Source organism: Theropithecus gelada, chromosome 20, assembly GCF_003255815.1.
Source record: "Theropithecus gelada isolate Dixy chromosome 20, Tgel_1.0, whole genome shotgun sequence".
Taxonomy (NCBI): Eukaryota; Metazoa; Chordata; class Mammalia; order Primates; family Cercopithecidae; genus Theropithecus; species Theropithecus gelada.
In genome coordinates, this window is record NC_037688.1 from 56,150,580 (window position 1) to 56,280,281 (window position 129,702).

Genomic DNA, 129,702 nt, shown 5'->3' on the forward strand with positions numbered 1-129,702 from the left:
CTGTAATCCCAGAACTTTGGGAGGCCGAAGTGGGCAGATCACTTGAGCTCAGGAGTTGGAGACCAGCCTGGGCAACATAGTGAGACATTGTCTTTGCTGAAAAACAAAAACAAAAAAATCAGCTGAGCATAGTGGCGCACACCTGTAGTCCCAGCTAATTGGGAGGTTAAGGTGGGAGGCTTGCTTGAGCTTGGGAGGTCGAGGCTGCAGTGAGCTGTGATTGTGCCACTGCACTCTAGCATGGAGAACAGACTGAGACCCTGTCTCAAAAAAACAAAACGAAACAAAACAAACAAACACACAACCACACACAGAAAAAAAAGAAAATCCTAGAGGAATGGATCTAGGTCTCCCATCACACCCAGCCAGAGCTACTGAATCTCTGGAAGTCCAGTTATGCGAGTTATGTAACCCAAAGGCATACCCTTAAGTGAGTCAGTTGCATTTCTGTTATCTCATTCAATTTTACAGTAAGGAAACCAAAACTTGAGAGTCAATTACTCAAGATACCCTAGCTAGTGAAGTTAACAGCTGGATTCCACTCCACATGAGTCTCATCCCAAAGCTTTCGCTCATCCTACTAGACTGAGCCAAGAAAGTGACTTGGCCTCGGTTCTGATTCATCTGCTTACCTGCCGAGATGGCTTCTCTTGTATACGCTGTTTCTACTGCCTGGAATATTCTATGCCCCCTCTCTTTGCCTAGCAAATTCCTACTTCTTTAGACCAAAGCTTAAAGAAATGTTACTTCCTGACTTCCTCCCCATCCTAATCCGCCAGATTATTTTAGATTCCTTGACCTTATTAGCGTGTAAACTATATTAAAGTTATATCATGTTAGTTTACATTTTTCCTTCATTGCTCTTATCATAATAACCGATCCATTATTGTATACTTTACAAATAATTTGTCTTTAAATTCCATAAGGGCACACATATATTTTGTTTTGCTCAGCATTGAATCCTTGAAGTAGTGACTGTCACTTAGTGGACAACAATAAAGATTTGATAAAATAAACGTGTTTGAGGCTGGGCATGGTGGCTCATGCTTGTAATCCCAGCACTTTTGGAGGTCGAGGTGGGCGCATCACTTGAGGTCAGGAGCTTGAGACCAGCCTGGCAAACACGGCAAAACACCGTCACTACGAAAAATACAAAAATAAATATAGCTGGGTGTGGTGGCAGGTGCCTGTAATCCCAGCTACTCGGGAGGCTGAGGCAGGAGAATCACTTGAACCCGGGTGGCGGAGGTTGCAGTGAGCCGAGATCGCGCCATTGTACTCCAGCTCGGGCAACAAGAGCAAAACTCCCTCTCCAAAAAAAGGTGCTTGATGGCCGGGCGCAGTGGCTCATGCCTGTAATCCCAGCACTTTGGGAGGATGAGGCAGGTGGATCACCTGAGGTCGGGAGTTCACTACCAGCCTGACCAACATGGTGAAACCCTGTCTCTACTGAAAATGCAAAAAATTAGCCAGGCGTGGTGGTGGGCGCTTGTAATCCCAGCTACTTGGGAGGCTAAGGCAGAAGAATTGCTTGAACCCAGGAGGTGGAGGTTGCGGTGAGCCGAGATCGTGCCATTGCACTCCAGCCTGGATAACAAGAGCGAAACTCCGTCTCATTTAAAAAAAAAAAAAAAAAAAAAAAAAAGGCCGAGAGGTTGAGGCTGCAGTGAACAACGATCGCCACTTTCTCAAACAGAAATCAAAAACAAAAAACAAACAAACAAACAAAAACCCCTGAAAGCTACTGCTTTCAGTGGTAAAGCGTTTTATCAGTGGTTCTCCAAATGTGGTAGGTATCCAGACCTGCAGCATCAGCTTCATTTGGTAGCTTGTTAGAAATGCAAATTATTCAGCCCCATTTCAAACCTATGAGTGGGGCGTGTAATCTTTGTTTTAACAGTCCTTCTGGGTGAATTGATTCAGATCACACTGAGGTTTGAGAGGAAAGAAAAATAGCTCAGGGCAGTCTGAGTTATGTGAAGTATGCAAAATTTGTCAGGTCCACTGAGACTTGTGTATGGGAGTTCGGGCACACTCCTACCTCCACATGCCCGGGGACAATTGTTTAAAGACATTTTGTTCCAGACTAGCTGCCTCCCCCATTTCCTTCAGGTTCCTGAAATTTGTGATAGAAAGAACAATGTATAGGCAATAGCTTATGTTATTTTTCCCCCTTTCTCACCATTCCTATTCAACCTTATGTTATGCCTCTTTTTTCCGTAGAAACCCACTTGAGGCTGGGCAGGATGGCTCACGCCTGTAATCCCAGCACTTTGGGAGGCCGAGGCTGGTGGATCACCTGAGATCAGGAGTTCAAGACCAGCCTGGCCAACATGGTGAAACCCATTTCTACTAAAAATACAAAAAATAGCCGGGCATGATGGCGGGTGCCTGTAAGTCCCAGCTACTCGAGAGGAGGAGGAGGCAGGATAATCGTTTGAACCCGGGAGGCGGAGGTTGCAGTGAGCCGAGATTGCGGCATTGCACTCCAGCCTGGGCGAAAGAGCAAGGCTCTGTCTCAAAAAAACACAACAACAAACTACACTCTAGCCTGGGCGACACAGCAGGACCCTGTCTTAAAAACAAACAAACCCCATTTGTAACTGCCGCTAATTGGACTATACTTCTGGTGGGCCATCGTCAAGCTTTGGGCTTGAATAAACCCTATACTTAATACTATTTTCTCAATCTCGTTATTTAAGGTTGACAAGAGCCATTGGGTTATATAGATTTGCTGCAATCTATGTAGTAGGCACACCCGCGGGCTCAACCTCAGCTGTTTGGGATAGTTTCCTGATTCTGTTTCTTAAAATTAGCAGTTTCAGCCTGGCTGGATGACTCACACCTGTAATCCCTGGAAAGCTGCTTGAGCTCAGGAGTTCCAGACCAGCCCGAGCATCAAATCCTTTTTCAGAGACCTCATCTCTGAAAAAAATAAAAAAATTTAGCTAGGCATGGTGGCGCGCCAGGAGGTTGCGGCTGCAGTGAGGCATGATTGTGCTACCGCACTCCAGCCTGGGCAACAGAGCAAGATCCTCTCCCTAAAATAAAACAAAATAAAGATGCGCACTTTCATGAGTAATGTGGGTTGGAGGATAGGAACAGGAATCCAACACATTCTCTGCCCCCGTCAGCACCTTGACTATTGAAGTTATGTTTATCTCCCCGGTCCTAGCACCCACAGCAGCACCTGGAATATAGTCGGGCAAGAGTGTGTGGACTGCATGAATGTAAGCTCCACGAGGCCGCGTGTCGCCACGCTGCCAGCTCGATGCTCCGCATGTAAAAGACACTCACTAAAGCTTTGCGGAATGAATGGGCGAAGAAAGCGAAACAGAAACCACGCCTTTACTAAAATGGCAGCCCGGGTTCCCTTTACCAAGATGGCTGCCGGCCCGCGTGGACGGACGGGCGGTGGGCTCAGCGGGCGGGGCAAGAGAGGGCGTGGCAAGAAGGCGGGGCCTGTGGGAGCCGTCAGGTGCGGCCCCGCCCTCCGCCCTCCGCCCGCTCCTCCCGCTCGCCCCGCTCGATTCCGGATTGGTCCGGTTCCAGCGCCGCAGCCCGGCGGCCGCGCTGTGGGGCCGCCCGGCCCTCGCCACTTCCGGCGCGTTGGGGCTGTTGGTCGGGGGCGGCCGCGCGGTACTAGCGGGCGGCTCCAGGGCGGGTGCTCGCAGGGATGCTCTGGGGGGCGGCGGCAGCGGCCGTGTGGGCTGAGGCTGCTAGGACAGCGCGGGTCCCCGGGCCTCTCCCCTGAGCCGGCCGCCTGGGCCGCGCAGTCGAGGCCCGTCAGCCTCCGCCCCTTCAGCCTCGGGGCCGGGCCCGCCGCCACCTCTGCCCGCGGAGGCCGGGGAGCCCCTGCCTGGGCCCGCAGCTTCCCCCGCGGGGGTCGGGCCCAGGCGGGGGTCCCGAGCCGCCGCCCTCCTCGCCGGCATCCGAGTCTCATTTCCTGCTTTTTCAGTTTCCTTGGGGAGGGGCGGGTGGGTCTGGATGAATTGTCTCAGGGGCCCCCGATGAGGCGACCCGGGCGGCCCTGCCCTTTTTAGAGGGTCCCCTCGGGGCCCGGTGGGGAAGGGGTTGTCTTTGCATGGGTGGGGGACTTCCCGAGTCTGCTGGGACCATGACCTGAACTGTGCGAGCGGGACGTGTCCGAAGCCCAAGAACCAGCTCATCTGAGCAGCCCCCTCCCCGGCCAGCATGGTAAGTGGGATTGGAGCCCCTTTCCCTCCTGGGGTGCCCCACCGGAGGGGTGGGAATGGGCCCCGGGGCTGCTGAACCATCGCTACTCTCCCCATGGCGGGGAGAGGCGCGTGCGGAGCCTGGCCGGTGACACATGCGTGCAGAGTGTGGAGCCCCGGCCCTGTGCTCCCATCCCCCCAGGGATGATGGCTCAGGCCTGGGAGGGCCCTGGGAGCGCTGTAGGCACAACCCTTGCATCTGGTGTTTGCCTCCTGCAGCTCCTCCGGACAATAACTATCGTTTGTTGAGGGCTTACTACTTGGCAAGGCCCTGCGCGAAGTGATTGACGTGCAGTAGTATTTAATGATCACACCAATCCTCTGTTCGGAAGTGGGGAGACTGAGGCACGGAGCAATTAATTCCCCAGCTCAAGGTCAAGCGACTTTTTAACAGTGTTAAGATTTGAACCTAGGCATCTGACTTTGAACCTAGGCATCTCTAATACACTTAGAGAGCTGGGTGATTGTAGGAGAAACATCTCATCCAGGTGTAGGTTTATATATGGAGAAACAGAGAGGGATTTACAGAGGTCACTTGCGCAGGTGATGGCAAGGTCAGGAATGGTCGGCATCTTTTGACACTGAGGCTGCTATTCTACATGCTCTGATCTCTGCTGAAGATACCTTTCAGGTTTTCTAGACCGATAGATACTTTCAATACTCCCCTAAATGTGTGTACCTACATCTCTTTGTTAAGCATTTGTCTTTTTGCTCTTGTAATTATTTCTGAGCCTTATCTATCTATTGCGGTAGACACTGCTCCCTCAAAGACCAAATTGTCTGAACCCCTTATCTGCCCCAGCTCTTGGCACATAGTAAGCCCTTAGTGAGTACTGGATCACCCAGCCTGTGGTTGAACACCTCGAGGGGTGGAGCTGTTCTCCTCAGTTTCACCCATTTTACCCCTGCCAAGTTAGTGGTATAATAGAGAAAGGGACATAGCTATATCTTTCGTGATACAGACCTTAAGGCCTGTGGAATTTTCGAAACATTCAAAAGGCCTGTGGGTAGTGTGTAGGTCCTGAGATATGGAGCTTACAGCCAGCTGGATAAAGTACGCCATTAATCCTGAGCAGCACCGTACAGTATGTGCTGTACGTATAGTGTATGTGTTTTATTATTACTATTTTTTTTTGAGACAGTCTTGCTTTGTTTCCTAGGCTGGAGTGCAGTGGCACATTCATGGCTCACTGCAGCCTCGACCTCCTGGGCTCAAGCAACCCGCCCACCTTAGCCTCCCAAATAGCTGGGACTACAGCTGTGCGCCACCATGCCTGGCTAATTTTTTGTGCAGATGAGGTCTCACCATGTTTCCCAGGCTGGTCTTGAACTCCTGAGCTCAAGTGATCCGCCCTCCTCAGCCTCCCAAGGTGCTGGGATTACAGGCGTGAGCCACCATGCACAGCGAGTCTATATATTTTAACATATGTATTACAAAGTATGAATTGTGGCAAATCAGTTAAGCTCTCAGTTCCAATTTCCTCAACTATGAAATTTGGGGATAGGAATTATCTAAATAATAATCTAGAGGTATGAGGTATAACATTTAGTGCCTGATGAAAGTAGCACTCTTTCCTTCCTTCATTTCTTCTTTCACTATACTTTTTCTTTTTTTTTTTTTTTTTGAGATGGAGTTTAGCTCTTGTTGCCCAGGCTGGAGTGTAGTGGTGCAGTTCAGCTCACTGCAACTTCTGCTTCCCGGGTTCAAGTGATTCTCCTGCCTCAGCCTCCCGAGTAGCTGGGATTATAGGCATGCGCCACCATGCCCAGCTATATTTTGTATTTTTAGTAGAGATGGGGTTTCACCATGTTGGTCAGGCTGGTCTCGAACTCCTGACCTCAGGTGATCCACCCGCCTCAGCCTCCCAAAGTGCTGGAATGACAGGCATGAGCCACCATGCCCGGCCTCAATATACTTTTTAAGTTGTGTTTTTTTAATTGTAGTAAAATATACGTAATTAAAATTTGGCATTTTAGCCATTTTTAAGTGTGCTGTTCAGTGACATTAAGAGCATTACATTGTTGTGCAGCCATCACCACCATCTATCTCCAAAGGTTTTTTTCCCAAAACAACCTATACCCCTCTTTTTTCAGTTTCTCCCCCACCCAACTTTAGTTTCTCTTTCTATGAATTTGACTGCTTTAGGTAGCTCATATAAGTGGAGTCATGCAGTATTTGGCCTGTTGTGACTGGCGTATTTCACATGGCACAGTGTTCTCGAGTTTCATCCATGTCATGGCGTGTGTCAGAGCTTCCTTCCTTTCGAAGGCTGAATTCCATTGTGTGTATGTGCTACATTTTGTATATCCTTTCATCCTTCAGTGGATACCTGGGTTGCTTCCAGCCTTTGGCTATTGTGAATAATACTGCTGTGAATATGAGTGTACAGATCTTACAAGTGAATTTTCAGCAGCCACCATATACCAGGGCCTAGGGCATGTACAGATGAACAAGACACACGTTCCTCCCCTTGGGAAACTTACAGCATTGCTTTAGGACCCTTGGACAGAATTTTGTTATTGACTGAGCTAGCCCAGCACCCTTGTATTCAGGTTTCATTTTAGTTGACAGTCAGTAGAGCATCATGGGAATGACCACCTTTGAGTAATGAACTGTAAAGTAGTTGGCTTCATGAACCCCATGTGCATTTTTTCTGGGGTATATTGGAAGTCAAAGTTTTTGTCACCTAGACCTCAGTTATTTAAGTACACAGGGGGTGGCCATAGTTGATGTGAATGGGATTGTTCTTTTTGTGTCACTTGACACAGTGGTTCATCTGTAGGTATCCCAGGGTAGGCCCTGTCCCCCAAAGGTAAGGAAACTATTGCCTGGCTGGTGTCTTACAGGCGGAGGGTCTTTACCCTGGGATCCCAGCTCTTTATTCCAGGAAATTATTTCCTCTCCATTTCTTGCTGACTTAACATTTTTACTTTTAAGGGTATTAGTTGGCATAAGTTTGAGCCTTTTTAATATCTTCTTTTTAAATCTTCAACTCTAATAAGACTTGAAAGTGGTGTAATGTGATAAAAACTACCACTTATTAAGCATCTTTGATGTGCTAGCTATTCTTCACTCATTACTTTTTTTTTTTCTGTCTTTTTTTTTTGAGATGGAGTCTCACTCTGTCATCCAGGCTGGAGTGCAGTGGCGCAGTCTTGGATCACTATAACCTCTGCCTCCTGGATTCAAATGATTCTCCAGCCTTAGCCTCCCGAGTAGCTGGGATTACAGGCATCTGCCATCACGCTCGGCTAGTGTTTTTTTTTTTTTTTTTTGTATTTTTAGTAGAGATGGGGTTTCACCAGGTTGGCCAGGCTGGTCTCGAACTCCTGACCTCAGGTGATCCAGTCGCCTCGGCCTCCCAAAGTTCTGGTATTATAGGCGTGAGCCTCTGCGCCTGACCTACTTTTTCTCTTAGTCATTCAGTATCAGTAAACTCCACCAACTCTGCTAGGTTCCACTATGGCTGTTCCTGCCAGAGGGGGAGATGGACAGACCTGCTCTAGGATTCCTAGTTGACAAGTGGTGGAGTTGGCATTTAGACCCAAAGTGCTCTACTCCGGAGCCAGTGCTCTTTGAGTGCTGCCTCATGGGAAGGAAGATCAGGAGAGTCCTCCACCTGTATTTTGTTTGCTTAGAGAGATAGTGGTGGGGCATAGGGAGCATGGGGAATTTCGCTTACACTATCCCTCTTGACCTTCACATTCAGAACCAGTTTAAAAAGATTTATAGTTGCAATATAGAATTACAGGAAGAGCTAGCATACTTTAACTGAATTGGATTAAATCATTTTTGGTTGCATTCCCATGGATTCTTTTTTTTTTTTTTTTTTTTTGAGACAGAGTCTGGCTCTGTCGCCCAGGCTAGAGTGCAGTGGCGCGATCTCGGCTCACTGCAAGCTCTGCCTCCCGGGTTCACGCCATTCTCCTGCCTCAGCCTCCTGAGTAGCTGGGACTACAGGCGCCCGCCACCGCGCCCGGCTAATTTTTTGTATTTTTAGTAGAGATGGGGTTTCACCGTGGTCTCGATCTCCTGACCTTGTGATCCGCCCGCCTCGGCCTCCCAAAGTGCTGGGATTACAGGCGTGAGCCACTGCGCCCGGCCCCATGGATTCTTAAGTGGTGTGACATGTTAGAGGTTCCCACTACTTCTCTGAGAAATTGTTACTTAGTGTTGGGTGAGCTGTTGCTTACTATGAAAATTGTGTGCAAAATTGAGTTCTTTTTTAGTTGCTTAGAAATTGAATTGCCTGCTAAGGTTTCTTTTCTTTTTTCTGTTTTTTTTTGAGATGGCATCTTGCTCTTTCACCTAGGCTGGAGTGCAGTGGCGCGATCTCGGCTCACTGCAACCCCTGCCTCCCAGGTTCAAGTGATTCTCCTGCCTCAGCCTCCTGAGTAGCTGGGATTACAGGCATCCACCACCATACCTGGCTAATTTTTGTATTTTTTAGTAGAGATAGAGTTTCACCACATTGATCAGGCTGGTCTCGAACTCCAGACCTCAGGTGATCCGCCTGCCTCGGCCTCCCAAAGTGCTGGGATTACAGGTGGGAGCCACCGCACCTGGCCTTATTTTTCTAATATCAATTACCATGAGTGGCCCCTATAATGGAGGCAGAATCAGAACTGAAATTTAGCCACTTGCATGGCGTGTCATCCACTTGTTCACCCACAGCATTGCGTTGTATCCCATGCTCTGAGAGATAGGAAGAAGACTTGGTGCAGGGAGATGGCAGGGAAAGGTTCAGTGGTACCCAGAGGTTTTTGTATGTCAGTCACAGCATTAGAGATAGTCTGGAGAAAAAGTTACCTTTCAAGAAATGACTTGAATAGCTTCTGAAAAAATTAGTGTATGATGTGGTTCAAATCACCTGATAAAACCAAAATGTGGTCAGCAAAATTAATGTAGTATAAAGAAATAGGTAGATTAAGCCAGAGTTTTTGTTATTGGTTTTTATTTTTATTGTATGTTTATTTATTTTTGAGACAAGGTCTTGCTCTGTTGTCCAGGCTGGGGTGCAGCGCCTCAGTCACAGTTCACAGCAGCCTCAATCTCCTGGTCTCAAGCAATCCTGCCAACTCAGCCTCCTCAGTAGCTGGGACTACAGGCCCATGCCACCATGCCCAGCTAACTGTTTTATTTTATTTTTTGTAGAGAGTGGGGGTTGCTTTGTTTCCCAGCCTAGTCTTGAACTTCTGACCTCAAGCAGTCCTCTTGCCTCAGCCTCCCAAAGTGCTAGGATTACAGGAGTGAGCCACTACTCTAGGCCAAATAATCATGAAATAATGTATTGACTTCTTGCTATGAAGTTTACATCCCAAGGTGCTGTGGTTACAATATAACAATATAATAGTTAATATGTATGTGTGTATGTGTGGGTGTGCGTGTACGTGTGTGTGTGTGTGTATGTGTATATATTGCTTTCTGTATGCCAGGCATCTTACGTCTATTAACCCATTTCCCATCCCAAACATCTCCAGGAGGTAGAGGCAGTTTTTTTTTTTTTTTTTTTTTTTGAGACAGAGTCTTGCTCTATCACCTAAGCTGGAGAGCGATGGTGTGATCTCGGCTCACTGCGGTCTCCACCTCCTGGGTTCAAGCGATTCTTCTGCCTCAGGCTCCTGAGTAGCTGGGACTACAGGTGCGCACCACCACGCCTGAATAATTTTTGTATTTTTAGTAGAGATGGGGTTTCGCCATGTTGGCCAGGCTGGTCTTGAACTCCTGACCTCAGATGATCCACCCATCTGGGCCTCCCAAAGTGCTGGGATTACAGGCGTGAACCACTGTGTCTGGCTTAAAGGCAGTTTTAATTTCACGTTTTAAAGCTGACATTCAGTGCACTGAGACGTTAGGCAACTTCCCAAGGTCACATAGCGAGTCAGTGCTCATACCCGTTACACTTCCAGGGTAATATTTAATACTGCCCCTGCCCTCTGGGAGTCAGTTTAGTGGGGAAGATAAGACAACATACTCTGAAAATACAAGAGACTGTGATACAGGTGATAGTAGAAGAATGTGTTGATGCAAAGGGGCATTGGTACAAAGATTGCATAGGTACCGACCTGAGAGAGATTGGCTGAGAAGAGTCAGGGAAGTCTTCCCAGGAGGGGATATTTGAGTCTTGAAGGATGAGGAAGAGTTTGACACTGGGACAAAGAAAGGGCCTTGCAAGTGAAAGTTTCTTGCAGACAGTTACAAAGGTCAGATATATAGCAACAAAGATAATAGGAAATGATAAGTGTGAAGTGAGAGTGAAGGAAATAAACGTTTGTTGGGTGCGTAGGACTTTCTAGGGCTTTATATGCATACCTATGCACATATATACATATGGTACACAAACATGATTTTTTTTTTTTTAATCTGAAACCTTAACTCCTACTTTCCTGGCCAGTTATTTCTCTATTTCTCTGTTCCCCTTTGCAACAAAACCCCAGGAAAGAGTGGCCTGTACTTGGTCTCTAATTCCTCACTTTCCCTTTCACTCATTAATTTTAGACATAGGCTCTCGCTCTGTTGCCCAGGCTAGAGTGCAGTGGAGTGACCATAGTTCACAGCAGCCTCGAACTCCTGGACCTAGGCCTCCCAAAATGCTGGGATTATAGGTGTGAACCCCCACACCTGGCATTATTCTCTCTTAATCTCACTTATCAAGGTCCCTCCTACCAGTGTTGCTAAATCCAGTGGTTAGCTCTCATTCCCCATCTTATTGGACCTGTCAGTAGCATCAGACAAGTTGAGTACCCCTTCTGCAGTTCAGCCTTTCGTCACTTGGCGGCTGGGACACTAAGGTGTGTTCTTCATTTTCCTCCTGTAGTGCAGGTTGTTTCTTTCTCATCTCATAGCCGGAACACTCTAGGCCTCGAACTTAGTGTCTTAATCCAGGACACCTGTAACCCAACATCTCTCTCCTCAGCTCCAGTTCTTTAGTCTCCAGCTGCCTGCTTGACATCCAAGCTGGTTTGTGAGACGACGGGTCACGTCTCCCCTCTAGCTCGGCTTCTTTCGCTCTCTGGCTTTGCTGCAGCTCCCTTGGCCTTCTTACTGCTCTTCAGACCTTTTGGGCATGTTCCTGCTCCAGGCCTTTGGCCTGGCTCCCTGCCTCTGCTTGGACCGTGCTCTCCCTGAGAATCTGCTTGACTAAACCTTTTAAGCCTCAAGAGTCACTTTTCCAGTGGGGCCTGTCCTCACCACCCTGTTTAAAATGTTGATGCCACTTCAGCACTTCCAGTCCCTCACATCCTGCTTTACTTCTTTTTGTACAATTTTTTAACATTTTATATACTCAATGTTATTAACGAGGTCATTCTTTTGTTGTCTCCTGCTAAAATGTTAGCTCTGTAAAGCTAGGGAATCTCTCATTTGTTCATGTATCCCAAGAGTCTAGAGCAATTCTTGGCATAGTGGGCAATTAAATTGTGGTAGGGATGTTGTTGAGGTCTTGTGTGTTCGAAGGGAGCTTTAGGGAGAGAGTAAACTAGGCTCTCTCGCATGGATGGAAGTTTTGGAAGAGACGGATTTGAAGAAGCAGTTGGAGAGAAGGCTATCAAGGTAGTTTGTGGCTAGATGATAGAGGGTCTCCACTACTACCCTAGGGAGTTTGGCCTTCTTTTGTTGGATGATTTTTCCTTGAAGGAAACTCAATCTGCTGTGTGTAGGTTAGATGCAGGAAACCAGATGTTACACCATGCCTGTGTGGATGTGACAAGGGCCTGCGTGTTCTTGCATGTGTAATTAGTGGTTGAGAGGGAGTTGTCACTTAAAACTGATTCCAGAGTTAAGAGATGAGGAAGAAGGAAAAGCACAAGCGGATTTTGGAAGCCTGTAGCCTGGCGATTGGGAGTAGTAGAAAGTTTTAATCAGTTGGTGATTTGGATTTGGTAGGAATGGAAGCGATAACAGGTAAATTGATAGGAAGCGATGACAGGAGATGGGCCATGTGCTGATGAAATATGGAAAGTGGCTATCTCTGTAGGTAGGTGAACAGTTGTGGCACTGTTGAGATGAAGGTAGTTGGCCCTGGGCAGGAGAATGATGTTGAAGATCTTAAGTAGTTGCGTTGTCAAACATATCTGTCTAAGCCAAGGAAGATGTGATGGCATAGGCTGTGTTGAAAGGACAGGAATTCCTGAAAGTGTGGTTGCCACTCTCTGCCTCTACTTTTTTTTTTTTGAGACGGAGTCTCTGTTCCCCAGGCTGGAGTGCAGTGGCATGATCTTGGCCCACTGCAAGCTCTGCCTCCCAGATTCATGCCATTCTCCTGCCTCAGCCTCCCGAGTAGCTGGGACTACAGGCACCCGCCACCACACCCGGCTAATTCTTTGTATTTTTTAGTAGAGACGGGGTTTCACTGTGTTAGCCAGGATAATCTCGATCTTCTGACCTCATGATCCGCCTGCCTCAACCTCCCAAAGTGCTGGGATTACAGGTGTGAGCTGCTGCGCCCAGCCCTCTCTGCCTCTACTTTTTCAACCTTCTACCTCTCCTTTCCCCCTGTCATTCATTCTACAACCCATTGCAGACTGACTTTTTTTTTTTTTTGAGGTGGGGTCTTACTCTGTCACACAGGGTGGTGTGCAGTGGAGTAATCATGTCTCACTGCAACCTCTATCTCCTGGGGCTCACGCAATCCTCCCATCTCAGCCTCCTGAGTAGCTGGAACTACACGCATGCATCACCACGCCTGGGTAATTTTGTATTTTTTGTAGAGACGAGATTTCACCATGTTGCCCAGGCTGGCCTTGAGCCGCTGGGCTCAAGTGATCCTCCGGCCTCAGCCTCCGAAAGTGATAGGATTACAGGCGTGAGCCACTGTGCCCAGCCAGCAGACTGACTTTTTTTCTTCACTACTTTTCAAGATTATGTGTAACCTGTGTGTGCTGAGTTCTGTTTAATGCATATTTTCAATCCTTAGGTCATTTGACCTCTCTGTGTGGCCTTTGGCAGCCACTGATCTCCTTTTCTTCCCTTGAAACACTTTTCTTCTTGGCTCCTGTGGCATCCATGATATTAGTCTCTTGGTTTAGCCTCCCGTGGCTTCAGCTATGACCTGTGTACCAATGAAAACTAAACCCTTACCAGCTGTAGATATCCAGTGTTCTGACAACATCAAATTAAATGTGTCTTAAACCGAATCCATCATCTTCCTCTCAGTTTAGTGCCTCCTCTGCTGTGCCCTGGTTCTGTTAATGACCTCATTTTCTAACTAGTCAAACAATTAACCTGAGTCATCTTTAACTTCCTCTTCTACAAGCCCCCCTGCTTCCAGACCTGTTGATGCTGCTGCTAACATATCTGTGTCCTGACCCTGACCTTTCCCTCCATTCCCTCTGCTTTGATAAGGCTGTCATTGTCTCTTGCTTTGGTAGTTGCTATCATGACCAGTCCTCTCTTCCAGGTTCTGCGTCCCTCTGTCCATCTTCCATACTGCTGAGCTGCCTTATTGTGATCATGCCACGTGAACCCCAGTCATTCAGAGCAGAGGGTTCCCACTGTTGTTAGAGACCAAGTTTTCAACGTGGGCCCTGAATTTTAAGTTTCTTTCTTACTTTGAGGTCTCTTAGTAGGGATGAAGATGGTTCATTAAATACTTAAAGTGATTTATTTGGAGTGTCTTTGAAATACTTCCCAAATTACACCTTGTTTTCCAGCCACAGCAAACTATTTGTCATTCCCAGAACACTCAGTGCACTTTCATACTTGTCTGCCTTTACTCATACTGTTCCCTGTGCTCTAGTGCCCTTTTCTTTCTTGCAAATGAAACTTACGTGACATCTCAAGGTTGCCATAAACACTGCCTCTCTGAGGCTTTCCAGCTGCTAGTTTAACATAGGTCACCTTCGATTATAGTTTGGTATTTTTTGGCTTTTATTATTTTGAGTTATTTGTTTTTGTTAATATAAGAATGACAAGACTACATTATTATTATTATTATTATTATTGAGACAGAGTCTCGCTCTGTCGCCAAGGTTGGAGTGCATTGGCGCGATCTTGGCTCACTACAAGCTCTGCCTCCCAGGTTCAAGCAATCCTCCTGCCTCAGCCTCCCAAGTAGCTGGGACTGCAGGTGCATGCTGCCATGCCTGGCTAATTTTTTGTATTTTTAGTAAAGACGGGGTTTCACCATATTAACCAGAATGGTCTTGATCTCCTGACATTGCGATCCTCCCGCCTCGGCCTTCCAAAGTGCTGGGATTGCAGGCATGAGCCACTGTGCCCAGCCAAGACTACATTCTTACAGTAAGTGTCAGACAGTTCAGAAGTTTCAAGAGCAAAATGTGGAACTCTTGCCTCCTTCCCTGTTCCCTCCTTCTCCTTCCCACTGCAAGCCTGGGGGTGAGGAGGATTAGTTCTTTCTCTTTAAGAGCCCATAGCAGAGTGCGTCTGACTCTGCTTTGCCTCTCTAGTGCCTAGTGAGCATTCAGCAGATACATGAGTAATTAAGAGTCAGGTGTAAAAATAAACCCAAGCAGGTCAGGGTGGGCCCTTGAGGTTAGTAACTGATAGTAGTAGTATTTGGAGAGGGTGGTAAGATTGAAATAGAGTATGAAAGCAGTAAACACCTTGTATTTCCAAAATCCATGCAACCAGCAAGCTCAGATAACTGTATTTTTCACCCTGGTGGATGGAGATGGGTAGCAGGTGAGCAAGGGAAGTTGTTAGAACAAGTGCTGGGGGTGGGGGTGTGCTTACTGGGGATCCCCAAAGCTAATTGCTACTAGAAGAACCACGGAGGAACAATGAAAAGAGGAGGAGTGGGGTGAGGTGAGGTCCTTGTAGATCTTAACCAAAGAAAGACACAGGGCAGAGAAGTGAGGGGGTGAAAGAGGCTAATGAGAAGGGAAAGAAATGGATGTAGAGGGAGAAAAGGTCTGTGTTTCATAATTGCACTCTGTGCAAGTCATCGTTAAGGGGCTCTCATGCATACTGCGTAGGGTCCTTGATTTAATCTCTCACAGCCACCCTGCCAGGTAGGTATTATGTTCCCATTTTATAGTTGAGGAGGATAAGGATGCTGAGGCCCAGGATGGGTAATGCTAAGTAACTTGTTCAAAGTTACCTACTGTTCTCTTCAGCTGGGCTAAGAAAAAAAAACAAAAAAACGGAAATCAGAATTACCTAGTGAGTTGACAGAGCCAGGATTCAGCTAAGGTTCCAACTCCAAGGCCCGTGTTTTTTCTAGATCACTAGGTTTCTTTTTTATGATACGGAGTCTTTATCTGTTGCCCAGGCTACAGTGCGATGGCACGATCTTGGCTCACTGCACTCCAGCCTGGGTGACAGACAAGACTCCGTCTCAAAAAAAAAAGAGGGCACAGTGGTAGCAGGTCCATATTACGGGACATCAACAAAAAGGAAGATTGCTTGATTTCTTTGAGTTTTAATTCAGGTAAGCCCATTAGGCTTAGCATATACAATAGGTTCATTTCCATTAGAGCAGCCTACTGCTGTTTATATGAAGGTTATAATGAAAAAGATCTCTGGTCTAGGGCTCCCTGAAAAGTTAAAGGTATTTTATGAGACAAATGGAGCTGGAAGAAAAATCATTAGTTTCTAAACTGACTAATAATCAGACCTGAGAAGTTCTGTCCTTTCCTTTCCCTTTCTTTTTTTGAGCTAGAATCTCCCTCTATTTTGCCCAGGCTGGGGTGTAGTGGTGTGATCTTGGCTCACTACAACCTCTGCCTCTGGATTCAAGCGATTCTCCTGCCTCAGCCTCCCAGGTTGCTGGGATTACAGGTGCCCACCACCATGCCTGGCTAATTTTTGTATTTTTAGTAGAGACAGGGTTTCACCATTTTGGTCAGGCTGGTCTTGAACTCCTGACCTCAGGTGATCCACCCGCCTTGGCCTCCCAAAGTGCTGGGATTATAGGAGTGAGCCACCGTGCCTGGCCCAGGGAAGGCCTTTTAAAAAATTCATGAGGAGGCCAGGTGCGGTGGCTCATGCCTGTAATCCCAGCACTTTGGGAGGCCAAGGTGGGCGGATCACAAGGTCAGGCGTTGGAGACCAGCCTGGCCAACATAAGTGAAACCCTATCTCTACTAAAAATACAAAAATTAGCCAGATGTGGTGGCGGGTGCCTGTAATCTCAGCTACTTGGGAGGCTGAGGCAGGAAAATCACTTGAACCCAGGAGGTGGAGGTTGTAGTGAACTGAGATTGCACTATTACACTTTAGCCTGGGTGACAGAACAAGGCTCTGTCAAAAAAAAAAAAAAAAAAAAAGGCTGGGCACGGTGGCTGTAATCCCAGCACTTTGGGAGGCTGAGGTGCACGGATCACCTGAGGTCAGGAGTTTGAGACCAGCCTGACCAACATGGCGAAACCCGTCTCTACTAAAAAAATACAAAAATTAGCTAGACGTGGTGGCGTGCACCTGTAATCCCAGCTACTCAGAAAGCTGAGGTAGGAGAATTGCTTGAATCTGGGAAGCGGAGGTTGTAGTGAGCCAAGTGCTTTGTTACTGTCCAGGAAATTATTCATCTGCGTTTTGTTTTTAGAGAAAGATAAATTGAGTGATCTATCAAGGATTTTTTTATTTTAGGGGCACATGTCATCAGGACCTCCTGAGGCTGTGTCACAGGCTCATGTCCTTTTAAATAAAACATTTTTTATAAAAAGGGTTTATTTAATTTCATTTTTTTGAGACGGAGTTTCACTCTTGTTGCCCAGGCTGGAGTGCAGTGGCATGATCTCAGCTCACTGCAACCTCTGCCTTCTGGGTTCAAGCGGTTCTCCTGCCTCAGCCTCTCAAGTAGCTGGGATTACATGCGGCACCACGCCCGGCTAATTTTTATATTTTTAGTAGAGACAGGGTTTCACCATGTTGGCCAGGCTGGTCTCGAACTCTCAACCTCGGGTGATCGGCCCACCTCGGCCTCCCAAAGTGCTGGGATTACACGTGTGAGCCACTGCGCCTGGCCGGATTTATTTATTTTAAGTATGTAATTTTGAGATAATGTAAGACTTATAGAAGAGTTGCAGAAATAGTGTAGGGAGTTTTTGTATGCTCTTCTCCCATAGGTACTTACAAACAAAAAACAAAACTGCAGCAGCCAAGCCCTCCAACATTTGTGACCAGCAATTTATTTTTTTAAAAGTGTCTTTTTTTCTTTTTTTCATTTTAAAATTATTATTTTTTCTTATATCAGCATATGATCTCGCTATATTGCCCAGGCTGTTTTTAAAATCCTGGACTCAAGCAATCCTCCTGCCTTGGCCCCCCAAAGTGCTGGGATTACAGGTGTGAGCCGGTGTTCCTGGCCTTGTGACCAATAATTTAGCTCAGTTTCTGTCCCTTCTTCATTCTAGTACTGCTAGACAATCAGTAGGTACTAATGCTACTGTAGAAACACAAAATCTTCTCTGCCACTTCTTGATTTTGCTTAGTAGTTGTTATCCTGATTATAAAAAGTATTTTGAAGTCTGTAGAATATTTGATAACTTAAAAAAACAAAGAAATTACTACCATTGGATTCAATCTCTAATAACATTTTGATTTGCTTCCTTCTTGTCTTTTTTCCTGTTTACTTTTTAAATATGGTTGAGATTACACTGTAAATGCACTTTTTTCTTCTGCCTTTTCCACTTTATAGCGTAAGTGGCTTTTCAGATCATTAAATATTTTATAAATATTTGCAGTGGCTTTATAATACTGCATTGCATGGATTCTTAAGCAGTTCTTTGTTCTGTTTTTTTTGCCATGGTAAATAATAATGTGATTAATGTCTTTGCGAAAAGCTTTGTATGTATTTTAGAAAATTGCCTTAGGATAGATTTCCAGAAAGGCCCAAGGGTCTGAGGGCTGTGTATTTTTTAGATGTAGTCTGAACAGTTTTCTTTTTTTTTTTTTTTAAGACAGAGTCTGTCTGTGTTGCTCAGGCTGGAGTGCAGTGGCACAATCTTGGCTCACTGCAGCCTCCACCTCCCGGGTTCAAGCAGTTCTCCTGCCTCAGCCTCCCAAGTAGCTGGGACTACAGGCGCCCACTACCACGCCTGGCTAACATTTTTTTGTATTTTTAGTAGAGTGGGGTTTCGCTATGTTGGCCAGGTTGGTCTTTAACTCCTGACCTCGTGATCTGCCTGCCTTGGCCTCCCAAAGTGCTGGGATTACAGGCGTGAGCCACTGCGCCCAGCCTAGTCTGAACATTTTTAAGGCTCTTCATCACATTTTCCAGAAAGGTTACTTGAGTTTTTTCTTCCCATCAGCTGTAGATAAATATACTCATCAGCATTGGGTAATCTTAAGAAAATTGTTGCTAATTTAATAGGTTAAATAATGGCTTCTCATTATTGTTCCTCAGTATCTTTTTCTGTGTGTTTATGTAGGAAACTTACTAACAAGTTAGATTTTATTTTTTGTCTGTTTATAGGAGACAGATCCCTTAAGCTTTATTTAGGATCCCTTATATTTACATTAATGTATTAGAAATAGTGTCTTAACATATTTTTTCTAGTCTTAAGTTAGTTACTTTTCAAAAAGCTATAGTAAAATGCACATTTTTTTTTTTTTTTTTTGAGCCAGGCTAAAGCGCAGTGGCGTGATCTCAGCTCACTGCAACCTCTGCCTCCCGGATTCAAGCGATTCTCCTGCCTCAGCCTCCCGAGTAGCTGGGATTACAGGCATGAACCACCATGCCCGGCTAATTTTTGTATTTTTAGTAGAGACGGGGTGTCACCATGTTCGCTAGGCTGGTCTTGAATTCCTGACCTGAAGTGATCTACCTGCCTCGGCCTTAAAATACTACATGTTTTAGTCTGTTTTGTGTTGCTGAAGGAGTATTTGAAGCTGGGTAGTTTGTAAAGGGAAAAGGTATATTTGGCTCCCAATTTTGGTGGCTGAAAGGTTCAAGATAGGGCATGTGGTAAGGGACTCAGGCTACTTCCACTCCTGGTGGCCGGTGAAGGGGAATCTGTGCGCAGAGATCACAGGGCGAGAGAGGAAGGATGAGAGTGAGAGGAGAGGCACCGGGCCCTTTCAAACAGCCAGCTCTCAGGAACTAGGAGAGTGAGAATTTACTTACCCTCACCCCCCAACTCCTTACCAGGGAGGGCATTAATTTATTCATCAGGATCTACCCCCATGACCCAAACACCTCTCATTAGGCCCTGCTTCCTACATTGGGGATCAAATTTTGACATGAGATTAGGTGGAGACAAACCACATCCAGACTATAGCAACACATAACATAAAACGTCACCATTTTAAAGTATGCAGTTCAGTGACATTAAGTGCATTCACCATGTTGTGCAAGAGTCACCACTCTAGTTTCACACTTTTTCATCACTCCAGAGGAAACCTGTACCCATTAAGCAGTCATTCCCCTTTCTCCCTCGCCCCAGCCCCTGGTGACCACAAATCTGCTTCCTATCTCATGAATATGCTTATTCTGGATATTTTATGTAAATTATCATACACTATATGGTCCTTCCTTATCTCCTGATACATAAAAAGATGATGTAGATTAAGTAAAAGTTGAATTTAATCTATATTTTGAAAATTGAAATCCATCTATGGCAACAGTCTTGAATTCAGCATATTTAATTGCCCAGGATGTCCCATGCCCCAGCCACTAGGAAGAAATAGTTTATACCAATAGTTACTGCCAGTGGACAGAGGGTTATAGACCTTGGGGTAGGATGGAACCTAAAATAGAGACAAAGATGGGAAAAGTATGGGGCTTGGAGAGTGAAAGGCAGTGAATGGCAGGCAGCACATTCCATGGTGGAATAAACAGGAAACTTCTAGGTATTTACCTTGATTTGGAGTGCAAATTGGAGAACTTGCAGGTAAGTGCAAGTTCTTCTGTGTTATCAAAAAAATAACCATCCTAAAGAATGAATATGTTTGTGACAGTGTCTAGTACATAAGACCGTAGGAAATGTGCGGAGTTTTGCTTAAGAGCAAGAGTGGTATTTGGGATGACAAGGACAAGCAGAGAAGATCCCCAGGCATCTCTTTCTCAGTGTTTGACATTTTCTTTTTTTTGAGACTGAGTCTCTGTTAGTCTGGAGTGCAGTGGCGTGATCTCTGCTCACTGCAACCTCCGCCTCCTGGGTTCAAGCGATTCTCCTGCTTCAGCCTCCCGAGTAGCTGGGACTGCGGGCTTGTGCCACCACACCTGGCTAATTTTTGTAATTTTAGTAAAGACGAGGTTTCACCATGTTGGCCAGGCTGGTCTCTAACTCCTGACCTCAAGTGGTCCGCCTGCCTTGGCCTCTCAAAGTGCTGGGATTACAGGCGTTAGCCACCACGCCTGGCCATGTTTAACTGGGATCCTTGGGTATGGGGAAATGTGTTTTTAGGTGAGTGGTTTTCATGGTTCTATATATGTATATGTATAGAGCTTACTCACTGTTTTTCATAGTTAGGAGGTGTTCCACCGTGTGGATGTACTTTATTTTTTTATTTATTTATTATTATTATTTTTTGAGACAGAGTCTCGCTTAGTCGCCCAGGCTGGAGTGCAGTGGCGCGATCTCGGCTCACTGCAAGCTCCGCCTCCCGGGTTCACGCCATTCTCCTGCCTCAGCCTCCCCAGTAGCTGGGACTACAGGTGCCCGCCGCCTCGCCCGGCTAATTTTTTGCATTTTTAGTAGAGATGGGGTTTCACCGTGTTAGCCAGGATGGTCTCGATCTCCTGACCTCGTGATCCGCCAGCCTCGGCCTCCCAAAGTGCTGGGATTACAGGCGTGAGCCACCGTGCCCGGCCGGATGTACTTTATTTAACCAATCCTGCCTTGATGGAAACTTAAGTTGTCTCCAATCTTTTGTTTTACAAACGGCATTGACATGAAGATCCTTTACACCTAAACTTTGGAGGAAAAATCTCCAAAAGTGTATTGCTGGGTGAAGTTGTCTTTGTGTTTGAAATGTGATAAATATTGCTAACTTGTCTTCCCTTAAGGTGGCACCAGTTGTCTTGCCATCTCTGTATGAGAGTAAAAGATGTAATCTCAGTTAATTGTGATTGGTATCATGTTGAAGCCCAGGAGTGAGGAGCTCTGAGGGTGGGGATAGGGGGACTGCATTAGGCTTCACAGAGGTGGGGACCTTTTCAAGGTGTCAGGAGCATATTAGAGGAAATAGCATGTGTGAAGACATGGAACTGTTATGTGGAGGGGAAAGGGTGAATTTGGGTTTGGCTGAGGCAGAGGATAGGTGGGTGGCTCTGGATGGTGAGGTGGGGACAGTAAGTCAGCTAGGTTAGGGCCAGGTGATGAAATGGTTTAATCACCCCTGGTGGTCAGGTAGCAAAGACCCTGGGCGGCAGTGGTGATGGGGCTCGCGGTTGAAAGATACTTGAGAGAGAATGTACAAACCAGTCTTTTTAGCAACCATTTTTTACCCCCCAAAAACTTTCTAGACTTGTTAGAACCAGAATCACAAAGCTGGGAACGGCTTTAGCGCTGGGCTTTTCTGGTGCTCTGTAGGCCCGTAGGGATTCTTGGAGGTGTCACAGGTACTAGGTTTGGGAGTACAGACAGGCGTTTGAGACCCCCTCCTCTACCCTTATTAATTAAGCAGTTTCTCATTTAGTCTGCTTTACATGGTGGGGTTCTATGCAATATTTCTTTCTTTAAAAAGAAAAAAAGTGTTTGCTGCTAGAATCATGAGTTTAGTCCCAAACTCTTACTGTCCTGAACACACAGATGGAGGCCTGTGGGACATGTTTTCATTCTTACATTCTTCATTTGCAGCAGTGAGAGGTGATTTGTATATAAAAATGAAAGTGAAAAGGCATTTGGCATTCTTGGGATGTTTTTGAGCATTTAGCTAATTTTTTATGTAGGATTTTTATTTTGTTCTTTTTTTTTTTTTTTTTTTTTTTTTTTTGCTCTGCCTCCCGGGCTGGAGTGCACTGGCGGGCTCTCAGCTCACTGCAAGCTCCGCCTCCCGGGTTCACGCCATTCTCCTGCCTCAGCCTCCCGAGTAGCTGGGACTACAGGTGCCCGCCACTTCGCCCGGCTAGTTTTTTGTATTTTTTAGTAGAGACGGGGTTTCACCGTGTTAGCCAGGATGGTCTTGATCTCCTGACCTCGTGATCCGCCCGTCTCGGCCTCCCAAAGTGCTGGGATTACAGGCTTGAGCCACTGCGCCCGGCCTTTTTTAAAAAAAAAAAAAAAAAAAAACTCATTGACTCACCAGTGAAATATGTAGTGAAATAGTTTTGCTCATTTATGGATAAGGGTGCTAAGGGATTTACATCCATTGATGTCATTCCCACAACTACTTGGTGAGGGAGAGTACGGTTGAAATTTCATTTTGCAGGTGAAGAAACTTGAGCTCCGAGAGGTTAGGTAATTTGCTCAGGGGCATGCAGATAAGTAATCAGGAAGTCATCATCAGGTGCGACCTGCCCTGACTCCACAGCCCACACCCTTCAGTTCATATTATGGCATTCCCAGGACATGTGTACCCAGCCACCTGTTGGGGGTGGAAGGGCCCGGGAAGAAGAAGGGTGTGGGATTTCTGGTCAGTCTTGGCTTTGTGCTGGTGCCTATAGAAGGGGCAGAGCTTCGAGACGGACTGAGTCACTTCTAGCAAAATTGGTTGAGAATCGTGGGACGGGTGATGCGTGCTTGCTGTGCGAGGATTGAAGTCTCATTAAAAATCCCATGTAGAGTCATCTTCACCATCCAGGGATGTGAGCAAGGCCAGGGTCCCTGGCTGAGTACCTGTTTCGTTTCACTTGTGCACCGACTCCCTCCAGAAAGGCACCGTCTCCTTTCCTGCTGCTCACTGTCACCACAGCCACCACTACCACTGTTTTGCCTTTCTAATCCAGTGTCTTGCCAGTGGGGTGAAGGGACGGAACTGTGTATAGTTCCAATATTACAATATCTTTTTTTTGTATTGTATAAGTTATAGTTTATTAGTAGAACCCGGGCACATGAGAGTGCCTGTTTAGAGAGTTGCTTTGCAGCGTCTTCTCCCTTTGTGGCTAGTAATGATCTGCAGGGATGGGAGGAGCATTGAGAACCTATTGGCCAGGAAGAGTCACTTCCTCCCGACACAGATCTCTCCTTGTGCAGTGCCCTCACACTTCCTGTGTAATGCGGTGCCTTCAGAGATCCCCCAGCAGCTGCCACCCTGGTCAACGTTATCTATATTTGCAGGGATACTTAAGGACCCTTTGGCAATTGGCAGTGATATCTTGAGAGCCTTCGAGGAATGTGACTGAACATGAATTTAAAAAACGTATAAAGGTGGCACTAGGTGTATTCAGAGGGACAAGCTGGTGGCAACTTAGGGGGACTTTGCCTTTATAAAAGCAGACCCACACATGGAGTTTACATAAGAAGAACTTACAGTGAGAGAGAGATGACTGTATCAGCCAATATGTGCACAGTGTACACACCTGATTACTTTCAATATGAAGAATGCTCTAGGAGCTTGCGGGGTTTGCTCATAGTTCCAGAGACTAGACTCAGTAGAGCCAGGACTGGCTCTAACCTGGCACTTTTTGCCTGCTGTGCTTGGCCATGTACCCCTCAGTGACAGCGCTGTTTCCCATTAGAGAAAACAAACCTGTAAGTTTTCTCATTTCTTGTGTAGAGGGTAACCTTCCTGTCCCCTCATTCTTGCTTTAGCCTACATTCAGGGGATTGTTGACTGCACACCAGGTGGGAGCAGTATTGGGGCATATTCTTCTGGGCCCGTCTCCACCCTCTCATTTCTTCCTTTCCATAGGGGTGATTTATCTGATTGGTGCACTGGGGAGAGCCTCACTCCGTTGGTCCACATCTACCAGGCGTGAGGTCACTGTATCAGAACACACAAAGCCTGGCTTTGTGCTTGAACTGTCTCCCCAGCTTACCCTTAAGAGAAGCCTGTCCTCAGCTGTGCCCTACCTTCCTTTCACCATTCTTTGTCCCTAGGTCTGGAGGCGGGTGGCAAGGCCAACTAGAAATGGGAAGGGTGAGGTGCTGCAGCTTTGCCATTGACAAAGAGGATGGTAGACTTTGGTTTGCTTTCAGCTTCTTGAGACTTTATGGCAATTGGGTGGAACCTGGAGGGGGTGATTATGCTACCCTAGTTCCCAGTAGTAATGCAGTCTAGAGATTTTTACCGAAGTCAAATAATATTATGTTAACTTTTTTTTTTTTTTTTTTTTAAATGAGATGGAGTCTTGTTCTGTCGCCCAGGCTGGAGTGCAGTGGCATGATCTCAGCTCACTGCAGCCTCTGCCACCTGGGTTCAAGCGATTCTCCTGCCTCAGCCTCTTGAGTAGCTGGGATTACAGGTGCCCGCCACCACCACTCCTGGCTAATTTTTGTTTTTTTTTTAGTAGAGACAGGGTTTTACCATGTTGGCCAGACTGGTCTCGAACTCCTGACTCAGATGATCTGCCCGCCTCAGCCTCCCAAAGTGCTGGGATTACAGATCTGAGCCACCCCGTCCAGCCATTATGTTAACTTATTTAAAATGCCAAGTCTATCTGGGAATAATTCAGGATGAAAGTGGTTTTACAAAAGAGGTTTTACAAAAGAGACTGGCTCTTAAATAGCACAGGTGGTAATAGCAGCTGAAATGAAATTACTCACCTGAGCAGTAGTGTTAATCATCATGTTAGATTTGCAGCATGCTTTTAGAGTGGTTTGTCAGTTTCGTACTCATTCATTAGCTGATGTCATCCAATGCCAGGTAAAGCCAGCTCATTCATCATCCTTAAAACCCTTGGAGCAGAACTCCTCTGTGCTTCCTCAAGGGGTGCAGGGAGCTGTCACTGGGCAAGAGCTCTGGTGGCCTGCCTGTGTCTTCACTTGACCCACAGCTGGCTGACTTTGGGAGGATGCTCTCTCGGCTTCATTTTCCTCGTTGTAGAACAAGATTGGACTTGCTGTGCTCTGGGGTTTGTTTGCTTCTGTCTTAAGATTCTGTGATCCTGTTTTAGGATTTCTTGGTAGCATGCCTTGTGTTAATGTGCCCAGTAAGTATCTTTTGAGTTTAATACTGGGCATGCAGATATAAACATCCATCCTCCTGGGATATGTACCTGGGAAAGGGAAGCAGATGAGACTGTGAAGAGAGAGCCTATTCTTGGCTGTATTACTCATTTATTTTAGACAGTTTCTTGCAGAATAACTATTTTTATCATTTACTTTTTTGGCTGTTTAATTAAAGCCTTCTGACTGGAATATAAATAAGTATATAAAATATATGTGTTTTAGCTCCTAGTGGATATGGTTATTGCCCAACCAGTAGATGCAAACATTTTAATGTCTAGGCTGTGTAACCGTGGTGAAAATAAACCTGGCATCTGAGAGAATAATTCCTTCCTATTGTATCCTTTTCTCCGTTTCTCTTTGCCATATGCCAAGCTAGCTGGGAGCAGCCAGGAACAGCCAGGAGCAAGGTAGAGGGTACCAGCCAGCGGATGGTATTTTAAAAACTGTTTATTTCAAAATGATTTCAAATAGAAAGATTTCAAGGAATAAGTGTTACAAAGATCTCTCATACCCTTTACCCAAACTCAACTACCATTAATATTTTGTCCTGTTAACTTTATTATTTGCACATTCCCTCTCTATATGTATATATAGGCATATATGCACGTACATGCACGTACATTCACACACACATGTATTTTTTTCTGAACAATTTTAGAGTAAGTTGCCTTTGTCATGGTCCATTGCCCTGTATTGTGTATTTCTTAATAGGGGCATTCTTCTACATGACTATAGTACAGTTACCATCTTCAGTTAATAGAACATTGATTCAGTACTTTGATCTAAGCTACTACCACCTTTATTCCAGTTTTGTCAGTTGACTCAGTCATGCCTTACATAGCATTTTTTCCCTCCAGTCCAGGATCAGCCTGTGGTCAGGTGTAGTATTTACTTGTCATACTCTTTAGTCTTTAGATTTGTTGTCTAAAGTTATGGAAATCTGGCTGGGCATGCTGGCTCAGGCCTGTAATCCCAGCACTTTGGGAGGCCAAGGTGGGCGAGATCGCTTGAGGTCAAGAGTTCAAGACCAGCCTGGCCAACATGGTGAAACCTTGTCTCTAATAAAAATACAAACAAAAAATAGCCAAGTGTGGTGGTGGGCACCTGTAATCTCAGCTCCTTGGGAGGCTTAGGCACAATAATTGCTTGAACGGAGGTTGCAGTGAGCTGAGATCATGTCACTGCGCTCCAGCTGGGCAATAGAGCTAAACTCAGTGTCAAAAAAAAAAAAAAAAAATTGTAACTGGTGCACTTCTCCATTGGTAGCTAATTGGTGAGTCTTGGTTTTATGAATTCTCCTATAGTACGTGGATGAGTTTTCCCAGTGTAAAACATACCATCCTCTGTATACTAAGATGTTTCCTCTAATTGGTTTCCATGGGGAGAAAATATGCTGCTTCCACTTATCACTTACCACAGTGGGACCAGTTGAACTTCCTGGCTCAGACACCTGGCGGTCATCTTGCTTCTAACTCTTGGTTCTCAGCAGTAATCAGTGGAAGAGACAGACAATCTGGGCACTTTATGCAAACCGAAGAAATAATGGAGGAATGTTCTGCCATTGATAAACTTTTTTTTTTTTTTTTTTTTTTGAGACGGAGTCTCGCGCTGTGTCACCCAGGCTGGAGTGCAGTGGCGCGATCTCGGCTCACTGCAAGCTCCGCCTCCCAGGTTCACGCCATTCTCCTGCCTCAGCCTCCCGAGTAGCTGGGACTACAGGTGCCCGCCACCACGCCCGGCTAGTTTTTTGTATTTTTAGTAGAGACGGGGTTTCACCATGTTAGCCAGGATGGTCTCGATCTCCTGACCTCATGATCCACCCGCCTCGGCCTCCCAAAGTGCTGGGATTACAGGCTTGAGCCACCGCGCCCGGCCGCCATTGATAAACTTTATGGTAGTTTTGGATTAAAGGAGAAAAGTGCTTTTTTTTTTTTTTTTTTTTTTCCTTGAGACAGAGTCTTGCTCTGTGGCCCAGGCTAGAGTGCAGTAGCACGATCTCGACTCCCTGCAATCTCCACCTCTCTGGTTCACACCATTCTCCTACCTCAGCCTCCTGAGTAGCTGGGACTACGGGCGCCTGCCACCATGCCCGGCTAATTTTTTGTATTTTTCGTAGAGATGGAGTTTCACCGTGTTAGCCAGGATGGTCTCGATCTCCTGACCTCATGATCCCCCCGCCTCGGCCTCCCAAAGTGTTGTGATTACAGGTGTGAGCCACTGCACTCGACTGAAAAGTGCTTCTTAATGACTAAAATTATGTTTAGATGCAGCCAGAGTGTGTGTTTTAATCAAATATTAAATGTCTGTGTGGAGATACTGTGCAAAGTTATGTCTAGATCTAAGCTGCAGACAAGACAACAAGAAGCGTTTCTCATGCAAGGGGATGACTTTGTTCCAAATGCATGTTAATAGAGGGGTGGGTGCGCCTGCCCAGCCTTAGCAGTCCTGTTACATGCTGTGGTTGTCTGTTTCTTTGCTTCAGTAGAAGACATTTTTTTTTCCCCCTGCAACTCTTGTACACAATGTTTAGAATTAATTACATCAATGTATATTTGTACCCCAGTCTTCCCTCTGCTTGGCCTTACTCCATCCTATCACAGTCAGGCTAAGGAAAGGAACTCACATGGGTGTGGCTGGAGCTGAGATTCCGGCTGGCTGCTCACTGGCTGTGTGTCTTTGAGCTAGTCATCCAATGTCTCTGGGCTTCCCTGATTGCCCTGCTGACTGCTAGACTGGTGGAGGGTCAGTGGACTTCACCACATTTTCTTTTTTTTAAATAGAGAAATAAAGTGAGATTTCTACTTCAATATGGTGTGCGGTTTTTTTTTTTTTTTTAAAAGGAATTGTCAGTTGGGCACTGTGGCTCGTGCCTTTAATCCCAGCACTTTGGGAGGCTGAGGCAGGCGGATCGCTTGAGCCCTGGAGTTTAAGACCAGTCTGGGCAACACGGTGAAGCCCCAGCTCTACAAAAAATACAAAAATCAGCTGGGTGTGGTTGTGTGTGGCTGTGGTCCCAGCTACTTGCGAGGCTGAGGTAGAAGGATAGCTTGAGCCCGGGAGATAGACTTTGTGCCACTGTACTGAAGCCTGGGCTACAGAGCAAGACCTGTGTCTCCAGAAAATAAAAGGAAAAGGAAAATATCTACGGGCTGGGATGCAAAAGAGCAGTAGTGATGGGAGGGAGAGATGGGAGGAAGCCTTGTTCTGAATGTCGGTCTCCTGACTGGGGCTTCCTTGATGCACTTTTCTATCTTTCTAGCTTTTTGAGCTGAATGACTTCAGGAGGGGGGATAGGTAGATGTCACTCGCCTTGGTTCCCGTGCATGTTATTTTAAGCTTGGTATTTCATCTCATACTTGTGTGCAGGCCTACAGGTCAAAGATTTTTTTCCCTCCTCTGTTTTTTTTTTTTTGCAGTGGTGAAGGGTGTAGGGAAGTGAGAGTGATGATCTGAGAGTTTAGACATCTATGGTAATCCTGTTAGCTTTCAGATAAAAGTTTACATGGCGTGTGTTGTAACACACCGGATATGTTTTGCATACTTTTTAACCTTGGTTGGCAGCAGGGATAGAATCACTTTTCTTGGAAACCTTTATATACAAGCAAATAGGGTAATGACACTGTTCTAGATGTGCCACAGGGATAGTTGAATGGGACTCTGGGATACTAGTCCTCATTTTGTTGAGGTTTGCTATCAAGGAGCCATGAACCTGAATATAGGAGGCCCATATGATTCACCTCCTAGTAGATTATACAAAATGTGGCTCTGGGAAAGGGTGACAAAAAGCTTAATAGAAGTGGCTTTAAAAAATAGTCATTTTTGACTGGTCGTGGTGGCCCATGCCTGTAATCCCAGAACTTTTGAGAGGCATAGGTAGGAGGATTGCTTGAGCCTGGGGGTTTTAAGACTAGTTTGGGCAACATAGCAATACCCCATCTTTATTAAAAAAAAAATTAAAAAAATAGTCATTATTGCCCAATATTAATTTTGTAAAAAAGTTATGCTTGGAGGGGGTTATTTTAGAGGCCATTAGGTAACATGTTACAGATTTAATCAGGGTTTGAGGAAACCACCTTCTAGCTGTCACATCTTAGGGAAAAGCACCTTGTTATCCACCTTCAATCTCAGTCTCAGTGTTAGCAGTCTCCTCTTTTTCAACACAGATTGAATCTGCGTGTGAGCAGAAGTCTGCTTATGGTCAGAGCCCTTGAAGGGGAAAATGTAAAGAGTCACATGTATCTTCAATTTGGAGGAATTACCAGTATTCTTGAGAAACTGAAAGTGATATTAACAGTTTTCTTGTTCCTTTTACTCTCTTGAATTTGGTCTTTAAAATAGTTGAGCACCAGTCCATGGTGGATATTGTAGAAAATACAAACATACTAGATAGAGCATCTTTCCAGACAGTTGATGTTCTGGTTAGAGAGAGAAGCCTAATATGATGTATGAACAGTGACTTTCAGCCCACACTTCATGCCTGACATTGTGTTTACTATGTATTTTACATTTTATTTAATTCTCAGAATGACCCAGTATGTTAGGTACTTTTACTATCCCCATTTGTGCACAGGAGGAAACAGTGACACATTAAATAACTAGGCCAAGGTGAAGCTGCGCGTTTGGATTCAAACTTGGGGAACCTGACCCTAGAGCCTGCATTTATTTTGCTGTTCTGAAATGACCAGAGTAACAGCACCATGGGCAAAATTCTGTAGTACTGGTTACAAGTCAAAGACAAAAGATGAAAATGACCTGATCTGTACTGTAACCTGTATAAGAAAATTCATGAAGGTTAAACTATAAAGTATAGTCTCAGGAGCAAATGCAGGATGGGGCTAGGTACTTGCTTATGATACCATGAGTGTTCAGACTGGAGTGGCTTCCTGTGGTGAGTAATGTTGAATCAGGCATGCTTTCCTTCTCATCCTCCTAGTAAACTTCTTTGCTCTTCAAAACCAGATCACCCCTGTGAAGCTTTCTTTCCTTCAGACAGAGTTAGTTTTCTCTTCGGTCTTCTGAGGCTGTTTATATCTACGCCAGGACTACAGGATGTAACTGCTAGGCCGCCTTCAGTTCTTTGAAGTTGGGGACCGTTTTACTCATCATCGTATCCCAGGGGCTTAATTTAAGCAGTATCAGTTACTTAGTGCGTATTGGATTCTCATTTGTCCAACAAATAGCTGAGTTGCTTAGTCACTCCAGCATTAAAGCTAGGTTTAGAATAATTGGAGCAGAAAATTAGTTGGGTGTGATGGCATGTGCCTGTAGTGTCAGCTTCTTAAGAGGCTGAGGTGGGGAGGATCGCCTGAGCTCAAGGGTTTGAAGCTGCAGTGAACTGTGATTGTTCCACTGCCCTCCAGCCTGGGGTGATACAGCAACACTCTGTCTCTAAAAAAAAAAAAAAAAAAATTAGGCTGAATGCAGAGGCTCCCGCCTGTAATCCCAGCATTTTGGGAGGCCAAGGTAGAAGGATCACTTGAAGTCAGGCGTTCAACACCAACCTCGGCAACAGAACAAGACCCAGTCTCTACAAAAATGAAAATAAAAATCAGCCAGATGTGGTGGCGTGTGCCTATAATCTCAGCTACTCGAAGCTGAGGCAGGAGGATTGCTTGAGCCCAGGAGTTTGAGGCCTTAGTGAACTATGATCATGCCACTGCACTCTCACCTGGCAACAGAGCGAGACCATGTCTTTAGTCAAAAAAAAAAAAAAAAAAAAAAAAAAGAATAATTGTGTCAGAAAAATGTATATTTAGGAGAATTTATCTGGCGGTAAAGTACTGGTTGGATTGGAATTGGAAAACCTGATAACCAGGTAAAAGCAATTATAGTAATGTGGGCAGGAGATGATTAGGGCTCCGTAGAAATAGTGGTGAGGGAGAAGATAACAGTCCGCAGACCTGATGGTGTTGGCTGTGGATGGAGAATATGGGGAAGAAGCAAAGGTGATCTCAAATTACGTCACCCTTCCCCTTCTTCCAAGTTTTCATTTTTAGGTGGTTATGAGTCTTGGTGCACTTAGTAGTCCCTTAATAAATGAGGCAATGGCATAGATCTCTGAACTGCTGACCCATGAGCAGCAGAGTGAAAGGAGCAGATAAAGTCAAGGCAGGCACAGTCGCAAGCTTATCACCTTTGCAGATTTTAACTGTTTCTGGAACAGAAAACTTGGGTTTGTTTTAGATCTATGCAGAGCTCTCCAAGAGTATATTCTGAGCCAAGTTTAATTCGTCATCTTGCCCAGGGATTTTAATTTTAAGTGTATGTGCCATTTGCTATTGAGGTGAGCCAAGTAACTCTTGGGGGGGGAAGCATAGGCTTATGGGATTGTAATACTTTGTGCTGCCACCCTGGCAGCTCTGAAGAGATGGTTCCTAGAAATCAGGAGCCTCATGCTCACGCTGTTACCTGCAGGCTTATTGCCAGTCCCCAGAGCCACAGTTGTGCTGATAGAGCTAAAATACAGTTTCCAAGGAGTCTGAAAACACCAACCTGGACTTTAGAAAATGAGGATTTTAAAACATTAAGTGTTTAAAATTGCAGTATATATATTTACATACAAGCAGATAAATCGTAAAGTTGATCATCTTTGTGTAACTAACACTGGGATAGAATAGACTATTACTAGAATCCGTTCTCCTCTAAGGTAACCACTAGTCTGATTATAATACCATAAATAAGTTTTACTTATTTAAATTATTATTATTTTTTAAGAGACAAGGTCTTGCTGTGTTGCCCAGGCTAGAGTGCATCGGTGCAATCATACCTCACTGCAGCCTTGAACTCCTGGGCTCGAGTGATCCTCTTGCCCTAGCCTCCCAAGTAGCTGGAATTATAGGTGCGCACCACTGTGTCGGGCTTTTTTTTTTTTTTTTTTAAGATTAATATAAAGTGAATAATGAATAATGTGTTTTGGTTTCTTTCACTCTACATTGTGTTTGTGAGATTCATCTGTGTTGTTGCATGTGTCTATATTCATTCCTGTTGTCTTATAATATTCTCCTCTATCAAGAAATCACTATTCATCCATTCCAGTGATGATGGATATTTGGGTTCTTTTGACTTTTGGGTATTGTGTATAATAGTGCTATGAACATTTGTGTATATTTTCATTTGGTATACATGTAAAAATTTCTGTTGGGTATATGTCAAGGAGTAGAATTGCAGGGTCATAAGATATGCATATGTTTAGCTGTCAGTTTTCTAGAGTGGTTGTATCAGTGTATACTCCCACCAGCAGTATATGCATGTTCTGGTTGCTCAGCATCCTCATCAACACTTGTTATTGTCAGTCTTTTAAATTTTAGCCACTGTGGTAGATGAGTAGCACTACCTTATTTTAAATTTGTATTTTCCTGATAACTAATGAGACTGAACACTTATTTACAGGCTTTTTGAATATCCTCTTTTATAAGTAATTATTTGCCTGTCCAAAAAAATGGAAGTCCTTTGTCTTTTTTTTTTTTTCACTGATTTGTAGAAGTTATTTTATGCTCTGATATGAGTTCCCTGTTTTCCATTTTGCAGATAGCTCCTATTTTGTGGCTTTCTATTACACTCTCTCTATTGTGCCATCTGATGAACATTTCAACTTATCAGTCTTTTCATTTATGGTTAGTGGTTTATGTGTTCTGTTTAAGAAAATTTTCCCTACCCCTAGATTGTGAAGATACTCTGTATCTACAGTCCTCCTGGAATTTATGTGTCTCACTTATTTTTAAACTAATCTTGCCTTTCCTTAGTTTGTCAAGGTCTGAGGCTTAAATCCCAAGCACAAGGTAGGAGGCGATCAGATAAATTTTCTTGTTCTTCATAAATTAATGCAGCGTAGGAGATAAAGTTTTTGCGTAGCCTTTGGGAATGGAAGCCTTGTCTCCCTACCATACAATGGCACTTGGATTTTGTTTTATGTTCTTTGTCCCTTTCATTACTTGAAAGTGTAATCTGCTTGGAGTATTACCTCTTCCTCACTTGCAGTTAATTCCTTAACTCACCCCAGTCTACATTCTGGCTTCACCACTTGCTTGAAACAGCTGGCCAAGGTTCCAGTGGCCTTGTTGCCAAATGGGAGCCAGGGAATTCTCCAGTATCCTTGAACCAGTATCCTTGAATGTGCCTTCTGTGTCTTTTCTACCTCTGTTCTGATGGTGTGATGTTGGCAAATTCTCAGCCTCCTGATTTTTACCCCGTATACATTTACGTAGCTTCATTTTGAAATCTAGTCTGAAAAGCCCCACTAGATGTGATTGGGACAAAGCCCTTAAACTGAGGGCATGAGTCTCTAGTTTCAGAGTAGGCTGATCACTTGCGTTGTTTTGCTTTGGTCTATTTTCATTTGGTATCTGAGACCAAATAAAAATGAGAGCAGCCATAACTACAGATTAGATGATTCCTTACGGTTTATGTAGCAGTTTTACATGGATCGTCTCATTGGATCCCATATCACCATGTGAGGCAGGTATTGTTGTTACAGATATAGAAATGATTAAAAATGCAAGCAGCACTTATTTGTTCTTGTTGGGAAACACCTGGTGATGCCCTGGATTAGGTTTTGGAGCTTCCTTTTTCATGTAGCCATCATTTAATGGGAGAATGCATCTTTTTTTTTTTTTAAATACTAGTGAAGTGCAATAGTGAGAACGGGGGAAAGAGTAGAACAAGGAGTTGCATCTGTAACTGACTGCAAACAGTCCATTGAGGTAACTCAGTACCTTTGGACCAGCCCATCTGGGATTCTTAGGAGTACTTTTGTCCTTCCACTTTCCGCGGGAACTGTAACTTCTTCAGTTGGGGCAGAGTAAAGGGTAGGTGGGACCGGGAATGGAGACAGAGTTGGATTCTTTTTGAGATTATCAGGAACTTGCCAGTAATCATTTATTTCTCAACTCTCTTCCTCAAGAATCTAGTACTAAATAAATTTTGGTGGTTGATTGCCTGGATGTGATAAGCTCACATTTGCTCCAGGATCTACTTTAAAATGATTCAACACAAGAAGAAGTTGTGGAGAGATATGATTTGCAGATGTTCCCTTAGTTTCCAGGAACACATTTTGGCTCCAGAAGAACTATTTATTTATTTTAACATGCGCTATTTTTCTTATTCTTCTGCATCTTCCCACAGCCTTTTTATTTTAAATAGCAAATCCTTTTTTCAAATGAAATGGCATACCAGACTCGATTTATGAAACAGTCTATGGCGTTCTTTTATTTATGCACACTCATTTTAGAGGTTTGCATTTATAGTATTTATTTATAAAGTAGGTGAGAACAGTGAGGCTGTTTTGATCAACACAAACATTTGAAACAGATTTTAGAAGATTGCAGTCTTATTTTAGCTTCACTTTTCAGATTATTTCTGGGTTTGAAAAAATAGATAGTTTTTAATAACACAGCTTGGCTTGCAAGCCAAGGATATTTTTTAGTTAAACCGATATGGACATTTGAAAGAGGAGTAGGGGGCTAGGCTAATCTTCATCCTAAATATAAAGTTCAGGGAAGAAAGTCCCTCTCACTCACAAGCGCTCAAACTACTATACAATAATTCATCATTCAGTGTGTCACAGTTCAGGTGTCATTGCAGAGCCGTCATTCTGTGACCTCAGTGTGGGAGGAACGGATGTGCCTTGCACTGTATGAACGTGGCCCTGCATTCTGTGTGGTGCATTTGAGTGTGTTGGTTGGTGTGCACACGCTTGTGAATCAAGTCTGATTCAGCCTCTGTAATTGGTACTGAAAAGTGCTGGTTTTTCCACAGAGATGAAAAGTTCCTCAGTCTTCACAAAGTCAATCACCCGACGGAGGCCTCTGGTGTACTGTAGTTTGACATGTGACACATTTGAGTGTGGGCTTGTTGTTTTAAAATGCAGTTTTTATAGTCAGGTCTCAGTCCATGGGTGATGGAGAGGATATGGGGAAGGGAGATAGGTGGGAAGAAAGAAGTTAAGAGATGATTAAAGAATCAGAACTGCTGCTGGCTCTTGATTATCTCTGGGGTAGAATTATACCAGTGATGACTCAAAAATGGTTTGGGAATGGTTACCTTTTTGAAGGCAGGTTGTGTGAAGAGTGTTAACTCAAGGTTATTTTTGCGACTCCTCTTACTTGAATAAGAATAAAGGAAGTGGGATTTGGGGCTCAATATAAACCCCAAAGGGAGAGGATGAGCACTGGGGGCCTTGGGCTCCCTCTCCTCTCATTTCCAATCTGAGCAGTTCTGCTGAGAGTCTGGCTTTCACTGTGGGCCTGTGGTTTAGAGGAACTAATTTTGAATCCCTATTTAGCTTGGTTCTCAGCTGCACTTTAATCTCTGTTGGCTGCTCATGTGAGATTGAGAGTTGACGGTATGACTCCTGGAATACCTTCAAAAACCGCCAAGAATCCATGGCCAGGTGCAGTGAGTGACTCACACTTGTAGTCCCATTGCTTTGGGAGGCTGGGACGGGAATTCAACACTGCAGTGAGCTATGATTTTACCACTGTGCTTCATTCTGGGCAAACAGAGACCCTGTCTCTTAAAAAAAGACAACTCTCCCCGGTTCCCCTCAAAAACCCCTGAGAATCCATGAAGCAGTTTGATATAAGTGCTGTGAATCAAAATATGGCAAATTATTCAGATGCAGGAGAAATGTATCAGGGATGGATAGTCTATGAGGAGCTCTGGCCTTCTTGAATCTCCCCACTCTGCCCATTCAGGAAGGGCCAGGGGCTAATTTGCTTTCAACCATGATTCCAGAGTTGAATTTTGAATTTCCTCTTTCCTTAGCATACATAATTGAAAATCAGCTGCACTGTAGCATGCATTTATAGAGGCTGCAGCAACAACATTGGGTTTCGAGTCAGCTGGGAAATTCCCTTCAGTTTTTCTGGCGTATACCATGCATTTGAAGAATGTTGAACCAAGATTTTGAGGAAGTAAATTGCTCTTGCTGTTGAATGTGACCTAGAAGGAACTGAGGAACGGTGGAACTGAAGATACAGCTTATTGATTTTTTTTCAAATTCCTTTGTTAGGCATCTGAAGAAGCCTCTCTCAGGGCACTGGAAAGTCTGATGACAGAATTTTTTCACGATTGTACGACCAATGAAAGAAAACGTGAGATAGGTAAGTGGAGCGTTGACTTGTAAAGAGGAATTTATAATGAGGAGGCCCCGGTAGGGAGGAAGGAGTTGTTCATAGCCGTGACTGCATGCTTTCCCCTTGAATTCTTGCTTTTTTCGCTCTGATTCTGCTGGCGCGTGGCTGGGGAAACCCCTCCACTTGACCAAAGGAAAGAAAATCCATCACTATGGATCTTAATTTCAGCAATGTTGTTGAACTTTTATATAAGAAGCCTGCGACTTCTTGGTGGAGGGTCTAGGATGAGTGGGACAGGGTCTCGCTGTGTTGCCCAGGCTGGTTTTGAACTCCTGGCCTCAAGTGATCCTCCGTCTCAGCCTCCTGAATAGCTGGGATTGTAAGCGTGAGCCACCGCACCTGGATGGTTATTTAAAGAAAAACAGTAACAACTGTGGAAAGTGTCAAAATCAACATGTTTTGCTGTGCAGAAGTCTGATCTGAACCTAATAGTGCCCAGAAATCCCAAAGCTGGTATTACATTTGAGGACTTCCTGCTGCCTGGGCAACATAAGATTCTGTCTCAAAAAAAAAAAAAATTTTTTTTTTGAGTCGGAGTCTTGCTCTGTTGCCCAGGGTGGAGTGTGGTGGCACGATCTTGACTCACTGCACACTCCGTCTTCTGGGTTCGTGCCATTCTCCGACCTCAGCCTCCCGTGTAGCTGGGACTGCAGGCGCCCGCCACCATGCCCAGCTCATTTTTTTGTGTTTTTAGTAGAGTACAGGGTTTCATCATGTTAACCAGGATGGTCTCAATCTCCTGACCTCATGATCCGCCCGCCTCGGCCTCCGAAAGTGTTGGGATTACAGGCGTGAGCCCCCGCCCCCCCTCCTTTTTTTTTTGAGAGGGAGTCTCACTCTGTTGCCCAGGCTGGAGTTCAGTGGGGTGATCTCGGCTCACTGCAACCTCCGCCCCCTGGGTTCAAGCGATTCTCCTGCCTCAGCCTCCCATGTTCCTGGGATTCCAGGTGCCCACCACCACCCCCGGCTAATTTTTTGTGTTTATAGTAGAGACGGGGTTTCACCCATATTAGCCAGACTGGTCTTGAACTCCTGACCTCAAGAGATCTGCCCACCTGGGCCTCCCAAAGTGCTGGGATTACAGGTGTGAGCCACCGTGCCTGGCCATTAGTCTTCGATATTCTGACACTCTCTTCTTTGAAGTCTTTTTTTAGATTATAATTGAAATGCTTTTGATTCTTTAATTTTTGGTTTGCAAATCAAATATTGCTCACCTTGTTTTTTTTTTTTTTTTTTGAGACAGAGTCTCGCTCTGTGACCCAGGCTGAAGTGCAATGATGCCACCTTGGCTCACTGCAAGCTCTGCCTCCCAGGTTCACGCCATTCTCCTGCCTCAGCCTCCCGAGTAGCTGGGACTACAGGTGTCTGCCACCACGCCCAGCTAATTTTTTGTATTTTTAGTAGAGATGGAGTTTCACCGTGTTACCAGGATGGTCTCAATCTCCTGACCTCGTGATCCACCCACCTCGGCCTCCCAAAGTGCTGGGATTACAGGCATGAGCCACCTCGCCCGGCAAACTTTTTTTTTTTTTTTTTTTTGAGATGGGAATCTCCCTCTGTTGCCCAGGCTGGAGTTCAGTAGCACGATCTTGTCTCACTGCAGCCTCTGCCTTGCTCACCTTCTATTTCATGAATTAAACATAGAACCTGCTGAACATGTTCATATTCTCTTCTCATCTTAAAAGAGATTTAAGTAGCCAAATGCTCCAGATGCCAAATTTGAATGCAGGCTGAGGAGAATCCGGGGGTTTGTTTCTATACAGTAGGCTTGTCTTAGTTCAGTTCTGTTTGTACCTAGTCATTGTAGCTTTATTTGAGTGTGTGGGCTTGGACCACTTATTACTTCTTTTCTATGGTCTTGGGATAAACTCTAGGCTTCTCCTAGTTTGGTCAGAGAAAGGAAGGAAGCCTTTTCTTCAAAGGGCTCCACCCACCCTCCAGCAAAGGTAAATTACTAGTGCTCTAGAAATTGATAGAGCTGTTAGCAGGGACCTTGAGACCATGTGGTCATTGTAGAGTGGAGGAAACAGAAGCATCAAGGAGGAGCAGTGACTCACTTGGGGTCAGACTCAGAGTCTAGAACAGAGCCCAGAGTTCCTCAGTTCCAGTCCGGTTTGACTTCACCTTGGGGATTCACAGAAACCTTTGCTTAATTATTAAGGCAGGCTGTTAGCTTCCTTTTATGGATTTGTAATTAACTTTTATTTTTATTAAAATAATTTTTTTTGGGTCGGGCACGGTGGCTCAAGCCTGTAATCCCAGCACTTTGGGAGGCCGAGATGGGTGGATCACGAGGTCAGAAGATCGAGACCATCCTGGCGAACACGGTGAAACCCCGTCTCTACTAAAAAATACAAAAAACTAGCCGGGCGAGATGGCGGGCGCCTGTAGTCCCAGTTACTTGGGAGGCTGAGGCAGGAGAATGGCGTAAACCCGGGAGGCGGAGCTTGCAGTGAGCTGAGATCCGGCCACTGCACTCCAGCCCGGGCGATAGAGCGAGACTCCGTCTCAAAAAAAAAAAAAAAAAAATTTTTTTTGACTGGGCATGGTGGCTCATGCCTGCAATCTCAGCCCTTTGGGAGGTCAAGGCAAGTGGAATACTTGAGCCCAGGGGTTTGAGACCATTATGGGGAACATAGTAAGACTCTGTCTCTACAAAAATATGTTTCCCCCCTTATATCTCTTCAGGAAAACAGCACCATTGAGTGCTATGGCATCCTATAGAGAACTTCAGTCTTTGGTCATAGCGTTAAGAGCTCATGGTTTCACAGTCCTGTGAGCCCTCTTTGAAATGATCTAAAATTGAAAGGCTGGGATTTTTTTTTTTTTGAGACGGAGCCTCACTCTGTTGCCAGGCATGCAGTGGCACAGTCTCGGCTCACTGCAACCTCCACTTCCCGGGTTCAAGCGATTCTCCTGCCTCAGCCTCCCGAGTAGCTGGGACTAGAGGCGCGCACCACCACGCCCAGCTAATTTTTGTATTTTTAGTAGAGACGGAGTTTCACCATGTTGGCCAGGATAGTCTATCTCTTGACCTTGTGATACGCCCGCCTCGGCTTCCCAAAGTGCTGGGATTAACAGGCGTGAACCAATGGGCCCAGCCTTTTTCTTTTCTTTTTTTTTTTTTTTAAAGAGATAGTATTTTGCTCTATCACTCAGGCTGGGTGTAGTGGCATGATCATAGCTCATTGCAACCTTGGCCTCCTGGGCTAAAGCTTCAGGCACACCAAAGCTGTTCATTTTGACACTCTCCTAAGTTGTTGAGTTTTTTTTCTTTAAATAGCCTTCTGGGCGTGGTGGCTCATGCTTATAATCCTAGCTCTTCAGGTGGCTGAGACAGGAGGATCACTAGAGGCCAGGAGTTAAAGACCAGCCTGGACAACATAGTAAGGTCTCCTCCTGCCTCAGCCTTCTGAGTAACTAGGACTACAGGCATGTGCCACCATATCTAGTTAAGTTTTTCTTTGTTTTGTACAGATAGGGTCTCAGTGTTGCCCAGGCTGGTCTTTGAACTCCTGGCTTCAAGCAGTCCTCCTGCCTCAGCCTCTCAAAGTGCTGGAATTACAGATGTGAGCCACTGTGCCTGGCCTTTCCATGGATTTTTTTTAATGAGACTGCCTCATTGGATTTAGCTTAAGTTGTAGGGAACTAGCAGAGCAATGACTTGAGGATTAGAAGAAACTGCTGTGTATTCTGCTTTTCCAAAGGCTTTCTAGAATCTCTCAAAGTTGTGGGCCTTTGCACTTTTACCCTTTTTGGATTATATTTCATGACCAGTGCAGCAGCTCAAGGTGACTAAGGGACAGCATGTCCAGAAACATAATGGTAGCCCCGTAATGCTTGCTGCCTTGTGGGTTCTGGCTGATGCCATCAGCAGCCTAAGGAGGAGAAACACCTTTCTAACCAACATGATGTGTGGACAGGGCTGCTCGCCACAACACTCGTCATCGTTGCTCTTGCCTCAGGTCATTTCACTTTTTTGGTGGCAGTGTTTTAAAATAAAACCAACCCAAATGAAGAGTTAGCCATTTTGAATTCCTTGCATTTTTTTTCCTTTCCTATCTTTGTAGGGTTAGTCTTAATCTTTACTTTTTCTGCCTTTCTAGCCATCATTTTGTGTGTGTGAACAATGTAGACTCCACTGAAGGTTTGTAGAGGAATGGTGAGGTGCTAGAATGTAGCTCACATTCAGAGGAAGTTAGCTAGCAGTTTTAAGAAGATGGAAGGGTACTCTTAGAACATTCCAGCCACACATTAGCTTAAATAAGAACTTTAGCAGTGAAAGTTTCTCCGCCTAGAGAAATATCCATAGCAAGGTGGCTTTTAGATGGCTGAAAACATTGTCAGTGTCCATGATCACCTCAGATGCAGAAAAATATTGTATGATTTATTCTTTCTATCTTGAAGAATCTGCTGGTTTTGACATCATTTACGTTATATGCAGAGAGGAATGTTTAAATAGTAATTAAGATAGCCCAGCCTTGTCTAATTTCATGTATTTTCATAGCTTTCTTTTTGTTACCATTTAACTTTTCCAGAGGAGCTTCTTAATAACTTTGCCCAGCAAATAGGAGCCTGGAGATTCTGCCTGTACTTTCTCTCCAGCACTAGGAATGACTATGTAATGATGTACAGTTTAACAGTTTTTGAGGTAAGTTGTCAGTAATTTTATACTCTTCTGAAAAGGATTTTGTAGTCGTAGTGCCATATCATTGGCACTAGACTAGAGCTGTAATGTGCTGGGAGAGGGTAGCTCAGCTCTGGGACGTCGTCCCACATACTGTCTTTGTGTAGCTGTGTGTTGTTTGGGGCATCTTCCATCTTCCACACTAGAAAGGTAAGATGGATGGTTGACTTTAGGGTTAAGTAGGTAGGTCATTTGCGGTAACATATAACTGTTCTTTGCCTATTATCATTGATAAGGGAAAGATAATTAAAGAAAAACATTTTAGGAGGAGAAATGATAACCATAATAGCATCATCCCCAGCAGCAAAAAGTTTTATTTATATCACCTCTCTTCCAATCCTTGTTTTCTGTGCGCACCTTTAAAAAATCTAATTGTAGGCTGGGCGCAGTGGCTCATGCCTGTAATCCCAGCACTTTGAGGGGCTGAGGTGGGCGGATCAATGAGATCAGGAGATGGAGACCATCCTGGCTAACACAGTGAAACCCCGTCTCTACTAAAAATACAAAAAAAAAAAAAAAAAAAAATTAACCAGGCGGGGTGGCGGGCACCTGTAGTCCCAGCTACTCGGGAGGCTGTGGTAGGAGAATGGCATGAGCCCGGAAGGCGGAGCTTACAGTGAGCCCAGATTGTGCCACTGTGTTCCAGCCTGGGCGACAGACCGAGACTCTGTCGCCCAAAAAAAAAAAAAATCTAGTTGTAATCATATTGCCCATGATATTTTGTATTCTGCTTTTCCCCACTTTATTTTATATCCCCACATGTAGTTCTGACATTATTCACCAAGACATTCTTCTGTTTTTGAACATTGAAGTTGTTTCTGTTAGTATATTTTGGTGGCTATTAGAGACAGTGGGGTAAAAAAGTTTTTACACATACAGCTTTTTGTTTCTGTTATGGGACTGCTGTGTCATAAGATTTGAATACTTTTATTATTCTTATTGCCATATTGCTCCAAACCTTTATTTAAAGAGGGTTTCTTGTTGATAAGTGATATAGCTATCTGTGGGATGAAAAGCAGTTATTTTTGTGTATAGGTTGTTAACTTAAAAGATGTATATTTGTTTTTCAGAATCTGATCAATAAAATGTGGCTTGGGGTCCCATCTCAGGATAAGATGGAAATCCGTAGCTGCCTGCCCAAACTCCTTTTGGCTCACCATAAAACCTTACCTTACTTTATCCGGAACAAGCTCTGCAAAGTTATTGTTGATATTGGACGTCAGGATTGGCCCATGTTCTACCACGACTTTTTTACTAACATTTTACAGGTAAGGATATGCCTAAGGAAACTTTATCTTGTAAATAGTTTGTTTGTTGAAGTGATTATTTCCTTGTCCTGAAGAGGACTTTTAAGATTAGCATTTTGGAACTGCAGTAGTGAGGTTATTGTAGGACAGATTATCACATTCACTTAACTTTATATTTATAAGACATACTGTATCTTTGTGCAGTGGAGAAAGTAGGGGAGAAAAACCTAATCTCTTTGTTAACCTGTTGTGCAATTTGTTCAGCCAGTATTTGAAAGTCTGTTAGGTGCTGTACTAGGTGTTAACGGTACAAGGGTGAGGCCTTCAGTAGTTTCAGCATTTAGTGGGGGAAATAGCTGTGCAAACAGTAATTACTCAATAATATGGTAATTATTGTGGGAGTATATGCAGAGTGCTGTGGTGGCATAGCATGTAGACTTAGTGGTGTTGGGCTGAGATGTGAGATGGTGAAGTGGTAGAGTAAGGGGCTAGATTGATGGACAGAGGCCAGGCCAGGAAGGGTTGGGGGGTTCCATTGTGCAATTCGTAGTTTTTCCTAGGGAGCTAATGAAAATTTTGAGGAGGGAGAAAACATGGCTACATGTTTATGGTGGAATGATGGCTAGCTGGGGTTTGTATTGCAGAGGGGCGAGGTGAGAGGGAAAGAGGCAGGATGAAGAGGATCTGAACCAAAAGGAGATGACCTGGTGGGTGGAGGTGAGGCACCCAGGGGATAGGGGCAGGAAGCCAGTGACACTAGGTGAGAGGGGAGAGAAGGGAGGAATCTAGAATGACTTCCAATTTTTTCTGGTTCAAATAGATTTTTCAGGCCAGGGTTGAAAGAAGGGGAATGAGTTTGGGCAGAAGTTGGTGAATTCAGTTTGATAGAAAATGCATTTAAAATTTGTGTTCCTTCTCTGTAATAACTAATGAGACATTAGGAAGTGTGGATCTGGGGTCAGGATTTAGAAGTCAGAAGGGAGTAGTTGGGACCTAAAAGCTATGAGGGAGATGCTGTTGCTCATTTGAATCCTGTGGTCAAGTTGGAAACATTTTCATGTTATTGAGCTAGTCTTGAGTATGCAGGAAATGGGTATTATATACAGTTTATAGAAATAAAGTTCTTTGAAAATTGGTTATAGTCTCAGTGACTGTAGGATTTTCCAGAACAATATCATTTTCTAATGTTCTGCTTGCTCTTCATTCAAACCATTTTAATGATGCAGCAATTAAAAAAGAATTCAGCATCCAAAGTGCTTCTCTCAGATTGTCTCTCAGAAGAGCACAAAAATTCTTCATTTAGTTTTGTTTTGTATAGTGCTTCATTCATCTAGAGATTTATTGGGTTGTTACTGCAAAGGAGATTCATGCCTTTATTCAAGTAGTCAACTATTTGTTGAACACTAAGCACGTGAGGGGATATAGTAATGAACAAACACCAAGTCCCTGCCTTCTTGGAGTTTATGATCTCAGGGTGGGGATGGGGGCATCAGCAAACAATAAGCAGATACACACTTGGCGGTATTTATAAGTATGATGAAAACTCAATCCAGGGAAGGGGAAAGAAACTAGCGGGGGTTGTGTTTAGATGGGATGCTCGTAGAAGGCTTTTCTGGGGACAGACATTTGAGCAGAAACCTGAGTGGGGGTTATGGGGTGAACCACGTGGGTATCTAGGGGAACAGTATTTGGGGCAGAGAGAATAGCAAGTGCACAGGATCTGAGGAATGGCAAGCAGGCGAGTAGGCCTGGACTCGGGGGACATGAGACAGGAGACACTTCCCTGGCGTTCTGTCCAATACACTTGCCTTCACTCCAAGTTGAGGATGGTTATGGTAACCCTCTCCAAGGCTTTCTTAAGTGGGCGCCAGGGAAGCCCACTGGAGACGGGAAAGACTAAGAGGGTTTGGAGTCTTCTAAGTGAACCTATTCCTGGGTTGGTTAGTGGTGCGTCCTGTGACAAGAGAAGGACCTTGAGACGGAGAGTCACAGGCCTGATGATAGCCGGTAAGGAGGAGCCACAGTTGCACCGCTGGGATTGGTCTCTGTGATGAAGAACAGAATGTTTCCTGGCTACATTTGAAGTATAATTATTTGTAACAAAAGATGGATTTGGAAGAGAGCACTTTTAGGTGAAGGGCTTCTGGAGGTTTACAAAGGCTAGTTGTCCACTGTTCTCCACCACCTCCCCCTTTCAGCCCCTTCAATAATGACTCCTTTAACCTCATGTAGCTTTGGTGACTTTGAAACACCATATGGTAGAAAGAGCCAGACTCTGAGGCAGCAGGTTTGGGTTCTGCACCCAACTTTGTAAAGTCATCTTTTTCTTTTCTTTAATTTTAATAAAGATAGAGTCTCACTATGTTGCCTAGGCTGGTCTTGACCTCTTGGCCTCAAGTGATCTTCCTGCGATGGCCTCTCAAAGTGCTAGGATTATAGGCGTGAGCCACTGCCCCAGCCTAAAGTCCTCTTTGATTTTAGCACCTCCTGCTACTTACATAAGCTTCCCTTTCTTTCTTTGTAAAATGAGAGGCTTGGACTAAGTGATCTTTGAAATCCTTTCCAGTTGTGTTATGTCCTGCTTCTTATTTATTCTTGTGAACTAGACAATGGCATATAAGCCTTGTCAAGAATGATCAGTGCTCAACTGCTGACATTTCTGATAATATAGTTATCCCTTTGTATCTGTGGGGGATTGGTTCCAGGACCCCCTTGGATACCAGAATTCATGGATGCCAAATTCCCTGATATAAAAAGGCATAGTTTGCATGTAATCTATGCACATCCTTTTGTGTAGGTTAGACCATCTCTAGATTACTTCTAATACCTAATAGAACATACATGTTCTGTAAATAGTTGCTATACTGAGGCTGAGGCGGGTGGATCACAAGGTCGGGATATTGAGACCATCTGGCTAACACGGTGAAACCTCGTCTCTACTAAAAATACAAAAATAATTAGCCGGGCGTGGTGGCGGGTGCCTGTAGTCCTAGGTACTCGGGAGGCTGAGGCAGGAGAATGGCGTGAACCCGGGAGGTGAAGCTTGCAGTGAGCCGAGATCGCACCACTGCTCTCCGTCAAAAAAAAAAAAAAAAAATGTTGTTATACTGTATTGTTTAGTAAATAATGACAAGTAAAAACTATACATGTTTAATACAGATGCAGCCGTTTTTTCTTCTTTTTCCTGATTATGTTCTATCTGTGGTTGTTTGAACCCTTGAATACAGAACTCATGGGTATGGAGGGCTAACTGTAAATGTTTTCTTCAGATATTGGTAAATAATGCCAAACTGGTTCTGGAATCAATTTCACCATCACATGATCCTTTGAGTAAATCATCTAAAGCGTTTTTTTGGGCTCATATGGTGTTTGCAGTCTGGGGTGCATGGTTTTGTTTTTTTTGAACTCTGACAGTTTGTTGGGTGGTATCTATGCAGTTTTTGTTATAATTGTGGTGACCACCATAAGCAGATAGAGAGGGGTTGATTTGGTAACCCAGCCTTACGTGCTGTGGGTTGGTTATACCCTTTCTAGGCTGCTGGAGAAGTAATCGAAATTGAAACTGACCCCTTTCCTTCTGACCTGCCCACATACACGCCAGCACACACATGACACCAACGGTTCTAGAACCTGTTCTTCAAATTCCTAAAGTCTGTTGAGCAGAACCTGTGGTCACATTGTGCCTGGGACCAGATACTTAAGGGGCAAGCAGCACAGGAAGAGAATTGCTGTTTCTTCTGTTGGGTTGTGTAATAAAAATGATGGAACCTTTTCAGAAGTTCACGCTAGAAACCTGAACTTGTTCTTCAACCTGCAGGAGCTCATTGTCTGTTAAACTGCAGAGATTACCTGTGTTACAAGCTTAAATTAAAGATGTGAAGATGGTAAAGGGAAACACTGTTTTAATAAAAAGCTTTCTGGGTACAAAGCTAATGAGAAGAAAAATGACACATTTTATCAAGCTCTTTTTCAAGTAAAGAATAGTTTTCTCTTTTCATCTGGCTTCTTGCCTGACCTTCTTCTCCCTTTCCCCTAAATGGTGAGAGGAAGGATAACTTGCAGATAGATTTTCCATATCGTGGGGGAGTTTTATTTCTGGGAAGTACAGCATTTCATATTTATAGGAGGGTGTATATTGCCAAATGGGATATTTGGCATTGCGAGTCATTTCCAGCTGAGAGAGTAAGGATGCAGCCTGAAGGGGAAAATAGAGACAAGAGGTAGAGGAGAAAGAAAGGAAAAGGAGGAAGTAATGGGAATCTTTTAGAATATAGGCCAATAAGCCAAAGGTCTCCAAATGGAAAGAGATGCTTACCAAGGATCAGTTCTACTTCATTGTGTGAAGAGAAATTTCCTGTCCTCCCTATACTGCATGATCTGAATTTAAGTCAGTGTTAGAAATAGGCCGAATTTGTAGAAAACGAAGATAAAAATTGTGGAGAATATACAGAGTTTTAGTGTTCAAGAGACCTGAATTTATAGAGAGCATTTTAAACACATCATTCATTGCTGCTGGTTACCTAGTGCTGCTTCTGAAGACACTTGAATTTACCTTAAGTTCCCATTTTTGAGTACTTGTCCTGTTCTTTAGGGATGAGCTTTTCCTTGCTTTGTGAAAGGGGAGTTATTTGTAAGGGAAAGGAATGTACCCTGTATTTCTTTTCTTTTCTTTTTTGTTTTCTTTTTTTTTTTGAGATGGAGTCTTTTTCTCTTGCCCATGCTGGAGTACAGTGGGGTGATCTCGGCTCACTGCAACCTTTGCCTCCTGGGTTCAAGTGATCCTCCTGCCTTAACCTCCTGAGTAGCTGGGACTACAGGTGCCTGCCACCACACCCGGCTAAGTTTTGTATTTTTAGTAGAGACGGAGTTTCACCATGTCGGCCAGCCTGGTCTCGAACTGCTGACCTCAAGTGCTCTGCCCCCCTTGGCCTCCCAAAGTGGTGGGATTACAGGCATGAGCCACCACGCCCAGCCTGTACCATGTATTTCTTGAAGCGAAGAATATAAAATCTATGGGTACAGTTCCTGAGTGTTCTCCTCTTCCCTAAAGTTTATATGTATTTTTAGCTTAAGTTTAAAAAAAAAAAAAAAAGTGTCAGAGAATTAACTACATTTAAACTTAATGAAGATTAAAGAAAAACTTGAAGTGCTTTTCAAATTGTCTGCTTTTTTATAGATTGTAGCAATTAACTCAACAGATAATTTTAGTGGCAACTTGTTTACTTTTATCATTTCTGGAAATTACAAAACAAATATAATAGTAATGCTTTGAATTTTGTAAAAATGATTAGGAAGATGTAGGTAGTGCTATGCTGTTGAAGGCGTACTTTTTTTTGTCTCGTTTAATTAAACTTTCTTATGGTAGAGAGACTATTACAGGTGATAGAAAAAGTAACTTAGTTTGCTACATAGGTATTTGCAAAATCCTAACTAGTCATAGTTTAATGACATGTATGTGTGGTGTTGCTCTGCCATATTTAATCATTACCTTTTCTGAAGCATGCAGAGTTTAGAAGTATGAAGTTGATTTAATAGCATGCATATTGAAAAGACATCACAAATTGATTTACACATCTTAATCACTAATATAGATGTAATTTATATACATGCACACACAAAACTTGGTTACTAGAAAAAGTAACAAAGGCTGTGGTAGGAATCTGGACATGTATAAAAATGGTCATGTTAGGTATAAAAGACGATTGTTTTCTAGCTGTTTTTAAGTTCATGGTATTAGAATTTTGTCTGTAAAATATGATGAGAATGTATTTTGAATGATTAAAAAGAGCTCCCTAAATATCCTCTAAGTGATGTTTCTTTTTTTTATTTGAGACGGAGTTTCACTCTTTTTGCCCAGGCTAGAGTGCAATGATGCAGTCTCGGCTCACTGCAACCTCTGCCTCCTGGGTTCAAGTGATTCTCCTGCCTCAGCTTCCCGAGTAGCTGGGATTATAGGCATGCGCCACGACACCCGGCTAATTTTGTATTTTTAGGAGAGACGGAGTTTCTCCATGTTGGTCAGGCTGGTCTCGAACTCCCTACATCAGGTGATCCTCCCGTCTCGGCCTCCCAAAGTGCTGGGATTACAGGTGTGAGCCATTGCACCCGGCCTCTAAGTGATGTTTCTGAAGTGTTGTTTTATGTTCATATAAGATTAAACACACACAGATGCTTCACAGCTTTAATACTGCTGAGTCCTCTTTGTACTTTATCAGTTCAACACTCTGCTCAGAACATGCTTTTTCCTGGCAGTTGATCCAGTCCCCTGTGACAACCCCTCTTGGGCTGATCATGTTGAAGACAACTTCAGAAGAGCTGGCTTGTCCCCGTGAGGACCTCAGTGTGGCTCGGAAGGAGGAGTTGCGGAAGCTGCTACTGGACCAGGTGCAGACAGTGCTTGGGCTACTGACAGGTGAGCAGTATGGTAGTACACAGAGATAGAGGCCTGCCCGCAGGCGTCCAGAGTTCAGGCCTTGGCGCTCAGCAGCTTTGAGCAGTTGTTTGCACTGTTTCTGAGATAGCGTGAAAATGGGAAGCTGCATTCCCAACACCTATAGCCCAGTGTCTAGCACACAGTAGGACTGCAAAATAGATTTGAGCCTTATTTTCCTCATAGTCTTTCACTAATTGGTCCTCACTGTAACTGTGATCAGTGAGGGAGAGTCCAGGTCATAGGAGTATGCCTACAGTGCCAATCACTGCATGGTAAGTTAGGTGGGTGGCAAGCACTCTATTTAAAATAATTTGAATTGAAGATCAGGAGAAGTTGGAGTAGGAGGATATGAAAATTCCCGTTCTGGGTAAGGAAGTGAGACGTGGTGTGGAGCCATCTCCTTGTGCACTAGGTTGTAGTTGTATGTAGCATTTTGTCTCTTCTGTTTGATGAGTGCCTCATGACAAGGTGTAAAGGGTAAGATGAAACAGAAAGCAAACCACAACATGAGACAGGAAGGTAGGAGGAGAGGGGAGTACCCTGGGTGCCCGGGGTGGCTTCTCTGTGCTGCTGTGAGACCTGTTTGCTAGGGAGGCACGTATGCAATGCCTGGCCATGAGGCCCTGGGAGTGCCAGCAGCCTGGGCTTGCTACTTGAGGGAATCTTGTAGTGAAAAGCAGTGTTTTTATCTCTAACTCCTTTATCCAGGCTTCTTCTTGGATGTCTAGGAACTTTCTTTGTATCTCCAGTTTAGTGCTTGGCATGTAGTGGGCACTTAAAATTGGCTGAAAGAACCATTGATTTAAAAAATAAACTTGGGTTAGTGCAATGGCTCAGGCCTGTAATCCTAGCGCTTTGGGAGGCTGAGGTGGGAGGATCACTTGAGCCCAGGAGTTTGAGACCAGACTGGGCAGCATATTGAGACCCCCATTTCTGGAAAACACAAAACAGAACAAAACAAAAAAGTTAGCTGGGTGTGATGATGCATGCCTGTATTCCCAGCTACTCAGGAGGCTAAAGAAGGAGAATTGCTTGAGCTCAGGATTTTGAGGCTGCAGTGAGCTATGATCGTACCATTGCACTCCAGCCTGGGTGACAGAGTGAGACCCTGTCTCTTTAAAAAAAAAAAAAAGAGCTTGGCATTTGCCCCCACATCCTTCCCTAAAGCCCCAGGGGTAAAACTAAACCTTTAGAGTATTTGTTCGTTCAAAGCACTTTTTTTTTCTTTTTCCTTTTTTGAGACAGGATCTCTCTTGTTGCCCAGGCTGGAGTGTGGTGATGTGAACACAGCTTACTGCAGCCTCAAATTTTGGGACCTAAGTGATCCTTCTACCTCAACCTCCCCTGTATTGCCCAGGCTAGTCTCTTAACTCTTAGGCTCAAGTGATCCTTCTGCCTTAGCCTCCGAAAGTGCTGAAATTACAGGCATGAGCTACTGTGCCTGGTCTCAAAGCACATTTTTTGACACCCCAACTAAATGTCAAATTTCTAATGTTAGGGACCATGTTTTATACCTCTGTGTCCTACTGTGCCTAGCAGTGTATTAAATATTTAAAAAATTGAGATAAAACTCACCATTTTAAATTGCAGTATTGACTGGCTTTTAGTATATTCTTGAGGTTGTGCAACCTTCGGCGCTATTTAATTCCAGAACATTGTCATCACTCTAAAAAGAAGCCTCGTACCCATTAGCCGTACCCCCCCCCCCCCCCAACCCCATTCTCCTCTCCCCCAATCCCTGGCGTTCACTAATCTACTTAGTCTGTCTCTATGGATTTGCCTTTTTTGGACTTCTCATAAAAATGGAAGCATACAATATGTGATCTTTTATGTCTGGCTTTTTCACTTAGCATAATGCTTTCAAGATTTATTCAGGTTTTAGTATGAAAAATTTGAGAATAAGATATTTTCAAAAGCCTTTATGATCACCTTATGTTCCGGTTTCCATATGGTTACAAAGAGGAAGAAAACACAGTTCCCACCCTCAGGTAATTTACACTTCAGTGGGGAGAGACAAGTAAGCAGTTAAAGATGTTTTAAGAGCTATAACAGAGTTATGTTTTATGTGTAGCAATTCCTGAAGGAGGTGACAGCTGAATGGAATTTTGAGGGACAGGCAGGTGGCATTTAGTCTGGTAGAAAGGTCAAGTTGAAATTGGGAGGAGGAGAGCAGGTCAGAGGTTGAGAGGGACACATATAGAAGGAACAGCAGACCTCATCTGTTGGGTGGGCTGAAGCCTGGGTCAGGTGAGGCTAGATGAGGCTAGCAGAGGCCAGGATTTCCGGCCTGTTTCCTGCATGAGGAACGAAAGAGAATTAGTGGCAGGTTTGTGGGGAACGAAAAGTTGAGTTTGGGATATGCATGTAGTGTAGTCCAGGAAGCAGGTGGACATGCAGGTCTGTGATTGCCTTGCCTTGTTTCTGAAGCCCCCATCATGTGATGCAGAGCTTGGTGTATGTAGTCAAGGTGAGTTTGGGCCAAGAACAGGGGACTTGAGAGGCTTCAGAATATGTTTTCTTGAAGCCGTGGCAGTGGATGAGTCACTCTAGCAGTGAGAGTGAAATGTGAGGAGAAGCAGAGCAGCAGTAAGGGAACCTGGGGAAACATGTGTGTTTAAGTGACTCATGGGCAGAGGATGGAAGTAATAGTGAAAGGGATGGAATCGATTTCAAAGAAACCAGAGAAAAACCAGGAAAGAGTGGTGCTACTGGCTCAGATAAGGGTATAGGCAGTGGCCTGTCATGCCACAGCGTGGTCAAGGAGGATGGGGATTAAGTGACCGGTGAGTGCACGCAGCAACCAGGTGACTCTGGCAAAGAGCAGTGCTGGAGGCATCAGTGGGGAGAGGCCACACTGCAAGACCACAGTGAAGCCGTGGAGAGCCAGAAGGCAGCTGTGAAGTCGAGAGGCACAGCTGCTTGCTGGAGGAGGACATGGTCAAGAGAGGGATGTTCAGGTGCTGATGTTTGATCAAAGGTATCAAGAAACTTTCTCTAAATCTTTATATGCTGGACATTATTTCTCTTATAACTCTGTTTCTCCTTTCTTGGTAGGTATCTTGGAGACTGTCTGGGACAAACACAGTGTTACTGCTGCCACTCCACCACCATCCCCGACCTCAGGAGAAAGTGGTATGGTCTGCCTGCCAGCCAAGGCATTCTTCTTTTTAAATGTATTGGGGGCCAGGTGTGGTGATTTGCACCTGTAGTCTTCAGTACTGAGGAGGCTGAGGTGGGAGGATCACTAGAGGCCAAGAGTTTGAGACCAGCCTGGGCCACATAGTGAGACTCTATCTCTATTTTTAAAAATTACATAAAAAAAAATAGTCCTAGGTCGTTGTCCTCATTTTTTTCTTTTTCCCAAATGTCATGGCTATGTGCTTGTGCTGAGATTGGTAGGAGCCTTTGGGCTTGACACTTCTGCTTGTCCTTCTTCTACAGGGGTGGCAGGAGGTGGGCAGCAGCCCACAGGAGAGGACATAGGAACAGGAATATTGAGTGCTTTCTTCCTCACTGGACTCATGTTGCCCAAGGCAGAGTGGAGACCTCTCTGCCTGCATAGTGGCGACTATGCAGTAGTTAGCATTGAGTCAACATTGGTTAAGAGTCATTTGGTAAAGTGGGGCATATTTGCAGAGGCTATTAAATAGTTTACTGGTTGCTAGTTATTGTCCACAGTGTATTAATATCTGCTTCAAAATTCAGAGTGCAGTTCATCTAAAGATAACTGCTTTCAAGGATGGATGGAAAGAGGAAATTGCATCTGAACAGGAACTTTTAGTTTCTAAATGCTGCTGTTTACACTAAATGATCACAAATGCTTTTCCAGCAGAGTACATCCTGTGAATTGGCACATATTTCTTCCTCTACTGTAAAGGTTGATGTGGCTAATGAGAAATATTTCCACATCTTCTCCTTTACTTCAAGGAGATAGGCTGTGGAAGTCAGACATCTCTAAGCCCAAACTGTTTTATGTAGCCTGTTGTTAGTATGTGGAAGTTGAAATTCTTGTAGAGTTACTCTAGAATTGAAAATCTATCTGAAAGTTTTGAGAAGTACTCATAGTGCACTAGTTATTACAAATTCTCATTATCTTACTTGGATTAAAAATTATTAGAGAGCCATTTGTCATACTGCTTAGATTACAAATAATTATAGAGTTCTAGAGTGCATTATAAGCTCATAGGAAATGGAACTTTGTATTTGGTGGCAAACCTTTATTCTTTTTTTTTTTTTTTTTTTTTTTTTTTTTTTTTTTTTTTTGAGACGGAGTCTCGCTCTGCCGCCCAGGCTGGAGTGCAGTGGCCGGATCTCAGCTCACTGCAAGTTCCACCTCCCGGGTTCACGACATTCTCCCACCTCAGCCTCCCGAGTAGCTGGGACTACAGGCGCCCGCCATCTTGCCCGGCTAGTTTTTTGTATTTTTTAGTAGAGACGGGGTTTCACCGTGTTCGCCAGGATGGTCTTGATCTCCTGACCTCGTGATCCACCCGTCTCGGCCTCCCAAAGTGCTGGGATTACAGGCTTGAGCCACCGCGCCCGGCCGGCAAACCTTTATTCTTTAGGTAGACATTTGAGGTGGCTCAGCAGATTTATATGTTGCAGTATCTGGATGATTAAAGAAACATTTGGAAATGATTCAGAGATTTGATTTTATGAGTGAACGAACACCTTGGAGTATCCACAGTTAAGTTTGTCGTTTCATTTAAATTCTGTTTGCAAATACTAATTCTTTTTTTTGAGACAAGGTCTCTTTCTGTCACCCAGACTAGAGTGCAGTGGTGTGATCACAACTCACTGCAGCCTCGACTTCCTGGGCTCTAGCAGTCCTCCCACCTCAACCTCCCAAGTAGCTGGGACCATAGACGTGCACTAACATGCCTGGCTAATTTTTGTATTTTTTGTAGAGACAGGGTTTCGCCATATTGTCCAGGCTGATCTTGAACTCCTGAGCTTAAGCTATCCACCCGCCTCAGCCTTTCAAATTGCTAGGATTACAGGTGTGAGCCACCATACCCAGTCAAGATGAGTTCTTTTGAATTAGATTTGTTTTAGACAGTTGATTACTCGCTAGCACGGTTTACTAGCAGCAGCAGTTTACTGTAGAAGAAACGCTTGTTTGTGTTTCAGTTGGCTTCATCCAGAGAGGTTCTGAGCTAACTCAGTTTATACTTTGATAGGCTCTATTTTCCTCACGTCCATGTTAGGGAATGTCAAATAATACAAACCAGAAATGTGTGCTTACCTCTTCCATGTGTTGCCCAGGTTTTATGAGGCTAGGCGGAATAAAATATGAACTTGCCATTTGCATGTAACAAAACCTAAAATGTGGTGCCTACTTCTTGAGAATTGCCTCTTAAAATTTTTTGAAATGTTGGATTTTAGTATTTGAGAAGTAACAAAATAAATTGAGACTATAGGGGCACCTAGGGAGTGACATAAGCTTTTAAGCTGGTATACTTCCCTTTTAAAAAAAATTGCGTGTTTATTTGTTACAATGTTGTTCTTTCTTTTTATGGTAATGTAAGTGAGGTCATTAGATCTTGCCCCACTATTTGGACAGTGCTGATGATGCAACCACCATTCATTTTGATGCTTTTGCTCAACTGTCTTTGTGTACTTAAGATGCCAAGTTAAGCAGTAAAATTTCCAGAAAATTGTTTTGCTTTCTTGACCGTATCAGTTTTCTGGAGAAAATTTATTCTGAGAAACTTTAGGCCCAGTGAAGCAACCAAACAAATACCTTAGCACACCCCAGCTCAGCCCCTGCGGAACTCTCCTGCCCCGTGTGTTAGGTTTAGTAGCCCCCTGAGGCTTGTGGGGTTTTTTCCCCATATACTTTCTTTTAATATAGTTTTCTGTCTCATCACTTTTAAAGAACCAAGCCCAGGGACTAGTTCCTGCAACAACTCCTTTAATAGTCTGGATGTAGAAAAAGGTTTGAAGGAATGTGTGTGGTTTATTTCTCAGCATAGTTCCCCCAAATTGTTACCCTGACTCCTAAACTGGCTGCAGTAGTGATCACTCACCTCACAAGATCGGACTGCTCTGGGACAGATGATAGTCTGTTTCTTGCCTACAAACAAGGAAGCTTGCCAGGGGTTGCATCGCCAGTGAGCAGAGTGGGGACATGAACCCCTACCAGAACCCTAGAATTCCGAATCTAGGTGCACGGTCATCGTCCTAGCTTTGCTTTCTTGGTCGTTCTCACCACTTTCGTCCACTTCCTTCTTCCCCTGGTTTTGAGTCTTGGCCCTGCCACTTACTCTATGACCTGGAGTGGATCCTTTACCTTCTCTGACCGCTGATGTCCTTGACTATAAAAAGGGAATAGCTTTCTCTGTGGATAAATGAGGGAAGATGTGGACATTGCCCACTGCCTGCTGAGGCTGTTCCTTCCTGCTTCACTTGAGCAGCTTCATCTTCCTTCATCTCTTCTCATCTTCACTTCTCTCTGCCTGGACCAATGGGGAAAAAAGTGCACAGAATGAGATTATGTGACTACAGCAATTCTGAGTTAGCTTTGATTGTTCTGCAGTAAAATTAAGGGACCATATCTTTCTCTCATGCACATGATATATAGTTTCAAATATAGAGCTGTACATAGGTGATGATGAAAAGTTCTTCAGGGTGAGGATGTATCAGAGAGCATGAATTGAGGCCAATTCTTAACAGATTGCATATCTTCATGCACATCTTTTCATGTATTCCTTACATACTACCTATAGAAAGGTGGGACTTGGGAGGATCACTTACAACTCCTGTGATCTTATTTTCTCCTCCAGGGGCTCCTTGAATAGAGTTTCCCCCCTCTTTTACTGGACCAAGGCTGCAGTTAGATCTGTGATTTGTCCTGCAGGGAATATTTGTTAATGTCTCCTTGACTGGAGAAGTGCTATTGGCATCTAGTGAGTGGAGGCCAGGGATGCCGCTAAACACCCCACAGTATACAGGGGACCAAAGAATGATCTAGCCCCGGGTGCCAGGAGTGCTGAGGTTGAGAAACCCTAAGTTAGTAAATATACAACTGATAGAAAACACATGAAGTTTCAGTAATTAAAAAGCTTTGCATGAAAGTTTATTACAGGGCTGGGCATGGTGGCTCAGGCCTGTAAATCCCAGCACTTTGAGGGGGCCGAGATGACAGGATCACTTGAGCTTAGGTATTTGAGACCTGTGTTGGCAACATAGTGAGACCCCATCTCATACACACACACACACACACACACACACACACACACACACACACACACACGGGCATGGTGGCTCATGCCTGTAGTCCCAGCTACTTGGGAGGATTGAGGTGGGAGAATCACTTGAGTCCAGGAGGTTGAGGCTGCAGTGAACCATGATTGCACCACTGTACTCCAGCCTGGGTGACAGAGCAAGACCCTGTCTCAAAAAACAAAACAAAAAAATAAGAGAACTTGATAAAGTTCTCTTAGGTTTGTATTGAAAGTGCTGCCGCATGAAGCAGAATCTGTTTTGTGGTGATTCCTTCCACTTTGATTACAGTGTAATTTTTGAAATTTTTGAAAAACACTTCCGTCATCCACTAAAATACCTTGAAACTTTTAAATTTGAGTAAAATCATTTTTATGGAGAAATAGCCTTAACAGGTTCTTTCCCCGGCCCCAACCTTTTTAGGCAAATGAGTCGTGGTACACTCCTTAGCAAATGCTGACTTCCATGACCATGGTCCTGCTACTTTCTTTCTTTTGAGGACAAAAGCAATCGCAGATCATTCATATCCACCTAAACAGTTTTTGCCTTTGCATAATCTTGTTCAGTCTTTGTCTTCACATATTTGTCTTCCTATGCTTGTAGTCATGGTATACACATGCTATTATTTTACATATGATTTTAGGCCATACATGTTTTTCCATATTTTTTCTCTTTTTTTAATACAGAGAACAATTAAGAATATTTTTCTGTATTTAAATATTAGCTTTCTTACTGCTCATTTTTCCTGGTTGCATTATCTTCCCAGTTAACTTGCTTTTTGGAAGGGAACATTGGTTTTGAGGCCAGATCCTGGTTTGATTTCATTTCTACCTCATGCTAACAGAGGGACTTGGGGAAACACTTGGTCTGTCTGTGCCTTAGTTATTTTAATGATCTGTACATATGGGTAATAATACCTACCTTAGAGTTGTGAATATTAAATTAGAATATGCTTATGTAGTTTTCAATATAGGGCCAAGCAAATAATCACAGAGGGACGGTGGCTGTTACTGCTTTTATTATTATATTATTTATTATTATTTATTATTATATATATTATATTGTATGTATTATATATTTTATTATTATATTATTTATTATTTATTTTTAAATTTATTATTATTTATTATTATTTATTATTATAGATGTTTTGTTTTTTTTTTCCTTTTAGCATCCATTCTGGAAAAAGTCTTCTGAGCCACATACTAGGGACAGCTCTTTTTTTTGGCTTCTCATAAATCAACTTGATAAGTCCACTTTTAAGAATAGAACGTAAACCCTTCATTAATAAATTCACAAAATCCTCATTATAATGGCGGAGGAGGTTGAGGCCAAGAAAGGCTAACCAACTTCTTCATGTTCATCCAGCATTAATGTAAGGCCTCAGCTCTCAATAAGTTTGGGGACCCCTGGAAGTCCCCTAAACCCTTTTGGGAAGTCCCAAAGGCCAGGTATTTGTTCATAAAAATACTAAGACATTGTTTGTCATTTTTATTCCCATTCTCTCATGAGTCTATGAATAAAAAAGTTAATTCCAGATTTCATATTGCAGTTAACCCTCAGAAATGACCGTTCATCAGACTTTAATATGATAGAATAGACACAGTCACTTGAAAAGGCCACTAAAGCCCTTTGTTCATTTGTAGTTGCGTATCTGTGTGGAGCTGCATTTTCTTCACGTACTTCAGTGAAAACAATCTATTGCAAAACAGTGAAGGCAGAAGCAGTTGGGAGAGTCTAGTTATCTTTTAAACCAGCCACTAAAGAGATTTCAAAAATATAAAAACTGTATTACCCTTCTCACTAGTTTTGGGTGAAATACAGTTTTTTTCATTTAAAAATGTTATGCTAACGTGATGGCTTTGTAATTAAATGAATTAAATATTTAAACACTTCTCAGCTTTAATTTCTAATATGGCAAATATCAATAGAAGTAACCCTCCTAAGAGCTTTCTCTTTGGGATGCTTAGTAATTTTTAAGAGTGAGGACTTCTGAAACCCAAACATTTGAGACCTAGTGCTATAAAGTACAAAATAAAATGTAAACATTTACCCAGTATCTCATATAGAAAGAACATCAAATAATATTTGATCACCCCAGACGTCTCTACACAGAGATAAGACAGATAAAAAGACAAAAATAGTATCAGATTATATATTTTTTGTTTTTAATAACAATTAAATTTTAGTTTTACTTGATTTTTTTTTTTTTTTTTTTTTTTTTGAGATGGAGTCTCACTCTGTTATCCAGGCTAGAGTGCAGTGGGCATGATCTTGGCTCACTGCAGCCTCTGCCTCCTGGGAGCAAGCGATTCTCCTGCCTCAGCCTCCCGAGTAGTTGAAATTACAGGTGGCCTCTACTACGCCCGGCTGATTTTTGTATTTGTAGTAGAGATGGGGTTTCACCATGTTGGCCAGGCAGGTCTGGAACTTCTGACTTCAAGTGATCTATCTGCTTCAGCCTCCCAAAGTGCTGGGATTACAGGTGTGAGCCACCGTACCCAGCATTTTCTTGATTTTTTTTTTAAAGATAGAGGCTCACTCTGTTGCCCAGGCTGGAGTGCAGTAGTGCGATCTCTGCTTACTGCAACCTCTGCCTCTTGGATTCAAGCAATTCTCCTGCCCCAGCCTCCCGAGTAGCTGGGATTACAGGCATGCACCACCATGCCCAGCTAATTTTTGTATTTTAGTGGAGACAGGGTTTCACCATGTTGGCCAGGCTTGTCTCGAATTCCTGACCTCAAGTGATCTGCCTGCCTTGGCCTCCCAAAGTGCTGGGATTACAGGCATGAGCCACCATGCCTGGCCAGGTTTTACTTAAATGTAACAACGTATTAAATTTAAGGAATTGCTGACTTTGAGGTGCTTTTTCTACAATTCTATAAGAAATATTAATTTCTAAAAGATACCTGTATGGTTAAGAAAAAATGATAAAAATCAGTTTTGTACTACGTGTTCGAATTTTGTGTATCACCTCCCCCCCACCATGTATTTTGGGACTTCTTCCTTGTGAAAAATGGGAAAGTTACCTAGCTAACTTTTTAGCTAGCTAAAAAGGAATTACCCTCTGTAATTCCTACGTCTGTGTAGTCTTGAGTCTCTATGTAATTTGATGCTGGTGTGTCCTTTTGCTACAGCTTCTCCATTCCTTAATTCTTTATTTTGATTTGTCTCTTTATCCATGTGGTTTCTTTGTTTGGTATCCTCCTTGAGAAGAATTTGTGGAGTTACCTGAGTTTTTGCATGTTTGAGAGAATGTCCCCAGGCTGTGAATGTTACTGTGGAGAAGTCTGACTGAGGTGTTTTCTCCTTTGTATCTGTACTTTTCTGCCTACACTGCTTCCTCATTTTAAACATTCTTAATATTGATCACTCTTCATCATTTTTTTCTTGGAACAGGATAAACCTTTTCATGTTGTAGAGTCACATCAAATTTCAGGAAATTTTTCTTCCTATTGTAGTTTTTTTTTTTTTTCTTTTTTTCTTCTTTTTTTTTTAAAGACGAAGTCTTGCTCTGTCACCCAGGCTGGAGTGGAGTGGTACAATCATAGCTCACTGCAGCCTTGACCTCCCTGGGCTCAAGCGATCCTTCCACTTCAGCCTCCTGAATAGCTGCACCTATAGGCATGCGCCACCATGCCTGGCTAATGTTTGTATTTTTTGTAGAGATGGGGTCTCGCTATGTTGTCCAAGCTGGTTTTGAACTCCTGGGCTCAAGTGATCTGCCTGCCTCAGCCTCCCAAAATGCTGGGAATGCAGATGTGAGCCACCACTCCTGGCCTGTTGTTATAGTTTTAAATATTTTTCTTCTTTTGTCTTCTCTAAAATAATTTTACAGCTTTTTTCCCTGTTTCATTTTGTTTGATTTCCTTTAGTTTAGTGCTTTCAAAAATCAAGCAAGCATAAGAATCGCTTGGAGTGCTTATAAGAACACAGATTCCTGGGCCCCAACCCCTTCAGGCTCTACTCCAGTAGGCGTGGGTTGGGGCCTGATGATTTGTATTTCTGACAAGTTCTCTGATTACACTATTGGTCCAGGTTCACAGAGTAGCCCCATGTTTCTCCAGTTTTGGGTCTTGGGGTCCCTTGACTCTTAAAAAATTACTGAGGTCCTCAAAACACTTTGTAAGTTATATCTGTTGATAGAAAAACTGAGAAAAATATAGAAATAGTCATTAATTCATTTAAAAATAACTGATGAACCCATTACATATTAACAGATAATATACTTTAATAAAAAAACCTACATTTTTCAAAGCAAACAGAAAAATTCACTGAGAAGAGTGGTGGTGTTTTGCAGTTTTGCAAATCTCTAACATGTGGCTTAGTGAAGGGCAGCTTCTGCATTTCATCTGTTGCAATATCCCGTGTGATGTAGCCTCTGGAAAGCTCCATTGTACACTTGGAGATAATGAAAGTGGAAAAGGAAAAGAGCATCTTAGTATTCCTTTAAAAATAGTTTTGAATTTGTGGACCCCCTTCCCCATAATCAACAGCCATTTTAATGTAGATAACCTCTATCTTCTGTTTGGTAACATGCTCTTGTAAGAACTTACTGTTTTGTGTCCATATATTTTAATATGTAAGTGATATAGTGAAACTATCATTCTGTTTCTTTCTTTTAATTCAACTGTATCTTTTTAAGGTCTCTCCAAACTGTTGCCGGTCTATGCCTTAGTCCTCTATCTGCTCACTGTGTGATATGATATCTGCCTCTGCATTCCCTATCTTCTCCCGCCAAGGAGGAGGCCAGACTGCCTCTAGCTCTCCCCTTCATGCACCTCTGCCTGTCCCCTCATGGACCCGTGTGAGGGTTGTGTTGGGAGCATACCAGGAGAATGGTCAGGCGAGAGGATATGTGAATGTTTAGTAGGATTCCAGAGTGCCAGGTCCTCCTCAGAATGGCCCTTCCTCCTGCACCGCCTTGTGAAGGTTCCTACGTCCATTCCTTGTACTTGACGTCTGGCATTTGCCAACATTTTTTCCGACTCCTTTTAATTTGCTTTTTCTGATTACTAATGGAATTTGAAATCTCTTCATATGCTTTAGAATTTCTTCTCTGAAAATTGTCTCTCCATATCACCTGTCTGTTTTTGTACTGGGGTTGTTGTGTTTACTGCTGTGTAGCATTTTAAAAATAGATTTTAGCTTTCAGTCCTTTTCGATGTTAGAAATTGTGAATATCTTCTCACAGTCTGTTGTCCACCTAGTAACTTTCCCTTAATGTTTTTCGTTGATTAGGAACTCTGTTTTTGTTTTTATTTTTTATTTTTTGAGGTGGAGTTTCGCTCTTGTTGCCCAGGCTGGAGCGCAATGGCGTGATCTTAGCTCACTGCAACCTCCACCTTCTGGGTTCAAGCAATTCTTCTGCCTCAGCCTCCCAAGTAGCTGGAATTACAGGCATGCACCACCACGCCTGGCTTACTTTGTATTTTACTAGAGACAGCATTTCACTATGTTGGTTAGGCTGGTCTTGAACTACTGACCTCAGGTAATCCGCCCGCCTCGGCCTCCCAAAGTGCTGGGATTACAGGCATGAACCACTGCACCCAGCCTTGATTAGAAACTCTTAATTTTGATATTATATTCATCAGTATTTTTTGTTAAGGTTTTCATTTTGGTGGTTTTAAGGAGTCTTTTTCTCTCTTTTCTTATATTTCAAATACTCTTATATTTTCTTCTGTTAACTTTAAAGTTTTATCTTTGGTTTAAGTCTTTAATTCATTTGGTGCCCAACTTTGTATGTGGTGTTAGGGGTTTTTATTTGTTTATTTATTTAATGGTCATGTATCATGCTTTTCAACAGCAAGGTCATGATTTGGGGGAAGACTAGCAAGAAAAGAAAAACTTGAGTGGATTTGGGGTTTTGCAGCCAGAGAATAATCCCATCTTCTCTTCACTTATGTCTCCTGGGAAACCGCTATTGTACAAATCTCACTAAAACTAAATTTAAGTCAAAACACTAAAGATTATATCCAGATCCCCCTCACTAAGAATCATAATCAGTTATCTTATTTGTACTGTACTGTTAAAATTTCCTAATTAGTGTTTAACTTTGAGCATATAGATTTTATTTTTTTATTTCACAGCTAATAGAGAGAGATATATATATCAGTTTAATTAGCTGTGAAAAAATATATATATATATATATATATTTTTGAAGGAGAATTACTTAAAGTTATTTGTAAGAGATTTGATGCTGGATAGCTTAAAAGCCTTTCCTATTTTTCAGGTGACTTACTGAGTAACCTGTTGCAGAGTCCCAGTTCAGCCAAACTGTTGAATCAGCCAATTCCCATCCTTGATGTGGAGAGTGAGTATATCTGTTCCCTGGCCTTGGAGTGCCTGGCCCATCTCTTCAGTTGGATTCCTCTATCTGCCAGCATCACCCCATCCCTCCTTACCACCATCTTCCACTTTGCGCGATTTGGCTGTGACATCCGTGCCAGAAAGATGGCGTCAGTTAACGGCAGCAGCCAGAACTGTGTCTCGGGTCAGGAGCGCGGCCGGCTTGGGGTCCTGGCCATGTCCTGCATCAATGAACTCATGTCCAAGAACTGTGTGCCTATGGAATTTGAGGAGTATTTACTGCGTATGTTCCAGCAGACTTTCTACCTCCTGCAGAAAATCACCAAGGATAACAATGCCCACACAGTGAAGAGCAGGCTAGAAGAGCTCGATGAGAGGTAATGAAACCAGGCGTGGAGCTGGTGTGCCCCAAGAAAGGGCCCTGACTGTTTACCATGCTGTGCTGCATGGCATCTGTAATCCTCTTTGATTTCAGAATATGGGGCTCCTGGTGAGGAACAGAAAGGTAGGTGTGTGCCAGTAAGTCTGAGATTAGCTGGAAGGGCTTGGGTGGTTAAGGGAAGTGACTGAGTTTGAAAAATGCTTGTGCCTTGTGTAGGTTTGTTGTCTTTTCTCCCCATCCATCTCCTGTCCTCCCTTCTACTCCTCTTGCCCCCTTTTCCTTACTATTTGCTTGCAGGTCTGAGGTGGTGCAGGGACTGAAACTGCTGCTTCTGCGTAGCCAAGAACAGGAGAAGAGGTCCGTGGAGGTACAGGAGTTATAATTGCCCTTTCTCACTTGGTGTCAGTTTTTACTATTTGACTTTTCCCAAGTGAACATCCTGCAGTATACAGGAATTGTTATTATTGTGAGTTTTACATCAATGGCAAGTTTTCATCAGACTATAGGAGGGATGTTAATGTGTGCACAGGTTAATGTAGCACACAACTATGTTTCTTTGTTATTTTCCTCTCGATGGCGCCTACAGTGACCTCCTTTGTTTTTTTAAAAAGCACTCTAAAAGATGATTCTATCATGGTACTCTGAGGCAGGGTTTCATGATTTATGTCTCTTGCAGATGAGGTCATTTATGTATCTTACAACTTTGGTTAACATGATACTACTGCTGTATGAAAACAAGAGGGAAGTTGGAAACTTATATTATGAACAATCAGATTGACTGTTTAGAGAATTTCAAGCAATAAATTGTATCGAATTAGTAAATATTTACAGATGACATGGCAGCAAAAGTTACTAATATTCTCAGTTTTCCTTAGATTGCCCTTTGTTATTAAGCTATTTTCTTTCCCTTAGAGTAAATAGCAGAATATAAAGTCAAGTACCTAAAGTTGAAAATTTTAGTGCTTTTTAAATTGGACAGTTTTATAACATTTTTCTAAAATTAAAAAATTGGTATATAAGATTATTTTGGTTTGGGTTATTGTAAAACCGTCATGTTTGCTCTCTATAAGAACACAATCTGATATGGTAATATGTTCTTAAAAATTATTTGGTGATAGCTTTCTACATGAATTCAAAGGCATCATTATTCACTTTCATATTCTTTCTGTCTGTTGTTAAGAAAGGCTGTATTACCTTCATTTTTTTTTTTTATGATCTGTGTGTCTCATGTCAATATCTCATATGTTAATTTAAAAATCTAGCTGCTTGTATCAATTATCAAATAGCAGTTGTTTTGACTTTAATCATAATGTAGTCACAGACAACTTTGTTGTGGCTTCCATTTGTGGATGGTATAGAAATGTCATTATGGATTGTCTATGTACTGATGTTACGTGTAACTTTTGTGCTCTTGGTTTTACATTTTAATCCTGTGCTTCCTATTGCCCTGTGAAAGCTGAGAGGTGCCTGGGAGCAGAAAGGTGACATAAGTAATGCTGTGTGCTTGCTTCCTGGCTCTGGGTCCCCTACCACTAATTCTAAACAGCTCAGTCTATTCTCAGTTGTTTAGGAGCTGCTAACCAGATCCTTGGCTTCTCTTTCCCTCTACTGCCTTTCCTTTCCCCCTAACTTTCTACTGTTCATTAGCACCTGTACCAGAAGGTGGGCAAGGGAAAGAAAATGAGGTGAAATAAAATCTGTAGTTTTAGCTACTGAACAGCCTTGTTTGTATTTTTAAAAAATTGGGTTAGATACTAAAGTAAAATTGAGATTGTTCTGTATTTAGCCCATGGCTTTTTTTTTTTTTTTTTTTTTTAAATGGGTAGTAGGGAATTGAGTGCATCTTCCTAAAGAACAGTCAGCTGGCTGGTGACTTTGAATATCCATGTAAAACTGTCATAAGCGAGTGAGGAAGGAGTTCCTACTCTTGAGTATTAGTGATTGATGACACCAGAGAGAAGTGTCTTTGTATGTTCCTGTCTCTAGAAACAGTTGATTTTAGTGCCTTACTGTTTTTCGAGTACTTGGCCCCATGATCCACAGAGACAGCCGTTCTCTTTATCAAAACAAATTAATACGTATTTTTTAAAAAGCTGCAAATAAGCTCGGCCACATAGAGGTCAGGCAGGCAGGCTGGCCACCCTCAGGGAGATAGGTCCCAGGAGCAACATGGGACGTGTTATTTCTGGGCCAGTTTTGCTTTTCTGAGTAGTAGTTTTCTCTCCTTTTATTATTTCACATATCTTTGTTTTGAAAAATAGCTTTTGCAGTAATGAGTTTCAGAATTGCTTTTAGCCGTTATTTCATTTTCAGCTAAGGCCTAGGATGTCTTTACCTTTTTGTGTTGGTCTCTGAAATGTGATTTATGAAAGTATGGCCATCTCATTTTCTAATCACCTTTTGGTATTTAGGGGCTTAAAATGACAGTTTCTGAAATGTGAGAGTGATGATGTGCTGTGTATTTAATAACGAAGATCTCTTATCCTTGCAGCTGTGACCTACACTCCTCTGTGAAATGATTTTGTGAATACAAATGAGTTGGGGATTCACTGTGAAGTGAAAAGAAAGAGCACTGGATTGGGAGTGGATGATAGTCCCGTTCTGCCATGAGTTGGCTGAGTGACTTTGGGCTGGTCACTTTACCTCTCTGGGCTTCATCTGCAAAATGGAAGCATCAGACTAAAGTCCCTGAGGCTTGCCCAGCTCTAATAGCCTTCCTCCCTTATGTTTGAAATCACTTTTAGAGTATTGGGATATGCTGTGTTTAATTAGCACCAGGAACCAAAGGGGGAAAAAATGGCCATTAGGTTGCAAGCCTGAGTACATCTTACCTGGATGCCATGCCATTTGTAGCCTGGTTTTGTTTTTGTGTCTTTAGCACCATTCATTTTAGTATTTTGGCCTCCTGGAAAGAAAACCAGCCTTCTGGACTTGCCAGATTGAAATAATACAGTGATCTGCCCATCAACTTTTTGATTTCCCTTCACTTTAATTGGGTCACAACACAAATGACTTAGTAAATATGAGCGCACTAGATTATAAGAAGCTTTAGCAGACAGTGTCTGAGGATTAAAGTTGCTTTTCTGCTATGTTTCAGGTGGTTAATGGAATGAAGGGTTGCCTGTCCTGTAGGTAATTGTTGCAGGCCTTTATATTTTTAAAAGAATATATATTACAAATTTGTATAGTTCTGTACTGAAAGGACTTTGGATTGAATTTAAGTTCTAAGGAGGTGGCTGGGTTTCTTATTGTCACCTTTTGTCTTGTCTCGTTTAGCTATATCGAGAAGTTTACCGACTTTCTTCGGCTCTTTGTGAGTGTTCACCTAAGAAGAATCGAGTCTTACTCCCAGTTCCCTGTGGTGGAGTTTTTGACACTTTTGTTCAAGTACACATTTCATCAGGTAAAGCACCAAAGCCATCCTTCCCTTCCAGAGAAAAGGTTTATTACCTTGTTACTTTGAGAAGAAAAAACTTTTTCTTTCAGCTTTATTTTCTAAACATTAATATAATACTTATTATGTGAAGAGTCACAGGTTTAATCTCCCTAACATCCCTGTGAAGTAGGTTCTATTACCATTGTCATCTCTATTTTGCAGGTAAAGAGTCTGAGGCACAAAGAGTAACTTTGCTTAGAGTCATACAGTTAGTAAGTGGTGGAGCTGGGATCTGAACCCAGAGTCAGGGCTCTTGACCACTATTATGTGAGCAAAGCCAAAGACAGGAAAAGTCTGAAATTAAGGCCTTTAGTTCTATTCTGTAACTGTCACTGAAACCTCCCTCAAGAAGATTAGATTATATATAGTGAAGCTCTTGAGAGTTAAGTTTTGGTAGTGTCCAATTTTTTCTCCCCCTCAACAAATATTTTTTGAGTTCCTATTGTATTCTAGGAGCTAGACATACAACCTTCACAAGCAAAGTGTTTGCCTGCTTTGAGTTTACTTACATTCTAGTGACCCTACTCATTCTAGTATGTGTGTATGTATGTATGTATATATATACACACACACACACACAAATATATAAAATTATATATGTGGCTTTATTGAGGTATAATTGTATATACCATGAAATTCACTTATTGTAATTGTATAATTCAGTGATGTTCATTGAATTCATAGAGCTGTCCAGGCATCACCACAGTACAATTTTAGATATTTCTATCACATCCTATGCCCTGTACCTGTTGGTGTGTGTTTTTATTTTAGTTTTTAAAGTTTTTGGTAGTGACTGGGTCTTGTTACATTGACGAGGCTGATTTTGAACACCTGGCCTCAAGTGAGCCTCCTGTCTGGGCCTTCTAAAGTGCCGGGATTACAGGTATGAGCTACTGTGCCCAGCCATGTGTTTTTAAAATAAGCTTTTTAAATTAAAGTATGACACACAAACAGAAAAGTGCATAAATCTTATGTGTAGTTAGATGAATTTTCCCCAAATCGACATATGCATGTAACCATCACCTAAGTCAAGAAATAGAATGTTGCCAGCACCCAGGAAATCTCCTCATGTCCTTTCCAAGCACTTCCCCTCTTTTCTCCCCAGAAGTAACCCCAGTCCTGACCTTAATACCACAGACTAATTTTGCCTGTTTTGGAGCTTCTGTGAATGAAAGCACATAATGTATGTTTTATCTGTGTTTTTGTTGGCCATCGTGTTTGTGAGCTTCGCTTGCGTTGTGTGTGGCAGTCGTGTGTTGATTTTCATTGTGCTGTTGTTAAGTCATTGTTTGCAAATCCACTCCCCTGCTGATTTGGCTGCTTCCAGTGCTTGCTGATCTTGCAGTGAGCATTCTTATACGTGCTTTTGGACGTACACAGGTTACTCTTTTTGTTGGCATGTACCAGGGATGAAACTAACAGGTTGCTGAGGACATTTGATTTTAGAAGTAGTTTTTTTTAAAACCACTAGTGTTGTAGCTTAATGTGGCTAGAGGAGAGACAAGGGTCTAGGCTAGAAGGGTTGTGTATATGACTTGGAGCAGGGGTTTGATGTGAAAGCTGTCCTTTCTCAAGGAAGGTCTTGACATGTGAAACTAGAAGAGTATCCAGTGGTAAAGATGAGCCAGTTCTGGGAGCAGGGGTGGGAAGGCCAAAACTTGAAGAAGCTCAGAGGTGTCAGGTAGAGGGGCAAGTGCGTGCAGAGCATGAGGAGAGCCGTGCCGAGCTCACTAGTCCTTGGGAGAACTTGAGGTGGCCGCAGGAGGGTGAGGATGTAGGGGAGAAGCATCAGAGGTGGGACAGTTTTGAGACATCCAGAGGAATTTTAAAGGAGACCATGAAAAAGGAGGATTTGAGAGAATGTTGAGTGAGTGTTAAATAGCGTAACAGAAATGGGGGAGCTGAGGAGCCAGTGCTGAGGCCAGAAACAGGAGGCTTACTTGGGGGAGATGGAATGACAATGTCTTGACATTTCACTCTCTATGTAAAATGGGGTCTTCTAGTGTGTATAGTATAGAAGAAAGTGAAACATCTTTTAAAGTAGGCATGTCTTATGCCTGATTCTTTGGATTGGACCCAAAAGTTTTGTGTTTGAGGTCTGCTTATTTCTATTAGTTCTGTGTCCTTGGAGATACCTTAAATTTACTTAGATTTCAGTTTCCTCACCTAAGAAGACAGACTGCAATGGACATCTTCAGGTCTTTCCCCTTGTTTATTTTTTATAATTCTTTCAGTAGACTCCTATGTGTCATCGAATTGAAAATGGTGGTTTTATATATTTATATATTGGGAAAGTAATTGGTGAAAAAGTGTGCCCGTGAAGCAAACCACAAGCTTCTTTCCTCCTCTCTCTACCTGCAATCGTCAGACGAGCTCCTTTCTGCTCTCCTGTCTCCTGTATGAGGACCTTCCTTTCTGGGAGCAGGCTGGCCACCTGTGGGAGTAGCTGTGTCTTTGAGGTCCAGACAGAGTCAGATTCTGAGCACTAGGTAGAGGGACAGGAACCTGAAAAGTACACTGTCCCAGCTTACTGTGGGTAAACCAGGGTAGACAGCCCTTTGCTGGGGAGGTAGAATGGTGAAAAGGTGGCAAGGTGCACTCTAGGACCAAGGCCTGCTTGTAGGGGAGGTCTTTGGAATAAGACTTAAGAATAAGAAATTAAATGATCTCAAGAGACAGCTTTAAGTTCTCATCTGTTCACTAACAAGTATGATCTTACTCTATCATAGCTTTTTAATAAAGCTATGATAGCTTTATTAAACTGTAATGTGGGAAAATGTGTCTTTCTCTCGTCTAGAGGGTTATATGAATATACTTACTATTTTTGTCTGTTGTTTCTAAAATTCACAAATTTTAGTACAGTCATGCGTTGCATCCCTTAATTGACAGGGATGTGTTCTGATGAATGTGTTGTTAGGTGATGTCATCATTGTGTGGACCTCATAGAGCGCACTTATGCAAGCCTAGATGGGAGAGCCCATCACACATGTAGGCTAGGTGGTGCAGGCCACAAACCCGTACAGTGTGTTACTGTGTAGAGTACTACTCTACTGTTTGTACTGTGTAGAATACTGTAGGCAGCTGTAACACAAGGGTAGGGATTTGTATCTAAACATAGAAAAGGTAGAATAAAAATACAGGGTTATCTTATTGGGCCACTGTCATACATGCAGTCTGTTATTGATGGAAATGTTGTTATATGGTACATGACTGTACTGATAAACATAATTTTGAAGAACAGTCGTAAGACAGAAGATGGTGCTAGTATCTTCTTTAACCATTTCTCCTTTTCTGTTTCTTTTCCTGCATTTTTCTTTGCAGTGCTCAGCAGGTGTCTGCTGCCTCCTGCCTTGCCTTGCTCGCTGAGCCTCTTGGCTATGTATAATCCTATGTCTCTCTGTCTTAATGCTCCTAAGCTTAGTGCATCCTCACCACTCCTTCTTGTTCTTGTGTTTTTCATTTTGCCCGTTCTTCCTGAAACCGTGCCTGAGATGGTATACCCTGTGGGGAAGGGCTGTGGACCAAGAGCCTTAAGATACACCTTCTTCTTCTTTTTTTTTTTTTTTAAATTGAGACAGAGTTTTGCTCTTGTCGCCCAGGCTGGAGTGAGATGTAGCGATCTTGACTCACTGCAGCCTCTGCCTCCCGTGTTCAAGCAATTCTCCTGCCTCGGCCTCCTGAGTAACTGGTATTACAGGCATGCGCCACCACGCCTGGCTAATATTTTGTATTTTTAGTAGAGGTAGGGTTTCACCATGTTGACCAGGCTGGTCTCGAATTCCTGACCTCAGGTGATCCACCAGACTCAGCCTCTCAAAGTGCTGGGATTACAGGCATGAACCACCATGCCTGGCAAAGATCCACTTTCTAGTTCTGATTTTGTTCCTTAATTGTCTTGTTACCTTGGCAAGACATGACTCGACTTGACTTCTGAGCCTTGAGTTCTTTATCTGTAAAAGAGGAAGATGCAAAATATTTGTCCACTTTCCAGGACTCTTAGGGAGATCACATAGACCAATGCAAATGAAAACTAAACAGTATAAACCACTTGGAAGATAAGAGTGGTGTGATTAGTTTCTTAAAGAAACCTGCCTGGATTTTCAGAGATCAGTTAGCCCTGGAATCTGAAAAGTAAATTGGAGTCTAGGTCCATTTAAAAAATGGGTCTGTGAAGGTTTTGAAAAGTTAGGTGACTTCAGAAGTGGAGCCAGCCCATCATCTTGATGACCGGAATGAGCCATATCCACAGGAACTATCAGAGGCCAGGTCATGGGCATTCTGTGGGCAGGGCACAAGCCCTCACAGTGGGGCCTGCAGGAATGGATGTGAAAGGTGGTGCTTCAGGTTATACAGGGATGTCTGCTCACCTTTCCTCCAGCCTTGAGCATATAGCAAATCCTCAATTCACATGCATGAAGTTTACATGTATAATTATAAAGTACTTTGACGGAGCTATAATACTTGGATTTATGTGGTAGCCTTTCTCAAAGGCTCTTCCTTATGCATCTGATGAACTGTGCTCTTTTGAGGGGGCTGGTGGATAGTTTTGAACCAAGGAGGGATAACCTTGGTGATTGACTTGAGGGAAGCTCAGCAAGTTGAACCCAGGACAAGAAGTGTGTCTCTTGGATGGGTGAGTCTGGTGGCCTGTCCAAGGACTGTTCATATCATTTCTTTCTCCTTTTTTTGAGACAGGGTCTTGCTCTGTTGCCCAGGCTGGAGTGCAGTGGCATGATCTCAGCTCACTGTAACCTCCACCTCCTGGGTTCAAGCGATTTTCCTGCCCTAGCCTCCCTAGTAGCTGGGATCACAGGCATGCATTGCCATGCCTGGCTAATTTTTGTATTTTTAGTAGAGAGAGGGTTTACACTATGTTGGTCAGGGTGGTCTCGAACTCCTGATCTCAAGAGATCGACCCGCCTGGGCCTCCCAAAGTGCTGGAAGTACAGGCGTGAGCCACTCCGTCTGGCTGCCATATCATTTCCATGTGGCTTATTCATTGTTTTTCCTAGTTATTCTCCTGGTTCACTTCATGTCATGGATATTGTCAGTATTGCCAAGTATGAGGTGGAGACAGGACTTGGTCATTTTGTTTTCTGAAGTTGGTCCTGTCTAGTTCCAGAGCTACCCTTTGGGTTGTGAAGTTGGAGTTTGCCTGGCTTTTTAAGTTCCACTTTTTCTTTTCTTTTTTTTATATATTTTAATTTTTTTTTCTAAAATATACACACTGGGCCTCACTATGTTGCCCAGGCCGGTCTCGAAGTCCTGGTCTCAAGCAGTCTACCCGCCTTGGCCTCCCATAATGCTGGAATTACAGGCATGAGCCACCGCACCCAGCCAAGTTACACTTATTCTGTCTCAGACTTCAGCTTAGGTACAGAGAACTCCCACTGGATACCACCACCCAATGTTAGTTATTTCTTGGGCACCTCCATGTATGCCCTTGTAAACGTCTAGATTTCCATGTGGGTCAGCAGTGGAAAGAAACTGATCCAAGAAGGTGATGTTATTGTTTATTTTCATATTTGATCTTGTCACCAAATATGTGGTCCAGTGAGACAGCCACTAGCAAAACCAAAGGAGTCTTTCAGGTAGTGAGCATTTGAGTGGAGATATCAGGGGTTGGAGCCACAGGTTGAACCGGAATGCAGAGGGGAAGGATTGGTGTTGGAGATTGTGTTGCCTGGACTTTGCATGAAATAGAATCTCAGAGCCCCTGAGAAAATTAACTAGTGCAGTGGTCTTCATTGTACTACTAGGATCCTACAAAGACTTCTCACTTTGTTCCTCCACATCAGCACCTGGTTAGAGGTTGCTATTAGCAAGTTTGACACCCCTGCCTTTGCAAATGGGATAATGCCCTGAGGGTCAGACTTAATGAGTTCATTTTCAGTCTGTTCTATAGGAAGACTGCAAGTGTTACTTTCCTTACATTCCAGTGTGTGAACCTGTCAGCTTTGAAGCCACTGAAACTGATTTTTGCTTTCATAATGGTTTGTAGTGGAAAGAGCATTGGCTGGGGGTAAAGGGACCTGTTTTTAACTCTAGCCTTAAACAGCTTACATCTCTGAATCTCAGTTTCTTTCTCTTGAAAATAGATTTAAACTAGATGATCTGTAAGAGCCCTCTCCACCATCTCAGATTTTTTTTTTTTTTTTTTTTTTGGAGACAGAGTCTCACTCTGTTGCCCAGGCTGGAGTGCAGTGGCACTATGTCGGCTCACTACAAGCTATGCCTCCTGAGTTCATGCCATTCTCCTGTTTCAGCCTCCCGAGTAGCTGGGACTATAGGCGCCCGCCACTATGCCCGGCTAATTTTTTGTATTTGTAATAGAGACGGGGTTTCACTGTGTTAGCTAGGATGGTCTCGATCTCCTGACCTTGTGATCTGCCAGCTTCGGCCTCCCAACATGCTGGGATTACAGGCGTGACGGTCTGAGATTTTAAGATAGATTTTTGCTTGACTTATTTTATAACTCAGTTTATCCTGCACAGTATCTCCCTTATGATGTGTTCCATGGTACTCTTGTCTTGTTAGGTTCGGGAGGGCCCAGTGTTATAGACCGACTAAAATCCACCAGTTTTGATTACCAGGAAACTGGGGAATCTAGGCTTATGGTGTCATCATTCTGCTGGAATTAAACGCCGGCATGTGTGTGTTTCTAAGGAATAGTAGCATTAAATAATTTCATTGTCTGGATTTTTTTTTGTACCATAGCCTACTCATGAAGGTTACTTCTCTTGTTTGGATATCTGGACGCTCTTTTTGGACTATCTGACAAGTAAAATTAAAAGTCGTCTTGGAGACAAGGAAGCAGTTCTCAACAGGTAAACTCCTTAAACACTGATAACTAGATACGGTCATTTTGCCAGTTATTCTAGTGGCCTAAGGGACAGCCATGCATCTGGACCTTTTCAGTGAAGCTGAGTCATGTAAGCTGTTTAGGCAATAATGCCATTGAGCATTTCCTTTTTTTTCTCTTTTAAGTATTTTGTTAAGACTTTTTAAAATTTTAAAAGTAATATGTATTACTAATTTTTTATATTTTAATGCATTTGTGTTAATGTTTTTAATTTTTTAAATAGCCCTTATTTTAGAGATACAAGCTGAAGTATTTATTGGATAAAGTGATATGACATCTGGGATTTGCTTAAATAACCCAGTTGGGGGTAGAAGGGAAGTGGGTTGGTGTAGAGAAGAAACAGGCTGCCCATGTGTTGGTGATTGATGTTGGAGTTAGTTCATAGGAACTTGGGGTTCATTATGTTCTTACTCCGTTTGTATGTGTTTGAAAATTTCCTAAATAAATTAATAAATACCTGTTAAGAAAAAGGTGTTCATTTTTAAATCTAGGAGAAGATACAGAAAAATGTAAGGAAGATAAATTATTCATAATTCCACACCCCAGAGATAATTGCTTTTGCACTTTTTATTATATTTTTAAAAAACAGAGAATGGGGAATGGTTTGTTTTTTCCCCCCATATGTTTCTCAAACCCATTTTTCTTGCTTGCAGGAAGAGAGTATATTTCCTGTACAATATGTTCTTTGTGTCACAGGGTGGGGAAAAGAGGAAGGGAAGGTGGAGATTCAGCATGCCAGGAAAATAATGGCAGCATCCATATATGGGGAAAGTAAAAGCGGCAGCTTTTCTTAGCAGAAGCATACCCATCGTAGTCTCAGTAGGTGACTGCATCGCATTCACACAGTGAGCAGGCAGTGATGAAGGAGGCAAAGAAGCTATATTTTACATTGTAGGATCAGAGTAGTTTCCTAATAAACTAAACCTGATTCGTATAATTCGTATATTTACGCTATGAGATTACAAACTAGGTGATCTAGCCCTAGGTACTTTATCATACTTAAGAGAGTGCCTGCAGATTTTACTGTTTGGTTATAGCTCCTACTTCTTTGCACAGTATTTATAGGAGCAATTTCAGATTAGGTGGTCCTTGTGTTGTAAAACCAGTGCATGAGGGAGGTTCTGTCAAGTGGAAGCCATGTGGGGAATCGCACAGACCTATGTTTGGATCCTGGTTTTGTAGTTGCTACCTAGGGGTACTTGGGTAAGGTACTTAGCCTGTGGAAGCTTCTATTTCCTCATTTGTAAACTGAGGATGAAGATAATAGTTGCTGATACATTAATTGAAATAACGAACTAACATATTTAGAACGCTTGGCACACTGTAAGTGTTCGGCTGGTGGTGGTGTTAGTGAATACTCTTTCCCCATAAATGTACCAAATGGAGGAGGGTGGAGAGGAGAGACTCCACTGCAGAGAAAAGGTTGGACTGGAACTCCAAAGGCTTTTCCATTCCTGAGGTTTTGTGAGTTTTAAAAATTCTAAACAGGACCTAGATGTGATAGTATGTACCTATAGTCCCAGCTACATGGGAGGCTGAGGCAGGAGAATCACTGGAGCCCAGGAGCTCAGAACTGCTGTGTGCAGTGATCACACTGTGGCTGGCTACTGCTCTCCAGGCTGGGAACATAGTGAGACTCTGTGTCTCTTGGTACCAATCACTGGTTCCATTTGCTGAACTCTGTCTCTATTGAAAATTAAAATAAATAAATATGCAAATTTTTTTTGAGAATTTTATTTTCCAAGTTTAAACATTTGTTCTTTTGTTCCCAAAGATGGTTTTTGTAATTGTGGAATAAGTTCCAGATTGCTACGGTGTCAGGTTATAGGTAGTACGTTCATATATCAGAAATCGTATTACACACAGGAGATGCTGTTTTTGGTGAAGTTGCCAACTTTAAGTAATTGTGTTTTTGAAATGAGATTCTTGAAGGAAAAGTTACTTGTGCCAAAATATCTTTCTTGCATGCTAAATAGGCATATCTTTTTGGTTCTGGGACTATGCCTAATTTTTCTATATTTAGTGTACATATTCTACATATTCCTTCGTATCTCTCAAGCTTGTTGCGAGAATAAACTGAGAAAATGGTTAATATAAAAATGCTTTTTAAAAAACAGTACAAGGCCGGGCGTGGTGGCTCATAACTCTAATCCCAGCGCTTTAGGAGGCCAAGGTGGGTGGATCACGAGGTCAGGAGTTCAAGACCAGCCTAGCGGAGAAGGTGAAACCCTGTCTCTACTAAAAATACAAAAATTAACTGGGCATGGTGGCAGGTACCTGTAATCCCAGCTACTTGGGAGGCTGAGGCAGGAGATTCTCCTGAACCCTGGTGGCAGAGGTTGCAGAGAGCCAAGATCACGCCCCTGGACTCCAGCCTAGGCGACAGAGTGAGACTGTCTAAAAAAAAAAAAAAAAAGAGAAAATATATACTAGCAGATTATTAGTATTAAACATACTTCTGCAGATCATTATACCAATAGAAGGAGCAGTGGTGTAGAGAATTTAAATTCCTTTTTTGCTTTAGGCTAGCTGTGTTTACTTTTGGTCAGGTTATATGCTGATCACATTTCCTCTTGCAAAATGGACGTACTTAATACTTCTCTTGCAGGATGGTTGGGGTTCAAGGAAATCATGTATGTAAAATAGCTGGCACAGCATCTAGATATATTAGGCACTCAGTACGTGGTCATAGTGATGACAAATAGCAAAGAGGAATAATAGAAGATGTTACTGCCTTTCGACTGTGGTTGTGACTGTGGAGATAGGTGGCACGGCCCCTGGACAGTCTAAAGGCCTTTAGCCCATCTGCAGATGTTTACCTGCTTGCCTAGGCATCTGTTATCTAATGTCACAGTTGTCAGTTCTGGATGACCACTTGAAACAGTGGGATTTTTTTTCATTGATCATGTGATTATCATCCTAAATGTGGCTTTCTAATTTTTTTTTTTTTTTTGAGATGGAGTCTCGCCCTGCTGCCCAGGCTGGAGGTGCAGTGGCGCGATCTCGGCTCACTGCAAGCTCTGCCTCCCGGGTTCCTGCCATTCTCCTGCCTCAGCCTCCCGAGTAGCTGGGACTACAGGCGCCTGCCACCTCGCCCTGCTAGTTTTTTTTTTGTATTTTTAGTAGAGACGGGGTTTCACCTTGTTAGCCAGGATGGTCTCGATCTCCTGACCTCGTGATCCACCCATCTTGGCCTCCCAAAGTGCTGGGATTACAGGCTTGAGCCATTGCGCCTGGCTGGAGGCTTTCTAATTTTTCATGATTTATTCTTTTTTAAGTGTAACACATATAATGCCTTTATGCCTTTGAAAAATAAAACAACAGGCCAAGTGCCATGGCTCATTCCTGTAATCCCAGCACTTTGGGAGGCTGAGGCAGGAGGATCACTTGAGGGCAGGAGTTTGGGACCAGCCCGGCCTACATAATGAGACCCTGTCTCTACAAAAACTTAAAAAACAAATTAGCCAGACATGGTAGTGTGCACCTGTAATTCCAGCTCCTTGTGGGTATCTAGGTGGGAGGATCACTTGAGCCCAGGAGTTTGAGACCAGCCTGGACAACATAGCAAGACTCTGCCTGTACAAAAAATAGAAAAAATGGTGCATGCTTGTAGTCACAGCTACTCAGGAGGCTGAGGCAGGAGGACTGCTTGAGCCCAGGAGTTGGAGGCCACGGTGACCTATGATCATGCCATTGCACTCCAGCCTGGCTGACAGACAAAGATTCTGTCTCTAAAATAAAATAACAACAACAACAACAAACCCCTCCAAGCTCCTCTGGTTAATGCTATTAAATAGTAACCACCATCTGGGGAACTGCATGTCCTATCAGATACCCCCTAGTGGTCTAGGACAGTAGACTACAAAGAACATGTATTAGTCCACTGGGCTGCACAAAGAAAATATTTCAACTTCAGCTTATAATTTTTTCGGTAACCCTTACATTCACCACTCCAGGCTGTGAGAGACTCTTAATATATCAGAGAGATATTGTTTTGCAGGAGCAGCTGCTAAAGAACACTGGCTTCTGGTGATGACCGTATTTATGTTAACTAAGAGCATGCACGTGTGATCAAATGTTTGTCAGCTTATAAAATATACCAGAGAGAAGTTGGGATATTCTGGAATCATATTTCAGAAGCAACTAATCTTGCAGGAAGTAGTCAAAAATGTTTTCTTGCTGTCTTAAATGGGAAACGTAGGTGTGGTTAAGTCACAAAGGCAGCACTCGTTTCCTGTCCCTTGTGGTTTAAAGGTCTTGCATCATTCATCACAACAAAGTGGTAAGCATTGTAAGCTACTAATTTAGAAGCAAAAATGTACATAGATTTATTTTTGGTCCTAGGAGCTTGGAAATTGGAGCTCTGCATGGTCTCTTGCCTGGTCAGGAGTTTCTTGATGAGAGACGGTGGGGACTTGAGAAAGCCTGAGCCCCAGTGTTAATTGGGTAAATGTTCTGTAGCCATTCCTGCAGAGCGGAATGGCTGATGGGGTAGACGTCCTGATCTCTATTTTGAGGTGGTGGCATGGAAAGGCCCGGATTTTCTTTTCCCTTTCTTTGTTTGTGCTTTTGGATGGTTGTGACTTCCTCACAAATTGTTGAGAAAGTGGAATGAACCAATGAGTGTAAAGTGCCTTGGCTGACAGTAGGTGCTCAGTAAATAAGCATTGGTTCGCCTCCCCTTTCTCTCTCACTTCTGGCTCTTTGTGCTTGTCAATGTGAGGGGAGTCACCTGTGTAGAAATTTATTTTTACAGGAAGATGAAGAAACCTGAGTATGTGAAGCAACCTAAAGTCATTGTGTCATGTTCTGTGAGCCTCTTTGTGACTAGACTTCTGGCAAGTACCGGCCACAAACCAGCATAGGCATTCCGGTGACATTAGATTGGACTGTAAACAAATGTGAGCGAGCGTGAGAAAAACTGCTCCTTGCTTTTTGGAGTGGGTGAACCTACTTAATAAAGAGGAAGTGCCAGTGTTACACATAACATTGTGGTGCAATAAAAGGTGTGAGCAAGGTTTAGATCAGAGCTCTAGCAGCTTTCTGGTTCCTGCTCTTGACTGCCCCACAGGGCAAGTGAATAGAGTCTTAGTTGCTTTATTGAGTTGAAAAAGCTATCCAGGAATATGCTTCAGTCCTTTGTATTTACTTGACTTAGAATTTTGTCTGTTTATCGCCTGTGTGTTTTTCATTCATTTCTTTGTTCATTTGTTCTTTATTCATATATATTTTATTGAGCACCTACTATGTAGTTGCTTTAACATGTATAATTTTATTTAACTTTCAGAACTTGAGGCCTATAGGCTTATCTCTGTGGTATATATAAGCCTTTAATGCTGTAAATTTCCTTCTAAGCCCTGCTTTAGCTTTATCCCTCAAATTTTTTTTTTTTTGAGACGGAGTCTCGGTCTGTCACCAGACTGGAGTGCAGTGGTTGTCTCACTGCAACCTCTGCTTCCTGGGTTCAAGCAGTTCTCTTGCCTCAGCCTCCCGAGTAGCTGGGATTACAGGCATACACCACCATGCCCAGCTAATTTTTGTATTTTTAGTTGAGACGGGGTTTCACCATGTTGGTCAGGCTGGTCTCAATCACGTGACCTCGTGATCTGCCTGTCTTGGCCTCCGAAAGTGCTGGGATTACAGGCGTGAGCCACCATGCCTGGCTGTCCCTCAAGTTTTAATGTTACATTTTAATTTTCATTTGATTTAAACTATTTTCTAATTTCTTTGGAGATTTCCTTTGTTTAGTTTCCAAATATTTGGGGATTTTCCATATACCTTTTTGTTATTGTTTTCTAGTTTAATTTATGTGTATCTTTTTTTTTTTTTTTTGAGATTGGGTTTGAAATTGGGTCTTGCTTTGTTGCCCAGGCTGGAGGAGTGCAATGGTGTGATCTCGGCTCACTCCCCGGTTCAAGCGATTCTTCTGCCTCAGCCTCCCAAGTAGCTAGGATTATAGGTGCCCGCCACTACGCCTGGCTAATTTTTGTATTTTTAGTAGAGACAGGGTTTCGCCATGTTGACCAGGCTGGTCTGGAACTCCTGACCTCAGGTGATCTGCCTGCCTTGGCCTCCCAAAGTGCTGGGATTACAGGCGTGAGCCACCGCGCCCAGCCTATACATGTTTTCTTTATCCTACTTGTTCTATCAGTTACTGAGAGAGGGGTGAATTCTCCAAAAATAATTTTGGATTTGTCTGTCTCCTTTTAGTTTGATCAGTTTTTGCTTCATTTATTTTGAGACTCTGTTAGTTGCATACACATTTAGTTTTCTTTTCTAGTGTGTCTATTGAGTGTTGGACCACATTTCTTTATGTGGGTTTTTTTGATGGTTGTTCTGGGTATTATAGTATATATACTTAACTTTTCACAGTCACGTTTTACCACAAGGGTGGTATGGAAACCTTACCACCATATAGATTAGAGTCCTTTAGCCTCTCTTCTTTATATTGAGGTTTTACATATACATACTTGGAAAACCCCACCAATGTTCTAATTTATACGCATACCCATCATTCATATTTTATAGCTCTTAAGAAAGAAGTAGTCTATTAGATTTACCCAGACATTGCCATTTCTCTTGCTTTTCCTTCATTCTTGAAGTTCCAGGTTTCTTTCTCATATTGTTTACCTGCTCTATTAGTTAGCTGGGGCCACTATAACAAAATACCACAGGCTGGCCTTAAAGCCTTGAACAACAGAAATGTATTTTCTCATAGTTTTGAGTCTAGAAGTTCCACTTCAAGGTGCTGGCAGATTCTGTTTCTGTGAGCTCTCTTGGTGGCTTGCAGACACCGCCTTCTCTCTGAGTGCTCACGTGGCCTTTCTTGTGTGCACGTGAGGAAAGGGAGGGAGAGAACCCTTGTGTCTCTTCATCTTCTCATAAGGGCAACAGTCCTATTGGATTAAGGCTCTGCTCTTTGACCTCAGATAACTTGATTACCTTTTTATAGGCCCTGTCTTCCAAGTACAGACACATTGAGGGTTAGGCTTCAATATATGAATGAGTAGTTTTTGGGGAAGAGTCGCACAATTCAGACCTTAGAGGAACCTCATGGAGCATTGTTATTATAGCTGTTTTAGAGTCATCGATAATTCCTACACCTTTGTCATCTTGAGGTTGGCATCTGTTGATTGTCTTTTCCTTGAGAAGTCGTGTCTCTTTGTGTAGCAAGTAATTTTTTGAATCCTTTTACCTATTTATTCTACCATTATGTATGGTTTCCCTCTCCATCATCATCTTATGGTCAGAGATTGATGCTGGATATGCTACAGACATCACACCCACGATTCAGGCAGCAGAAATGAGAAGTGGGATAGGTTGGGCAAGAGAAGACTTCTTAGAAGTCCCACCCAGTAGCTGCTTTCAGTCTCTCGTTGGCCGCCTCCATGTTCAGGGGAGATGTTGTCTTTGAGTTGGCCCCAATACCCAGTGTTCTCTTGCTGAGGAAGGAGAATGGGTATTGGGCAGGCAACCAGAGTGTCTGTCACAGCCATATACTTTCTCCACCTCCCACATGACACTTGGGGAGATCAATGATCTATGTGCATATTTGCCTGGTTTTTGCTTGTACTTAATTTTCTAAGTGATACGGTTTTTTTTTTTTTTTTTTTTTGCAGCCAGAGTTGCCAATTGCCAGTTAAGATTTTAGGTCTAATTTAGGGTTACATTTGCATAGAAAGTCTCTAAATTTCCTTTTAGCACAGCAAGACAATTTATAGATGACAGAATTCATCTGTCCTCTGGTCTGAAGTAGATTTTCTTTCCTAGCAGAATTGTGAAAATATTTTGATCTGTCACAGCAATTTGTAGCGTGAAACTTCTGTAACTTTAGAATTTATGTCTTGAACAAAGGCAAAAACATAAACTCTAGGCCTAAATGTTTGATCTTACCTTTCTATGGAGTTTACTAAGTGGGATTTTGACTTTACTGGGTGAATTTTCCCACAGATGTTGTTGATTTTATTAGTGCCTTTTTCCCTACCAGCATTCTTTCCTGGGCCCTGTTCAGTTGCCAGTCTACTTTAGGGCTGGCGTGTGTTAGATTGTTAAGTCGTTTGCTTACAGTTGGGGAGTCACTGCTGGATATGGTAAGTAAGGAGTGTCTGTCTCTAGTTAAGAAATGAACTGTTGGGAGCTAAACAGTGGGTGCTCATGGACATAGGATGGCAACAGCAGACACTGGAGACTGATAGAAAGGGGAGTGGGGAGGAGGGCAGGGGCTGAAAAGCTATTGGGTACTATGCTCAGTGCCTGGGTGAGGAGATCAGTTGTACCTCATACCTCAGCATCACGCAGTATACTGCATTAACCAGTCTGAACATGTATCCCCTGAATCTAACATAAAAGTTGAAATTATGTTAAAAAATAAGTAAATAAATACAAATGTCAATTTTGGCATAGGTTAAATTCTTAATGTAAAAAAAAAAAAAAAAAAAGACACCAAAATCTGAAATGGGACAATCCAGGAGGATTTGTAAGTGGTCTGTAGACTGAGTCTCATCACATGGGCTGTACCTCATGGACTAAATGGACTGTATTTGGTCTTGGTATTGGATATCTTTTAGCTTTGATTATCATGTTGTCCCAGTACTCTAGTAGATTGGGTGGTGTATTAGTTAGAGTCCTGTCAGGAAATCAGAAACCATACTTAATTATTTGAACAGAAAATTCAGTGTAGGAAATCGATTAAATAGGTTTCAGAGGGAACACTGAGATAACACGGTTGATAAGTACAGGAAGTGGCTCCACCCCTAAGGCTAGAAGTGCAAAGGCAAGAAGCTGGGGCTATCAAAATCTGGATGATCAGAGCTTGGGCCCTGAGCAACTAGGGTTCAGATCTCTGAAGAGGCAGCCCCATCCAGCTGCTGCAGGAGTTCAGAGGAGGGACCTTTTCAAACTGGCACCATTCCTTTGAGGAGAGGGTGTTGCCTCTACCTCTGAGGGTGCAACGATACTAGTTCTGGGAATGTAGAATGAAGCTGGAAACTGGAACCAGTTGCTGCTGCCAGGTATCTGTTGCTGGGGCAGCACTGCCAGGACAGCAAGCCCACAGGAAGGATACAGTCCTTTTGTCCCTTCTGCCTTCCAGTCTGCCTCCAGTGTCCCTGCTGTAGAACCTAACTGACTGAAACAAAGTGTCCTTTGAGTCTCAGCCCCAGCATTGCAACTGTGGAGAGTAGATTGATGTGGAGAGCTTACTAACCAGCACTGGTGGTTTGCTGTATGAGTGGGAGCAATCCGTTAACTTATCTTAGAAGCATTTCAGGATAGGCGAGTATTTAGGCAACATGATTTGTTCTTGAAAATGAGCAGTTTGTTAGTCTTTGTGGTAGCAGTTGTTGCTTATAACTTGGTATCTTCTGAGTTGGGTTCTTATTACATGTGGGAAATACCAAACCTACCGCTCTGAGTATTTCTTTGAGAAATTATTCTTAGACACAAATCAGAGGGTCACGGTTTCCCCAGGCTCTTTTTAATTTCTAAGTCTTCTTAAAATGGACTAAAGATTAGGTTTTGGGAGTTGGGTGGAGCAGGCTTAAAACCCATTGGTGCCGTGCGCAGTGGCTCACGCCTGTAATCCCAACACTTTGGGAGGTCGAGGCTGGTGGATCATCTGGGGTCGGGATTTCAAGACCAACCTGACCAACATGGTGAAACCCCGTCTCTACTAAAAATACAAAAATTAGCCAGGCATAGTGGCTCATGCCTGTAATCCCAGCCACTCGGGAGGCTGAGGCATGAGACTCACTGAACCTGGGAGGCAGAGGTTGGAGTGAGCCAAGATCACGCTATTGCACTTCAGCCTGGGTGACAGAGTGAGACTCTGTCTCCAAAAACAAAACAAAACAAAACAAATCCATTGGTGATTTATGTGTAGAGAGAACATGATTTTGAGTTAGGGAGCCCTGGGTTTGAAATAGCTTTCTGGCCTTGGACAGTTTATTTAACTTCTGTTAATTGTTGTTTCTTCATCAGAAAAATATTGGTACCATTTACTTCTCACAGCTGTTAAAAGCATTAAATCATTGAATTAGGTAATATTTATATGCAGTGCCTATCATCCCCAGAGCAACTGCTAAGACCATAACTTGAAAATACTTAGTAAAAGGAAGGACAAGGGATTTAAAATGCAGCACTAGAAAATACCTGTTTGACCCAAAATAAGGGAGGAATTGAGGAACATAAGTCATAGAAAATAAATAGCAAAATGGCAGAAATGAGGCCTTCTTATCAGTAATTACATTACATTTAGTAGATTAGATTCTCCTGTTAAAAAGGCAGAGAATAGATTTTTTAATAAAGCCACGACCCAATGACGTGTTGTCTACAAGAGACTCACTTTGGATTCAGATACAAATAGATCGAAAGTAAAAAGATGGAAAAAGATATTCCGTGCAAAAAGTAACCAAAAGAAAGCTCAGGTCTCTGTACTAATAGCAGACAAAATATATTTTAAGACAGAAAATATTGCCAGAGACAAAAGAGGCTATTATATAAACAGTCTGTCAGGAAGATACATGGTGCCTGGTACATCGTTAAATAAATACCTCTGTTTCTGTTCCATGCGCGCACACACCTGCCAACCCATAAACTCAGCCTCAGGAATTTAGATGCTCCTTTTCCATGGTGGTCAACATGGACACCACTTCTTTTATAGTGCAGGGGACCTTTTCCAAATTCTAAGCTGAAAGCCTCCTTTCACCTGATTGATGTTGAATTTCTCCCTGCCATGTAGGTACGAAGATGCCCTGGTGCTCCTCCTCACAGAGGTGTTGAATCGAATCCAGTTCAGATACAACCAGGCCCAGCTGGAGGAGTTGGATGACGAGACTCTGGATGACGATGTAAGGGGCACGCCCTCATTGACTTTTTGTCGCTCTCACGTTGTCATGTGAATCAGAATGGGGACCTGTAACCCAGAGCCCTCTGCTCTGGAGACTGTTCTGAAACCAGAGTAGTCTTCTAGTTTGAGTTGTACATTTGAAATTTTTAATCTCCTGCTAGTCCCTTTTGACTTATTAACCATAAAAAATGTTTTACAGGCATTTTTATGTGGACTAGAGATGTAAGTAGAGAAACCATATGTACAATGAAAAGTAGTTTAGTGAGAACTCTGTATCCTCTCTGTCTCCCCTGCCTTGCACCCTCACCTCTGCTCCCCAACCTGGGCAGCAGTAAGAGCTCACTGGATGCTTGTGGAGACCGTTAGCGAGATACTGAACCAATAAGGCTAGAATGAAAGGATGTCTGTTTGGGGTATATTATGCAAACTTCTACTTCTTAAAATCAGTCTTGAATTTTCTGATGCTGATGTGCCCAACGTTAATAAGGAAAATGTCTGTAAGGAAACAATTCCAGTGTTTGTTTTTTTTTAAACCATTAGGTGCTTAAAATTTTTCAAATTAACTGCTGCTGTTCTGAAAGTTAGAGTGACTGTGGCATGGTCAAGAGCTTGTGGGTGGTCATATTTGGGTTACAGAGAGCCCTTTGCTTAGAGCCAGATGTCCTGGGTTTGAAGCTCTGCAACCTTGGGCATAGAGGAGATTGGAAGGCTGGGTGTGGCATTTCTCTAAGCCATAACGTCCTCATCTCCCAAAAGGGGAATGACATGTCTTGCTTCTTAAATGTCAGCATGGATAAGAATCACTAGAACAGCTTGTTAAAGCAGATTCTGATTCTGGAGGTTTAGGGTGGGGACCACAGAATTTGCATTTCTGACAGCCCCCGCCAAGGGATGCTTTTGCTGACTGGCTGTGGACCCCATTCTGAGTGGCACTGAGTCAGTCGGTTGTTTGGATGGGGACACAGTAGTGGACTGTGTCAGAAGGTGATGTGTGATCATTTCCAATAGGTGATATCACAAGTGGCTCTCCATCTCTGTATCCTATAACCCAAGGGGGGAAAATAGGTTATTCTATATGGATCATTTACTTTCTGAGGAAATAGTTTTTAATGAAATTAATTCATTGTTTTTAAAAAATTCTAGCTTGGCCTTTTTATTGTACCAGATAACCTGGTTCCATCATTTTCCATTTCTTCAAAATTTTATTTCTGAAAGTGGACTTGAGGTTCGCAAGGAAGATGAGAGGATTCTGGGAGAGCTGATTTTCCTGTGCTTCCCCCACAGCAGCAGACGGAGTGGCAGCGGTACTTACGGCAGAGTTTGGAGGTGGTGGCCAAAGTGATGGAGCTCCTGCCCACGCATGCCTTCTCCACACTGGTAATGCGCCATTCGCGGGAGTGGAAAGTGTAGCGATTTTCCTGTACACAGAGCATGGCTGGTTGACTCCCCTGTGTCTGTCTGTCTGTCTGTCTCTCTCTCTCTCTCTCTCTCTCTCTCCCCCCCCATATGTACTTTTTAAAAATAGAATAATAATTACCATTTAACTGTTGCTCAAACTGAACAAATACTAACATTTCCACAAAATATTAAACCAACTTTTGGAACCCTGTTTAGTCTTGGATATAATAGGAATTTCACTAAAGCCTTAATACCTTTATCGGTAGCTTGCAAGTGGCCAGGCCAAGTGGGAGCTGTTACTTATGGAAGTTACATTGCTGAAAAGCTGGCCGTTGTAAAGCTCACTCTTGGCAAATTGCTAGCTTTCTCTGCCTGTGTCTATATGTGCTGGAATCTTTAGTTGTAAGGATTGATTCCCTTTCCTATGTGGTGCTTGTTATTCAAAGAGATTTTCATTAAATTCATTTCTTCTTCAAGGCAAGGCAGTTATTAGGATTATTCCTTTTTTTTTTTTTTTTTGAGACAGAGTCTCACTCTGTCGCCCAGGCCAAAGTGCAGTGGTGTGATCTCGGCTCACTGAACCCTCGCGGGTTCAAGCGATTCTCCTGCCTCAGCCTCCCGAGTAGGTGGGACTTCAGGTGCCCACCACCACACCCAGCTAACTTTTTGTATTTTTAGTAGAGACGGAGTTTCACCGTGTTAGCCAGGATGGTCTCGATCTCCTGACCTCATCATCTGCCCGCCTCTGCCTCCCAAAGTGCTGGCATTTACAGGCATGAGCCACCGCCCCTGGCCATAGCATCATCTTTTGCATTGAATGACCTAGCTATACTTGTGTTCTCTCCTGAAAAGCTTCATTTTACTTTGCCATCTGCCTTTCTTAGGGGCTGGTTACGTTTTAATCTTACTGGTGAGTGTAGCAGCTTGCGAAAGAAAGATGCAGCTCTGGTTATGATGTTCTGACTGCTACTTGAGCAAGGGAACTGACTTCCAAATAATTAGGCCCATCTTTTCACTTTTCCATGTACTTTAATAAGGCATAGCTGACATTTCTCTCACGTAGATGTTCCCTTGGATTTGAAGGGAGATATGGTCCCTTCTCAGAGTTCTAGAAGGTGTAGATCATTTCAGGGTTTGATCTCCTCTGTTAAGAATGTAATAGTCATACCACAGTGTCCTTTGCTTTAAAAAAAAAAAAAAAAAAAAAAAAAAGAGGGTCGAACTAATACGTTTTCTTTCTTACTCTGTATTAATTGGTGGTTTCAATTGTAGAAACTGTAGTTGGCGGGGAGGAGTGCACTGAAGAGTGGTCATAGGTTTTTAGCTGCATTTAAAGGTTCCTAGAGAAAAGGTTTTGATCCTGTTCCTCACCCCTTAGTTGCTTGTTATGTTGTAACGTCAAAGTGCTATTAAAACTTGCATTTATGACTTAAATTTTTTTTTGTTGTTGTTTCTTTGTTTTCAGTTCCCAGTTCTTCAGGACAATTTAGAAGTTTATTTGGGATTACAGCAGTTTATAGTCACTTCAGGGTCAGGTAAACTGATTTTTATTTTCTAATTTAACCGAACATTCAAAAAACCATTGGACTGATATTTCATTATTGCTGCCGTTGCTGTCGGAACATGATTTCTTCACTGCGGCCTCCCCACTTCTAAACAGGGAACGTTTTTAAAGGCTTATGATAAAAAGAAGCTGTGGGGGAGGTAAAAGATGAGGTCATGACAGGGTATTCCAAGAAGGTATTTGGAAAAGAAACTGATTTGGAGTAAAGAGACAGGACTTACTAAAAAGCCTCTAATATTTCCTTATGTCCTTTCAACCAGCAGGTGTACTAGGGAAAACATGGCCTTGTGCTTTCTTGCTTCCTGCGCACCCTAGAATTGGAAGGCCATAGCGCAGCTGATGGTCTGTGGACCCCCTCCCCACCCCCCACCTGTTGCAGATGGCCCCAGGGGCTCCGACCAGAGCTGGTTGGAAAGGTTTTTGGCTGCTGTTTACAGGCCCTGCCTGCTTGGGGTTTAGGGTTAGCTTTCTTTGTTATTTTGTTGATAACAATAATAGTACAGCTTCCTTTTGTAGCTCTCATTACATGCCAGGCACTGTGTTATTGACTTATATTACTTAATTCTCTCCATTGTCCTGTGAGGTGTAAGTGCTATTACTAGTTTCCCCTATTTTACATAAGAGGAAATTGATGTTCAGAGATGTTAATTTACCCAGGGTCCCATGGCTTTGTTGGTACTAGTCTCATGATGGTATAATAGGGAATGACAAAACGTTGAAATAGCTTAACATCTGACATTCATTTTTGTCAACGTTGAAATAGCTAGCATCTGACATTGATTTTTGTCAGCTGAAAACACCAGTAACTGAAAACCACGTGTGTCCTCCCTGCCCCATCAGCTGCTGTGCACCACTTCTCACCGTCCTTCCTTCTTCCCAGCGTGCTTCTTACGGGACCTGTCCTGGCTCTGGCGTGCAGCCCCTGTGTTGGGTAACTGCTGTTTCAGCCCAGCACAGAGCTGCCCATTGTGCAGCCCGTCTCCTGGATGAGCTTGTGATTCATGGCAGATCCTCCACGGGAGCCTCTTTCCGAGGCTGTCCTTGGTGGTCTGTGATGGCTGGTTTCCATGACTATATAAGCTTCTAAATAATCTAGTGGGCCCCAGAAGGCTGATGGGCCTTGGCATGTCCCGAATGTAGGCCCTGACTTTGTAGATAGCGTAAGAAATTTAAAAAGACAAAACTTTAAAAAGACACTTTCAAAACAAACATGCCTGTAAAATGTGCTGTCACCACTAATGAAAATCATTTGGCTGTGTAGAAGTGCTACAGATGTTTCCAGAAGCCATTCTTGGGAATAATCATGCCCAGGTGGTCTTTCCTTCAGGACCACTATTCAAATTAGAATGTACTCAGGACCCTGAAGACACTGTTCTTGATCTATTAAAAAAACCAAGCAGGTGTTCTTTCCTCTCCCACCTTGACCCTTCAGTGTCCTGTTTACTTTTGTAAAAGCTGACGTTTTTACATTCCATTGTGTCTGTCTTTAGGTGAAAGTCTAGTGAATCTGAAACTCTATTTTTGGGACATAGCTGATAATTCTGAGCTCCTCTCCCTAGAAGGATAGTGTGATTTATTTTTTCCTATAGGAAATACCACATACCTGCTTTCACTAAAGCCTATTTACTGGCAATTTCATAGAACTCGGCTCTTCCAGATCATTTGTAAATCTCATCCTCAGCACTGATCCTTGGCTTGTATTCCAGTGGCAAAACCTCTCAGGCCAGAGAAATCCTTATTTCCTGTTTTAAAACGAGCTCTCTCATCCATGACAAAGCATTCCCCAATTTTTGGTGGCTCAGAAGCCAAGTTTCCAGTGCAAAGGCTATTAACAAACGGAAACTCTGAGTACATTTTTTCCCCTGATTCCCATAGCCATTTACCCCCTCAAATAACCTCCATGCCACACCAGCCTTATGACCCTCAACAGAAACTGTGCCCTTTCATCCCCGATAGGCTCTGGGCCCTCCTTCATTTGCATTTACTTTCTAGCCCAGCCTTTAATTCTTGGGTCTCCTCTGGAGCCTATGTAAACGGGCACCGGCTGAAATTCTTGCTTACTCCTGGTGCTGCGACCATATATGACAATGGGATGCACATTTTGGCCAGCAGTGAGACCTGCAGTGTGGTTACCCAGCCTGGAAGGCTCCCACTTTTGCTTTTGTCAGAGCAGTTGGATTCAGAAGATCCTGTGTGCTTCGCATTGTTTCCCTTCCTGCTGCTGAGCCTGCCTCCACTTCCCTGTCAAGACCAAGGCATAGCTTGTGTTGCTGGGCCACGCTGGTTGCTGTGTGCTGCTCTGGCTCCTGGCAGGTAGTCGTTTGCTCCCTCTGTCTGTCTTTTCTACCATATGTAGGTTAAGAAATCCTCATTGGTGGTGTTCCGCTTACACAGCATTGATGTCTGTATGTGGCCCCAAAGCCTCCATTCTGTATGTGACTTCTGCCACTCCTCATTGAGATCTTCCTTCATTGAGACAGTGTTTCTCCTCTAGGTAACCCTTTAACTTTTCTGGGTACCCATGCAAACTTTCCTGTCTAAGGGATTATTTTGTCTACAAAATTTTATATAAGATTTTTAGACTTAAATTGTTTGTTCCTGCTGGGTTCGTTTATGATTTATGATTATGATTTGTTTGTTCTCTCAGAGGGAAATACCTGAATGCTAGTTTTTATACCTTCCTCAACTCCTCAAAAAGAGAAGACTAAATTATGTTTAAGATTTTTTTCCAGGCCGGGCGCGGTGGCTCAAGCCTGTAATCCCAGCACTTTGGGAGGCCGAGACGGGCGGATCACGAGGTCAGGAGATCGAGACCATCCTGGCTAACACGGTGAAACCCCGTCTCTATTAAATACAAAAAAACTAGCCGGGCGAGGTGGCGGGCGCCTGTAGTCCCAGCTACTTGGGAGGCTGAGGCCGGAGAATGGCGTGAACCCGGGAGGCGGAGCTTGCAGTGAACTGAGATCCGGCCACTGCACTCCAGCCTGGGTGACAGAGCGAGACTCCGTCTCAAAAAAAAAAAAAAAAAAGATTTTTTTCCCCCCTAGGGCAGTGATTTACCAAGGAGCTGTTCTTTGGATGTGGCTTAAGTCATATCTAAACAGCTTTAGGATGACTTGGTTTGTGGAAGATAGGACTTTCATGTGGACATGGTGTTTTATGCCTCCAGACGTTTCAGCATTCTCATCTGAAGGTTCTACCTTGCAGATGTCCTATGCTTTTGGGGGGAAATCTAAGCCTTGGCCAGACATAAGAAAGTGTGGGTGGATCTGAACAGCTTTTCACAGTGGGATGCTGGCCTGTCCCCTCAAGTCTACTTGATGCCCTGCGTGACTTTTGTGGTGGTGATAATAGGTTTCTAGGCTGGAGGAAGGTGTCAAGGTAGAGAATTTGACTTGGGGTATTTATTGCCCATGTGATTGTCTGCCTTGCAGATAGAACAGGAAAGAACCAGCTATGATTTGATGAACATGAATCTTAGATGCACATATGTGCAAAGTGGAACTGTATGGAATTGCAGTTTTGTTGGGTCAGAAGTGATCAAGTGTCAACAGTTTCATATTGTTCAAACTCATAGTTTAAAACACACACCCAGCACTTCCAAGCTGTTTTCCATCCTAGGTACTGGATGCTAGGTACCCATAGTTTTCATCCTAGGTACTGCTCTTTGCTAGATGAAATAGGACAAGTTCAGAGGGAAGGGATCAGGATGGCAAGGATTCTCAGGAGGGTAATGAGGGATTACATCCTCAGGGCTATCATGCTGTCAGCAGGCTTTGGCTTGTTCTGTGTTCTACCCTCAAGGAGTGGGCCAGGGGTGATGAGCAATCACAGGGAGACATATTTTACCCGTGTTTGTGACCAAGTTGTCCAGAGGTGGAAGGGCTCCCTTGAGCTCCCTAGCATTCAGCCGAGGTCCAGGAAGAGGCTGAAGGGCCAGGTGTGCAGGGTAAGTGCTGGGCAGAGGGGAAGGCTTGGTCAGGGTGACTTTTAAGCTCTCTAGTAATTATCTATTAAGGACCATACTCAAATGGAAACTTGATTTAGGGTAGTGTTTTGGTTTGGTTGTAAAAAAAAATAACAGTGTTCCCTTTGCACACTTAAAATATTTCAGAATCTCGTTCTCAGGCATTCAGCGGGTACTGAAGGGATTGGATACCATAGAGAAGTTAGAAACTGGTGGTCAAGGTAGAGCCTGGGGGGAGGTGGAGGTGCGAAATGAAGGTTTAGCATGCACTAAACCTTCCAAGCTACTGGTTTAGACCAGTAGCCAAGGGCTACTGAAGCAGACTCAGTGACCCCTGGTGTCGCTCTGAGAAAGAAAAGCTGGCCTCCCCTCTTTTTGGGCCTGTACTATGCCATACCCAGTGTCAGGTGTATTTTTCATAAGAGGTTATTCCCACAGAGCCCTGAGGTCTGGTTGGTGTGCAGAGGAGCAGCAGGTTTTAGAAGTTGACCCTGGGAGTTGGTTGCATAGATGTAGCCTTGAAAATCCCATTGACATTCAGAGGGTATATAATTGTGGCACTTCAGTTAACTGAGAGATTGGGGCTCTCTCTGTAGCCCATGAAGTCTGTGTTCTCTTTTGCACAACCAGCGTGATGAAAAATCCCTCTCAGTGTGTTGTTTCTGTGAGCTCATCTGGCTGGGTGGGGTGGTCATTCTGTTGCACTGGCTGGAGAAGCTGGCTTACTCCTTAGCTGCACCGACAGCCTCTGGAGGGGCTGCCTCAGGCTGGGAATCTTGTTCCTGTGCCAGGGCACTGCTGTCCTTGTGGAGTGGAGGAGGCAGGAGCAGGTGATTTGGGGCAGGTCAAAACCAGCCTTTGTCACTGGCCCTCTCTGTCTAAGGTCCTTCCATGTGTTACCTCTTCTTTCGTTCTCCTGCTCCTTGAGATGTGGCCCTCTGTCCGGTCTTCCAGCCTCCTGTCTTCCTTGGGGGCTGTTGCAAGCACTGTTGGCGGCGGATCGAGGCATTTGGCCTGCTACTTCATCTGCCACATGCTTCTAGGTGTCCACCCTTCCTTTCCACAGGTGCCACCCATCCGTGTTTACTGTCAGTAATACATGCCAGTATTCCCAGGGACCGGGTGAGGAAGGAAGCTGCCTGGGTCTCCCTGTCCTGCTCTAGTTTGCTGTCTGTTCTGTTGCATCTAAATCATTCATACATTTACGGTCACTCACTCTGTACCAGCTGCTGTGCTGGCTACTGGACGTAGCTGCACACCACAAGGGATTTTGTAGTCGGTAAGGAGATGGTCTTGTAAATCATCAGTTTATCTCCTTATGGGTATGGGTGCCAAGGAGGAAGACAGGAGGGGTGAGGTCTCACAGAGAGAGGATGCCCCTGAGGAGGCTGGAGGCTATCTATGTAGGAGCTTGCAGAACTTGGGTGGGCAGAGGATGAAATGATGGGCAGTCTAGGCAGAGGCACAGAGACATGAGGCTCTGGGGAATTAACCATTGGGTCTGAATGACATAGTGGCATAGTAAAAGGTGTTGAGGCCATAAGAGACCTGAGTTGAAACTGGAGAGTCTAGGTTCTCCCCTTTTAGCAGGAGAGAGCCTCCAAAGGCTTCAGCACCTTGCTTCAGGGGAGCTGCAAGCTTAGTCTGGGCTCTGGGAAGCTGATTGTGGAGCACGGCGGGAGGAGGGTTGGTAATGACCAGTGTGAGTCTTGCCTCCTAAGAGACAGGAGAGAACTGAAGTAGGGGGAGGGAGCAGGTGTGGAAAGTACCTAGGGAGTGCTGGGATCGTAGGTGCCCTAGGAACAGTGCCCTAGTCGTGTTACCACCCCACCCTCACTCCTGCTGTGTCAGTGAGAAGGACTTGAATCAGACCTGCAGGTCTCTGTTCCAGCCTGAAAATTCTTACTGTCTTTTGTGACATTTGTGAAGAGAGGGATCCAGAAACCAAGGAAGTGACCAAATTAAGGGAGAATGTTTTGTCCTTCATCTTAGCATCCTCCTTGTTCAGTTTGAAGAAGTTGTGTTGAAAAGTAAGGAAATTTCAGACCTTAGTAATTCACTAGTTCTTTGCTGTTTATAATAATTACAAATACTGAACAGTGTTCTGTAGCTTAGAGGGTTATATATTTTAACGTGGCCCTTATAATAGTGATACTGAGGCTTAGGAGGGTTGATTGAGGCACTGAGTCCGGAAGTGGCAGGGAATCTGTGTCTTCGGAATCCAAGTCCCATGCTCTTTATTTCATACTGTGCCACCTCCCAGCCTTCAAGGGTGGAGAGCTGAGTGTACCCCTCCTCTCTTAGCCAGGGGCAGGTCCTCACTGTTGGGCCATGGAAATTTCATTCTGAGATAGGGCCCTATCCCAAAGGAAACAGATTTGGAGTCACATAGACTCAGTGTAGAATACCAGCCTTGCCCCGGAAATGTGACACGTGCTGGGCAAGTGCCTGGGCCTCACTGGGTGTGCCTCCTTGTATGTAACAGTGGTGGTGTCAGGACCTTACAGGATCAAAAGGAATCAGATCAGGGGCTCCCTCCACGTTAGCACACACCAGGCTGTCTGCCCCTCCCCTCAACTCTGTCTCTGTCCCTGGCCTCTGGAGCACAAATGTGTAGTGTCTGGTGGAGACCTGTAGTGTCAGGTGGAGACCGGGCCCAGTGCTCAGTACTGGGAAGTGGTCCATGGGTTGCTTTGTTTCGAGAATTGGTTTTGCTGGGTGTGGCTTGCTGGACGAGCAAGTATATGTAGTATCTAAAACGTGGTCTTCCTGTGGAAAACTGTCTGGGGTGTTGTGTTCCAGGACACAGGTTGAACATCACAGCGGAGAACGACTGCCGGCGTCTGCACTGCTCCCTGAGAGACCTGAGCTCCCTGCTGCAGGCCGTGGGCCGCCTGGCTGAGTACTTTATTGGGGATGTGTTTGCTGCGCGGTTCAATGATGCCCTCACAGTCGTGGAGAGGTAGGCTGGCAGCTACCTTATGGAGCTGTTCCTTCTTCAGAGTTCAGCTTTACCTTCTTGTGTGAGGGGCAGCATATTGCCAAATAGCTTCCGCTCTAGGCCCGGGTAAATCTAGGCTCTGCCACATACGAGCTAATATGGAACAAATTACTTAACCTCTCTGAACTTCAGGTCCCTCATTTACAATATGAAGTAGAAGTAGTTTCCTATAGGTTTAGTATGAGAATTAAATGAGATAAAGCACTTAGCACTGTGCCTAGCACATAACAAAACACCTGATAAGCTATTTAAGCTGTTGTTTCTTTGAAGATCTTGTGTATAAATGTAAACACAGTTGTAGACCCAGGAGAAACCAGGAAAGGTCAGTCTTCATGTCTTTCCTCATAGGATAAAGAGATATTAAGAAAGTCCTACTGATAAGGAGTCAACTCCACTGTCCAAGTAGGCAGCTAGATGCACAGGGTGGGGCTTTTTGTGTGTTTTTCCAGTCCCATTAGGGCCTCGAGAGTGAAAGCTGGGTATCCTCCACGCCTGGCCCGAAAGGTGGTTCCCAGCCTTTCACCACTGGGCTCGTTTTCTTCTCCTTCTTCTTGGGTCTCATGCCAGGTTTACAGCTGCACTTGCTGAGGAACATTTGAGTCTACCCAGTCACCAGTCCCTCCTCCCTCTCTCCCTTCAAAAAACCCAAGATGTAAGTGACAGGACATCTAGATCATTTAAAGGCAGCTGTTGAATTGGTTAGATCAAAACTGAGTAGATGTGGATCCAGCCCAAAGCCAAGACACCTGATGCTTCGACTGGCCCAGCAGCCGCATCACTGGTGACATGCAGAGGAGAAGTGAGCCTCAGGAGCCTAGGTGCATGCATGCCGGACTTCACTGCCACCTCTTAGCTGAAAAGCAGAGATAGCCAAGGGGCTTAAATCCCTTAAAAGCCAGATTCATATTAATAATAATAACAGCACACAGTAGTAGGACATTTTCTGTTTTTGCACATGGTCTTTCATTTTATTCTGTACTTTGAGATACAGGCATTGCTGTTTTATTGTTGAGTACATTGTGGCTCAGCGATGTGAGTGCCTTGCCTCGGTTCACACAGTCCTTGAGAGGGAGAGTGGATTTTAACAGTTTCCTGGGTCCACATGTTCTCTTTCCAAACCACAGTGGTTCCTCCTCTTCTTCTTGTGCTGGGCCCATTTGCACTGAGGGTTAGCAGGGATAAGACATGTTTTTCTGTCTGAAATCCAAAGATGAGTCTATTATTTGAATTTACTCTGTTAAGCAGTATAGATACATCTGTCAGTCAGCCGGGTGCAGTGACTCATGCCTGTTATCCCAACACTTTGGGAGGCTGAGGCGGGCGAATCACCTGAGATCAGGAGTTCAAGATCAGCCTAACCAATATGATGAAACCTCATCTCTACTAAAAATACAAAAATTAGCTGGGTGTGGGGACATGCACCTGTAATCCCAGCTACTCGGGAGGCTGAGACAGGAGAATTGCCTGAGATCGCGCCGGTGCACTCCAGCCTGGGCAACAAGAGTAAAACTCCGTCTCAAAAAAAAAAAAAAAAAAAAAAAAAAAAAATATATATATATATATATATATCTGTCAGTCATCTCAACTTTGTAGTGAGATGATGTCTCAAAGGTCCTGAATCATTTGATAGGTCCCTATCTTTCTGCACTGCTTAGATTTGCAAGCTCAGTGCTTAAACATACTTGCTATTAATATTTTGTCTTCATTTAGATTAATATATGAGAGAAGGCTCTTGTTATGACTATGTGACCTTAACAGCCAGTATGATTAGCAGTGTTTTCATTTATTGGTTATATAAAGCAAAGCTAATATTAAAACTGCTAAACACACATTAAAAGATGTTTGGAAATGCATTTTTAGTGTAGAACAGGATTTAGAGTTAAACACCAGGTGCATATTGGTATATTGTTTTCTGATAACTGTTCTGATCACGAGGACTTCGTGGGACTTCGGGAACCTTAGTTCTTTTGCCCTCACTTTCTTGACTGACGGAAGTGCTCCTTTTTGATTGCTTTCTCATTGCTCCCCAGCAATCAGAAATACAAATACAAGTTTGTATTTGTAACAAGTTCCTTAGTTGATTGTTATGCTGGGACAAAGACAAACACTGCCTTCCCTGGCATCCGCTTCCAGGTTTCCACCCAGAGTAGGCAGAGAGAAACTAGCCAGGTCTTGGGTTTTTTCCCCTTCACTCAGAAAGGAATGTCTTTCAACTCCAGGCGTCGTGGCTCACCTGTAATCCCAGCACTTTGGGAGGCTGTGGTGAGCAGATCTCTTGAGTCCAGGAGTTCAAGACCAACCTGGATAACATGACGAAACCCTGTCTCTACTAAAAAGACAAAAAAATTTAGCTGGGTGTGGTGGCATGCGCCTGTAGTCCCCACTATGGGAGGGGGCACTGAGGCAGGAGGATTGATGGAGCCTGGAAAGTCTAGGCTGCAGTGAGCCAAGATCACTACACTCCTCTGGCCTGGGTGACAGAGCAAGACCCTGTCTCAAAAAAAAAAAATAGAAAGGCATGTTGTTTTGTCTGTAATGAAAGAGGTATTTCCCATTTCCTACTAGATAGAGCTATTAGTTATTATGTTTAATGCTCGTTAGTATCCAGTGAGCCCTTGAGCAACCAGTGGGCTCAACAACTTGCTTCTGAAAGAATTGTACTTGAACATAAAACACCTCCACCTATTCTGGAAACATTTGCTCCTCTCATCTCCCTCCTCTAAAGTTTTATCAAACATTTTCAGATTTGAAGAAAAGTTGAAAGAATTGTATAGGGAATACCCATATACCCACCACATAGATTCTTTGGTGGACAGTTTGCTCTATTTTCTTTATTATATATCAACCCATCTGAAATATTTCATTTTAAAAATGATTTTAAATAAAAACTAAGACAGTTTTATCATTATCGATTTTATAGAAAAGCCCATGCCATCCTATTTCGATAAACTGCCAAAAGAGCAGGTCTGCTCTTTTTAAAAAACAAAACAAAAACAAAAACAAAACAAAACAAAAAAACCCACAGGATTTTGGTTTCGTTCTATTACCCAGGCTGGAGTGCAATGGCATGAACCTGGCTTAGTCCATCCTCAACCTCCTGGGCTCAAGCTGTCCTCCCTACCTAGCCTCTTCCAAGTAGCTGAGACTACAGGCATGTGCCACCACATCTGGATAAAATTTTAAGAGGCAGGGTCCTACTTTGTTGTCCAGACTGGTCTTGAACTCCTGGCCTCAAGTGATCCTTCCACCTTGACCTCCTGAAGTGCTGGGATTACAGGACTTCAGGCATGAGCAACCATACCCTGACTGCTTTTTAAAGACTATTTTTTATTCTCCTGATTTATAAAACATTATATATTAATTGTAGACAATTTGGAATTGCAGAAAAATAGAAAAAAATCATCCATAATCTACCCACTCTATCCTTCCCCTAAAACAAGTGGTACCAATAAGCATATTCTGGTGAAAATTCTTACCGTCTATCTTCTGTTAATAGATGAACATTCATGATATATTCTGTATATATATTTAGTACGACCATGTCATGTTTAAAACATCCTGAATATTTATCATTAAGTATGCCTCTAAGCGTTGTTTTTATTGTATATATTGTTTTCAAAATTTTTGGTACTTTCGATAAGGCTTTAGTTAATATGCTTGTTTATAAATCTTTATGCATATCTTGGATTATTTCCTTGGCATAAAATTGAAGGTCTGGTCTTGATTCTTTTTTGTATATGGAAAAAGTCTGCCCTTACGCTCTTTGTTGGTACCAGCCTTGTCTGTTTTGTCTTAGTTCATAAGCTGAATGTTCTTGTTTACCTGCCTCTTTGCCAACAGGTTGGTCAAAGTCACTCTGTACGGATCTCAGATAAAATTGTACAACATTGAAACTGCTGTGCCATCAGTACTGAAACCTGACCTCATTGATGTGTAAGTCTAGAGTTTGATGTTTGTGCATTTTTAGGAAAGACCTTGCCCCCAATCTCCAAATGATTTTATTGAGAACAAGGAACGGTAGTGGCTGCCATGAATTGGGAAAAAAACTCTTAAACTGCAAACCTAGAAAGAGAGAGAGATTTTTTCACTGTATGTCTGGGGCAGAGGTGGTTGGAGAAAGTGGAATTAGGTAAGTGAGAGCTGGGATGGAGATTCTATGGAGTAGGCATTTCAGGAGGAAAGAACAGTACAGCCGAGACAGTCACACAGGCAAGAGGTGGGTACTCTGTGTGGTGCAAGAAGAGATTGGATAGGTCTGTTGGGACTAATGGGAAACACCTGAAATGCCATCAGTCTTTCCTGTAGATCATTGACTGAAACTGTAGGATACTGTAGGATGCAGAAGAATGTTTGCGGAACACAGTTCTCGGAGGTTCTGATTTTAGCAGAATGGCATGAGGCCATAAGGCTCAGATATTTGCATATTAAACAAGAACCCCAGCTTATTTTGAAGCAGGACATCTGGAGACCACACTCTCTACAGAAACTCTGCAGATAACATGGGATGCTATTAGGAAAGTGACATATGGAAGGACAGGGACTGGAGATGGGCAGTATCCCAGAGATTTCACTGCGCAGAAGGCTTGCTTTAGACGAGAGCAGGGGGTTGGCAAACTATGGCCTTTACCAAATCTGGCTTACTGACTGCTTTTGTAAATAAAGTTTTATTGAAACACAGCTACATTCATTTACATATGGTCTAGGAGTGGTTTTGCACTACAGCAGCAGAGTGGAGTAGCTGCGACAGAGTGTTTGTATGTCCTACAAATCTGAAAATATATAAACTCGGGTTTTTACAGAAAAGGTCTGCTGACTCCTGCTGTAGAGCATTCTTGAGCTGCAGATTAGATAGATGATGGAAAGAGAATCTTACTTACTATGGTGGTTTTAAACTTTTAAAAAATATATTGCTTTCCCTTTTGAGAATTTAGAGAAAGTTGTAAAGCGTCTCCCAAGAAAGATGCCAGTTTCCTTATAAATACAACAACTTGTACACATTTTGGGAGTTTCAGAGCCCCTCCTTTCAGCCTTGAGGAGCTCTACAGATGTGCTAGATTGACTGAAATTCTTACTCCTAAGGCTGACTTTGATGTCCTTTCTCCTTATTTTGGTATTTAGAACTTAAAGGACAACATGATTCTAAATATAAAATAAAATTTTAAATGTAAAATACAAAATAACTGTGTGGTCACTATGAATTTCAAACTTTCAGTAACTATATTTTCTTACTCTAAAGTACTAGTCCATTTTCTTACCCAACTTCTTATTTTGAAAAAGTTCAAACCTATAGAAAATGGGAAAAACAGGGGAATAAGCACCCATGGACCCTTAGCCTAGAGTGACCAATTATAAATTGGCTTTTGTTTCTTGTGCCCTCTCTGCACACAATACATGACTATTATTATTATTATTTTGCTGAGCCATGTGAAAATAAACTGCATCGCTGAGTGTGATGACTCATGCCTATAATCCCAGTGCTGAGGCAGATGGATCACTTGAGATCAGGAGTTCGAGTCCAGCCTGGCCAACGTGGTGAAACCCTGTCTCTACCAGAAAATACAAAAATTAGCTGGGCATGGTGGCACTTGCACCTGTAGTCCCAACTACTTGGGAGGCTGAGCTGGGAGAGTCACTTGAACCTGGGAGGCTGAGATAGCACCACTGCTCTCCAGCCTAGGTGACAGAGTGAGACCCTGTCTCAAAAAAGAAAAGAAAGAAAGTAAATTGCAGACAACATGTCACTTCACCTGTAAATCCTTCAGTGTGTGTATCCTAGAAATAAATTCATTCAGCTCTATAACTATGATACCATTATCAACCCTCACATAATTTAATACATACAATAATGTCATCACTTCTATAGTCCATATTCAAATTTCTTCAGTTGTCCCAGGAATGTTTTTGTATATATTTTTTTCCCTTGAATCCAAAGTCTAATTAATCATGAGCCACACATTAAATGTATTTCCTGTAATCTAGCACAGTTCACCCACTTGTGTTTGTATGTCTGCATGTGCATTTGTGTGTGAGAGTGACTGAGGACCTTTTGCAGATCCAGATCTTAATTTTTTAAAAAGCATGTCCTTCAATCTGGATTTGTCCAATTATTTCCATTGTATTAGATTCAGTTTAAACATTTTTAGCAAGGTTACTGCATAGGCAATGATGTGCCTTTCCTCTTGCATCATGTCAGAAGGCTCTTAATATCAAATTTCCTTATAATTGTTGATGCTGAGTTTGATTTTAAAATGGTGTCTAGGCTGGGCACAGTGGCTCACGTCTGTAATCCCAGCACTTTGGGAGGCTGAGGTGGGATGATCGCTGGAGCCCAGGAGTTTGAGAGGAGCCTGGGCAACATAGTAAGCCCCTGTCCATTCCCCCCCAAAAAAAAAAAAGCCGGACATAGTGGTGCATGCCTGTGGCCCCAGCCACTTAGCAGGCTGAGCCAGGAGAATTGCTTAAGCCCAGGCAATAGAGGCTGCAGTGAGTTATGATCATGCCAGTGCACTCCTGCCTGGGCAACAGAGCAAAACCCTGTTTCAGCAACATAAATAAGTAAATAAAGTGGTATCTGCCTATATCCTAATTTTGTCCACTGAAAGGTCCTAGAAACAGTGATACTCCAGTAGCAATTCTACCCCTTTTCCCCAGGTCTTAGTTTTTCAAATCCGTTCTCCAGAGTACCTTGGAGAAAAAAGCTCAAGTCTGGGGCAGGGTGATGTTGGACAGTCTTGCCAAGTCAGCAAGTAAGGAAGTGCTCAGTGACTGTTGAGAATATGTGAAAAGGATGCAGGGCCCAGCTTGAAAGGGTTCTTCCTGGTCAAACTTGACAGTTCAGTCATCAACAAAGAATAAGTACAGTAATGAATTATACCAGTTTGAATGAAAAGAATCTACTAATTCAAAGTGATTAACAGGCTAGGCCGGTGTAGTGCCTCACACCTGCAATCCCAGCCCTTTGGGAGGCTGAGGCAGGAGGATCGCTTGAAGCCAGGAGTTTGAGACCAGCCTGGCCAACATAGACCCCGTCTCTACAAAAAATATGAAAATTAGCCTGGCATGGTGGCGTGGACCTGTAGTCCCAGCTACTTGAGAGGCTGAAGCAGGAGAATCACTTGAGCCCAGAAGGTTGAGGCTGCAGTGAGCCATGATCATGCCCCTGCACTCCAGCCTGGGCAACAGAATGTGACCCTGTCTCAAGTAAACAAACAAACAAAAACTCAAAGTGATTAACAAAGGATGAGAGGAGGGGAAGCTACTTTTTAGAGAAGAATGCCAAGTAATGAGGAGAAAAGGAAAGATAGAAAAATTACCAATTCACAACCACCACTGTAATACTGATTTAGGCAGGGATCGTTAATAAATGCCCAAACCATGAGGAACACTGTCTTTGTGTCACCTCATAGTAGTATCACCTTACAGCTTACTAATTATTGCCAGAAGGTAATTACGTTTAGGTATGTTAGAAGGCCTGGTGTTTTGAAACTCTGAGACAACTGTCTCTCCTTGTTTAAGATTGATTGTTTATTATATTTGATGAATTGCATACTTTTTTGATACATATTTTGTTGCATGTACGATGCAGTCAGTACAGCCTTTGCTGAAACCAAACATAGTCTTTGTCGCCTCAGTTATCCCCTAGCCAGGTAGAATATATGGTGCGGTGGAAGCTTAAACTCCAAAATCTGACATCAAAGCTCTGTTTATAAAGCTGTCATACCTGGTAGTTGTCTATGCTTTAGTCTGCAGCTATGAATGTTAAATTTGTACTAGTTCTGGAATCAACACATGATCACTTAAGTTCTTTGATTTTGCTTTTATAATTTACCTTTCTCTTAGGTGAGCGTGTGTCACAGAAAGATTGAATAAGATTCAGTAGACATTGACTAACTGCCTTCTGTGCTCTAGTCAGTGGTGGCAATGTTTAAATGATGAATATCTTAGTTTTTAGATTCTACGCGAACCAGTAAATGATTTCTATGCTGTTGCCCATGTTTTAGAACAGCAAATGCAGTGGATGCAATTCTTACCTCCTATGAAAATGAGTTGAACACTAATATATTTTCACCTTAACCTTTAAAATCACATCATCTTTTCTTTCTGCAGGCATGCTCAGTCCCTGGCTGCGCTGCAGGCTTACTCTCACTGGTTAGCACAGTATTGCAGTGAAGTTCACCGGCAGAACACGCAGCAGTTCGTGACACTCATCTCTACTACCATGGATGCAATCACACCGCTAATCAGCACCAAGGTCTCGAAACAGCAAAGCCTACACTTTTTATCTAACTCTGTCTCTCCTTCTGTTCCTATACCCGTTTACTAGAAAATCTAAATATGACACAGAGTTAGACCCATAAATCTTTCTGCTGTTATACACCTGTTTTATTTCATGTTCCTTTTTAGTTGTAGCCTACATGCATTCAAATACAACTTGACTTTTTTAGTTATCTGAGTTCCACATGAATGCATGCTCACTGTGAAAGAGTAAAATATTGTTCAGATTTCCAGACTGAAAAGTAGTGATACCTCTGAAACCTTTTCCTTCGCGCGGTAAGCACGGTTGGCATTGGTTGTGCAGGCACACCTCATTTTATTGCACTTCCCTTTATTGCACTTCACAGATACTGTGTTTTTTTACAAGTTGAAGGCTTATGGCAACCCTGCATGAAGCAAATCTGTCAGCGCCATTTTTTTTGACCACATTTGATGTTTCCATGTGTTACATTTTGGTAATTGTTAGAATATTTCAGACTTTTTTGTTACTATATCTTACAGTGATTTGTGATCAGTGATCTTTAATGTTACTATTGTAATTATTTTGGAGTGCCACAAACCAAAGCCTGCAAACTTGATTGATATGTGTGTGTTCTGTGTGTGTTCTGACTGCTCCACTGATTGGAGGCTTCTCCATCTTCCTGTCTTTAGGCCTCCCTATTCCCTGAGCCATTTAGTAACCCTACAATGACCTCTACGTGTTCAAATGAAAGGAAGAGTCACATGTCTCTTACTTTAAATAAAAATCTAGAAATGATTAAGCTTAGTGAGGAAGGCATGTCAAAAGCCAGGATAGGCCAAAGGCTCTTGAGCCAAACAGCAAAGTTGTGAATGCAAAGGAAAAGTTCTTGGAGGAGATTACAATTTCTGCTCCAGTGAACTCATGAGTGATGAGAAAGCAGAGCAGCCTTATTGTTATTGATATGGGGAAAGTTTCAGTGGTTTGGATAGACCAAACTAGCCACAACATTCCCTTAAGCCAAAGCCAAATCCAGATCAGGCCCTTCAATTCTGTGAAGGCTGAGAGAAGTGAGGAAGCTACAGAAGAAAAGTTGGAAGCTAACACAGGTTGGTTCATGAGGTTTAAGGAAAGAAGCTGTCTCCAGGATGAAGCAACAAGTGCTGATGGAGAAGCTACAGCAAGTTCTCCAGAAGCTCTAGATGAGATCATTGATGAAGGTGGCCACACTAAACAACAGGTTTTCTGTGTAGATGAGACAGCTTTATACTGGAAGAAGGTGTCATCTGGGACTTCCATAGCTAGAGAGGAGGAGTCAGTGCCTGGCTTCAGAGCTTCAGAGAACAGACCAACTCTCTTGTCAGGGGACAACTGCAACTGGAGACTTCAGGTTGAAGCCAGTGCTCATGTATCATTCTGAAAATCCTAGGCCCTTAGGAATTATGCTGAATCTACTTTGCCTGTCTCTACAGATGGAACAACAAAGCCTTAATGACAGCACATGTGTTTACATCATGGTTTAGTGAATATTTTAAGCTCATTATTGAGGCCTGCTCAGAAAAAAAGATTCCTTTCAAAATACTACTGCTGATTGGCAATGCACTTGGTTACCTAAGGCCTCTGATGGAGATGTTCAAAGGTATTAGTTTCCATAGTTTCCATGCCTGCTCACACAACATCCATTCTGTAGTTCTGTAGCCCATGGGTCAAGGAGTAATTTTGGCTTTCAAGTCTTATTATTTCAGAAATACATTTCATAAGACTATAGCTGCCATAGATAGTGGTTCCTCCAGTGGATCTGGGCAAATAAATTGAAAACCTTCTGGGAAGGATTCACCATTCTAGATGCCATTAAGGACATTCATGATTCACGGAAGTAGATCAAAATATCGGCATTAATAGGAGTTTGGAAGAAGTTGGTTCCCAGCCTCATGGATGACTTTGAGGGGTTCAAGTCTTCAGTAGAGGAAGTAACTGCAGATGCAGTGGAAATAACAAGAGAACTAGAGGTGGAGTCTGAAGATGGGATGGAATTGCTGCAATCTCAGGATCAAACTTGAACAGATGAGGACTTGCTTATTATAGACGAGCAAACAAAATGGGTTTTTGAGATGGAATCAACTGGTGAAGATGCTGTGAACATTGTTGGAGTAACTGAGGGTTAGAATAACACATAAACTCAGTTAATGAAGCAGCGGCAGGGTTTGAGAGGATTGACTCCAACTTTGAAAGAAGTTCTACTGTGGGCAAAATGCGATGAAACAATGCCGCATGCTCCAGAGAAATATTTCTTGAAAGGAAGTCAGTCGATGCAGCAAACTTCATTGTTGTCTTATTTTAAGTAATTGCCACAGCCACCCCAACTTTGAGCAACCACCACCCTATTCAATCAGCAGCAGTCACCTTCAAGGAACACCCTTCACCAGTGAAAAGATTCCCAATCTGAAGGCTCAGATAATTGTTAGCATTTTTAGCAATCAACTTTTTAATTAAGATATGTACATTGTTTTCTTAGACATAATGGTATTGCACACTTTATAGACTACAATATAATGTAAACAAAACTTATATGCATTGGGAAACAAAAAAAAATAGTGTGCCTTGCGTTATTGTATAGTTTGCTTTATTGTGGTGGTCTGGAGCTTGAACCTGCGGTATCTCTGAGGTACGCCTGTATATCCTTCCAGACTTGTTTCTCTTTTTATGTAATAAGTAATAAAAAGTTTGTAGATAGCTAGAGATATAGCTGCTTTTGCCTAACAGTATGCCGTGGTTTTCCTTTACATATGTAGAGCAACTTCAGATTTTCAAAATGTCCAATGCTTTTTTTTTGGGGGGGGTGGGATGTATAATAATTTTCCTATTGATAGAAATGAGTTCCTTTTATGTCCATCTTACATATGCTGGTGGGCCTGTAGGATAGATTCTTGGAAGTGGAATTACTGAGTCAAAGGTTATATCCATGTTAAAACTGGACAGATTCTATTATGTTATCCCCCAAGTCTGCTATATTACTAGAGCATATATGTGCTTATTTGAATGTTTTTGTAGTTTTAGTCATACATAGCATTTTATACATTTTAAGCAGTGTATTGTTTTAATAAGAACAATGTGTTGCTTTCCATAAATTTATGTTGTATTTATAATTATAACTTTGAAAATAGTTCTATCCCATCAGGAATATGTTTCATGATTTTCCTAGCCATTGCTGGACTTCTAGGCTGCCTTCCTTAAAAAATAAAAAATCATTACAAAGAATTCTGAAATGCATGCATTCATGAATGTAGCTTTACCCTTTTAGGTAATCTTCTTAGAGTAAGTGGAGATTTAGGGTTAAAGATTAGGAATATTTTATGGCTCTGGGAAATCATAGTAATTTTTTTTCCTTAAGTAATTCTGCCTGCCTTGACTTTTTGGTGTGCTGTTTTTACCTTAGTCTTACCAGCATTAGGTCCCATCTGTAACACATTTTCTCCTTTGCTAATTTGAAAGCAACAGTGGTAATTGAACCAAGTATTTGATAGGCATGCTGAAGGGAAAGCAGTAGGAGAGACTGGCCTGAGTGTTAGGGCACAGAAAGGTGGAGGGTTCAGGGAGATCATGGCTCTGCTGGAGCAAGAGGAGTGAGGTGAAGAATCCCAGGACCTGGATGACATGCCAGGGAGTGTGCCAGCGAGTGTGATTTAATAGCTGATAGGGAGCCACTGCAGACTCGGAGCTGAGAAGTGCCTGAGTTCAAGGCTGCTGGTGACTTTGAAGGAGGAACGGGAGATGATAATGGCTGTGGCAGGAGCTGTGGACATGACAGAGAAGGTGGCTTCTCTTGTGAATCATCACAGGAAAAATTCTTGAGCTAGATAGAGCTTAAGTGGTGTCATTGGGAAACCAAGAACCACACGTAGCTTGTGACTGCCTCAGCAAAGTTTGAATCCCAGTCTCACAGGGATGGGGTGAACTGACGTGCCCTCTTCCCTCTACAGGTCCAAGACAAGCTGCTGCTATCTGCGTGCCACTTACTGGTCTCACTGGCTACCACCGTGCGGCCCGTCTTTCTGATCAGCATCCCTGCAGTGCAGAAAGTATTCAACAGAATCACTGATGCCTCTGCCCAGCGACTTGTCGATAAGGTGAGGCCCCAGAGCTCCCCTGGGGTCCCCAGGGCTGTGTGGCTGAGACCCGAGGAAGCTGAGGAAGAAGAGTCTGGCCTTTGATTTTGTACTCAGAGCTTACAGGCTGTGCCAGCATAGACGGATTTCTTATGTTTGTGGCACTGACACAGACTCAGTGATTCTCATCATGCCCATTGTAAGGCAGGCAGTCAGTGTGCTGATTCAGGCATGGAAAAGCACCTCCCAGTGTGCAGAAAGGTTTTGCTGTTTTGCAGCCTGGTAATTTCGGCCAGTGTTGTGAGTGTTCTCTTTGCGTTCTTTCTGATTCAAAGCAGTCTGTGTGTTCTTTGGGGTTGAGAAGTGTCAGGCAAGTGCATTTTCTTAGAATCCTCAAAGGAGGCTCAGGCTAGAAGTTTAAAAACTACCTAACAGGAGGAGGGCAGGAAGGCTTGAAGAGGGTATCAGAGAGCACCAGGATGTGATTGCATTGCTTCTGACCTCATGCTAGGGGCGTGGATTGTCATGGATTCTCCTGCAAGTCCTGCTCTAAGTAGCTTCTCGGAGGACTCAGAAGCCACCAGCTGAGCAATGCCTGAGATGCTGTGTCTGCAGTGTGATTTCTCCCTCTCTAACACTTGAAGTATCAGATTAGAGAGGAAACGAGAGCCCCAGAATAATGATTGAGGTTGGCTCTGGGTTATGCTAGACCTAGACATGGTGCTATTACTTCATTTCATTTTCCTCCCTAAGTTGCTTTCCAGTTGGACCAAAGGCCCTGCCCAGGTTATAAGAAACAAGCCTGGGAGCTAAGGCTCCAGATGTGCAGCCAGCAGATGCTGAAGGCTGTGTCGGCCATGCCGCTCCATTGTCTTTGGTTCTTTGACCTCTGATGGATGCCTTTGGGGTCTCTTGTAGGCCCAGGTGTTGGTGTGCCGAGCCCTCTCTAACATCTTGCTGCTTCCGTGGCCAAACCTTCCAGAGAATGAGCAGCAGTGGCCTGTGCGCTCCATCAACCACGCCAGCCTCATCTCTGCACTCTCCCGGGACTATCGCAACCTAAAGCCGAGTGCTGTTGCCCCACAGAGAAAGATGCCACTGGATGACAGTAAGTGACCCCTAGGCTGGGACAGCTGGGGAAGGAGGTAGGCAGGCATTGTTCTTTGTGGCAGATGAGATTTGCCCCGGAGGCTCCTGAGGTAATTGTTTTCTGTCCACAGTCCCATAGAGGCTGAGCAGGAAGTCACACTCGGGAGTGGAATCCTGCTACCTGTGGAATTCAGCAGCCAGACCTATTTCCTGAATGCAAACTGTCCCTTCTCTTATTTAAAATGTAAAAAATTCTGGAGCCCTAAGAAAAAAATGGAAGACACTGGTGATGGTGCCTTCTGTCTATAAAATACATCTTAAGGTGGTTATTGATCTATTTCAGATGCTTGTGTAGGCAAGCAGGGCAGTTCATCTCTACACGCTTGGAAAATGTGCTCAAGAACTGTTTTTCCAGATTGGTTTCAACCTTTTTCCAAATACAGATATTCCAGAGGTTTTGAAAGAGCTTGGTTTCTTAAAAAATGGCACTTGAAGTTTGCTTGTTTATATTAAAGAGGGAAAAAAAGTGATTAAGGAGAAGTAAGGCATCTGATTTCTCAGAAATATCTCTTTGAAATAACAAATAGTACCGAAATATTTTAAAAATACCATCTCTTCCCAAAAAGAAAATAGAATGTTATTAGATGGTGCCACTTATGGAATGTCAGCAAAAATGCTTTGTGAAATGTCAGAAATTGTAATACAATACTCTTTAAAAAACACTACTTTTATAACCAGGAAGATTAACGTATGCGCATTGTACAAATATATTAAAATAGAATAATATAAAGAAGGAAAAAGTAACTCCTAAATCTGACCAGTTTTAATATTTTAGAAAGTAACCATTTTAACCATGCTTCCTTCTTACCTTCCCTTTTCTATTTTAAAATAGGCTTCATGGTTACATAACTGGATGAGAGTAGCTGACATTTTGAGGGTATACTGTGTACTAGGCTCTTGCGTTGGTGATTTTATATTCATCATCAAGTCTCTGGCTATGCCAGCATCAACTTTTGAAGCTGGTGTTGGTCTGCTCCTGGTTCGAAGTATTTTTCAAAAATCAGTAATTCGTTCAGTTCTCACATTAGCCTTATGATTTCAGTACTGTTATGATCTTGATTGATGATTAGCGTGAGGAAGCTGAGGTCTAGAAAATTAAGGAACTTGCCCGGGGCTTGCATCCAGCTGTTGTGGAGTCACGCTTTATCATGTGTAATGGTCTCCTTTCCGCACTTTATCTTACATGGGAGTTACGTCGGTCTGCATGGGCGAGGATATGCTCAGTGGTAACAAACAACTCCAAAAGCGTAGTGGCTTAGTACAAGAAGAAAGAGGATTTGTTGTTCATGCTACATGTCCAGCTTGGGTCACGCAGGGTGGGGAGGTCACACAGGGACCCAGGCTGAGGAAGGCTCCATTTCAGTGTGTTCACTCTGGAAGGGATTGTGGTGAATTGCGTAGTGGTTCTTAAAGGTCTTACCTGAAACTAACATATTTCTTCCACCTCTGTTTCCTTGGCCAGAGCCAGCTACGTGGCCTTGGCTTAACTCAGGGCAGGGAAGTGTGATGCCACTGTGTGCTGAAAGGGTTTGCAGTGTAGTATGTGAATGACGTCTTCACTATGCTGACTGTGTGCAGGCACTGGGTTGAGCACTTTGTATACATTATTTCATGTAACTTCCTGTGTAACCCTGTGAGGTGTGTCTTATCCTCATTCCACAGTGTCTTGAAATGAAGTTTGGAAAGTTTCATTTTTCTTATCTTGACTTTATACTTTGAAAAAAAAATTCCAAACCTACAGACTAGCTGAAGGAATAAGAAAACAACTGCATCTCTCTCACCCAGATTCACTAATTGTGAATGTTTTGCCACATTTGTGGTCTTTTCTGCAACACACTTTTTCTTAAAAGCCAGCTGTTTAAGTTGCAGATAATTGACACTTCATCCCTGAATCCATAACCTTTGTATCTATATAGAACAAGATATTAAACATTGTTACAATAATGTTATTTAACATGTAGCCACATTAACACTTTTCCCCAGTTGTTACCAAATTGTTCTTTTTTGCTTTTAAAAAATCCAGGATGTGATCTAGGACGGTTTCATTGTGTTTGGTTGTTATAACTCTGTAGTCTCCTTTGGTCCAGAAGAGCATGCCCAGTTTTTGTTTTTCATGACATTGGCATTTTTGAAGCATCCAGGCCTGTTTTCTTGTCACATGTCTCATAGTCTTGTTTTGCCTGATTGTTTTCAGTAGGTTGTGGTGTAGTGGTGCATATTCGTGTTCACATTTCCTCTTGCGTTGTTTCTGTTTGTCCCATCCTTGGTGATGCTCAGTCTGGGCGCCTGATGGGAGTAGGGCCTGCCAGTCTGTCCATTGGGAAGGTGCTTGGCAGGTGTCATTGCTCAGGACTGTAGAGAAAGTGGGCCAGGTCAAGAGTTGGACTTGGGTCTGAATGGCTCCAACTCCTGTGTTCTGCACCACTTTGCTGCATTGCCTCTTTCTTCTTGAAACCTCCCCCCGCCCGCCAAAAAAAGAAAAGAAAAGAAAAGAAAAAAGGTTCTTAATGGTTTTATAATGTCCTGTCTCATGGAAGTAAAGCAGTTACCTACCCATTCTCCTATTATTACATACTTATAGTGCTTTCAATTTTTGACTTGTACATTTTTTAAAAATACATCTTTTGTCCTCGTTTGAATTTCCTTAAATGCCAGAGGTCAGATTTTGGTTTCTTGACTGTTGGTTTTTCACCCTAAACTGCTTCCCCTGTTGCCTGTGCGTTCTTGAGGAAGTGGCTGCCCTGAGTGCGGTTTCCTGGCTTAGTAGAAGTCCACATGCTTGTAGTTGTGGATGACTCCCTCCTCAGCAGTGTGGGTGAGCCTTTCCTTTACTCTCCAGTGTCACTGTGACTGGGGGACCAGGCCTGTGACGAGAAGCGTCTTCCTTCATCCTCAGCCCTGTGAGTGGGGCAATGCTCTCTTTCCACATTTTCAGATGAGGCAGCAGCAGGGCCAGGCCTGCCTCCATCCACCTCCTGAGCATGTCTTCTTTCTGCCGTATCCCCTCCTCAAAGCTGCGGCAGTCCCACAGAGGCTGCTGAGCACTGGGGTTTGGAGGACCCAGAGAGCGCTCCAGGTGGGGGGCAGCTCTCAGCCCAGCTCTGGCTCAGCCTCTGGCGTTCGCCAGGGTTGAATCTGCTAGGCTCAGGCTGAGCCATGGGTGTCACCTTGGGGAGGTTGGTAGGAGACTCTGCATTTTAAGGGGGTGACTCCACTCGCTCTGGGAACAATGGCAGCATCCCCGTCCTGGACCTTCTTAGATGGCTGGCACACTGCTAGCATCGTTCAGGACCTTGTCTCTAATCCCCACTGCGGCGCTGCCAGGGTGGGGTTGTCGACTCTCCCAGATGGATGAGGGTCTTGCCCACGGCACGTAGCCTTCAGATGATCACCTGTGGTTCATAGTCAGGGCTTTCTGACCCCTGGCCTGTTTGTGGCCCACTACATCTGTTTTCCCTGTGTGCCAAATGGAGTCAAAAGTCATCTCAGGGTTAGCATTATATATTGTCAATAACATAATAACAATAATTATATGCCTTATCAAGCTACAAACCTAATAGGCCAAAGATGGATCAGGCAGGTTGTTCCTGCAGCCAGCACCATTACATGTGCGTGGCAGGTGTTTGTGGGATTACTGGACTGGAGTAGTGTCCCACTGAGGGACAAGGTTTGAGCTGCATGTGTCCATCCTGGCCTGTGACCTTATGACACTCATTTTCTCACCAGTCTATTCACCATCTTAGATTTGATTAAATCCAAGGCACCCAACCTGGGGGTGCATTTATTTATCTTTTTTCTTCTGTGAACTTGTTGCTGATGGCCAGAGGCAAAAACCTGAGCAGGCAGGCATCTTCTCCCCAATACACACTCCAGGCGTCTGGAGTCCTGACAGTAATAATAGTAAAAACAAAAACTAAAACATAAAGAGAGGAGAATTTATATTGTAATCAAGAGACTGTTCCTTTAATGAGACTCGTGTGATCATCTTCTTGGTACCTTTGCAAGTTTCCTCCCTCTCCCTTGTGTCTCCTCTTGCCGTGCTTTCTCCCCAGACAGCTTATAACCTGCAACTCATCTTGATTTGCAGCCAAAGTGATTATCCACCAGACACTCAGCGTCTTAGAAGATATTGTGGAGAATATCTCGGGGGAGTCCACCAAGTCTCGACAGATTTGCTACCAGTCGCTGCAGGAATCCGTTCAGGTCTCCCTGGCCCTCTTTCCAGCTTTTATCCATCAGTCAGGTAGGAGCTGGCCCAGAGCCCCACTGGTGGGTGGTGCTAACAAGGGCCAGAATGCCCACTTAGATCTGTAAAGCACACTGAGTCAGTGCAGTACAGGCCTCGACTGGCCCCGTGCAATGAAACCCGGTACTGAAGGGAAAGGGCAGTGGTGTTTATTTGCGGAGTCTGGGGCCAAGGCCCTATGGAAAAGTGAGCAGAGCCCTCCACATGGGCCTTGGCACCTACAAGAGAAGGCTAGAGAGCTTTTTTGGCTTTGTTCTCCTTATTTTGTGGCAAGGCGCATTTGCCGAGATCATTCCCCTCACCCTTGTCTGTCACTGTCAGTGATAGAGGGCCTCTCTAGCTCTGTGGATGTACTTGCCCAGCTCTCATGAGAGCATTATAGTAGTCTTGTCAGAAGAGAAATATCAAGCACTTCTCAGTCAGCAAATATTCATTGCCTCTTGCAAGCAGATTGCGTGCAGTTAGAGCTGAAACACTACACAAGATGATTGTTGAGATCTGGAAGTGAAACTGCCCTAAATGTAAGCAGTATTTTCTGCAATTAGTCCATTTAATGGACCAGGGGCATGCAATCTAAATACACCTTCATTATCCACTTTCAACCACTCAACCTCTGACCCAACTGCAGGGATTATTAGTCATAGGGGGAAATGACTTAAGCACTCAGGGGTTGACCCAGTTGAGTAGTTTCATCACTGTGGGCACAAAGTGATCCCTCTCCAGTGACACTCTGACTATCACTGGATGTCGGGCAATGAGGAAGGGTTCGAGATGACCTTCATTTCCTGTAGTGAGCCACCAGGTGGAGGTTCCCTATACCAGAACTGTTTTCTCAGCGTGTCCCTAATCATTTTCCACTTTCTGTCATTGGCCCTGATGGTATTGGGGAAGTGTTTCCAGCAGGAAGCTGTAGAGAAAGCTGATAGTGCAGATTTCAGGAGTAGGTCGATGAAGCCCAGGGTTCTGGTTCTCCCTGTGTGCAAGCCTGTGACGGTGTCTCTGCCCCTTTCCCCAGATGTGACTGATGAGATGCTAAGCTTCTTCCTCACTCTGTTTCGGGGCCTTAGAGTACAGATGGGCGTGCCTTTCACTGAGCAAATCATACAGACTTTCCTCAACATGTTTACCAGGTAACCACAGACCCCCCATCCATGGTTTTCAGATTCAAGGGAGAAGTAGTGGGTCTGGCGACAAAGTGTGGCTTTTTGCTCCTGTTCTGTACTTGCCACAGCATGGGTTTTCATGCTGACCCCCAGAGAAACATGTGGTTGCTCACTGTGTGGCTTTCTCATCTGTAGAGAGCAGTTAGCTGAGAGCATCCTCCATGAGGGAAGCACAGGCTGCCGGGTGGTGGAGAAGTTTCTGAAGATCCTGCAGGTGGTGGTCCAGGAGCCAGGCCAGGTGTTCAAGCCCTTCCTCCCCAGCATCATCGCCCTGTGCATGGAGCAGGTGTATCCCATCATCGCCGAGGTAGGGGCTCAGGCAGTCCCCTGTGCGGCCCCCCATCTCCAGATTGGGAAGGGAATGAGATTTCACAGAAAATGGATTGTGTTTTAAAGTTCATTTGTTAGTTTAATATGCTAGTAAAGTAATTTCTCCCAAGGAAGAAGGCCTTTAGCGTGGTACAGTCTTTTGATATTGATCGAGTTCATTGGAACTAGTCTAGTGTAAGCACAGCAGTTATTCCACAGGGTCAGTTGCTAAGATCAGTCTCCTGCAGCAAATAATTTATACCTTTAAGAGACTCTGGTTTTCTATAGCAAACATTCTAACATATGTACTTTCCTATTAGAAATATTCATGGTCTCAAGGATACAAGGCAAGTTCTTGAAACCATTCAAACAAACCTTTTAATGTTACAGGAAAGCCCTTAGTCCTTAGAAAATAGGCAGGCACTCAGCATGATAAGACCAGGAATAAGTATAGATGTAATTTCAGTTTTTTTGGTAATAGTCATATAAATAAGAGCTAATCTTTAACTGTCTGAACTGAGACTGGGACAGGTCTGGTCTATGGGACAGACTGGCCTATGAGGCTTCTTCTGTGGACGCTTGTGGCCCCTGGTGTCTATTTAATTTTAATCAACACTGAACTGAATATATGTGGGCCTTCTGCTTTTGAATTCTGCAGAGACATCTGGAATAAGGGATTGCAGGTGTTGGATTCAATGAGAAAACACTGCTGAGCCTGCCCCTTCTCCTCTACCTCCTCTCAGAATCCTGGCTGCTGGGAAAGAGACTGGCCCAGAGAGCCTGGCTCCCAAGTGTTCTTTAAACCCTCCTCTTCTGGGGAGCAGAATCACTTTAAGGCATTGGGTCTGTCTTTAGCCTCTGTGGTTGTGTAAGACCAACAGGTTAGTGGGACAGCATTTTTCATCCTGCGAAAAGGAACAAGCAAGATGATCTGACTGGTCGAATAGAACAGAAAATCCATACTCCTAATTGTTCATCCACTTGGTAGCTTTTTTCTAGTGTAAAAGCTGAGTGCTCATCAGAAAAAGGGGCCCCTGGCACTGACCCATGCATTCTCTCTCAAATGTGGGCCCTGTCTCTGCTGAAGAACTCACGGTGTGAACTGCCGACTCCAGGGGCTGGATGTCTTTTGCGCAGGCAGTGACAGGCATGTGGATGGAGTGTTGACACTTGGTTTGCTGTCACGAGGCATCTCCTAGGCATCTTTGCTGCCCTGGGCCCAGGCCAGAGCGGCTCCACAAGCTGCAGATCTGAGCGTCTGTGTGTCTCTGCAGCGTCCCTCCCCTGATGTGAAGGCTGAGCTGTTTGAGCTCCTTTTCCGGACACTCCATCACAACTGGAGGTACTTCTTCAAGTCCACCGTGCTGGCCAGTGTCCAGAGGGGGATCTCTGAGGAGCAGATGGAGAATGAGCCCCAGTTCAGTGCCATCATGCAGGTAATGTCGGGGCGGGGGGACTGCCGGGTGACTTCCTCTAACCTGGCACTGCAACGAGTCCTGTCTTTGAAGCCCCACCAGTCTCGGGTCTGAAGCTCAGTTCTGCCTGTTAGTATTGATGAAGTTAACTAATTTCTTGGAACCTCAGTTTCTTCATCTGTAAAGTGGAGCTAATGTTACCTGGGTCACAGGTTTGTTTTGAGGTGAAATGAGATGACATACACAAAGTGCATGACACTTGGAGATGCTTGATAAACGTCAGTTCCGCTGACCTCATAGTGCTGTTTCCCCAAGTGTAAAGAGCCTGCTTATGCCAGAGTCACCCAGGGCCTTCTTAGCAGGGAACTGCCTGAATAGGAGTCTCTGCAGGAGGGCCCTGGACCTGCACTGTGATTCTGACTCTGACCATACTAGGAGAAACACTGCCCTGGGAGGCAGGGCAGATGCAGCTGTCCATCGGAGACAGTGCGCTCTCTGGGGGCTAAGCACCCCTTTTTGTGGAAGACTGGGACGGCATCCCCTCACGTGGACAGCCAGCCTGCTCTGTGGCTGCATCAGGCACGCTCCCAGGGTCTGCATTCAGGTGTCTGACATTCTCATCTGAGTCTAGCTAGGGGAGGCTCTTTTTGTTTTTTCAGTGCATGCTTTTCCTCATGGGGAAGCAAGAGGAATTTCCACCCTCCCTCCAGCTCCCTACTAGCACACAGCATGCATATGGGCGTGCGCACACACACACACTCTCATATACTCACTGACTCTTGTGTGGCAGTTCTTTCCAAGCACGTGCCCTTGCCCTGGACTTCCCATCCCTGGCACCCAGCGAGGCCTCAGGTCTGCAGTACTCAAGTGTTTGTGCCTCCCCTGCCTTTCTCTTGAACCCTGTCCTTGCCTGGAAGACTTCTTTGGCAGGCTGGTGCCTGGTCCCCCCTGACGGCTGGTGAAAAGCACTTTGGAGCATAGTTTCACAGTTTGGCAGTTTCTTTTAAAGTTGAATATGTAGTTACTGTATGACCTAGCAATCTCACTTCTAAGTATTTTACCCAAGATAAATGAAAGCATATGTTCACACAACCTGTACACTGATGTTTATAGAAGCTGTTTCATAATTGCCAAAAGCTGGAAACAATTTGAGTATCTAGCAGCTGAATGGATGAACAAGCTCGTGCGTGCCTCTAAGGGACTGGCACTCGGCAGTAAGCAAGCATGGATTCTTGATACAATCAGCAGCATAGATGAGTTTCACATGCATTCTGCTAGGTGAAAGAAGCCAGATGCCAAAGGCTATGCATGGTGGGATCCCATGCCATTCTGTGACATTCTGGAAAAGGCAGAACTATAGGGACAGATAATGAGCAGTGGTCGCCTAGGGGTGGGGGTGTGAGGGGACGTTCTAGGCGATGGAAGTGTCCTGTCTTGGTTGTGATGGTGGTGGTACAACTCCACAGGTAGGTCAGAATTCATAGAAAGATAAACCTCAGAAGTTTTACTCTGTTATACTTCCAAGAACCTAACTTTAAACAGTAAATAAGTGGAAACTGTTGGTCATCATGGAGATCTTATCCCTGCTGCAGGGATTACAAGATCCCCCTCTAGTAGCTTAGGGGCCCAGGGATAGAATGACGAAGCAGTCGCCACTTGTTTTGTAGGGGGTTCCTGTAGACCACTGGCCTCCCCCACTGCCCCCCTGCCGCACTGCCCCCACGGTCACTTTCTATTCTTTCTGTTGGAGCAGGGCACTTTGTGTTGGTGCGCGGGGTGTTTCTTTTTGCCCCTGAACTAGTAATTTTTTTTTTTTTTTGAGAGGAGTCTCACTCTGTCACCCAGGCTGGAGTGCAGTGGTAGGATCTCAGCTCACTGCAACCTCTGCCTCCTGGATCGAAGTGATTCTCCTGCCTCAGCCTCCCGAGTAGCTGTGATTACAGGCATCTGCCACCACGCTGGGCTAATTTTCGTTTTTTGTTTGTTTGTTTGTTTTTGTTTGTTTTTGTTTTTTTTTTCGAGATGGAGTCTGGCCCTGTCACCCAGGCTGGAGGGCAGTGGTGTGATCTCCGCTCACTGCAAGCTCTGCCACCTTCCAGGTTCATGCCATTCTCCTGCCTCAGCCTCCCTAGAAGCTGGGACTACAGGCGCCCACCACCACGCCTGACTAATTTTTTTGTATTTTTAGTAGAGACGGGGTTTCACCGTGGTCACCAGGATGGTCTCAATCTCCTGATCTTGTGATCCGTCCGCCTCGGCCTCCCAAAGTGCTGGGATTACAGGTGTGAGCCACCGCGCCCCGCCAGTTTTTGTATTTTTAGTAGAGATGGGGTTTTACCATGTTGGCCAGGCTGGTCTTGAACTCCCAACCTTCAGTGATCTGCCCACCTGGCTTCCCAAAGTGCTAAGATTACAGGCCTGAGCTTCCGTGCCCGGACTGAACTAGTAACTTTTACACCCAGGAATTCCAAAGCAGTTTAAAAATACTTTGCTTAGCCCCCAGGCAGAGGCTTAACTTCCAGGTAGAGGCTCCATGAAGGAGCCTGTAGGGCTTGTGGCTTATGAGACATGGGATGCAAGGAGAAGGAGGGCAAGGAAGGGGATTGCTTGGTTTGAGCAGGGGCAGGCAAGCAGACTTTGGTGTCTGCCAAGATTGCTGAGGGATTTGGCTAGAGGTGTGAGCTTCTTGCTTCAAAACCAGGTCCTGTGATGGGTTTCCAGAGGTTGGTTACAAAAGGTATAGATGAGACCATAATAAGAAGCAAGGCCCAGTGGGGGAAGCATGAACTCTGAGACTTAGGAGGAGAGTCGCAGAGGTCTGAGCTGGTGGGTCAGAGGCATCAAGACAGTGGGTGCCCTGGCCCTGGCACTTGTTCTTCTGACATCTTCTGGGTAGATGCCCCAGAAGTGCTTGGTCTTGCAGTTTATAAAATGGTGGTCTCATTTCCTAGGCTTTCGGACAGTCCTTTCTCCAGCCTGACATCCACCTTTTTAAACAAAATCTCTTCTACTTGGAGACTCTTAACACCAAGCAGAAGCTGTACCACAAGGTAAGTGCCCCAGCTCTTGGAAAGATTCCTCCATCAGGGGCATTATGGCCTGCGTCCCACCCTCAGGTTACTCACTGGAGAGTGTGACGGAAAGTGGATGGAACCCGGGAAAGGCCCCTGGGGGCCGGCTGCTGCTCACCCGGTCTCTCTGCCTGCAGAAGATCTTCCGGACCACCATGCTGTTCCAGTTCGTGAACGTGCTGCTCCAGGTCCTGGTCCACAAGTCCCATGATCTTCTGCAGGAGGAGATCGGCATCGCCATCTACAACATGGCCTCTGTCGACTTTGATGGCTTCTTTGCCGCCTTCCTCCCAGAGTTCCTGACCAGCTGTGATGGTGTGGATGCCAACCAGAAAAGTGTGCTGGGGCGGAATTTCAAGATGGATCGGGTGAGGAGAGAAAGAGGCCGGGCTAAGAGGAGGGCAGAGTGGGCACTCAAGCCTGGCACCTGTGCAGCAAGGAGGGGGCACATTGAGGCCTCTGGGCATGGTCTGTGCCCACCCTGCAACTTGGCAACAGCTCACAAGATGCCTGCTGACCCAGTGCTGTAGTCTGATTGAGGGGCACAGCCTTTTCCCCAGTCTTGGTGTCTGTAGCACATATGTTCTTAGTCTCAGCCATGGAGGTCCCGAGTTCCTGGCTCTGCAGCCTCTCCATTTGTCTTGGCATCTTTGTTGATACCCAGGGCCCTGCCGTTCTCCCTCCTGGGTGACGAGCCCTGGTGGGGCCAGCATTGGAGTGTGCCCAGGCTTGCATTCAGGCTTAGATGGTTGGTGCTTGGAAGCTGCACTTCTGGGTCCCCAGGGTTAGAGGTGGGACCCAGGTTCCTGGGCTGTCTTGGGCGCTTTCCAGACTGGCCCCAGCTCATCTTGGGCTGAGTTGCTGCCAGGTCCTGGGAGGAGCCCTCCTAGTACCCTCTTGTCCCACTGCTGCTGCCTGTGCAGGGACTCTCAGGTGGGCTGTCCCCACCCATGCAGCACCTCGACGGGAGCTGGGTGCTGCTGGCTCTCGGTGTCCATGAGGTCATCTTTTGTTGGAGCCTGACAGTGCCTGGGGCCTCCTTCCCCATGGGGGCTCACCTGTTCTCTTCTTCCTGTGTCAGGTGACCAGGCCTCTCCCTTGCCTTATAGGAACTTCTGGGAACTTTTCCTTGTACCACTTTATACTTGATGAAATTAGGAGAAGAAATCGCTTTCTCCCTGGTCCTCTTGGGGTTCTTGACCTGAGTCCTCTGTGAAGCAGCTTGTCCATGGCTCCACTGTAGTGCTCAGATGCACACACTGCTCTTGCTGGCACAAACCTGACCGCCTGCTTTCCTCATTTGCCACGTGTGGCAGGGGAACTTTTGCTTAGACTCATCCTGTTCTCCTATGTCTTGGGATCTTCCTTGTCTTGGGACTCATTCTCTCCTAAGCCTCTTCCAGTTCACTTCAGCCTCTGGGTATGTTTTTTCCTTTTTCTAGAGGCCAGATCCTAATAATTATCAGCTTCTAATGATATCAATATCGTCAACTTTTTTATTTAAAGCTGTGGTTTCAAAATCTGGTTATAGGCCGGGCGCGGTGGCTGACACCTGTAATCTCAGCACTTTGGGAGGCCAAGGCGAGCGGATCACTTGAGGTTAGGGGGTTCGAGACCAGCCTGGCCAACACGGTGAAACCCTGTCTCTACTAAAAATACAAAAATTAGCCAGCTGTGGTGGCTGTAATCCCAGCTGCCTAGGAGGCTAGGCATGAGAATCTCTTGAACCTGAGAAGCAGAGGTTGCAGTGAGCAGAGACTGTGCCACTGCACTCCAGCCTGGGCGACAGAGTGGGACTCTGTCTCAAAAAAAAAAAAAGATCTAATTAATATCAGAAGCACCTGGGGTGCTTATTAAAAATGGAGAAACAGACTTCTATGTTCTACCCAGGAAATTCTGGTTTGGCATTTGGGAGCCACTGATTTAAAAGACATCCCTTAGTTGGTTTTTTGAGGGTGAAATAAAAGAATCACCACCTTCCATTCAATCACTCACTGTGTGTTTGAAGCCAGCTGCTTCTCAAGCCCTGGGCCAGGAGCTGGGGCACCAGTCCCAGCCTTCACCAAGTCTTTCATAGTAGACAGGCCAATACAGCGCCCTCTGTGGACTACACAGTGCCAAGCATGTGACATGTCCTGGCTCGAGTAAGCCTTCCAACAAGCCTCTGAAGTGTGGGTCCTGTTACTCCCCCATTTCACAGATGGTGGGGGCTCAGAAGGTGAGCAGTTCACAGAACTTGGAAGTGGTAGAGCCGCGAAGCAGGAGGCAGAGCTGGATGTTCTGACCCCAAAGCCTGCACACACTCCCCAGAAGCAGAGAGCTCAGGACAGAGGCACTGACCTGGCTGCTGGGGCCAGGAAATAGGAGGCATCTGTGCAGACTTTGGGAAGAGGCAGGCTTTGAATGGAGTTCTGGAAGAGCAATAGCGGTTGGGCAGGAAAATGGACTTGGTCCTGCTCCTGGCTGTGCTGGGGCTTGCTGGGCCTGTTTGAGTCCTCACCAGGACCTACACCGCAGGCATTCAGCATCCCACACTGAAAAGCAGGGTCTCCTTGTGTGCATGGTGGCGGAGGTCAGGGCCTCACTTCTGGTCCAGGGCTTTCCATGACCCACGCTGCGCCCAGTGGGACAGGCCTCGGGACTGTGTGTGCTGCTGCTCGGGTGGTTCTCGACTGGCTGGGGCGGCCTGGAGCCCCATGGGTAAGCATTCTGCAGACATCACTGGGTGTGCGTGTCACTTCAAGGGGCTATGGTGAAGGAGAGGGCTGTCACTGCAGCCATGCCTGTGTTCGAGGGCCCGGACTCAGGAGCAAGTATGCTGGTCCCTTCTGTGTGAGCTGGGGCCAGCTTCTTCATGCTGCAGTGCTTTGGTCTTTCTGTCCTTAGACTAGTGATTCTGGTGATTCTGGTAGGGCTTGGTGGCAGCCTCGTGGTGAGGACTCAGTGAGTTGATGTCTGTATGTTGATTGCAGCAGTGTCCAGCACCTGGCAGGCCCTAGGGACATATTCCTCTTGTTCTTTTTCTCCCATGGTGTCTGGCACAGAGCCTCTGTGACACGCAGTGCAACAGTGAATAGAAGTTTTGAGTTTTAGAAAGTGCTCCCTGGCTGGGCGTGGTGGCTCACGCCTGTAATCCCGGCACTTTGGGAGGCCGAGATGGGTGGATCACGAGGTCAGGAGATCGAGACCATCCTGGCTAACACGGTGAAACCCCGTCTCTACTAAAAAATGCAAAAAACTAGCTGGGCGAGGTGGCGGGCGCCTGTAGTCCCAGCTACTCGGGAGGCTGAGGCAGGAGAATGGCGTAAACTCAGGAGGCGGAGCTTGCAGTGAGCTGAGATCCGGCCACTGCACTCCAGCCTGGGCGACAGAGCGAGACTCCGTCTCAAAAAAAAAAAAAAAAAGTGCTCCTCTATCTTCAGTGCACACTCTGGGAGGGAAGTAGCCATTTGGGTCTGGTGGGTGGGTGACCTGGTGTGTTGGGTGGGTGTTTGGCTGCAGCTATGCCCCTGCCTTCCAGGACCTGCCCTCATTCACCCAGAATGTGCACAGGCTGGTCAACGACCTGCGCTACTACAGACTCTGCAACGACAGCCTGCCCCCTGGCACTGTGAAGCTCTAGGCCTGCTACTGGCTGGGGACACAGACTTCTGCTGCTGCCACCTGCGCCAACCCTACCTTCCACCACAGATGTCTCCCAGACGGGCCTCGGTCACACTCCTTGGCTTCTCCCACGCCAAGCAACGCTGCCTGCCTCTGCCGCTCCTCCACATCTTGCCGCTGCCCAGCAGAGCTGGCTTCTGGGTCCACCTGAGCACTGGATGGTGCTCCCAGGGCATTGGAGGAGGCGGAGGGTTGTGTGGCCAGGTACTAGGAGGCACCGGGAAATCCCATGGGGGTGGCCCATGCAGACCAGGCGCACGTGGGTCATGGGGCAGAATCGCCAAGGACAGCTCACAACAGTGCCACCTTCTCACCATTCCAGCCAAGGAGAGATGTGACGTCGGAACTGCTGTGGCACTTCTGTCAAGCCTCCCCTGCCCCAATTGCCTTGAGATCTCTGCTCTTTGTCAGAGATTTGCAAAGACTCACGGTTTTGTTGTTTTCTCATCATTCCATTGTGATACTAAGAAACTAAGAAGCTTAATGAAAAGAAATAAAATGCCTATGTTGTTGTTCTAGAAACCCTGACTGGGGAGCTGCTTGCTACTCACAGCCTCCTTGAGGCCGGGATCCCAGCAAGGCGCATCCTGGTGGGAACGTGGGCAGTGCAGCTTGGAGTGGGCTGGCTCCTGGCGTCTCCCACTTTCTAATGGTGTCTCCCTGACTGCTCTTACTCAGCGAGGGGGTCTCACTGACAGTTGGCCAGATGATGGAGGGAGGCTGGAGTCCGGGAGGGGGTCTCGCTGATGGTTGGTCTGGTGCTGGTGGAGGCTGGAGGTTGGGAGCGGGTGTTGCTGACGGTTGGCTTGGTGGTGGAGGGAGGCTGGAGTCCAGGTTGCCTGACTCCTGTGGCCCCTGTGGCCCCCACACCCCCTGCCCCCCAGTGTGGGAAGTGTGGGCTCTGCCTTCCCCACCTCCTAGGGAATAGATTCCTTCCCACAGTGTGCAGCAGGACCTGGCCCTTTGTGGCCTGAAGTCTTGCTGGAGGACAGGGAGGTGGGGTCTCGTGATGGATTGCCTGGGTGAAAATAGAGGTTGGAGAGGGAGGGAGGGTGTGACTCTGTGAGGGTGAGGATGGGTGGGACTCAGGACTTTATGACGTGTCTGAGAGCTGGGGCTTTGCCCAGACGTTCATGTGTGGGAGCGGTACTTGTCATCGAATTGTCCAGAGTCAGGAACCAGCAGCTCCTCCTGCGCTAGGTGTCATGATGACTGGGCAGGCCCAAATCGGGTAGTTGCTGATGTGGACTACAGCGCCTGGCATGGAGAGATTGGCTTACCTGGACAGGAGGGCAGGCATTGACTGGCTTGTTGCCAGGCCTGGGGAAGTGGGGAGCTGTGGGTTGATGTCTGTTTCTGAGACTTCCATAGGAATCACCTGGGCAGGGGCTGGGCCGGAGTGAGCAGGGCGTGCATGATGTGCGCTTGTGTGGCAGGCCTTGGCTCCGTGTCCATCACAGCCTCCGAGCTGCAGCGAGCTCTGCTTCAGAGTTCAGAAAGGAGATAATAGAAATGCCGATTGCTCTTTTGTAGAAAGGAATTAGCATCCAATTATGCGTGGGCTATAAATACCACCTCACCTGCCTGCTAGGGAAGGCCAGGAGTGCTGTCTGTGCCTGAGAGTGTGAAAGGGCTTTTTCCTCTGGAGATGGAGGGGTTGAAGGGATGGGATTTGTTGCCTGTGAACCCCACCCTTGGACAGAAGAACACAGGCAGGACTTAGGAGCACAGAGGAAAGGCCAATGTAAGCTGGGCTGGGATGGAGTGTTTTTTTTGAGACAGAGTCTTGCTCTGTTGCCAGGCTGGAGTGCAGTGGCGCTGCAACCTCCGCCTCCTGGGTTCAAGCAGTTCTCCTGCCTCAGCCTCCCGAGTGGCTACAGGCGTGTGCCATCACGCCCAGCTAATTTTCATATTTTTAGTAGAGACAGGGTTTCACGGTGTTGGCCAGGATGGTCTCAATCTCTACCTTCCACCACAGATGTCTCCCAGACGGATCTTGTGATCCGCCCATCTCAGCCTCCCAAAGTGCGGGGATTACGGGTGTGAGCCACTGCGCCTGGCCTTTTTTTTTTTTTCCTTTTTTTTTTTTAAGAGACAAGGTCTCACTCTGTCACCCAGGCTGGAGTGCAGTGGTACAGTCATGGCTTACAGCTTTTAGTGATCCTCCCACCTCAGCCTCTTGAGTAGCTGGGACTACAGATGTGCATCACCATGCCTGGGTAGTTTTGTTTATTTTTTGTAGAGACGGAGTCTCACTGTGTTGCCCAGGCTGGTCTCAAACTCCTGGGCTCAAGCAATCCTGCTTCAGCCTCCCAAAGTGCTGGGACTACAGGCTTGTGAGATGCCATGGCTGGTCAAATGGAGGATGTTCATTCCAGGACTGATAGCACGGCCCAGAGGTATGGATTGTAGTGAGCCCCTAATTCTTAGAGGTGTGCAAGCTGGTCTTTGACCTGACCTAATTCTTAAAAGTTTTTATTTATTTATTTATCTATTTATTTATTTATTTAGAGATGGAGTCTCGGTCTGTCGCCCAGGCTGGAGTGCAGTGGTGCCATCTCAGCTCACTGCAACCTCCACTTCCTGGGTTCAAGTGATTCTTCTGCCTCAGCCTCCCAAGTAGCTGGGATTACAGGTGCACGTCACCACACCCAGCTAATTTTTGTATTTTTAGTAGAGATGGGGTTTCACCATGTTGGCCAGGCTGGTCTTGAACTCCTGACCTCAAGTGAGCCACCTGCCTCGGCCTCCCCAAGTGCTGGGATTACAGGTGTCAGCCACCACACCTGGCTCTTTGACTCAATTCTTATCTGCAGTGCCTCACATAGGGCCTGGCACCAAGCAGGCTTAAGAAGTGCAGGTAGAATTGAGTGAGTTCTCAGGTCCTAGACACATCCAGAAAGTGTCTTTCCCCATTTTGAGGAAGGGGATGGGGAAAGGGTAGAGCTGGACAAGAGTGGGCCTTTGGAGCCAGACACAGTAGCTCATGCCTGTAATCCCAGCACTTTGGGAGGCCGAGGCTGGAGGATTGCCTGAGTTCAGGAGTTTGAGACCAGCCTGGGCAACACGGTGAGACTTCATCTCTATAACAATAATAATAATAATAATTTAAGAAAAGAAAAAAAGAGTGGGGCTTTGTGTCAGTCTTGGGTCGGGGCGGATAATGGCAGGGGGCTCTCAAGGCGGCTGTTTTTCCTGCTGCCTTTGAATCTGAGGCAGATCTTCTCTCTCCGTTTGGGTGTCCATGTCCTGCTTTTCTTCCGGCTTGTGTCATTTACATCTGCCAAGAGTGCAGCTACTGGCTTTAGGACGAGATCAGATGAAACCTTCATCTTCCTAATTTTCAGCATTTTCCTCCACTGCCCATCATTGGCCTCATGTGATGGAGGGTTGAATGTTTTTTTTAACAGCATGTATTTTTCTCCCGACTATAAAATGCTTGTTGTACAATATATGAAATACGCAGAAAACTTTGAAGCAAAAAAAAAAAAAAAAAAGGTTAATTCCACTGCCCAGAGAAAAATAATATTTTGGTGTGTTGGTGTATTTCCTTTTTTCTTTTTGTAAAATTGAGCTCCTGCTGTTCTATTTTATTTTTTTAAAAAGATTTTTTAGGCTCAAGTGATCTTCCAACCTCAGCCTCCCAAAGTGCAGCAATTACAGGTGTGAACCACTGCACCTGGCCGAGCTCCTGCTGTTTTATGGCCTCCTTTTTATTTAATATGTTGACCGTTTTCTCATGTTATTAGATATATTTTTTTGGAGATGGAGTCTTACTCTTTCGCCAAGGCCGGAGTGCAGTGGCATGATCTTGGCTTACTGTAACCTCCGGCTCCTGGGTTTAAGTCATTCTCCTGCCTCAGCCTCTCGAGTAGCTGGGATTAGAGGTGCCTGCCACCACGCCTGGCTGAATTTTTTATTTTTCATAGAGACGGGGTTTCGCCACATTGCCCAGGCTCCTGACCTCAAGTGATCCGCCCGCCTGGGCCTCCCACAGTGCTAGGATTACAGGCGTGAGCCACCGCGCCCGGCCTGATATTCTACAAATAATCTAATGCTATCACTGATGATGCAGTGATCATCCTTGTGTGTAAATCTGTGTGTTTGTTTCCATAGGTTGGGTTCCTGCATGTGAAATTGCTGGTTCAGATGTGTCTGAGGCTTTTATGGATATTTTTGGGGACTGGTTTCTATTCTGAAGGAGGAAAAGTATCACAGACTTGGGAGTTGTAAAACTTCTGTGCCGTGAGGCTCCAAGGGGCCATTTGACCAAATGAACCGCTGGTTTTGTGAGAGATTCAGAACTCTAATTGGTTAGTAGCCTAACCAGGCCTGCCCACTTCGGAGCCACATCCTTGTCCCAGTGTCCCTCTCCAGTGTGAGACCTCTGCAGAGGAGCTGAGACCAGGAAGGTTGCTGACAGTTCCAGCTGGCTTCTTGGGCCTGGGCAGAAGAGCCATGATTGACGGCCATTTATTAGTAACTATTATTTGCTGAATTCTACAAGCCCGGTGCCGGGCTGCAGGCGAAGGACTCCTTTCCACTGCAAATGCAGCAGCTGGTTCCTCCTTAGGTGGAGCCAGCTCCAAGATAGGCCATGTGTTGTGTGCATGGAGGATTTTGGTGACTGTGGTTTGATCACTGTGGCTCATCTCCAAGACCAGCCCTTGGGAAAAGCTGAGGTGTTCCTCTGAAATGACGCTGGCTGCCCCATCAACCCACCTCCTTTTCCCTCACCCCTCCAAAGCCGCCTCCTCCAACCTCTCTGAAGCCCTCTTCTGTGAGGCGCTGCCGAGTGCCCCTTCCTCCTCGATGCCCCGCAGCACCTGTGTCTCCTCTTGTCCCAGGAACCGCGGTGTCGCCCCTACCACCATGAGAACCTGCAGGCAGTGGGGGGCTCTGTGTGCCTAGCACCCAGCATAGGACTTGGCTCAGAGCGGGCGCCAAAAAATTCTTACGTGCAGGAGGATTTTTCAGATTTATCCAAATGGGTTTTTCCTCAAGGAAGAGGCCTAGAGCCCCGCTGAGGCATCTTCTAACTAATTTTCAACAAGATGAAACCACGTCCTTGGTGTCTGCTCAGAATGCTGTGGCCTTACCTTGCTGGGCTCCTTAGGGAAAAGCACTTAAGTGAAAGGCTCTTCAATGAAGAATTTCTGTAGCTCAAGGACTCCCTTTTCCGCCCGTCCCTCTTTGTATCATTTGAAAACATCTTTTAAAAGCCTTGTTAATTAATTGTCTCAGGGCTTGGAGGTGCTGAGTTGGGGCAGGCATTGGGAGCAGGCCGGGTTATGCGACCTCGTAGGGTGGGCAGAGAGCTTCGTGGTGCTGGCCAGAGCCTGACTCAGAGCCCCCAGGGGCCTCTGAAGGGTGGCAGAAGCTTTCCTTGGGTCAGTCAGGTACCAAGAGGGGGTGAGTTGGAAAGTTAATTATTTCAATGAAACATTCAAGAGATCCACAGACCTGACATAGGCGGCAGGCATTTTGGCAACAGGTAGTTTTTTTAAAAAAAAGACACTCACGTTTTGGCTGGGCGTGGTGGTTCACGCCTGTAATCCCAGCACTTTGGGAGGCCAAGGCGGGTGGATCACCTGAGGTCAGGAGTTGGAGACCAGCCTGGCCAATATGATGAAACCCTATCTCTACTAAAAATACAAAAATTAGCTGGGCATGGTGGCATGGGTTCCTGTAATGCCAGCTACTTGGGTGTCTGAGGCAGGAGAATCACTTGAATCTGGGAGGCAGAGGTTACAATGAGCTGAGATTGCACCACTGCACTCCAGCCTGGGCGACAGAGGGAAACTCTATCTCAACAAACAAACAAAACGCTCAGGTTTTTAATTTTTTTCCCCTTCTTTTTTTTTTTGAGATAGGGTCTTGCTCTGTTGTGCAAGCTGGAGTGCAGGGTACTAGTCGTAGCTCACTGCAACCTCCATCTCCTGGGCTCAGGTGTCCGCCTGCCTCGGCCTCCCAAAGTGCTGGGATTACAGGAGTGAGCCAGTGGGCCCTGCCCCTCCCTCCTCTTTATTACAGATTATTATTTGCAGATAAAAAGACTCACCTAAACCATAATAACATTTCAGTAGGTGGCTTTCAGCCCTTTCCTTGCATTTGTGTGCGTTGGCCCATCTGTACACCTCTGACTTTCAGTGGGAATAAATCATATTACTGTAGCCTGGCAGTGTTCTGCCCCCTGAGGCACACACGCTTTTCAGTGGGTCTCGGGGTCCCTAGAGACCGCAGCTGTCTGTGGCTGTTTGAACATAAGCCCCGGACTGGGGCCGGTCAGGTAGAATTGGCCTCTGTGGAGTGTGGTGGGAGGTGGTCTGGGGCCCCTCTGACCTACATGGGTGTCTGGCACTATTATTGGTGGCTGAGGCCAGAGACAGACCCTGTTGTCAGGGTAGTCCCTGAGGATGGTGATCCCCAATTAGCAGAGGCTGCAGCCGGCCCATGCCTGCCTTCCCCAGCACCGTCCCCAGGTGCCACACTGGAGTTGATTCCTGAGCTCCCCGTGTCTCGGTGACCTTGCTTCCAGCCTCTGAAGGGCACTCGAGGAAGAGTTATTGAGACTCTGGGGAAGGACGTGCGCAGCATCTCAATCTCCCCTCGCGGAGCCTGCCCGGGGAGGGCCGCACCTCGGGAGGCTTTAATGTACCAAGGCATTTCCAAAACTGGTTTGCCCCTCCCCTGCCACAAGAGGAGACCAGCGGGGGCCTGCCTTCTGGAGACACACACCCACTCCCTTAGTGGTTCCCTGCCTTCAGAGCAAATGCTTACCTATGAGAAAATTGAGGCACACAGAGGGTTAGCGACCCACCCAAGGACACACAGCGAGTCTCCAGGAAAGCTGGGGTCCAACTGCAGGCCTGGCTCCATTGCCAGTGTTGGCTCAGCCCTACCTCCTCTCAGCCGCTCTGGGGACACCGAGGCTGCTGTGCGCTCCTCAGGGTTTAGGGGCCTGGGAATCCCCCAAGCTCATGTCAGTTACTCCTAAACGGCACATTCTGATGGCCCAAGGAGGCAGCACCCCGTCACTGTTCCCATTGAATTGCAAGGACATGGAGGCCCAGAGCATGACTCACCTGGGGTCTCCCAGCTGGAAGGTGGCTGGGCGGGAGTTTAAACCAGGTCCATAGCATTCCAAATGCTCCCCTTTTGGTCACCGTGGCTGCTTTGTCCATTTTACTGCCTAGCGAAAGGCCGGCAGGGGGCGCTGTCTGGCTCCTTGCAGTGCGCTGGCGGAGCGCCAGAGCCTGGGCCTGGCTGCGGGCTGAGCAGAAGCTGAGAAGGTGGAGTCTGAGTCTCTTTGGGCCCCAGATTCCCCATGTCTGCCCAGTTCCTTCCCCTTCCTGGGTCATGTCTTGTCTCAGGGCATCGAGGGACCAATGCACAGAAGAGCCCACTGGTTTCCTGGAACACAGCACGGCTCCGTGCCCACCTGGGTCGGCTTTCCCTGTGGCCTTGAGAGCTGCTTGCAGAATCCAGTTTGCAGCTGACCCAGGTGGGGCTGCGTTCGGAAACTCTGCTCCGTTCCGGAGTGCAAGGTCCCTGGGTTTCTGTGTGGCTGGAGGCTGTGGCTTTGAACTGTCCTCGAGGAGTTAACAGGAATTACATGCCAGGTTCTGGGCAGAAATAGAATTAAGCATGGATCAGGCTGCACTTTGTAACCAAAAGCCACCCAGCGTTAGATACCCTGGCATCCCCATTGCTCCAACGTTAGAATCATAACTCTTTTGTGTAAGAATGACTTGGCCTGCGTGGTGTCTCATGCCTGTAATCCCAATACTTTGGGAGGCCCGGGAAGGAGAATCGCTGGAAGCCACGGGTTTGAGACTAGCCTAGGCAACGTAGTGAGACCCCATCTCAACCAAAAGTAGAAAAATTAGCTGAGCATGGTGTGGGCCTGTAGTCCCCAGCTACTCGAGGTTGAGGCAGGAGGATCTCTTGAGCCTAGGAATTCGAGGCCACAGTGAGCTATGCTTGTGCCACTGCACTCTAGCCTGGGTGACAGAGAAAGACCCTGTCTGTTAAAATAAATAAATAAATAAATGATTGCTTAAGTGATTCCAGCTTCCGTCTGGAGATGGCAAAGCATCTGACTTCACACTCCACCCTCAGCTCCGGGACACATCTCTTATGCGTCATTCTTTCAGTCATCACCAGACATATCCAGAGGTGTGACAGGTACCGGATCCAGAACTAGGCATGAGGCACGGTTCTGCCTTTTAGGAAGGAAAGGGAGGATCAGCTAGGGCCAGGTGTTTTTTACATGAATATAACTCTTGTGTGTGTGAGTGTATGTGTGTGTGTAGTTTTATGCGTGTGCATGTATGCACACGTGTGTGTGTTGTGTGTGCATGTGTGTAGTGTGTGGGGTGTATGTGTATGGTGTGTAGTATATGTGTGTGATGTAGGGTGTGTGTGGCGTGAAGGGTGTGTGTGTGGTGTGTGTGCTGTGAGGGGTGTGGTGTGTGGGGTGTGTGTGGTGTGAGGGGTATGATGTGTGGTGTGAGGATGTGTGTGGTGTGTGTGATGTGTTTGTGTGCTGTGTTTGTGCGTGTGGTGTGAGGGGTGTATGTGGTGTGGGGTGTGTAGTGTGAGGGTGTGTGTGTGGTGTGTGTGGTGTATGTGTGGTGTGAGGTGTGTGTGGTGTGTGTTGTGTATG

General features: G+C 44.5%; 1 protein-coding gene and 1 pseudogene across 4 annotated transcripts; one reads left to right on the forward strand and one right to left on the reverse strand.

The window, feature by feature from the left end:
* The first annotated feature begins 3,644 nt into the window (after window positions 1-3,644).
* Window positions 3,645-121,556, forward strand: XPO6 (exportin 6). 4 transcript variants are annotated; one of them, XM_025369789.1, is made up of 25 exons: window positions 3,645-4,197; window positions 6,382-6,517; window positions 36,199-36,289; window positions 40,861-40,973; window positions 42,080-42,277; window positions 48,509-48,668; window positions 51,744-51,821; window positions 62,147-62,600; window positions 65,882-66,008; window positions 72,759-72,868; window positions 83,642-83,750; window positions 85,034-85,126; window positions 86,613-86,682; window positions 93,481-93,640; window positions 97,520-97,612; window positions 101,786-101,930; window positions 105,893-106,039; window positions 106,937-107,126; window positions 111,255-111,410; window positions 112,429-112,543; window positions 112,712-112,883; window positions 114,160-114,321; window positions 117,252-117,350; window positions 117,509-117,739; window positions 120,892-121,556. In XM_025369789.1, the coding sequence occupies exons 2-25, from the start codon at window positions 6,440-6,442 to the stop codon at window positions 120,991-120,993; spliced, it is 3,453 nt and encodes a 1,150-aa protein (XP_025225574.1). In that variant the 5' UTR covers window positions 3,645-4,197; window positions 6,382-6,439; the 3' UTR covers window positions 120,994-121,556. The 4 variants fall into 4 exon arrangements, with proteins under 4 accessions (XP_025225574.1, XP_025225571.1, XP_025225575.1 ...); XM_025369786.1 differs by having other exon boundaries at window positions 6,449-6,517; XM_025369790.1 differs by lacking the exon at window positions 6,382-6,517.
* On the reverse strand, window positions 38,995-39,120 carry LOC112614870 (annotated as a pseudogene).
* Window positions 121,557-129,702: the final 8,146 nt, after the last annotated feature.

Excerpts from the sequence above, each read along its gene's own strand:
- XPO6 (XM_025369789.1), top strand. The coding sequence starts at position 6,440 with ATGGCACAGTGTTCTCGAGTTTCATCCATGTCATGGCGTGTGTCAGAG. Across the intron at positions 36,290-40,860 it reads TGAAAGAAAACGTGAGATAG|AGGAGCTTCTTAATAACTTT; the intron begins GTAAGTGGAGCG and ends TAACTTTTCCAG. Across the intron at positions 93,641-97,519 it reads GCCCTCACAGTCGTGGAGAG|GTTGGTCAAAGTCACTCTGT; the intron begins GTAGGCTGGCAG and ends CTTTGCCAACAG.